This window comes from Diceros bicornis, chromosome 7, assembly GCF_020826845.1.
Source record: "Diceros bicornis minor isolate mBicDic1 chromosome 7, mDicBic1.mat.cur, whole genome shotgun sequence".
Classification (NCBI taxonomy): Eukaryota; Metazoa; Chordata; class Mammalia; order Perissodactyla; family Rhinocerotidae; genus Diceros; species Diceros bicornis.
Window position 1 is genome coordinate 39915405 of NC_080746.1, and position 144179 is coordinate 40059583.

Consider the following 144179-nt stretch of genomic DNA (forward strand, 5'->3'; position numbering starts at 1 on the left):
AAGACACTTTGGGATACATGTTCAAAATTCTTACAGACATTAAAAGATTAATAAGGGAATACTCTGAATAACACCCCTTTCCTGCTTCCTCTGGCCACAAATATCAGCTTTTCTTAGTTTTAGCCGCCCAGACCAATTCTTCACAACTGGTGCCACCCTCCAGATGAAGCACCAAGAGAAAAGAGAAATGAGACCACAGGAGGCCCACTGCCTCATTCCTCTGGAATCATTTTTCTCTTTTTTCTCTTGGTGTTTCAGGTGACTCAGGTGACAGCTCTGATGCCACTGATGCAGCATGCAGCTTTGACTGCACTGGGGCTAGCCTCTGGGCAGGGCTGAGAGAGAAAACAAAGGAAACAAAGGTGAAAAATGGAGAGTTTCACTGTGGCTTGCTGGGGCTCCCTTTCCTGGTTCTCTGGCCAGAAAGGACTGTCTCTTGGGAGTTGTTGCTGTTCGTGCCTGTGGCATATTTCTGTGCCTCAGGTAAAAGAGAAAAAAAAAATCAGGAAATTTATCATCATATCGTTCGTTCTTCAAATTTTGACTTCCCCCTTCAGCTTGCCGGCTATGATTTAATTTTCAAGACTGTTCTGGGAGTTGCTTTTTGTATTTTATCCAAAGTTTTATATTCTGTAATTGTGGGAGAAATAGGCTGTTGTGGGCTTATTCCATCTTGGCCAGTACTGGAAGTTTGTGTGTTCTTTTGTAAATGTATTTTTCTATTTGTGATATGCAGGTTCCTCTAATGTATAGTACCTTATAGGGTAATACTAATAGGACTTACCCTATTTTATTTTAATTATTTGTGCATATGTCAGTCAGTGTCCCATTAGACTGAGCTCCTCTGGGGCAGGGACCATGTCTTATTCATCTTTGTATTCATAGTGCCTGGCATGTTGATGATGCTCAGTAAATTACTATTGAATGATAGGCCACACAGAGGCTTCAAAGATAACCTGAAAGGACGCTGGGGTTTTAAAACCAAAAGCAAATGGGAGTCTGCTTTTTCGATATCTACTGTAGTGGCAAATATTAGGTTACTAATGACCTAATCCCAAGCATTATTCTAAACTTAAAGAAGTCAGTCTTCCTTGCCTTAGTTAATACGCTTCAGAAAAACAGGACATTTCAGAAAAAAAGGCCATATCAGAGAAATGGGGTCAAAGGTAGGAGTTCCAGGGGGCTGGCCCTGTGGCTTAGCGGTTAGGTGCGCGCTCCGCTACTGGCGGCCTGGGTTCGGATCCCGGGCGTGCACCGACGCACCGCTTGTCCGGCCATGCTGAGGCGGCGTCCCACATACAGCAACTAGAAGGATGTGCAACTACGACATACAACTATCTACTGGGGCTTTGGGGAGAAAAACGAAAAAAAGGAGGAGAATTGGCAATAGATGTTAGCTCAGAGCCGGTCTTCCTCAGCAAAAAAGAGGAGGATTCAGCATGGATGTTAGCTCAGGGCTGATCTTCCTCATTAAAAAAAAAAAAAGGTAGGAGTTCCAGGAACAGTAACCACAGATTTGACCAATAAATATACCAGATTTTCTGTGGAAAACTCAGCTTTTAATATTTTATTTCCTTAGTCACGTAATTGCCCTTAGATCTGTCAGATTGTATTCTCATTTTAGGTTTGGAAAGATGATGTAAATGTATCTGGTCTCCAAGCTTTTTGAACTGTGTCTATCAGCAAAAAAAATTTCAGCCGATATCCCTAACATAACGTAATGTAAGAAGTGTATGCAAAAATAGAAATTAAAAAGGACGAAATAAAATATGTAAACAGACATTCTAATACTCCTGCCCCCCCTAGAATGGCCTGTGCCCTTGCTGGGGTTCATGCACCCCACTTGGGAGAACACTGGTAGAGGCGGTATTCACACTCTCTGGTCAGGGGAAGAGGCCCTGGGCTTTTTCAGAGGACCCCCCACATCTGAAATCAGATAGGAAGCAGCCCTAGAGTGGGACTCAAGAGAAGTTCTCAGCATAGTTCCTTAAGGCAACTTCCAGAGACTTCAGGTGTGAACCCACGAGGCAAGCCTGAAGGACGGCTCACTTCCCCCAAGGGCTGTGATTCCTTAGTCATTCAGCCCATCTCACAGTTTCCTGTGTGGAAGAGGCTCTTAGTATGCGCCGCAGTTTTACACTTCACTTTTCTCCCTCACTAAATGCAGAACGCTCTGCCTGTTGATCTTCCTTTTCAGATCCAAATCGTCTTCACTCTTTACCTCTACTTCTGTTGATTTTTCATGTCACTATACCAGGGCGGACACCTGAAAAGTAGGCTTGTCATTTCATTCATGATATGTCTCATAGGAATTCACTAGTATCTAAGGCAAAGAAGCTGGTATATCATGATCCAATCTTAATACATAGATATTCCAGTATGTTTCACAGAAAAACAATGCATAATATGTCACTGACATTTTCCCATCTTTCCCAAAGGCAAATAGGATATCCCGTCCAACACAATTATCCCTCCCCGATACCATCTACCACTTCCCACATATTATGAATGGAGGTCACTGACATACAAAGGATAACTCCTTAGGAAAAAAATGGTACTGTATATAGAAATAGGGTGTCAATATGTCAGAAAAGAATTCTAACCAAGTCAAGAGGACAAAAGGGAAATATTTATTTAATTTAAAAATAATTGAACATTAATTACTAAAGCACGATAATTCTTTGGTATAAACTTAAAAGATACTTTAATATGTGAAAAATGAAGTACAAAAGAACATACTTCCAAAAAGGAGATTCATACTATGTCCTTAATTTTATATTTAAGAGTTAAAGAGGAGGTTACAACAAACATCTGTGTATTCACTCCAACTTAAGAAATAAAGCATTACTAATATAGTTGAAGTTCCTTTGTACTCTTCCTAGTTCACATCTCCCTCCCTCCTCCTAGAAATAACCATGACCTATCATTTCCATGTATCTATTTTTAAATCAGTCACCTATTGCTGTGTAACAAAGCATCCCCAAAGTCATAGGCTTAAAACAATAATCATCATACCTGAAGCATCTGTAGGTCCTGGTGGGGGGCTGACCTAAGCTAGGCTTCCATTCTCTTCCAGATACTGCCTAGTAGTCCTTCACTATCTTGTTAACTCTTCGGTACCTTCAAGAAGATACTTTTTATATTTTTCCAGCTCTTAAAATTGTGTTTACTGAGATGATTTGTCTGAATTGTCTAATGCACTATTACTGGAAATAGAAATCTTAACATTTAACATTCGCCATTGGTTTTTCCTTTTCTGGGAAATGCCAGTTCATAATTTCTGCCTATTTTTCTATTGGGTTTTTGTCTTTTCCTTTGTCTTCCTTCCTTCCACAGATGTTCTTAATGCATTCTGAATACTACCTGAATTGCATCAGTTATGTTTTGAAAATATATTCTCCCAGACTGTAGTCTGCCTTCTTCCTTTTTGAGCTATAGTTTGAAAGATAAGTTTTACATTTTAACGTTGTAAGATCAGACTTATCTATCTTTTCTTTTACAGTTTGAGCCTTATGTTCCTTAGGAAGTCCTTCCATACCCCTGCATAAAGATATCCTCCTATATTTTCTTTTAAAACTTTTAAAGTTTTAATATTCACATTTAGGTCTTTAATTCATCTAGTATTGAGTCCAATCCAATTCTATTTTTCCACGTGAATAACTAGTTGTGCCAGCACTATTTGAATGCATTTTCCTTTCCTCATTGATCTGCAATGCCACCTCTGTCAAAATCAAGTATCTACATATGTGAAGATCTGTTTCTGGCCTTGATTTTCTGTTCTATCGGTTTCATTGTCCATCACTGTGCTCAAACCACACTGTCTTATAATAAGTTTATAAATTTTGATATCTATATATCAAATACCCTTGACCTTGTTGTCTTAAAAATTGTCTTTGCTTATCTTGGCCCTTTGCTATCCCATAGAGTTTAGAATTAACTGGTGAGGTTCTATGAAATGCACTACTAGGATTAGACTGGCATTGAATTGAATTTATAGATTTGAGAAGAACTGATATTTCTATGAGATTGCATCTTCCCAGATATAACTATTTATTTGGCACTTCTTTAAGTTTTCAAGTTTTATGATTTTCTCCATAAAGGTTATATATAATTTTTGTTAAATAAAAATATTGCTATGTACTTTTGATAACATTGTAGTTGATATCTTTTTCAAATTCACATTTTAACTGTTTGTTGTTGGTGTGCAGAAATACAGCTCATTACAGACGTCCCTGACTTAGGATGGTTCAACTTATGATTTTTCGACTTTACCGTGGTGCAAAAGTGATACTCATTCCCTAGAAACCATACTTCGAATTTTGAATTTTGATCTTTTCCCAGGCTAGCAATATGCTATAGGATACTCTCTCGTGATGCTGGGCAGTGGCAGTGAGCCGCAGCTCCCAGTCAGCCACGTGATCATAAGGGTAAACAACCAATACACTTACAACCATTCTCTACCCACATACCCATACTGTTTGTCACTTTCAGTACAGTATTCAATAGATTACAGGAGATATTCAACACTTGATTATAAAATAGGCTTTGTGTTAGATGATTTTGCCCCCAGCTGTAGCTAAGACAGCCTAGGCTAAGCTATGATGTTTGGTAGGTTAGGTGTATTAAATGCATTTTCAACTTATGATGGGTTTATCAAGATGTAACCCCATCATAAGTCAAAGATCTGTATGGTAGTCCCCCTTATCCACAGTTTCACTTTCCATGGTTTCAGTTACCCGTGGTCAACCATGGTCTGAAAGTATTAAATGGAAAATTCCAGAAATAAACAATTCATAAGTTTTAAATTGCACACCATTCTGAGTAGTGTGATGAAATCTCACACCGTCCCACTCTGTCCTGCTGGGGGTGTGAATCATCCCTTTGTCTAGCACATCCATGCTGTCTATGCTACTGCCCATTAGTCACTTAGTAGCCCTCTCAGTTATCACATGGACTGCCAAGATATTGCAGTGCTTGTGTTCAAGTAACCCTTATTTTACTTAATAACGACCCCAAAGAGCAAGAGAGTAGTGATGCTGGCAATTCCGTTCTGCCAAAGAAAAGCTGTAAAGTGCTTCCTTTAAGTGAAAAGGTGAAAGTTTTTGACTTAATAAGGAAAGAAAAACAATCATATGCTGAGACTGCTAAGACCTACAGCAACTTTTATTACAAAATATTTTTTATAATTGTTCTATTATTAGTTATTATTGTTAATGTCTTACTGTGCCTAATTTATAAATTAAACTTTATGATAGGCATCTATGTGTAGGAAAAAACAGTATAGAAAATGCAGTTTCAGGTATCCACTGGGGGTCTTGGAATGTTTCCCCCGCAGATAATGGGGGACTACTGTATTGTATATTGATTTTATATTTAGGAACCTTTTTGAACTCAGTCTAATAATTTCATTATAGATTATCTTGGGTTTTCTAAGAAGTCAATCATGTTTTCTGCTAAAAAAAATTTTTTTTTTTTTGAGGAAGATTAGCCCTGAGCTAACATCTGTTGCCAATCCTCCTCCTTTTTGCTGAGACAGATTAGCCCTGGGCTAACATCTGTGCCCATCTTCCTCTACTTCATATGGGACGCCACCACAGCATGGCTTGATAAGTGGTGTCTGAACCCGGGATCTGAACCCGTGAACCCCGGGCCGCCGAAGCGGAGTGTGTGAACTTAACCCGCTTCGCCACTGGGCCAGCCCCCTCAAATTTTTTTTCATCCTTTTCAGTTGTTATAGCTGTTCTTTCTTGTCTTCTTTCCTGGTTGATACTCCAGTAGTTCATGATGTTGGGCATCCTTGACACATTCCTAATTTTAAAGTGAATATGGCATTAACAAATAATTTTGCATATATATATATATATATAAGCAGATACATAATATGTCAGGTGGTGTGTATATATATAGCATTTAAAAAATTGCTTCTCAGACCATGCACTAGATGTTAGCTCCATAGTCAGGTGATCCTGTTTGTTCACAATGGCTTCCTTGCTGTTTCTTGAACACACCAAGTCCTCTTCTGCCTCTGAGCCTTTGAATTGCTAGGAAGGATGTTTCTCCAAATAACTTCATGGCTCGCTCTCTTTTCTTCAGGTCTTTGCTCCAATGTCTCTTTATCCGAGAGGCTTTCCCTGATCTCCCGATATAAAATGTGTAATGTAGAGTCTGATTCCATTTTTGATGTTTGACTGCTGACAGCTATTAAGCCTTACTCTCCCTTCTTCCCCTCTGCCCCACATTTGGGTAAGCTGATAAGAAAGCCTGGCTGCTCCTTCCTTCGACACCTATGGGAAATTCACACTGCATGCAGAACCATCACCCTGGCCCTACCCTTAACCACCATAAAACCCCCACGCCAGTCTCCTTTCCCTGTTCTCTCAAGCCATTTTTGGACTTGCTTGGGAGCTGCCCTGCTTTCCCCAGAAAGCCTCATTACGTGAGTAATAAACCCTTTCATACCCTGTTGGTATGTGTGTGACTTCATCTGACCTCTGACTGAATTTTAGGTGGGGAGTCCATCCTGTCTTAGCATGGCCACAAGAAAATAGCATCCTCCTTCACAGTCCATCCTCTGCTTTATTTCTCTTCATAGCACTCAATACCACACGACATAATATGTATCTACTTATCGTTTGTCTTACCCTACCATATAAATGACTGAATGATAGATCCCCAGCATCTAGTGAAGTGTCTGGCATAATCATCCACCTAGTCATTCATTCAACAAATATTTATTGAGTGCTTACTTTGGCCAGGTACTGGTAAAGGCACAGTGCTATAGTGGTGACCAAAGCCCTGGCCCTCATGGAGCTTACATTCCAGAGGGCAGGGTAGGTGTTCACTATGTATTTGTTAAATGAAAAAATACTAATATTATTTTTTCTGGAGTTAAGTATTAGGTATTAAAAAGAAATACAACATTATATTATGAATATAAAATTTTTATTCATTTTTTTTTGCTATGAACTAGTGTTTATTTAAAAATAATACTTTGGAATTTATACTCATAGGACATGTTATAGCTAACATCCAAAGACAATCAACATTATTTTTTGAAGATTTATTATGTACTAAGGAGCTCCTAATCTGCACATTGTTGGCATTAGTAAGATTAGAGAGCTGATTTCTGGCTAATGATTATTATAGAAGAACACTGAAGAAAATTTCAACCATTATAATCAGTAAGAGTATAATTTTATATTTCATGAAGGACAGTGGTCATGTTTAGCAATAGCCTCATTTATAAGTTAGAGTATACTCACTTCAATGTTGCACTTTGATGCCATTTCCTTTCCTTTCTCTTGCAAATAACCAACAAGGTACAAACTGCTTGCAATTGGCAATCCAAACAAAGGAGGAATCATGGCTAACCTGATTCGCTAATGTTTGTGAAAGGCAAAATGCAGACTTCTGAGTATGGTTCAACTTAACCCAAAGGGGTAAAGTTGCTCCCTTTGACCACCTTATTCCATGAAAAAAGGTTACTCTGACTTCTAAAATGGATTTTTAAAATTCAACACAAAAGATTCAACAACTATCAACATTTCCAACAGTGATTTTCTAAGACATCCACTTTGCAGTTGTGAGACTAATTTGAAAAATTTAATAATGTTATACAAATGTAAGTTATTACTATTAAACAGTAGGAATAATCACATGATTCCTGATCATGTTTATATATAAGGTATAAACATAAGACTGGTTTTTAGGATAAAAGAATAATGAAGAACATCTCCATTATGTATCTTTGTTCCCAATCATCTCTTTCAGATAGATCTATGAAATAATACAGAGTACAACGTCAACAACCTTTCATTTCAAAGGCCAAAAATATAGGGTTTAAGTAGTGAGATCACTTCTATTGGATTTTATATTAGTATCAATTAATGAGTTAATTAATAAACCTTAGTTAATTATTTCTTTTTCTAAATGAGTATCAGTTGATTTAATCTCGCCCAAATGAATGGGTCTCTTTTGGTTGATCAATGCGATAGAGAAACTCTGCAGGTAAGAAGTATCCAAGATACTCCACTATATCAGGGGTAGTGTCATAATGGTAGTGTCCACCTTCTCCATGATGACTGAAAAAATGAGTGTGCTCCAATCGCAAATCGAACCCCTAGGGCAACAGACAAACTATCGGTTAGTGTTCAAATTATTTTGGATAGAATTTGTTTAAGGGTGAGGGAGACCTTTTTCATTTATGTTGCAATAGTTTTTATTTTATTCTTTAAGAATGTAATACATTCACATGATTCAAAATTCAAAGGGTGCAAAACAGTAAAATGTATCTTTCCATCTCCTGCCCTCACCACTCATTTCCTTTTCTTGTAGGCAACCAGTGTAAGCAGTTTCTTCTGTATCCTTTCAGAAAGATTTACTTGTTTTCCCCCTCAAGTGGTAACACTCTGTACATACTGTGCTGCGTATTGCTTTTCTTCATTTAACAACATAGCTTTCAGATCTTTGTATATCAGATCATAAAAGAGCCTCCTCATTCTTTCACACCTACATGGTATTCTATCGTACATATATACCACCTACCAACTGACATTTAGATTATTTCCAATTCTTCTGCTTATTACAGCAGTGCTGTCATGAATAACCTTCTAACTAACCATTTTACACACTTATGCAAATATTTAAGGATAAATTCCTAGACATGTAATCACTGGATCAAAAGATATGACTAGTCAGTATTTTCGTAGATATTTGCAGTGAATTGGTCTATATTATAATATTTTTTTCTAGTATATAGTATCAGAATATAATGAACAGTATAATGAACAGCAAATAAGATGACAGGAGACATGAATCCTGTTGTGATTCTACCATTTAATAACATGACTTTGGGTGTTATTTAACATGACTGTGCCTTCATCTCCTCAAAGGTAAAATCTGCTCTGCCTAACTCATAGGGTGGTTAGCCACCTACTCCCTTATATTTCAAGATAATTCTAGAGATTATCCTAGTTTTTAAATAGCAACACAAAAAGTTCTAATTTGTTCACAAAAAGCCTAATTCTAAAAGAATATCCTAAAAATTGAGCATTATCATTGTAGTATACTGCAATGTAAAGAAAGACATAGACTTACTGGGTCTCTGGAGACAAAAACTGGCAGACAAACCAAAGGAGCCTTCATCTCATAAAAATGCAACCATTTATTCACCTCTTCATCAGAGTTCAATGGGCAGGAAGAAAATTCTGCAGGCTACAATAAAAGATCATTAAACAGGTAAACATACTGAATATTATTGAGAATTAAAAATTTAAATTATTTATAATTTCATTAAGTTAAAAACTTTAAGCCTTATACATTCTATTGACTATTTCTGACATCAAAAGGAGTTACACACTCTAGTTTTCAAAAGGATCACCAATCCATGTGTACACACTAAAACATATGAATGAATAAATGAAGGAATAAGTCTATTAGTATTTATTTATTTATTTAAGTAATTGTGAGGAAGATTAGCCCGGAGCCAACATCCGATGCCAATTCTCCTCTTTTTGCTGAGGAAGATTGGCCCTGGGCTAACAACTGTGCCCATCTTCCTCTACTTTATATGGGATGCTGCCACAGCATGGCTTGACAAGCAGTGCGTAAGTGCATGCCCGGGATCCGAACCTCCGAACCTCAGGCCGCTGAAGTGGAGCGAGAGCAGTTAACCACTGCACAACCGGGCTAGCCCCCAGAGCATCGCTGAAAGGAATTTAAAAAGACTCCAATAAATGGAAAGACATCCTGTGTTCATGAATTGGACAACTTAATATTGTTAAGATGTCAATACTACCAAAAGCAATCTAAAGAGTCAATGTAATTCCTATCAAAATCCCAATGATGCTTTTGCAGAAATAGAAAAATCAATCCTAAAATTCATATTAAATCTCAAAGGACTCTGAATAGCCAAAACAATCTTGAAAAAGAAGAAGAAATTTGGAGGTCTGATACTTTCTGATATCGAACTTAACTACAAAGCTATAGCAATCAAAACCGTGTGATATTGGCAAAAAGACATACATACAGATGAATGGAATAGAACAGAGATCCCAGAAATAAACCTTGCATATATGGTCAAATGATTTTCGACAAGGGTGCCAAGATCATTCAATGGGGAAAGGGCAGTCTTTTCACCAAATGGTGTTGGGAAAACTGAATATTCACATACAAAAGAATGAAGTTAGACACTTACTTTACACTGTATACAAAAATTAACTCAAATGGATAAAAGACCTAAATGTAAGAGCTAAAACTATAACACTCTTAAAAGAAAACATTGGGGAAAAGTTTCATGACACTGGATTTGACTTTTTGGATATGACATCAAAAGTACAGGCAACAAAAGGAAAAAAAAACAAGTAGTTCTACATCAAACTAAAAAGCTTCTGCACAGCAAAGGAAATAGTCAACAAAATGAAAAGGCAACCTATGGAATGGGAGAAAACATTCGCAAACCACATATCTGATAAGGGTAAATATCCAAAATATATAAGGAACTCACAGAATTCAACAGCAAAAAAACAATCCAATTAAAAAATGGGCAAAGGAACTGAATTAGATATTTCTCCAAAGAAGACATACAAATGGACAACAGGTATATGAAAAAGTGCTCAACATCACTATTCATCAGGGAAATGCAAATCAAAACCATGAAATAACACCTCACTCCAGTGAGGATGGCTTTTATGAAAAAGACAAGAGATAACAAGTGTTGGCAAGGATGTGGAGAAAAGGCAACCCTTGTACACTGTTGGCGGGAATGTAAACTGGTAGAACCATTGTGTAAAACAGCAGGGAAGTCCCTCACAAAATTAAAAATAGAAGTACTATCTGATCCAGCAATTCTACTTTTGGGTATTTATCCAAAGAAAATGACATCAGTATCTTGAAGAAATATCTGTACTCCTATGTTCATTGCAGCATTATTCACAATAGCCAAGATATGGAAACAACCTAAGTGTCCAACAACAAATGAATGGAGAAAGAAATTGTAATATCCATCTATTTATATATACATAGAATATTATTCAGGCTTAAAAAAGAAGGAAATCCTGCCATTTGCAACAATGTGGATGAACTTGGAGGACATTATACTAAGCGAAATAAGTCAGACATAGAAAGATAAATATTGCATGATATCACTTATACGTGGAATCCAAAAAAGTCCAATTTAGAGAAACAGAGAGTAGAATGGTGGTTGCCAGGGGTTGGGGGATTGGAGGAAATGGGGAGATGTTGGCCAACGGGTACAAACTTTGAGTTATAAAATGAACAAGTTCTAGAGATCTAATGTACATCATGGTAACTATAGTTAATAATAAAGTATTGTGTACTTGAATTTTAAAAAAATCCTATAATCCTTTGGTATTTACAAATAGATTTATCTATAATTTTGTTATAAATAATTTGGAAAGTATTAAGTAGTTTTACAAATATTGTGTCTTTCTATAGAGGATCAGCTGGCTTGCCATTTAAAATTATCAGGATTGGGCCAGCCCTGGCCAACCACCAGCCAGTAGTTAAGTTCGGCATGCTCAGCTTTGGTGGCCCAGGTTCAGTTCCCAGGTGCAGACCTCTACCACTCGTCTGCCAGTGGGCATGCTGTGGCAGCAGCTCACATACAAAAAAAGAGGAAGATTGGCAACAGATGTTAGCTCAGGGCGAATCTTCCACAGCAAAAGAAAAAAAAAAACTTACCCGGATAAAAAACATTAAAACAATACATTTTCTGATGGTTTTACTGATAAAGCAAAAAGGAAGTTAAGTTGTAATCACTTTCATACTTCATTCATTCATTCACCTACTAAAAATTATTGTAAAAGTCCTGAATGCCCTGAGTCTGTCTTCATATGGTATTCCATCCTTAGTCTCTTATAAATTTATTATACTTAGCCCATAAGATTATAATTTTCATAATCAGTTCTTTCCCCAAAACCACAACCATCTTAATAGCAAAGTCTATGTATTATGTTTGGGATTCTGGCAATGAAAATAATAATCAGTTTCTAAGGCTTACACTCACATCTGTTTGTTTTTTTTTTGTGAGGAAGATCAGCCCTGAGCTAACATCCATGCCAATCCTCCTCTTTTTGCTGAGGAAGATCAGCCCTAGGCTAACATCCATGCCCATCTTCCTCCACTTTATATGGGACACCGCCACAGCATGGCCTGACAAGCAGTGTGTTGGGTGCGTGGCCAGGATCCAAACCCCAGGCCACCAGCAGCAGAGCACGTGCACTTAACCACCATGCCACGGGGCCGGCCCCCACTCACATCTATTTTGATCTTAAAAACAAACACACTGAAAAGAAAGTTCTAAATATTAACATGAAAAAAGGACTCTAGCTGGGCATTATTGCACAATATGATTTACTGTATTATTTGTCATTAAAATTTTAAAGTGATACAGGGCGAGCCCGGTGGCGCAAGCGGTTGGGTGCGCACGCTCCGCCCGGATTCAGGACGCGCACTGATGCATGGTGTGTCGAGCCACGATGTGGTGGCGTCCCATATAAAGTAGATGAGGATGGGCACGGATGTTGGCTCAGGGCTAGTCTTCCTCAGAAAAAAGAGGAGGATTGGCATCAGATGTTAGCTCAGGGCTGATCTTCCTCGCAGAAAAAATAAATAAATAAATAAATAAAATTTTACACTGATATAATCATAGTAAAGGGATTTGTTCAGGGTGTCTTTAAAGGTAGAATTCCCAATGTATATTTAAAAAATACTAAGATCTTAAGCACATGTGCACATAAACATACCACACATGTATGCATGCACACACACACAGGCCCTTACCATAATGTGAGTCTTCACTTTTCCCTTCTGAACTAGGAAAGTACCTCCCATCCCTACAGGCTTATCTCCATAATGTTTTTCAAGAGTCTGTCTCATACAAGTCACAAAGTTAAGTTTTCCAGTTCTTCTTTTGGCTTTCACCTCAATGACCTAGAGAGGACATAAATATGCATACCATTGTTCTAAGCTGCAAGATTTTATGTAAATAAATACCAAGTAAAACACTATATAATCTAATGCCATCAAGCAAATATTCACTTGTTTGTTTAGAGCACCCAGATAGTTGAGGTGTCTCAATCCTCTGTAAGTCTTGATCAATAATATTTATATGAGTTATACATCATTTACTCTAATAATAAGTCTTATTCATGCTTTCTTGGACTGAGAAAGAGACTTATAGCTAAATCCTACACTGAACTCGGGAGAGTCTTACCATTATATGTCAAGGTAATAAAAAGTTGAGAATTTCTTGGCTTAAAGGGATTAACCTCTGAAAATTGGAGGGGAGAGGAAAATGATTACATTTTCTCAGCTCCTTTAAAATTCTGGATTTATGTTACCTCCACTTTATTAGGTACTTTTACTTCACTACCTCATTTCTCAGAGTAACTGAAGTAGCTATCTCTATTTAGAAAATGTAAGAGTTCTCACAACTGGTAAAACTGAAATCATCATTTTGTGTACTAACAGGAAGTAAATATGATGTAAGGCATTAATTCTCCTTACCTCCTTCTTGCTATAACTTTTTGCTACCATCATTTCTATCTAGCTCAATGTCTGATCAGTCAGGAATGAACAAATGGCATATATACTAACTATAGGTAGACATTATGTATTTATTTCAGCTGCACGGTTCATCTATTTGACTAACTTACTCCCCAGATAATATCCTGTTACCTTTTAGTTCCTCAGAAAAAAAGGTATTGCTTACTAAGTATTATTTTTAACCTCAGTTTCAAATGAGACTTTTACTCTGACTGTAGTACTCTCTGAATCTTTCATAACTGGGTTATTTAAAGAGCTTTGACTTAGGTAGCTTTGGATTTTCTTAAGAAAACCGTATTTATGGCAATAAAAGTTCAAATTTTTAGCTATCTGAGAACTTTTGGAGAATACTGTGTTTTTATGAAGAAAATCACCTTTCCAGGTTGGCCCTTACTGGCAAAAAGATTAGCCATTAAGGCACACCCAAAATCATGATATTTCTCACTGTATTTCTCTAGCAGACACCCTCCATCTGCAGGGTTAATACGGGCAAAGTAACTTCCATTCACAGGGGGTTTATGTTCACCTTCTGTTTGAATAACTGGCATAAACTGAAAAGAAAATAAATAAGGTAATTAGTAAATCTTAGTATCTCTATGCAGAGAGAGTATCTTGAATAATGTAACAAAACATTTTATCCCAGACTTTAAGACATTTTATTTCAAGACCTAATAAGAAAACATGAAATAGGAAATGTTTAATTTTAGAGTTAAAACTGTTTAACATTTACAAATATCAAAAAACTGAAAACATTTTATAAAATGTTTACAGTATTTGTTATAGTGTTTCTATAACATTGTAACATTTGCTTTAAAACACCTAATTTTAAATTTTAAAGTTTTTTTATATCCGGAATACTATGCAAATTATATTAATGTTTCTGCAAAGGACTTGTATGGTTTTTGACTAATGGTAACATTTGTAGAGGTTATGAGAGAAGAGGCAGACTAAAGAGGTCACTCACTCTTCCATTCATGAGATGTAAAGACAAACAGTTGATATCTTTATGTTGGAAGTATACTTACATACATAGTAATAGATATTACCTTCTGTAACTAATCGTCATACTACTGTGGTAAGTCCCTACTACTTGGTCTGAAAGAGGGAATTGACTAGATCATTAAATATTCCATTCATTTTCTGATTGAAAGCTGCCCTCATACCAAAAGCAAAGATTTATAAAGAAGCTAGGAATCCTCCGATGTGTCAGGATTAAAATCTTTCACAATCCAAAGTCCTCAGCAGACCACAGGACCTTGGATCGACTCATCTAAGACTGAGTGTATATGCTAAGAAAATCTGAAATGACAGGTTAGTGCGCCATTACAGTTGGACCAATTGGAGCATATGCTCTAGTCCAAATCTGTATCAAACACTATCAAATCTGTAGAGAGATATGATAGCAACCAATGACAATTCATTTAGAAAGCAGGATTTCTGATAGGACAGTAAAAGGAAAAATGCAAACCAAATGTCAAATCAATATGATAAAATAATTATATTATATATATACTGACCTCAGAATTGAACCCAAGAGTCTGAAATGGGCCTGCCCCGGCTCCAAGAATAAAAGCTCCAGGAAGCTTGATTTCTTTTGCAATCTTATTTAGATCATAAACCTATACAAGAGGAAAAAAATATTATTTAAATCAACTCATTACAAATTCCCTGGTTTACTTGTTATTATGAGTCCATTGACACTTCCTTACCACATTGGTCAACGGATCTTCTAATAATAAAAAGAGGAATCAAGCCAACTTCTATAATCTTCATATGAATGCAAAGTACACTTACTTTTGTTTTATTTACAAGAGGCATTAAGTAAGGGACACCTCCTACTTCTGCAATTCTAGTTTTCCCACAGATGCCTAAAAAAAAATAAGCCATCTTAAAAATAGGCAAACATTTAATTTTAGTAGAAAATACCAGAAGACACTAATTTAATTTATTAAGAGTATAAAACTTTTCCATTCTCATAGTTTTACAAATAGCAGGGGTTGGAAAATATAAGGAGCTAGGACCCCTGTCCTATTCTAACTGCCTGTGTCTCCAGTATTGTCATAAGCATGCATGACTTAATGTAGTTAGCATAAAGGCAAGAGAAAGTTGATGATAGAGCAAGGGCTAGACCTGGGGCTAAAGTATGGATTGGAGGAGGTTTCTAGAATTAGTCTATATTGACTTATTCCTTTAAAAATCTCTTTTTGAGGACAGACAGGATTTTAGCTACAATTGTATTTTAATTTAAAATATTTTGGGGGTTGGCCCCGTGGCTTAGCGGTTAAGTGCGTGCGCTCTGCTACTGGGGGCCTGGGTTCGGATCCTGGGCACGCACCGACGCACCGCTTCTCCGGCCCTGCTGAGGCCGCGTCCCACATACAGCAACTAGAAGGAAGTGCAACTATGACATACAACTATCTACTGGGGCTTTGTGAGAAAAAAAGGAGGATTGGCAATAGATGTTAGCACAGAGCCGGTCTTCCTCAGCAAAAAGAGGAGGATTAGCGTGGATGTTAGCTCAGGGATGATCTTCCTCACCAAAAAAAAAAATAAATAAATAAAAAGGAAGACAATAAAAAAATGAAATAAAATATTTTGCTCTGGTGGAATATTAGTTCTTTTAGAAATCCATATTGTAAAATCATCTTGTCAAAGTTGCTTATTCCCAAGGTTGTTTATAAAAATGACAAGTAATTAGAGGTAACTTCAGATGCTAGGAACTTTCTACTTACATTTTAAATTAACATCACAGGTACAGCTAGACACAATTGGGGAGAAGGCAAATTCTTTTTTTTTTAATATGTAGAGCGGAAAATAATTACCTTTGTCTGAGAAAAGGTAGTATTGTCAGTTTCATACTAACATCATTCTACAATAAAGTAGATATAATGGCTCTATTTCTTCAGCTGTGCAGAGGGTAGAGGTACAAAATTCCTTTAGGTCCCATTTAAAATTAGGGACGTTGGAAATGTTTTCCATGGGATCAGCAGAAATTACTCATGGTTAAGACTCTTTCTCATAAGTGATAGTAATGTTGAAGTTTAGAGAAACCATTAGAGGACTATTTTAGTAGTTTAGCAAATAGAAAAGTAATGAGCTAAAAACGGTGACTGTAGAGATGGAGAAGAAGAAATTAAGAAAAAGAACAAAGAAAAGAGAATAAGACAACTATGGTGAAGTAATAAGTTAACTTTTAGACATGTTGACCTCAAGTTGTCCTTAGCAAATGTAGGTGGAGATGTCCTGGAGACAGGTGGAAAAAGAGATCTAGGTGAGATGTACAGATTTCAAAGTTGTTGTATCCAAGTAGTAATTAAAACCACAGGAGAACTTAGTGGTTAAGTGCACGTGCTCCGCTGCTGGCGGCCCGGGTTTGGATCCTGGGCATGCACTGATGCACTGTTTGTCAGGCCATGCTGTGGTGGCGTCCCATATAAAGTGGAGGAAGATGGGCACAGATATTAGCCCAGGGCCAGTCTTTCTCAGCAAAAAGAGGAGGATTGGCATGGATGTTAGCTCAGGGCTGATCTTCCTCACAAAACAAAAAAACCAAAACAAAACAAAAAAAACCCCACAGGAGTAGATGAAAAATCCCAGAGATACTTTACAGAATAAGAAGAGACTGAGGAAAGAATTCTGGGAAACATCAAAATTTAAGAGTCGGCCAGAAAGAGAAAGGAGCCAAGAGAAATGAGGAAGAAAGAACATCATGGAGGTAGGAAAGGTACCCAGGAAGAAGAGGCAGGGACAGAAGAGAAACAAGAGAGAAAATGTCAGACAGCAATGGCCAAACAGTATGAAATATGTGGAGAGATCAAATAATACAAAGTCATTGAGCAACTGAGCAAGACTAGTTCCTGTAGAAAGTGCCTAACTATGTTTATGAAAGAGCATACATATATATATACATACACATACATATCTAGCTTCCTTAGTATTGTAATTTATTTATTTATTTAGTTTTTGCTGAGGAGATTTGCACTGAGCTAACATCTGTGCCAAGCTTCCTCTGTTTTGCATGTGGGTCCCTGCCACAGCATGGCCACCAACAAGTGGTGTAGGTCTTTGCCTGGAAACTAAACCTGGACCTCTGAAGTGGAGCCCGCCAAACTTAACCGCTAGGCCATGGGACCAGCCCCTAGTATTGTAATTTAAAGATGCACAAATTATTGACCAGAAAACTCTTTTTCAAAATATAACCCTTTGGATGACAGAATTAAAATTAACCATTTTTCCTTGTACTCTTCAGCGTTTTCTGATTTTTATTTTATTTTAATTAATTAATTATTTAGTGGGGAGAATATATTAGTCTTTTAATTGGAAGAAACACCCTATAAAAAAGTATTATGCTAAATGCTTTCAAGATGTGAAGAGAAATTGCCATTAGGTACACAAAACTTATAGTATTTACAGGTCTACTTAAAATCAAAGACTGTTTAAACTGGAAAAACCCAAAAAGAAGATTTCACCCAAATGCCCCCAATTTTAATGTATCTGAAGCCAAGATACATTAATTGGCTTACCCAGGGTAATAAAATCTGTGTGTGGCAGAGAAAGATCTAGAGTCCAGGACTTCTACATAAAACTATTTTTTAAAAAGATGTCAATTACGTAATAAAACAGTAAAGGAGGGTCTTTATCTCCAAATTTCTCATCACAGTAGGGTATAATGGGAGAATGTTGGACTCGGGAAGCAGACAGACCTGGATTTGAATCCTGATTATGATTCACACTGAGCTTACTTAGCCTCTCTGAGCCTCAGTTTTCTCATCTATAAACTGGAGCTAGTACTTACCTTGCACTGCTATTGTAAAAATTAAGACATCAAATATAGGTTAACTATCACACTGTCTGACAAATTATACTTACTCAACCAATATTAATTTCCCTTCCTTCTCACTTTAAACATTGGTTGGATGATCACTTGGCAAATTTGTTGAAGGGGTATAAGTATTTAATAGATGATTCAAATACAAGGCTTTTAAGATCCTTTCTGGTCTTGAATAAATAAACGAAAACATAAAAATTAAAGGAAGTTCCCATGACAGTCACTTGAGCAATTAAAAACAAAACTCTCATGCGATATTAAGGATTCTAGCCTATTGAATATCTATTATATAACCTGTGGAAGCTACGAAACTGCATAAAACACAGTATTTTTCCACAAGGGTATAAAGTGAAATTTAACCAATATAAGAAATCAGTGAGCGCAGAAACTAAGCACACTTTAGTCTAAAAGTTGGAACAATATCCTTTATTTTTAGATAATTTAAGATAATCTTTAAAAATAATTCTGGTTTAAGAAAAAGATTAAGACTGAAAAACAAAAGCTAACTGCAAAAATTGCTTACCTCTTACAGGAAAGGTAAATGGCTCCTTAGTCAAATCAGGGCAATCAACTACAGAGACCTGGACATCAGCAAAGTTCTCCTTTAGCCCCTTCTGCAGAACTAATAAAGACAAGGTAAAGGCTTATTTAACATTAGGGAAAATTTGCCACCACGTATCAAATCTTCCCTCAACTTTTTTGTGTGTCACACTCCCAACCTAATTAATGTAATTAAAAGAGGGAGAAATGTTCTTATTAATGAATATAATTAGACATTAGACACATAATTAATCACAAGATATAATGTAGACTAAGACACCTAAATACCTTCATAAATACTACTAGAAATCATAGTGTTTATAAACCACTGAAGATAAACACTGCGCTCAGGAGAGGACTACTTTTCTTTTGGGGAGAGGATTCCAAAGATCTATTGAAATGTAAATATTCAAACTGCTAGAAAGTAAGCAATTACACAACAACTTCATTAATGTTTACAGACAAAATGTTGAGCAAAAGAAGCAAGACACAAAAGAATATATACTATATGACTTCACTTATAGGTATTGGAAAAACAGGCAACTAATCTAAGGTGACATATGTCAGAACAGTGGTTATCTCTTGGGGTAGAGATATTGACTGGGAAAGTGCATGAATGAGCCTTCTGGGATGCTGGAAATATTTTATATCTTGATTTTGATGGCAGTGACATGGCTGTAAACATTAAAATTCATGAAGCTATACACTTAAGATTAGTGTTCTTGACTGTAGATATAATTCGATAAAAAAAGTAAAAAAGCAAACATAGGTGTCTCAAAGTTAAAAATCTAAGAGCACTGTACCTTTTAAGGATGGAAAGTTCTTTCTTCTTTTTTTTTATGAGGAAGATCAGCCCTAAGCTAACATCCATGCCAATCCTCCTCTTTTTGCTGAGGAAGACTGGCCCTGGGCTAACATCCGTGCCCATCTTCCTCTACTTTATATGGGACACCGCCACAGCATGGCCTGACAAGTGGTGCATCCGTGTGTGCCAGGGATCCGAACCCCGGCTGCCAGCAACGGAGCGTGCGCACTTAACCACTATGCCACGGGGGCGGCCCCAAGGATGGAAAGTTCTTATAAAAGTTTTTCTGATAGTAGTGTCAGCCACTAGTTTAAGTCTTGTAGAATCAGACTCTCTAAAAACATGAAGTCCTCCTAAATCTAGATACTCCATACCAGATCTTTCATCTATATGAAAACAGAAACCAAACCGACTGGAAAATTCCCCTCCCTAGATGAATGACTGCAGACTTATGAATATATAAATTAAGATTCAGTATGTGGAAATATAGTAAAACCTATTTTTTATCAATTACAATGGGACCAAGTTCTTGCTATAAGATTTTCTGCAGAAAGTGAAAACAAATTTTAAACTAAAAAAACCTAGATTCCACCTCCATTTTGTACCGAATATATCCTGTACATATAGAAGGAAAATAGAAACATAAACACACAAGAGAAGATAAGTTGTAGAAAGGCACCCAAAGAAAAGATTGCTAGCTGTCCTGTCATATCAAGGAAGACAGAAAGACTGATAGAAAAGAAATACAGCCAGTACAGATTGTTTACTAGCTGCCATTCAATTTAGGAGAAAATAAGAAGGTTATAAGAGAAGAGCTACAACCAAGCAAAACATTTATTTATTTATTTATTTTTGAGGCAGATTGGCCCTGTGCTAACATCTGTTGCCAATCTTCCTCTTTTTTTTTCTTTTTTCTCCCCAAAGCCCCAGTACATAGTTGTGTATCATAGTTGTAGAGTTGTAGCTCTTCCAAGTGGGATGCCGCCTCAGCATGGCTTGATGAGCAGTGAGTAGGTCCAACCCCAGGATCCAAATCAGTGAATCCCAGGCCGCTGAAGCAGAACACGAGAAATAACCACTAGGCAACCAACCGGGCGGGCCCCATAACTTCTTGACTTCAATCTTATCAGGACAGATGAACTACCAGGATATTTTTGAGAAATAAGGGAAGGTTTTATAGTCACCATCAGAATAGAACTAAAGGTTCACTGTGACACAAAGGTTAGCATTACGATAGGCTAAACATACAGTTTTGGATCAGTACTATTCCTGGCTTCACTTTATATTCCTATTCTTATTTTCTTTTTCTTATCTATTTCCCCTCCTTCTAATTAATCTTGTGAAGCTGTCTTAAATTGTTGTTCGAACAGGTGAAATACATAAAAATATACACAGAGAAATCTAAGCAAGTTCATTGGCATATCAAGAGAGAGGGAAAAAGTAGTATATTGGGAACAAGATTAATATACCACACTAGATTATACACAGAATATTGTAACTGGTAAACAGTTAATAAAGCAAAATTGTACAACACTTTGGGCATCGCATATACTTAAATCTTGGATTAATATATTTATTTGAATTCTATAAAGTTGGTATTGTATCCAGAATCTTTAAATGGTGAGTTTAGTTTTTTTGGAGGGGCAGAATTTTGGACTCTCAATAAACATAGTACAGAACAGATACCGAAAAGGAAAATGAGTTCTGAATTGAAAGTACTATTGCATAAATTATATCTTAGAATATTTTTACTTTTTAATTTTTTCCTTAGAATAATTAAAAAAACTCAAAGTTAGTATTGTATTTACCTCCAACAAGCTCCTCTAGACTTGGCACATGTAAAGAATATTCAGCACAAGCCATTTTCTTTCTTCTTTTGGTTCGAGCACGTACCACTAAAGCTCTTTTAGGCTAATTATCACCAGAGTTCACAATGCACCCAGCATGAACAGCTGCTGCTCTGGAAATGAACAATAAAAGTTCAGTTATATAAAGAGGGCAAAAGGGCATTCAGATTTTTGTCCTCACAGAAAGGCAACCACAGCTTCTGGTATTTAATAGGCCAAGTGAGAAATGCCCAAGTAACCTCTGTTAGAAAGCAAAATTCAACTGAGTAAATCGGAAGATCTAATTGGCTTTATTTGATGGTTCATGAATCAGGCAGCATCCCATCCAGCAAACAGAGAGGAGCTCCAAGGAGCTGTACAGAATGGAAGGCTTTTAAGGCAGAAGGGGGAGGAAAAAGGACGTTTCTAAAGAGTGAATTGTTCTAGGCAAGGTCACCTTCCTTTGGGGAAGGGTGGGGGTCTACCATGCAGATTACCTCACCAGAATTGATGAGGAAACTCCAGATTGATTGGTTTAAAATTCCCCTCCTGGAAGAAGCTGAAACTGCAATTAAGTCTCGGTTCACTGATGAACCAAGTGCTAAGGGCTTAGCTCAAGTGACTCCATTTTCAGACTTGTTTCTTTTTAACACCTCTTTCAATACGGATACTTTAAATCGCTGACATATTTAAAATACACAGACAAGAGGAAATGCCAAAGCAAGCGGGGACATGATTCATTCTCTTTAGTCACATATCTGGATCGAACATGCAGTTTTCTGATGCTTGGTCTAAGGAATATAGGTTCTGAAGCAAAAAGTAGTTATTAAGGTTTAGGAAAAAGCGTTTAAATGGTGTAGATAACAGTACAGGATGCTCAAATACTTCTATAATAGATCATTTGTGTTTTCTATTCTATATTTGACATTTAGGCTAAAAATTAAACAAGTTTCTTAGACTATCTCTTTTACAAAAGAAAATTTAAATTACTAAGAGAAATGGAAACTTCTACAAATGATTAGCTTTTGAAATTCAAACGATTACTTTCATTTACAAATAAACATACTTTCTTGGTAAGCAGCTTTAATGTTCAATTATTCTGATAATCTAACCAATTATAACGACATTTTAAATATACATGTTAAGTATATTTTACAATAAGTAGGCATATATACACAGAGATTAGTATCTTACGTCAAGTGTTCAGGTGATGAAGTACGCAAGTAGAGGTAGATAAATAAAAGGAAGACAAAAAAAAAAAAAAAAGACAGGGGCCGGCCAGTGGTGTAGCGGTTAAGTGCGTGAGCTCTGCTGCAACGGCCAGGGGTTCGAAGGTTCGGATCCCGGGCACACACCGATGCACCGTTTGTGAAGGCATGCTGTGGCGGCGTCCCATATAAAGTAGAGGAAGTTAGCCCAGGGCTGACTTTACTTCCTCAGCAAAAAGAGGAGGGTTGGCATCAGATGTTAGCTCAGGGCTGATCTTCTCACACGCACACACACAAAAAACCCAAACAAAAGTAATATGAGGTGGGCAGGATATCCTGCCCTCTAGGCCAATTGCAGCAAGGAATAAAGACAAAACTTTTAAGGGTGTTTCTAGGAGCACTGTTGGAGTTCTCATTAAATTTGTTAATGGAACACCTCAATAATTTGAATAGTCTCTAGTACATGCTTACTTAGTAAGTGAAATATGATCCTTCAGTATCACTTGAAAAATTCTTGCAAAAACAAATTTTTAAAAAAAAATTTTCCCAAGAGTCACAGGTTTCTTAGAAACTGGGGGTCTAGTTTTGATAATGTGAAACTACACATCCTCCACAAACATGCTCCTGCACACATTTAGGACTTGACATTTACTTCAAATACCGACTTTTATTCTCCTTTAATTACTTAATATGTATAATGTGATCTCCCAAAGAAAATATAAACTATTGATAATGGGCCCCAAGTCCTATATAATCATATTTCAATTATCTCAAACATATTTTTGAACTGAATAATCTATAATTGTTCAGGAACGACAAATTTTAACTTTTTCTTTTGAAATAATTTCAGATGGACAGAAAATACATACAAATAATTCCTGTATAGTCTTCACCTAGATTTTCCAAACAGTAACATCACATTTTCTTTATCAGAAAATAGCAAGTACTAATTAAAAGCATGTCAAAATCTGCTCAATAATACCATATTTATTTACAATGAGGATAATAAAACCACTCTAGATATTTCTACTTACAGTAGGAATATTAAAGACTCAAGTTTAAATTCAAATACAATCCTAATTTTACACCTTTTACTATCTTTAAAAGGTCAGGTTTTTTTGTTTTCTTTCCCCACCAAAATAGGAACAACATACAACCCTAGGAGGCTACAGCCTGAATAACTGGTTTAGAAATGTAGAGCCTTAGGCAAGCCAACAGCCCAGAAGGCCACGTGCTAGCGTGTGTTAAGTGTGTTTCTGTGTGTGTGGGTAGGGGCCGGGCCTGCTCCCCGACATGACAGTGAATGTGATCCCTGTCCTGGAGCTTACAGTATTTCAGACTGTGGAAATGTCTACAGGATTAGACTTTTTATGCCTTGAACTGTGCAGTTTTTAGAGCAAAACTGAGTAAAGAGACCAGATTCTACCTTTCAAGCTCTGTCCAATCCCGAGACGACACTAACTATAAAGTAAGACTAGACAGCTTTAGTGATTTATCATATGATACAAATCTGAAAGTGGACAAATCAAACCAGTTCATTCCTTTTTGTGACTACTTTGGGGGGGAAAACCCACCAAAAAAACCCAAAGTTTAGTAAACTGTTTTATCTTAACACTCGGTAGTAACCTTTCAGGGAACTAAGGGGGAAAAAACAGAAAAAAAAAAAAACAAATCCACGGCTGGCTGTCTTGTGACATGTTAGCCAACTCCTGGGAGGCTGACCTTTAGTTTAGAGTGGAGAGCGAGCTAACAAAACAGGTCCAAAGGTGGAGGGGACTGGGGGTGCTATGGAGCCACACTGGCTTCCAGGACAAAGGTTACACACTGGAGTCACGGTCAGAGCGTGATCCTTTAACAACTGAACCCAGAAGAGATTTCTGAAGGCACACACAGACACAATATGGCAAAGCACACCGGCACCACACACCCGGGACCAGGCTGTGGAACGGCGGTTCTACGACAGCTCAGCAGACGCGAGACCACCGGAAACAAATCAGGCTGAGTGGCCGCTTCCTTGCAGTTCACATCCACTTCGTTCTCTTTACCCCACAGTTCCTTTTTGTCATTTCCTGAAATATTCTTGGGTACTCCACTTACCTCGTCCGTTAGGGAAGCCTACACCTGCACCCTGATCTTGGCTCAGTCGGCTCCACCTCCTCTGGGTTAGCGCGATCAGGCTCCGCCCACTTTTAATTGCTCCTCCCCTCGCCGCGAACAAAATGGCGCCCCGGTCTCGCACCTCCTCCCACCTCTCACTTTCTTCCCGGAGTTAAGATGTTATCGCGAGACTTCGGCCCCACTATTAGGTGGGTTCCGTAGGTGGCCTAGCCTTTTCTTCCGCGCAGCTGTGGAGGGAGGTGGTTGTCGGCGTGTAGGAGTGCAGAGGGCGAGAGGTTGCTGGAGGCACCCGTCCGAGGCCTGGGTTGCGGGCAGCGAGTACGCAGCTGAGGCCCGTGCTGAGCCGGCGCTTGTTGTTGCAAGCCGCCCGCCAGTCTGGATGGGTAAGGAAGAGGACATGGCCGCCCGGGCCTGGTGGACGAGGGAGGGGTTGCTCGTCTAGCTTTTCCGGGGACCCCCTCCGTGTTGCTCGCTAGGATCTAGCCGTAGAAGTCAGGCCCTGAGTGCGGGGGCTGGCGGTTGTGGGCTTCAGGCCTACTGGCTGGACTGCGGCCGGCATAGGCGATTATCGTGTGGACGGGGTCCAGCGTATCTGGGATGTAGATGTTAAAATGTATTACAGACAGGTACACGTTTTCTGAATTAATCTTGATAAGCGCGGGGTAACCATTACTGACGCCATTCTCCTTGCATGAGGTTAGGTACTTCCCGGAGACACTCGTGCCAAGGTCACTCAGTGAGGGGTTAAAAGCATTGTTAGCGCGGGTAAAGCGCTCTGTCGGGCCATGTGGCCTCTCATCGCAGTCTCGGAATAGCAAGCGACACTTAGTAGGAATGCTTTCTAAACAGTTTCCGAAAAACTGATTTTTGAATTAGCTCCACTTTATTTTGATAATGCGCTGATATTTAAAAAAAATTTAACCTCAGGTATAGCATCAGTGTTACTGGACTCAATTTTGAGTTTTTGAGCAGTTATTTCATGAATTCTTAGATTCTGCATTTTAAAAAGCTACAGTAAAACACCATGAAATTACCACGAGTCCTTTGAACGTTTTGCAAATCTAAAATCTGTGTGACCTTATTGATAGCTTTACTTAGTTGTCATTCTCAAGTATGCTAAAGACTAAGAAAAATACAAAAACGGAAGAATGATGGCATTCTCTATAAGGGAGATGGCAGTAGTAAAATAAGACGTCTTTTTTCTGTTATTTTTGCTCAAACTATTGTAAAATCTTCTAAGGAGATAAAAAGGAACACAAAGGGCACCATTGTTGCAGTCTGAGAGCATTTCATTGAAAAGTTTGAGAGTTCAGAACTTTTAAATTAATACCCATAATGGCAAAGAGATAATATGCTAATGAAGTTTTACAGTGACTTTGATGAATCATAGTTTGAATGAGAAGAGGCCATAAATGAAAATCCCAGACCAGGAGCTTAAAATGGTCTGTTGGGTTGAGACTAAATCTTGATTATTTTTCTTGGTGTAGTGAGGCCACAGTCTGTCTTCTGGCTTTGTAAAATTTCTCAGGAGTTACCATGTGCTCTTGAAAAATGGCTTTTGGGCCGCTAATGGTACATTAATACTCATAATTGTACATTACTGTATGGCTAATATTTTTCACTGTTATGGAAAAATGTTGGATACTTCTGTGGAAATGACAGTACTCCATTGGATAGATTTAGAAAGCACAAGTGAAAGAACAGGTGAATAAAATTTCTAGGTTTTAGAATTTGATCTGAAATGGACAGTTCCTACATGAAAATGTTAAAGGCCTTATATGTGATTTTGCCTTAATTGATGTATAATGGCATAACGTGACTAAATCAAATTTTGCATTACGTGGATATTAGCTGTTTGTGTTAGCATTTATTTGTTCAGGGAAACTATATCACATTTACAAATTTTATATTGTCAAATCTGTTTAAAGCAAAGAACAATTGACGAATAAAAAACAATTTTGAGAGGGATTTGGAGAATACATATCAGGAATGGATTCTCTCGACTGTATAACGCCATCTGATTCAGCTGTGGAAATTGAAAATCAAAGGTAGGTGCGTTTTTTTATGTGAGCAACAACCACCACCAGATTTTTACTGGGAAACAGATTGGATGATGATGTTTACTGTATTTGAATTTCCGGGAAAGCATAAATCATTGTAGATAATGAGTTGCGGTAAGATAATTTTCAAGAATTGGGAAAGAAAAGGAAAACCTGTTTTATACAGACCTTCAAAGTTTATCTACTTCTATAGTTAACAGTTGGACGCATTCTTAATGCAGGGAAACAGGAGTATATTCTCTGGGCCAATTTGGTATCTTCCTAACTAAATCATCCTAGTGTTACAACAAGAAAATGGACATCAGTGGGGTGTCTTGCTTAAACATCAACTTGCTCCGATATTCTACATTATCAACGATGCTAGCTTCTGTATATGATGGAGGTATCTACATAACCTCATCCATTGATCTCACTGGCAAATCAAAATCAGCATTTCTAGTATATTCACATCAAGTATCTGTCTATTAGGCTACTCTTGTTTTATTTAGAGGAGGCTCTAGCAGTGAACAAGACTTTGTGGAACTTGTTATTTCTCAGATTTTTTTGGTAAGTGCTATGGCAGTATGGCACATGGCATTATGTGCCATTTTAGGTAGAGTGGTCAGAACTTGGTTGGCTAGGACTGAGCCTGTCTTTTTAAAAATTATCCTGAGCATGTTTTCCTTCTTTGGTCTGTGGGAGAAAAGTACATTACTGATAATAAGCATTCAGTAATATAAGAGGATGCAATTTTTTCCCTTTTTTTCTAGTGATAACTCTTCCTCTGGTAGCAGCTTATTTAAAACTCAGTGTGTTCCTTACTCACCTAAACCAAGGCAAAGAAACTTGATTAGAAAATTTGTTCATTCAGCTGAAAATGTTCAAGCAAGAGATTCATCTAGTGACTCATCTTTTGAACCAAAACCATTGACTTTAAAAGCTATTTTTGAAAGATTCAAACAAAAAAAAAGGAAACATAAAAAGAGGAAATGTAAGCCAACAGGAAGACCAAGGGGAAGACCAAAAGGAAGGAGAAACACTAGAAGCTCACAAATAAAAAGGAAACATATAAAAAACAAAGGACATGGATTCCCATTTTTAGAATCAAAGAATGGAAGAAAACCATTACCTTGGAGAAAAATTTTAACCTTTGAGGTGAGTCAGTATTTTATATTTGCTGATACATAGAGCTAAAATGTCTGCAATGAATCGTTGGTCCCTTTCAGAATTTAGGTGTACCTGGAACGTAGTCTGCAACTGTGATAATACTCTTCCATACTGACTTAACACTTCAAGACCATCCCATCCTTCACCTCAAACTTCACTTGGGCTTCTGGGTGGAATCTTCACTGGTATATTCAGTGACTGTGCCTATATATGAAGTGCTCTGAGGCTGTTTCTATAAAATCCCTTGATTTCATCCTATCAGGTCTTGAAACATCCTCCCTGCAACTCAAATGATTCCCAATTGTTTTATGGTAACCCAAGTCAAACCCACACCTGCCTTTCGTGTTAAGTGGCTTTAAAATAGATTTTATTTTCTTACAGATATTGAATATTCAATTTCTGACAGAATTGCCTGACAAATACTTTAATGCTTATCAGTAGACTCTAAAAAATTTTAGTTAAATGTTTGCATAACTAAGTCTCTTGCTTTAAAATCTGAATTGAAAGGATTACTACTCGTTACACTTTTATGTTTTAAGGTGATAATAATAAACATTAGAAATTTGTTTGTTTGCATTTAAAAATGTGTTTAGTAATTCCCAAACAATACGAGATTTATGCTTCAGTTTTCCTTGGTACCAACTTAGGGAAGTTTGATAACTTACTAGGTAGAACACTGAATTCTTTTTACAGCCGGCATTTAATAAATTATATGTGATCTCCATGGTGCAGAGTAGTTAAATCAAGATCACTAAGCCTTCTTACTGAGGGGATCTTTGCCATTTTGGAATATGGGCATATGCTGAGTTAGAAAATTTTATTTTGTAAGGCCATGACTTAAAATATGGTGTTTTCTTATATATAGCAAGCAGTAGCAAGAGGATTTTTCAACTACCTTGAAAAACTGAAGTATGAATACCACCTCAAGGAATCCTTGAGACAAATGAATGTCGGCGAAGATTTAGAAAAGGAAGACCTTGATAGTCGTAGATACAAATACTTGGATGATGATGGATCCATCTCTCCTATGGAAGAGTCAGCGTAAGTTGAAATGTGAAACAATTTTGGTCATAAGTTTTATCAAATTAAATGTTTTTAAATTTAATCTTAATGCCCCATATTATGCTTTAAGTTTGTTTATACTTTGTTTACGATTTGTTTATACTTTAATAGTGATGTGAGCACAGATACAGTATGCCATTTGGGTTAGTACAGTTGAGCTATATCATTTTGGAGTGTTAATAAATGACAACATAATTTTTCTCCTTGACTGGTATTACTGTTTCAGTTGTATATTATGACAGTATACTAATTGGGTTCTAGAAGATTTTGTCATCTGAGTGATAATATATTTTAATATTACAGAGCAGAGGATGAGGTTGCAACAAATCTTGAACATGATGATGAATGTGATATCAAATTGGTGGTAAGTGACATTTTTATTCCATTTCATGTGGGGAGGGCAGCAGTTGGTATAGGAATTTTATCCAATAGTATCTTAGACTCGATTTTTGAAAGGCTGAATGCATTTGGTGTAGGAAATGAAAAAATAAAAATAAATTTTTTTGATAGTTGAAGAGAACATGGACTTTTCAATACTATTGTTGAATAAGTTTTAATATGTGGTATTGCTACTAGGATATCAAATGAGAAAATAAGCAGAACTTAATCTGGATTTTTAACCTCTCAATGTAGTCTCCATGTTACTTGAAATAACCTAGAGCTCAGTTATGTGTAATTACTAAAGCACTAAAGTTTTAGTTATTGCTTAAAATTGATATTTTGTATGCAGGAGGATAATTATTTCATAATAAGTTCTGAATTACCAAAGAAGATGAATGTATATTTAGAACAAGAGGAATATACTGAAGAAGCTGCTTTATCTAAAAAGAAGGCGTCAAAGGCCAAAAACATTGGACAGAGGACAGAATGGCCTGAAAAGAAGATAGGTATATGAATGTCAAGGTAAACAGAATTGAGAAAAAGCAACTTTTTATAGAAAGAAAAGATGATGAATACGAATATATATATATATGTGTGTGTATATATATATATATGCCAGCCTCACGATAACAAAGAACCTTCAAAGGAGAAAAAGAACTTTTGAAAAAATCCGTGAAAGAAACTCCTAAAGAATAAGAAGTAATTGTTAGAAAAAAACATTTTTAAAACTGAAATCATATATGTACAAGAAATTGAGGCTTTCATGGAAGAAATAATCACTTAGTAAATAATAAACAGAACATCCTACTTTTTTTGCCTATACTTGTTTATTTCAGGGTAAGAGCTTACAAGCATCATTGGAGCATTGGGTCAAAGAAGTACAGAGATTGTAATCCTAAAAAGAAAAATCTTAGTTATAATCACTACTGATTGACAGCCAACCACCCTCTTTAGGGTACCTGGAACCTTATTTTTATCCCAGTTTTATTCAGACAAGTGACCTTTCTTTAGTGTCAAATGTTTAGTACTGTAATAAGAACTTAATTTTCCTTTCCTAACTACTGGAGTATTTCAACTACCATTTTCTTGTCATCACCACTGTATTTTGTTGATTATGCCACTATATATAATTCATTTTATGATAGCACTTGTGTTTGTTTTTGTTTAACTTGTGGACAAAGACTTATAGACAGGTGCAAAAAATAAATCCTCTTTTGCAACCCAGAGCTCATTGTTCAGTATGAGTTTTGATACAGGTAAGAAGGAACATACCTAAAACTGAATAAAGTGATGGGGGCTGGGGGACTGATTGACAACTAAAAAGCATAGGATAAAAGGCAAATCTTGGCTATATTGATTTAGTATTCCAATTTTAACAGTGACATGAAACAAAGATGGCTTCTTTTTTTGTTAGGTTTTTATTTTGAAAACACGTCTGGACTTAACGTCTTATGCTTCAGGTGAGTTTTCAGATTGGATTTGTTTAAATGTACATTGTCAGATAATTTAAATCTCCACAGGTTTCATTATTGAAACACATTTTTGCCAACTTTTAAGTTCTGTTTATGATGTGATTTCAGAAAAGGAATCTTATGATTCACACATTTTATCATGATATTGTGCCAGCTTCACTTGACATGCAGTAAAGGGTCCCAAAACTGTAAGGCTATAGCAATAATCAGAATCTTGGATATTGCTGCCACTCAAGCACATACAACATTATTTTTAATTAATGCATAATCCAACATGAGGTAGAGGATAGAATAGTGTAATGCTAGGACTCAAGATTTCATAAACTTGAATGATGTAAAGTTTAACCCAATAATTTATCTTCCAGTGATTCCCAGATAACATAGCCACATTAATATTTTTCTGTATTTTTATAATCAATACCAACTAAGAAAATATTATATAGTTCTTAAATTCTGAGGGAAAATTCAGCTAAAGTAAAAATTGTGCTGTAATCAATCAGTATTGAAGTTAATAAAAATCAAGACTTCAATTAGTGCATGGAAATCTTTTTCCTTTGGTTCATCTATACTAGCTAGTTGGCACTTTGCATGTTTTTATCAGTATATACACTCTGCCTTTTCTAAGCAGCATTATTAAAATCTTACCAAGTGATTGGTTTATGGGATGATTTCTTTTAATTTCTTTTCAAATGGATGTTTTTACACAATTTCAAATTCATCAAAGAGTCTGGAGCAGATCACAGTTCTTTCTAATAATTGGAATCTTAGACTTTTATGTTTTTTAAAAAGTGTAAACAGTGGTTGAGGTCTATCCCGATGGGGCTTTTTCTGTAGACCTACATCGTTGGAAACGCCTCATAGAGTAATTGTGTGGTTTCCTTGACTCACAGAACTATCTGTTAGACCTGTGAGAAAGAACTACAAGACAGAGCTGTTAAAACTATGAAAGGATTTAATAGCCAAAAATTTTTTTTCTTAGGTTTTGGCATATCCCAAGATCTGTACTATTCTAGAGTGTAATAGCTTAGGTAAGTTTTCATTGGTGATAGTTAATCTTGGTACCATTATAGTTCAGATGATGAATTTTACCTGTTCAACTGCTGAATGATACAGACGTGAACTAAAACTTAATTCTGACAGAGCTGGATATATCTCTGTATAGGTGTTAGTTTTTAATCACACACTTAAGTTGTCCTAAATCTTTTATTTGGTATTTTATCTGTAGGAGTGAATATGATTTGAACGTTACTCATGTTTAGAGGTAAGTTGAGTAATTGATTTCTATTGAAAATTATTAACGATTCAAAAGTGTTGAAAAAATATAAATTAAGAGTACAGCATTCCATTACTGTTGTGACTAGTAGTTATTTAGGTATAAAACAGAATTATTAAGATCTTGGCCAAAGTATTTGCCATATTATTTGTATTTATATACAGAATTGGGGAAAAAACTGCAGAGTGTATGTCTAGGGCTACCAAATGAAAATGCCTCCATTTTTGTACCCTTTTATTGAATTGACAATTCCGTATGGATCATCCTAATAACATTATACTTCAATATGTTACGATATGGATTTTGCATTTCTTATAAAGAATTCTGTCCAATAAGAGCAACCATGATATTTATTTCTAGTGCATTCTTTCTTTTAGTGATTTGACTCAATTCTGTCTGTAAGTGTATATAGAGATGGGATAAAGATAATGATTACTCAGTTTATAGTTTAAAATGCAGTTAATGTAGTTCCCTCATTGAAATGACAATTAGGAATGAAGGTGAATTTATTTTACTTGTTACAGGAACTTAGATTTTTAGAGATTTGTAAAAATAAGTTTATATTAGTTCAGTCATGATTGCACTGCATGGTATCTGCATTCAGCAGTTGATTCCTGCTGGGTGTTCAAAGGACAGTGCGATATAAATTCAGTATCTGGCATCGTTGGTTTTCTTGGCTTCATGCATGTTAAACCTGGTATTTTTATTGATACAGTATTCCTGTAGTTGCTCATACTGTTCAGTTTGACATAATCTTCAGTAGGAACTAATGCTTCTCTTTTTCTAGGTTGTCTAATATTGAGAACCAGGCAGATCCATCGACTCTGACCCTAAACATGTAAGGCTTTCTATTTCTGTTGCTTCAGGCAGCTTCTTTCGTTTATTGATAGCATGGTCAGCCGAACAGCAGAACTTCTATACAGATGCAAAAGCCTTTTGCATGGTGTATATATAAGCTTGACAGAAACTTTCATGAAGCCTCATTCTAGATAAAAATGGGCACTGTTGTTCATGGTGTCCAGAAATTGTTAATGTGGCTATATTGAGACACAGGTTATGCTTCCATCACAGTAAGTTTATTGCAGTGGTGACAATGAGACCTGTAACATTTTTTGTTAGGCTCATGAGTAAAAATTGGATGTAAAAAGATTTTTTAATATTAGAAATGATTAAGGAGTAAAATACTTGTAGATCACTTGCCAAAATAGCAACGTGTACGCCTACAATTTAACTCCTAGGGCCCTAAAAAGTAAATTGGTTGAAGAAATTGGATCACAAAGATTACAGGTAAGATTTTAATGTATTCCCTCAAATTCTCTATTTTATAACAGACTTTAACTTCACTTCTTATTGCTACTAATCCTGGTGGTCCTTTGTTATCACCACTTAAAGAGAAAATGAAAAAAAAAAAACCCTATAGATCTTAAAAAGGCCACCATGTGTTGTTTATAGTGCTTACTAGTGATGTATGATGTTATGATGATGGGCAAAATGTTCAACTGCTCTGAATGGGCTGAATGAAAATAGCCTTTCTGAACATACATCTACATTAAATATGTGCTATACCTTAGAACATGAAAGCTCTAAGGTAAAAGTTATCTGAAACATGTATGTTTCCAAACCTTTGGAGTTACTGATCAGAGAATACTTTTCATGTAAGTCAGGTATGAATGGAAATGGTTAATTAAGCCTTAATTTTAAAATATATTTTTTCTCAACATTTAGTTTAAATGAACTGGATTGAAAAGATGTTTATTCTATTTGCAATTTTAAGCCTGGAATTTTTAATACATACTAGTTGGAAACTGGGTTTCAAGGATACTTTGGAACCTAATCAACCTCATTTTGAAAACTGGAGTCCAATATAAACTTTAAAATCTTTCCATAGGTGGGGAATTTTTAAAGAATGTTCATATTCAAGTGGAAATAAAAGAAGCCGAACTAAAAGAATCATGGCAAGTTACTTGTTTTTTATAGTCTTACCATACAGCACATTATTTTTCAGGGTATAATGGTCATTACCAAGGCTTTTAGAATGTAGTTTCTCATTTGCCGTGGACATGACCATAAAAAAAATTTCCCACTAGGTTTTTCTTCTGCTACCTTGGTAGCATTCAGCCTATTGGGAACATTAACCCTTACTGGTTTTATTTACATTGCCTAGATCAGCACTGCCCAGTATTAATAGAACACAAGTCATATGTGACTTTGTAATAGCCAGTGGTAATCAATGAGATTTTATAACAGCCATATTTCAAATTCGCACTGGTGGTACATGGCTAGAGCCTATTGAACAGTGCATGCCTGGATCTCTGGAGTCTTGCAACTATCCATTGCCTGGTTAAACTGAGTTGCTAGAAACCAGGCTGCTTGTAATGTAATAGAGCTAATAGGGAGGCTGGCTTCAGAATTGACATGATCATCTCTGGAAACGCAACCTTATATTTATATTCCTGTGTTATAGAACTGACTGACATGACAACCGTGGATTGAGCAAAATTTCTTTTTAAAAGGTACGTACACATTAGAAAAAGATAATTTATAGGTCATTTCAAAGAGGGCTTGTGGTACCAAAACCAGGAGCTCTTAACGCTGTGACCAAAGATTGAAGTTCTCCATAGGATATAATAGTCACTCAGTAGTGCTATGTTTTCCTGAGGAGGTACAAGATTTAGCTGCTTATAGCCATGATGGGTGATGTGGAAAAGTAAATAAAATGTCTAAAGTTTAACCAATGCCTACTCTCTTCTTTAGGGCTATCTTGAAGACTCAAAACTTTGGAGGAACTAAGGGGACTGGCAGTGGAAAGAATCACAACGTGTGAAATTACTTAAATAAAAATTTATTGACTTTAAATAATTTTGCCCATGTTACCCTATGTTACATTAAACCCTTTACACTTTTTGTAGAAAGTCAGCATATATTTTTGGCTCGAAGTTTCTCTAGTGTTTTCTGTGGAGGGAATAGAAATAAGATTTAGCAGTTATAGTTGTGGTGTACCTTAGACATGAAAAATTGTAGGGGGCCGTACTCACCTTATGAAATTCTTTTGCCCTTGCTCTATTTTGGGCATAAGCCTCTTGCTTTGCTTTCTCTTCCTTTTGCTGTTTCACTTCAGCTAACTGATTATATAATCTGTAAGAAATTTATATGGAATTAAAGACAAATACTTCAAAAATATGCATTACTATTCATATATACAGACACACATACATATACCTTAAAGCCCTTTGGTGCATGAGGGCTTGTGTGGCCTTTCTGTCTTCAGGAAGTGACACTCTGACTTTACTCACACCCTTTAGGTGACTCATAGATGAGCCTGAGCAGAGAACAAGTGGTTTAATAAAGAATGCCAGATTCTCTTTGTGAAAACATACAAATGTGGGGAACATACCTGTAGAAGGTTTCTCCTTAACTATTTTGCTTTGAGAATTTTCAGAGACACGGATTTTATTCTTGATTTCTTTCTGTCTCTGGGAGGATCTTGCTATAAATGATTTTTTTCGTTTTATAAATGCCTCTTGCAAGCTGCCTGGTATAGCTGTAAACTTTGGAAGGATTTCTGTTAACGAAAAAAACAAAAGCTCTTTTCATCTCAAACTTTTTTATTTTGCTAGCAATATACAAGATTGTGGGGTTCCTACTTCCCTCCTAGAAATGTGGAGGTTGAGAACTTGAGTAGGGAAGTCCCATTGTGCCTGGGTTCAGTGACCATTTCAGATGCTCAAGGCATACCTGTAGACACTGTTGTTGGCTTCTCCACAGGATGTTCTGATGTAAGAGGCAGAAATTCACTCACCTAATTGCAAGAAAGTTAGATGAATTTACCACTTTCACCTCATCATACAGACTTACAGCAAAGGTTCTAAACCTTGGTTCCCTTCGTGGTGGGTGGTTGAGTGACTACTCAGTCCCCAGTTGCAATACAGGGATAAATGTCCAGTTGACTTGGCTCCGATTCTCAACTAGTTCACTGATTCGTGCTGCCCTCACATCTGTCTCAGTAACTTTAGGACTGAATTTTCCGGTAAGGGAGTTTTTTAAATGGTTTTATTCCTATTAAAATGCTTTAGCTGACCAGCAGTACTAGAAAACAATTAAGCCTGCTTTCCCATCCTACTCGAGCCCAAAGCTTTTCCTCACCTGATTTTGGTAATTACCAAATCTTTCTTCAATACCACCTCTATTGTATTTTCACTACTTGTCTATTTGTGTCCTCACTACCCTGTGAGTGATCATAAAACAAACAATTACTAGTTATAGCGTGGAGCCATTTCTAAATGTGTTAGAATATTCTTAGGTGAATTTCCTTCTAATGGCATCAGGCCACAAAAAAAATTGGTTCTGCCATAGTATTGTGTAGCACAGTGTACAAATGTACTATCTGGGACTTATCTGCAAAATTGTGTTGTGGGGATTAAAGACAATGCACAATAGTGTTTGAGAAAAAACAGATTGTAAATAAAACAGCTGGTGAGGGTGACTTGCATTTTCTCTAAGTTTCAATTTCAGTTTTATTAAATGAATTCATCTATTAATCTAAAGTCCTTACTAAATTAGAATTACATCCACGGCAGAATTCCCTTCAATGATAACCTTCTAAGATTTTAAATGGTGAGCCAGGCAAGGATAGTCTGTAGTGGAAAAAAGTATAATGAACGTGCAGCAACTTAAGCGCTGCAAGTGCAAAATACACTTCCAAAGCAATACCACTTACTCTGTCTCCACCTCAGGTCTGGATTTCCTTACCTAGCTTTAGAGTACCTCTGCTGCCTCTCATGTAACTTGTATGGAATCAAGTATTTCTTTCATTGGGGAACGGAAGGCATGAGTTCCAACCCAAGTCTTAATGAAATTGAGAGCATCATAAATACATGTATTTAGGAGTGACTACTAAAGGGTACAAGACAATGCCATCGGGGGTTTGAGAGGCTTTCCCTGTCAGCCATCAGTTTCTGCTATGAGCACATTAAGCTCCTGTTCACTTTGTAGTTTACTGTACTGGCATCTAATATGGGGAAGGAAATTAGTTTGCAAACAATTCTAATGTAAGAAAAAAAATGCCATGTGGAAAGATAAGTGAAAAAACCAATATCCTTTTCTGTTTGCTAATTCTCAGCTATGGGTTGTACAAAATTTACCTGAAAACAGGTTTTTGCCTTATTCTCTCTCTCGTCTTCTAGGGTTAAGTTTGCAAAATCCACTTCAGCAATACTGATATCGCTGGTGCTTACTAATGTAAGTTCTGGTTCTTCCATTATACCATGGCCAGACTCTGTCTCCTGTGTAGTCAAATTAAAAAGGAAACCATGTCCAAAAATCATAGCCTTAAAACACAATGTGAACATAATGTACATTATGGAGGAAGAACAACAATGGCTAGTGAAGACCAAGGTGGTGCCTCCCCCATCCCCAACCCACTTTTAGAAATACTGGAGAGGACTTTGAGGATTGGTGAAATAATGTGATGATTGTCTGAAAATATCTACTGCAAAGATGACAAACCCAAATGCTTATAGAGACTAGACAGCCTTTTGGGCTGCAGCCAAATGTAGGCCACTGCTGCCAGACTACGTTTTTTTTTTTTCTTCTGAGGAAGATCGGCCCTGAGCTAACATCTGCCAATCCTCTTTTTGCTGAGGAAGACTGGCCCTGGGCTAACATCCGTGCCCATCTTCCTCTACTTTGTGGGATGCTGCCACAGCATGGCCTGACAAGTGGTGTGTTGGTGCGCGCCCGGGATCCAAACTGGCGAACCCTGGGCCACCACGGCGGAGCGCGTAGACTTAACCGCTTGTGCCACCGGACCAGCTCCCAGACTACATTTTTAAGGGAAATATCTTTAGTTTTAAATACCGAACAAGAATTTACAAAAAAATCTAAAAGCAGCCAAATACAACACATCTGTGGTCTAGATGTCCCTTATGTCAATCTCTGTTATATGCTTAGCTGTAGACGCACAAACAATACTAGAAGGTAAAGACCATATTCAGGCGCCTGAAGTTGAAACCAAGCAGATTGGGGCTGGCCTGGTGGCCTAGCGGTTAAGTGCGTGCACTCCGCTGCGGTGGCCGGGGTTCGCAGGTTCAGATCCCAGGTGTGCACTGACACACCGCTTGACAACCCATGCTGTGGCGGCGTCCCGTATAAAGTAGAGGAAGATGGGCACGGCTGTTAGCCCAGGGCCAATCTTACTCAGCAAAAAGGAGGATTGGCAATGAATGTTAGCTCAGGGCTGATCTTCACAAAAAAGAAACCAAGCAGATTAATCCAATGCAGTGAAATGAGGTTCAACAGTGAAAGTGCTGAAGCACAGGCTGAGCCACCACTCCTCAGGGGAGCTGGAGAAGGGAAATGTGAGGAAAGCTCTTTTGTAAAATTCAGAGGTCAGCTTAACATTTGGAGCTTTCTCAGTTCATTGGAGATTTCCAATGATTACGAGATTGACTATCTCAGATAGGAATATTAACAAGTAGCTTTGTTGCTTCCCTTGAATTTTGTTTCAAAAGTCTTTACTGAAAATGAATTTACATGCTATTTGTACAACACAGATTTCACTTACCCAGACTGGAATAGAGCTCTGTAACGAAAATGATCCAGAATTTACAGAGAACTCTGATTGTGCTAGTTGAGATAGGTTTCTGATGGTTTTTGGAGTTTCTGCTTTAGTTGAATTCTCAAAATATTTTTCATTCTGAACAGTTAATGAATACGGTGTCTGAACTGAAGTTCCCATCTCCACTGTTCTTACACATAATTGAGAGTCAAGTTTCTCTACATGTGGATTTATATTTAAAACCCCACAGGTTTCATTTTTATCATCTTCAGTGAGTCCTTGACTTTGTAAGATTTTATCAATCCCTCTTTTTGCTACTTCTTCAAAGCCCCGTCTTTCTTCTCTGCCTTCTAGTTGGTCTTTTATTGAGCACTCACTAGAGGTAGAACCACATGGAGTGCTATGCTGTAGATTTAACTGATGAAATACATTAGCTTCAGCAGATGAACTGAAGACTGAACTTTGCAAATTTCCTACAGAGAGCTGGAAATGAACACCTTTTTTCTTATTTTGTAATATTTCAGTCTGTTCAGAAGAGCAGTTCTGATTTTCCATGACTTGGGAAGAATCTCTTGGTTCAATGCTAAAAATACTTGGTAGATCAGCATGCTGGCTCCCCTCCTGTGAAGAAAATTCTGGCAGAAGCTGTTGAAAAGACTGTTCAGATCCTGTAAGAAATCAGTTCATTATAATTATATGTTGTAAAACTTGGATACAGATACAGTCTAATACTTTATGAGTAAGCTGCCAAAAATAGGTTACTTCCTACAATTTCAGGAGTGAAAGATGATGTATGTAAACACAAATAGAAAGCTAAAGGATGGATGGTCATAGTGATTTTCAAATAACTCTACTGCTCAAGCTACGTATTTCCTCCTAATATTATTTAATAAAGAAAACATGGCTATTAGACATGATGAGGACTTTTACCCCATAAGAGAACAGAATATTGATTTTAATAACAAAAGGACTTAGACTAAACCCTGCATGTATATCTCATAGGTATATATGTATAGGTGTGTATGTATGCATATATACACACCTATATATATAAAATTTGTACAAGAAGTTTGAGAACAATGCTTAAACTGTTAACTGTAAGGGTTGAGGTAGGAAAGTTGAGCAAGAGGCAGCACTTTTGCTTTTTATCAAGTTCAGTACTCTAAAAATGCAAACTGAGCATGTCTTACTTCTGTTACTTAAATAAATACACAATTAAAGAAACAGAAGTACTAACACTGGGGACGGGTGACGACAGGAGTGGAGACCAATCAAGAGCTGCTAAGCACAATTTCCAAGGAAAATGGATGTAAACAACCATGAAAAAGTACTGTGTTTTATTTAACTTTTTTTTACTTAATCATACATACCCTCAATAATATTTTCTGTAGCAAAACTCGGAGCTGCAGCAAGAGCCAAGTTAGGGTCAGGTTGCTGGTTCAGGCTTGTGTTAAGAGAAGAATGCAGGCTGGTCCTCCTCAGTGCTGTAAAAGAGTCTGTACTTTTGGATGACAGAGTAGCACGGGGGCTTCCACATGAAGAATCTGAGCTCTAATGGAAAACAGCAGAAAAAGGCTGAAATATTGATTATGTATTACCATTTGAATCGATAATCATTATGTTCCTTTGAGATTACTCTTCCTTAATTACCACTTGACTATCACACTAGTAATTTGCTTATTCAAACCCAATTCTTCCATTTTGGTTAATATGAAAATGACTTTTAAAAAAGATTATTTAGAAAACAAATTGTGAATTAACCAGATAGAGTGTAGAACACAATGAGATCATTTTCTGATAAGCAGGAACTATGCAGAGCAGCCTGGAATATCAGGATGTCAGGCTGTGGGAGCAGAAAGCCCCAGGTTTGAGTCTTAGCTACTTTACCGCATAGCAAGAGATGTTTTAAATTTTGCAAAATTCTATTTACTTGAACTGTTTAAGGCTGAATTCCATTAAAGTAAGAAAACAAACAAAAATACTAAAAACTAACAATAAAAATATTCTCCAGGGGCCGGCCCAGTGGCGCAAGTGGTTAGGTGCGCGCTCTCCACTGCAGCAGCCCAGTCATGCGCCGATGCACCGCTTGTTGGGCCATGCTGTGGCAGCGTCCCATATAAAAAAGTAGAGGAAGATGGGCACGGATGTTAGCCCAGGGTCAGTCTTCCTCAGCAAAAAAGAGGAGGACTGGCATCGGATGTTGGCTCAGGGCTGGTCTTCCTCACAAAACAAAAACAAAAACAAAACAAAAAAATATTCTCCAGACTTTTATGGGTCATACTCACTAGCTGGAGATAACGCTGATAGGACAAAATTCTAATACAGCTGTTTTTAATCTTGGGTCCACATTGGAATCACTTGGGGAATTTAAAAAAAATTGGTGATATCTGAGCACTCCTAGAGATTCTGATTTAATTGGTCTGGGGTGTAGTCTGGGCACCGGCATCTTTAAAACCTTCCACGTGATGCTAATTGGCAGCCACGGAAAAAAACCATTGTTCTGTTCTAACAGAAGAAAAGAAAAACTGTTCTTGGAAATTCACTGCAATGAAGCATCTACTTTAATATACCTGGTAAAAGAGTCTGCTGTCTTGAGAAATTCCAGAGGATGATGATGACAAATCATAATCTGGATGTGGTTCTAAGGGTTTAAACAGCTGATGATGCAAATTTGGAAAAGTGTATTCCAATTCTGGAAAGTCAAGGTCAACTGTTGGAATTTTGAGGAAAAAAAGATAAATTTATTTAAAAAATAAAGCCTAGATTAGTACTAAGAACATATTTATAAAAGTTTATTTTTAGGAAATTCTAATTCAACAAAATTACTTCCATTTTTTTCATTACCTGCAGATGCTTTAAAATTAAGTCCTATCATTATTTCTGATGTGCAAAAAAAATGGGGATACTCTCAATGACCAAAACTTTTCACAAATATGTTTCCATTTCTACCAGGCGCAAAGTCTTATGAGATTAATTAGGAGTAAGAGGCCATTATGATCACTGCTTTGCTATAAGCTTTGTTATTCTCACTTAGCTCATTTTAGGATCAATGATTTAAAAAAAGAAAAAAGCTGGGGCTGCCCCGGTGGCTTAGCAGTTAAGTGCGAGTGCTCCGCTGTGGTGGCCCGGGGTTCACAGGTTCGGATCCTGGGTGCGCACTGACACACCGCTTGTCAAGTCATTCTCTGGCGGCATCCAATATAAAGTGGAGGAAGATGGGCACAGATATTAGCCCAGGGCCAATCTTCCTCAGCAAAAAAAGGAGGATTGGCATCAGATGTTAGCTCAGGGCTGATCTTCCTCACAAAAAAAAAAAAAAAAGAAAAGAGCTCACTGAGTGTTAGTATGGGCCAGACGTTGTACTTTATGTGCATTATCTCATTTAACCTCCAACATCCCTCTTGTATAGAAGATGAAAGAGTAAGTAACTTGCCTATGGTCTCACAGCTAGTAAACTGTCAAACTGGGACTCAAATCGAGGTCTGTCTGATTTCTGAGCTTTTGTTCTCAATATTGGCAATAGTGCCTCAAGCTTCTATAAACTTTGCAACAGTAAAGGAAGTTATGCTATTCTCTTCTACGTGTTCTTTAATCAGTTTCCGATCCCCTCTCTCACTAAACGCCCTCAATGTTTTCCATATCATAACTGCTGCAACAGGCCATAAAAACATGAAGCTCAATCATTACTTAAAACTAAAAAGTTAAAGCTAAAAATAGTTTATATGAAAGTATTTGTTCAAAATAATTTTACTCGGTAAGTCTGTTTTTTCTGTCATCAAATTTGCTTCATTTATGTACTTGTCCATCATCTGCTGAATGTGCATTTGACCAGATGTAAATTTTTCCACTGCAGGAAAAGAGGTTTATTAACGTCCCAAGGGTCCTGCCTTTGATAAATAACTTGTGAGGAAGGAACTATAGAACTTAAAATATTTGTTTCCTCTTCCTTACTGGTGACATTCTCGTTCCCTCTGGTCCACATGCTCTGAAAATGACTCTGAAAATTCAGTTTAATGAAAATATTTAATGGCTGGTTAGAGACAAATTTTGGTAGAGAGGCATAGCAATATACATTGGTAAGGAATCAGTGCAACCAAGAAATTTGCTCAGATAGATTCCCACTGAATGGGAAATGTGCCATTAGTGCATACTTCTCAAAGTGTTGTTGGGGATCCACAGAGCATCCTGTGGGTCTGCAGGCCTGTGACTTCCAACCATGTTTGTTTGTTTGTTTGTTTGTTTGTTTGTTTATTTATTTATTTATTTATTTATTTATTTATTTTGTGAGGAAGATCAGCCCTGAGCTAACATCTATTGCCAATCCTCCTCCCTTTTTTTTCCCCCCAAAGCCCCAGTAGATAGTTGTATGTTGTAGTTGCACTTCCTTCTAGTTGCTGTATGTGGGATGCGGCCTCAGCATGGCCGGAGAAGCAGCGCGTCTGTGCGCGCCCGGGATCCGAACCCGGGCCGCCAGTAGCAGAGCGCACGCACTTAACTGCTAAGCCACGGGGTTGGCCTTCCAATCATGTTTAGAACATCATACTGTCCAATATTCTATCAGGCATGAATACTTTACTTTTGAGATTTAAAGAAACAATCCCACTCAGCACACTGTGAAAAGCAATGTTTGCTCTCACCACTGTATTGCAACTCAACTAGTGCTGGTCTTTCAATTTATTTATAAACATTTTGATGTTACTACCTGGATTGTTAAGGCTCAAATCTGTGTTTTCATTACTTGAAAAGCTCCCAGTAGAAATAGTTATTGAAGATAATGGCTCATGATAAATCTCTTGTGTTTCAGCCTAAAAATTAACAAGAACATTAGACCACAATGTAGAAAGTAATATCTAGAAAAAACCCAAATCACCAACATAAGCAGTTATCAATTCTGAGCTCAGATCAAGTGTAGAAACCTTCATAGTTATAAAGATCAGTGGTAAAACCTTTTGTCATCATTGCTCAGAACTGATTAGCCTTTAATACACACATATCCCCACCACCAGTCTCATTCATCCACCAACAAGTCCTCAGTTATCCACTGTCCCCTTTATAAACACACACACACAAACACACACACACACACACACACACACACACACACACACAGACATACACACAGACATAAGCCCTTATTGTTTTAAATTACTCTATACTTTTGCTTCTCAGAACTACAGAGATCATGCATCAGGTAGACTGGAAGGTCCTCTGATGCTCAGATTTGGCTATTTTCATCATTGATCCACTTCAGTAAGAGCAGATCTCAGAGAACACAGACTTTAATATTTCACAACTTTTATAAGCTAAACAGAAGACAATGCGAAGCCAAATAGCTCTAACAATGTAGGACACATTAAGACATTACTAACCTTATTATCTGGCTTCACAGTTGGACCCAGATATGTATGTTGTTCTTCCTCCACAGCATAGCTTAATACTGCATGATTCTCAAGCACAGCCTCCTTGACCTTGACTGAAATGGGGGGGAAAGGGTTCGGATTATGGCATATCAATTTCTTAGCACCAGAGGGCATCATTTCCTGCTTTCCTACAATTTTCTTTCATATTGTGCTTCGTAGAGTTGCCTTATCTCAGACCAAAAAGAAAAGAAAAAATTCATTTTACTATTCTTTAAAAATATTTACTAGTCAGCACAATATACTTTTTCCTAGAAAACTGTAGTTGTCATTGTTCTATGAATAAAAACCTTTAGAAAAGAGCTAATGTGATGGGAAATGCTTTTGTCATTATTTTAAGTGAAGAGGCAAGAATATTTTATCATAAATACAGTATGATCTCAAAGTTCAGATAAATGCAAATAAAAAAGACAAGAAAGGAAAATACCAAAGTGCAGTCAGTAGATAATTATGAATGGTAGGACAAGGAGGAATTTTACTTCTTAACTTTTAGTCCTTTCTAAAATCATGAGCATGTGCTGCTTTTATTATGAATTATCATTCCTATTCAATTTGACATATTATAAATATATACAAATTATACTCTCTGTTTCACTGTTAATAATTAAGGTGTTCTGAGTTCATTTTTCTCTTACTCCCAATAGCCAACATTTGTGAGAAAGCTGGCCAAAGCATATGGTCATCTGTGGCTCTGAAACAGAATAAAATTAAAACTGTTCCACTAAATACAAACTAAAAATTTGTCTCATTATCCATATTATTAAAAGATACCATGCATATTAAAAGTATGTTTCTTAAATGTCTGTGTAAGAAATATTTCCTAAAAGGTAACCCAGGACACACACACATATCTATACACACAAGTAATATTATACATATATCTGTATATGTTTGTGTGTGTATATATATATTTATTCGTAAAATAATATCTATATTATGGATAATGAAGTAGAAACAAAGCTTACACTAAATATATTTAAATATAATTTGTTATTAAATACAATTTTTTACTCTCTCTTAGTTCACTTAAAAATATATTATTGTGACATAATTGATGTAACCATTAAACTGTTATTTGGTTGCTTCTATCCACACTAAAATTTTAGGTAAAGAAAATAAGAGATGGTGAAATTTTATAGTGAGTTATTTTTTCTTAAGCAGCTCATTTCAAAAGCTAGTTGGGGGATGAGAAGTTAATCTGGGGTTTTTCAATTCATAATCACAATTCCATACTGTTACCTATAATATACCAAGAAGACCAGGGTAGCATTTGAGTAGTAGTAAGAAGTGAAAAATAAAAATGAGAGAAAGGAGCAAAGTCAGGGTTATTTAAGATGTTGAAGAATTCAATGGCTAGGTCCCTGAAAGTGTGGGAAAAGAAGTGTTATTTGCTTGGAAATGGCTCTCTGATAATAGGGACCCACTAGGAGCTTCCTAAAAGGAGGAAGTAACATCATGAAAGCAATGTCTTTCAGATGACAGAGTTATCTTCCCATGCCATGTCGGAAGGCACCGTTTCCTATTTCCTACAAAAGCAAAGGGTACAGGGCTTGAAGTTAGTGATACCACCTAAAAAGCTATTAAGAGATCAAGGTGAAGTGATGAGGACCTGAATAAAGTGGTAGGGAGGGAATAGAGCAGAGTAACAAAACTAAGACCCTCCCTTCTAAGATAGAAACAACATGAATCTGGGATGATGATGAGAAAGAGAAAAGCAGCCCCTGAGAGCCAGGAGCTGACCAGGCACTATCAGCTAGGCCTAGGTGTTCTCCTAAGCATTAACAATTTCACAGAATACCCATATCAGAAGAGGCCACTCTATGACTATGATGGATCAAGACAAAAATCAGACCACCCATACTCATCTCCGAACACAAACAAAACCACGAATACTGTCCAAACAACCAAGCATCTCCTCATCCTGGCTAATATGAGTGACCGCTGCTGCTTTACCATTACAGCTTTAGTTAGCCTCGCTCCATTATTCCTACCTCCTAGGTAAGAATTTTTTTAGATACCCAGTAATAGAATTACCCCTGCTTCCTGATAACGTCCAATACTAATAAGCGAAGCCCCGTTTCCTTGAATCCTCCCCAAGTTACCTAACATAAACCCAAACCTTATAGTAAGTCCTCTCTAATACCCTCTTCTGAGACACCTCGTGTTCCCCATGGTGTGCATTTCCCCTCACTGCAACATGTCAAAGCACCCAGCTTTGTTCAACCACAGGTGTGCTCCTGGTACTCTCTGGCTAGAGGACATCAACAGGTAGAATAAAAAGGAAATATAAATATCCATTGGTTAAATCTAAGAGAATGATGTTTTATTTTAAAACGCCAAAAACTGTAATTCACTGGAAATTATATCCTTTGCAGTTATTTCAATCTCCAATTAAAAAAGGAGATGCTCAAGTTAATCTTTCTATAAATTCTCAAAAAGAGAACAGGTCTCTCTCATCTCTCATTCTATTAAACTATAGACACAAGTAAGATAACAATTATCCAAGTATATATGACAGCAAAAATAAAAAGAACTCTGGTTAGAAAAGGTTAGTATTTAAAAGGTGCTTTAGAACTAATGAAGCAGTACTAGAACCATGCTTTGTAGGGTCAGGAAGCAATATTACACCTATAAAACAGCTTGTTATATATATGCATAAATTTCAAAGCAAGAAAATTAACACAGGTTGTCTTTGGGTAGCAGAATTAAGTGATTTCAAGTTTTTTCCTTGTAATTCTCTTTATTTTTCAAATATTTTTGTGTGTGTGTGAGGAAGATCAGCCCTGAGCTAATATCCATGCTAATCTTCCTCTTTTTGCTGAGGAAGACAGGCTCTGAGCTAACATCTATTGCCAATCCTCCTCCTTTTTTTTTCCCCCAAAGCCCCAGTAGATAGTTGTATGTTATAGTTGCACATCCTTCTAGTTGCTGTATGTGGGATGCGGCCTCAGCATGGCCGGAGAAGCGGTGTGTCAGTGCCTGCCCGGGATCCCAACCCGGGCCACCAGTAGCGGAGCGTGCGCACGTAACCGCTAAGCCATGGGGCTGGCCCAATTTTTCAAATATTTAAAAGCAAACATAAAGCAGCTCGTTTAGAATGCCAGAGAGGGAATTTTTAAGGGCCGGCCCCATGGCTTGGTGGTTGAGTGTGCGCGCTTTGCTACTGGTGGCCCAGGTTCGGATCCCGGGTGCGCACCGACGCACTGCTTGTCAGGCCACGCTGAGGTGGCATCCCACATACAGCAACTACAAGGACGTGCAGCTATGACATACAACTGTCTACTGGGGCTTTGGGGAGAAAAAGGGAAAAAAAGGAGGAGGATTGGCATGGATGTTAGCTCAGGGCTGATCTTCCTCAAAAAAAAAAAAAAAAAAAGAATTTTTTTTTTTGTGAGGAGATCAGCCCTGTGCTAACATCTGCCAATCCTCCTCTTTTTTTGCTGAGGAAGACGGCCCTGGGCTAACATCTGTGCCCATCTTCCTCCACTTTATATGGGACGCCGCTACAGCATGGCTTGCCAAGCAGTGCGTCGGTGCGCGCCCGGGATCCGAACCAGCGAACCCCGGGCCGCCGCAGCGGAGCATGCGCACTTAACCGCTTGCGCCACTGGGCCGGCCCCCCAAAAAAAGAACTTTTTAAAGGTAGTATTTAATAAATGTGGATTGTTATGAATCAGCTTAAAGACAAAATTTGTAAAGGTTGCCAAATGTAAAAACCTCATACCTTCATATACTTCCTACCAGCATTTATTTAGTAAAACAATTTAAAAGTGAAATTAATTATTCTTTAAACCTCATTTCTTTCATTTAACATTTTGTATACAGAAATAATACATGCTTCTTGTTAAAAAAAAAAAAAAAAAAAAAACAACTACAGTACGTGAACTTATAAAATAGAAAATGAAACCCAGTCTCTAACAAAGGTAAACCTGTACCAACACTTTGGTGATTATCATTCCAGACAATTTTCACCGCATGAACACAAATTCCCCTCCCCCTCATTTAACAGCTACACAGAATTGCATAGTATGGGTGCACCATAATGATTCCACTACCAACAGTCATTGAAGTTATTTACCATTTTTCATCACAAATAAAACTACAATAAGTATCTTTTGTCCATATACCCTTGTGCACAGCAATTCCACCTTCAATTTCTTTATCTCTCACCTGCTTCATCAGAGTCATCACCACAGATGTTCTCCTGGGCAATCGGGTGAACGTGACCAAACGGATCACTGTCCAGTGGGTTCCCAAGGAAACTTTGTTCCCGGCTAATTGAGACCCTCAAGGGGTCTCTGTCTTGATAAAATTCTGGTTTACCTGGGAGGAAAAAAAAAGTTGACTCATTAGATTTCCACTTAAGTTTCTAGAGCTAGCTAAAACTAACATGGCAATTTAGATTATGGGTAAAAATGTAAACTCTCCAAGACCTGATCTATGTACCAAGAAAATAATAACTGCTTATCTTTCACACAGGCCTTTAAATTATTTTACTAAGTTTATAATGATACTCCTACTTCCTAATACTAGATAATGCTTCAGTATTGACTAATCACAGTAAAAATGCCTGGAGAATTCACTAACCATTAATAGTATTATAAGGAATAATATGTATTCATAACATAAAGTTCAAGAATAGCCACAGCTAATCTGTGGTATAAGAAATCAAGACAGGAGTTTACCCTGGGGAGAACTGAGGGGTCAGTAATCAGAAGGGTATGAGGGAAGGGTTTATGGGGTTTTCTAACACTCCAGTACTTGACCAGGGTGGTGTTCACATGGGGCTGGTTTTTACAGTGATAATCACCGAAATAAACACTTATTATTTGTGCACTTCTCTGAATGTGATACTTTGACACAAAAATAAAAACAAGCAAGCAAATAAATGAGTGGGAGATACCCAATAATAGAAGCTAATTTACTATGTAGGACTCCAGAAAAACTTGGGAATTAAAGGCACCAAGTATTACAAAAGGAAGGTGTGTGTCAGGGAACTGAAAACAGGGAGAATGCTTAAAAATATGTACTTGGAACAGATCCCTCCCATCTCCTGACTTCCCTGTCCCTCAACATCATCCTCAGAGGAGACTGAAGGTTTATTCTTTGGGGAAATCGAACCCAATACACTCTGAACTCAGGGGCATCAGGCACTGAAAGGTGCAAGGATGGAAGGAAGAGATATAATGCCATAAGGAAATCAGGGGTATTAAAAGAAAATCTGCATCCTCAACTCAGATCCCCCAGGTCTGGCTCCATAACAGCAACAGCCAGGCTTGTATCAAGCTTGGAGGATCTTTCTTTGAAGACACTGAACTATAAACTGTAAAAGAACTACAGATCCTAAGATGAGGGCCCCCAGTGAAAAGCCACCTTTCCCAAGGAAGTTCAGCAGTAAATAAGGCCCCCACCCAGAGAATTTCCATTTAGGTGTTTAGTGTCCCACTCCAATATCCAAGATATTAGAGAAAAGCTTCTAAAAGATCAGACAGTAACAAGAAAAAAAGGAACAAAAGAACTCAAACAAAAAACAGGAACTCAAAGAAAAAAATAAAAAAACTATAAATATTTGAAGCAGGTAATATTTTGCATCTATGAAGCAACAGAAGGATGCTATGAAAAAGGAAAAAACATCAGGAAAAAGAGCAAACTTTTAGAAACTACAATTTGATAGACAAAATAAAAATTCATAAGAAAAGAAAGGTTCAAAGAAAAATTCATAAGAAAAGAAGAAAAAGTTGAGGAAATTCTCCCAGAAAGTAAAACGAAAAGAAAAAGAAATGAACTATAGAGAACAAAAGAAAACTGGAGGATCAACATAGATCATTGTTTCTCAATGTTACTTTATCATCACTCACCTAAGGAGCCTATTTAGACATTTTTTTCTCTAATTGCCTCCTAATTTCATGAAATTCTAATAACTATATATATACTGCATATCTATGCTTTGGTACATAAAACGAGTCAGACTTTTTCACCTCCCCAAGAGCCACTTTTTGTTTCTTTTGGTGGCAATAACACCCTTACTAAGAATGCAGCAGATAGGTCATCCAATCTCCAACTAAAAGGTGTTCCAAAAACAGAGAAAATGGTGTGATCTCAAATTATATTAGAGGTATTTAATAGAAGTATTAGTGTTACAAGACAGATATTCAACAGAAACTTAAGCAAACGATAAAAAGGAGACAATTTACTATAGGAAAAGTTTTACAAAAAGGAAATGTAATCATAGTATACTAATTATCTCAGCAGTGAAAAGTATTTATACATCAGCATGATGATAACTTAGCTTAATTTTTGCTAAAACCCATTGCCAACTATAGACATAAATACAAGAAGAAACATTTAAAAGATTTGAAAAATGACTTGAAAAGCCTCTAGTGAGTGGGATCAAGGGATAAGAGATGGGTAGAGGCAGGAAGAAATGCTGTTTCCTGTTATAACTCTTTAGCACTATTTGCCTTTTCAAACTATTTGCCTGTAATATTTGGATTAAAAGTATGATCCAAAGAAGTATGATAAAAGCTGTGATGAAAGCTCCCAAAGAGCAGAGGAGAGGGAGACTTGGTAGCTCAGCAAAGTCTACTGGACAAGTGGCACTTAAGCCAACCCTGAAGGGAGGAGCAAGATCACTTAATGTAGACTTGTTCCTCAAATCAAAGGGAAACCACTGAAGAGTTTTCAACAGGGAGAAAGAGGGCGACTACTCTGAATATACCATGGGGAATGGATTAGAGTGAAGCTACACTGAAAACAGGAGACACTGGGAGTTGCAGCACCCACTCAAGAAAGAAATGACAGCCTGAATTAAATGAGGGGTCAGATTCCAGAGCTGACCAAGTAGCACTGAGAAGAACTAGTGATTTATTGGGAGTCAGAGAGGTATAGACAAGGGAAATGTCAAGACTTACATATGGTACTATACACTGAAAAAAGAAGGCTGAAGGATAAAGAGGTGGAGGTGAGGGAATATATAACTTTCCCTTCGAGACAAGATGACATTTTGCAATCTCAAACATGACTCATTAAATTACAGGAATCAATGGTGAGAATTTCCCAATGCTCATTCTGAATTAGGGAAAGCACCAATTAATTCCTGAATAGCTGTAGTTGGCCAAATATTGCAAAATAGGAGAAAAGCTTCCTTATTACTAAGAAAAGCCTTAGTAATAAATAAAATCATTACTCTATGCTATAAGTTCCATAAGACATAATAAGAAAGCAGAAAGGGGACTGATTCATAAGAGTTAACTCTGAATCTCTACCTTCCTTAATTCTTTCAGTCAGAAATACAGGTATGATAGTTTATGGCTGAAGATCAAAATAGCTAATATTAACATTACACTTGTATGTACCTTTCTATTGACAAAGCTAATCTTCCACCTTAAAAAGGATTTGCTTTGGGCCCAGCCCTGTGGCTGAGCGGGTAAAGTTCTGCACGCTCCACTTCAGCGGCCTGGGTTCACAGGTTTGAATCCTCGGCGCGGACCTACTCCACTCACCAGTCATGCTGTGGTGCCGACCCACATACAAAATAGAGGAAGACTGGCACAGATGTTAGCTCAGAGCTAATCTTCCTCAAGCAAAAAAAGGGGAGGATTGGCAACGGAAATTAGCTCAGGGCGAATCTTCCTCAGCCAAAAAAAACAAAAAGGATTTGCTTTGATAAATTTGATCAAGAAAATTATTTGGTAAGTCTGGAATCTAAAAATAATTATGCAATTCAAGTAGGGCTACTTACTAAGGATCGCAGTCAGAAAAGTTTCTACATAATTTGATCTAGGAAGAAGTATAGTGAAGAAATACATCTAATTGTCCTTAAAGCCAGGATTTTAAGCATAATAATTATCCCATAAAAGATACAGGAAAAGAGCAGTGAAGGTACTGAAGTAGAAAAGCAGCAAGGGAAAAGAAAAAAACTGAGTTATATCCTAAAGACATAGGATTAGAAGGCAGACATGGGGCCGGCCCCGTGGCTTAGCCGTTAAGTGCTCGCGCTCCGCTACTGGCGGCCCGGGTTCGGATCCCGGGCGCGCATGGATGCACCGCTTCTCTGGCCATGCTGAGGCCGCATCCCACATACAGCAACTAGAAGGATGTGCAGCTATGACATACAACTATCTACTGGGGCTTTGGGGGAAAAAATAAACAAAAAAAAAAAAAAAGAAAAAAAAGGCAGACATGACAAGAAGCAGAGGGAAGCAAGAGTGTCAGAATATGGAATATTGAAGAATTTTTGTCTACAGTAAATTGGTTCCCCCATATACAAGAAGAAACTAGTTACCTAATGCCACATCTCTTTAAGTCTAAATTTTAAATACTGTTTCTGTAAACTATTTTATTCCTTTCACCAGTACACAGAGCCTAGGTTTCTTCAACAAAAAAAATTTAGCATCCTGAAAAAAATGTAGAAAACTGGCACAGTATCAAAAAATCCTATTTTATCAAACCATCTGTTTACCTAGTATAGAAGTTCTCGCACTTGCTGGTGATTCTACCTCTTGTATAGCACTAAGTTCATGCTGGTTCAAGTCCAGTCCACATTTAACTTTTGCTACAGGTGGCTTTGAGGATCTCCTACCCAGTTCCTTGTCCAGATGCTCACCTATCAAGTCAATGACAAAGTTAGGCACAATACAAATCTATTAACATACTACGAACTTTTCTTCAACCAGTAAGTTGCAGAAGTGAAAGCAAAGAATAACAAGCAGAATAATTACAATAAAATGCAATTATCTTACCTCTTTGCTTGGTACTATCATCTTCTGAAAGCGGCTGATTATCATCCGAGTTGCTCTTATCTGCAGGACTGATGTTTTCCTGATCATCTCTTGCTAGGTCATGGAGATGAGGGAGCCACTCTCTGAGCTTCCCGGTTTTTAAATCATTTTCAACTGTGGGCTTACTTGTCTGAAACAGTGGATAGGTGAGGGTGGGGATGACACAGGATGAGGGATCATATGAAGAATTCATTAGATTTATACCTCCCTCTTAAATTAGAACCCTAACCAAATAAATACTTCCATTAACCACACTATTACAACTTTATCCATAGATAAAAAATGAAAAGAGCCAGCTCTGGTGGTCTAGTGGTTAAGATTTGGCACTCTCACCACCATGGCCCAGGTTTGTTTCCCAGTCGGGAACCACTCGACCCATCTGAGGGTTGCTACACTGTGGCTGCTGCATGTTGCTGTGATGCTGAAAGCTACGCCACTGGTATTTCAAACACCAGCAGGGTCACCCACAGCAGACAGGTTTCAGCGGAGCTTCCAGACTGAGTAGGAAGAAGGACCTGGCCACCCACTTCTGAAAAAGTTAGCCATGAAACCTTACGCATAGCAGTGGAGCACTGTCTGATAAAGCACCAGAAGATGAGAGGATGGCGCAACAAGACCAGGCAGGGTTCTGCTCTGCTGTACACAGAGCTGCTAGGAATCGACTCAATGGCACTAACAGAAAAATGAGAAATGCTTCTAATACTGAAAGAGTGATATTTCCATTGAAAAGTACAACTATTCACAGCCTTCAACCTAATACTTAGCCTCCACTGTACGTTTCAATAAGAGATTATACTTGAGTAACCCCCTCTGCTTTTCTTTTCCCCTTACTTTTCCTTCAAACGACCAGTAAATCCCTAGAACTCAAGCTCTCACGAACTAAACTCAAGTTTCTCCTAAACATCAAAGGATTTGTAGAATTCTACTTAGGCTAAATCATAAATTTAAGAAGTGGCCTTTTAAAATAAAATGGACACATTCATAGTGAGAATATACTCGTCTCGCATATAGAGAAACCATGCAATGTCTGAGTGACTGTGTCAGAGTCTTTTCAATTCAGTAACAAGCAGCAGGTCTAGCTGTCCACCAGCCTAAAATCATGCCAGTTTTACAACAGGTGTTAATACTGTCACTTAAAGAAAAAGATGGTACTGATTTTGTTTCATATACAAATGTCAACAAAGTGCTATACAGAAAGCACAAGACCTGCTATTTGCATGAGAAATTCCGCTAACTAGTTATTTTACAATTGAATCTTTTTATGGTAAGCTCAAAACCCTTTATAACAAAACTTCAAATGACAATCTACATTTTTAATGATGTTTGCGTTTGGTTCTATCAAACTACTGCTGAAATCAGTTGGGCTTCAAATAACTACTAACCTCATAAACACCATGCAAGGTAGATCAATTTTTATGTTTTAATTTCCATATTGTTTAAGGTAGAAAACTAAAGCATGGTTAAGATCAAAGCACTTATTCTCAATAACTAAGAACTTATTTAGGCTTAGGATTAAAACAAATACTTAACTTGTCTGAGTTGGGTTACCTCTATTGTTTAATTCTTAGATATTCAAGTTGAATACATACCCGACTATCTTTAAAGAAATCCTTCAAAGTCTCTTGATGTTTCTGTATCTGCTGCTGGAGTGCAGTTTGTCTCTGTGCAAGCAATTCTTCTTGGGCTTTGTGGCTATAGCGCAGAACTTCTTTTTGTAGATTCAGCTGCTTCTGAAGTCCCAAGTTATCTTGCTGGGCTAAGATAGGTTGTGAAAAACTCAAAAGTCTGTCTTGAAATCTTGGGCTCATAGAATCGCTTGAAGGCACTGCGTGTTCATTCTTGGATGAATACAATTCACAAATGTTTTCAGATTTAACTTCACCAAAAGGTAGTGGAATAAATGAATGCTCTCTTTCCTTGGGTAGAACCAAAGAGGGAATAGTGTGCTCAGGAGATTCACTCTCCATCAACTTGCTTTGTTTGTTTAAAAGCAGTTCTTCCTGGGCTTTCTCACTAGAATGTACCACTTCCCTTTGTAAGGCCAACCGTGCTGTCAAATGATCTTGCTGAGGCAGAACAGGCTGTGATAAACTCAAAAGCCTATCCTGTGATCTTGGGATCTCAGGATGACTGGAGGGAACAGTATTGTTACTTCTGATTGGAAAAGGTTTTTGGATTCTTTCAGAGTCAGCAACAGGCGGTGCTACCTGCGATAAGGATAAAGAGGAGCTAGTCTGCTCAGATGATACCCTTTTCTCCAATTTACTTAGTCTTTGCAAAAGTAATTCTTCTTGGACTTCCTGTCTGGATCGAATGGCTTTCCTCTGTATATCTAACTGCTGTTGAAATGTCTTTAAATCACCATGGTGAGGTTGGCTAAAATGCTCAGAAGATAACTTTTCCTCAAATGTATATTGTTTGGGCAAAACCAATTCTTTCTGGGTTTTCTCACTACATGGAAGGGAATTTGTCTGTGCGTACAAGTGTTCTTTAAATGCAAGATAATCTTGTTGAGGTAAAACAGACTGTGATAAATTCAAAAGCCTATCAGGCAACCTTGGTATCTCAGAATGACTTGAGGAGGCTGTATTATCACTCTTCATTGGACAAGGTTCTTGGATTCTATCAGATTCAGTAACAGGTAATGAAGCAGATGAATCTTGCGTGACTAGCGCTAAGAAGGAAGAGGTGCCAGCCTGCTCAGGAGATATTCTTTCCTTCCACTCACTCTGTTTATGTAAAAGTAATTCTTCCTGAGCTTTCTGTCTAGACTGAACGATGGCTTCCCTCTGTGTAGCTAACTGTTCTTGAAGTGCCTTCAAATTATCTTGTTGAGGCTGGATGAGCTGGGATATCCTCAAAAGCCTATCCTGCAATTGTGGAATTTGTAAATGGCTTGAAGGAATTTGACCATCACTCTCTGTTGAAAGAGGTTCCTGGGTTGTACCAGATTCAGCAGAAGGTAAGGAAGTAAATGAAAGCTGTCCTAACTGGGGTATGAATGAGGAGGAGCCAGTTTGTTCAGAAGATATATTTCCTTGGGTTTTCTGGCTAAAATGAAAGGACTCCTTCTCTGTGTCTAGCCATTCTGGCTGTTCCTCCAAATCACCTTGTGGAAGTAGTGTATGCTGTGAAAATCTCGTAAATCTTTCCTGAAATCTTGGGATCTTAGAACGACTTAAAGGAAATGTACTATCACTCTTGATTGACATAAATTCCTGGGATCTTTCAGATTCAGCTACTTGGGATAGGCATGAAGAGGTGCCAGTCTGTTCAGAAGAAACTCTTTTTTCTAATTCTCTTTGTTTGTGTACAAATTCCTGAGTTTCTGGTTTAGCACCAAGTATTACCCTCTGTATGTGTGACTGCTCTTGGAGTGTTGTCAAATTTTCTTGCTGTGGCAGGTTACGCTGTGGAAAACTAAGAGACTCATCCTGAAATCTGGGGATTACTGAATGACTTGAGGGAATAATACTCTCCTCAGATAAAAGGTTCTGAATTTTTCTAGGCTCAATTTTAGCAGAAGCTTGCAAAGCAAGTGAACGTTGAGCTACCACTGGTGGGAATGAAGAACTCATCTGCCCAGACTTACTGTCCCCCAAATCCCTTTGCCTGTGTAAAAGTAATTCTGCTTGGGCTTCATGCCTAGCCTGAAGAGCATCCCTGTGTGTAGTCAGCTGTTCTTGGAGCAACTTCAAACTATCATGCAAAGGTAGGAACTGCTGTAGGAAACTCAAAGATCCATCCTGAAATTTTGGGATTTCAGATTGGCCTGAGAGAAGTCCCTTCTCACTCTTAGATGAATACTGCTGCTGGATTTTTCCAGATTGAGTACTGGCAGAAGGTAGTGAAGTAAATGTATGCTGAGCTCCCTGAGATGGGAGAGAAGGGGGCTCAGTCTGTTCAGACCATACTTTTTCATCCAATTCATTCTGTTTACGTACACATAATACTTCCTGGGCTTCCCGCCTAGCTAGAAGGCTGTCCATTTGAATATCTAACTGTTCTTGGAGAAACTTAAAATCCTGTGGTAAGATAGGCTGTGAAAAACTCAAAAGCCTATCCTGAAGTTGTGGGACCCTAGGATGGCCCAAGGAAACTACAGTATCATTCTTGGTTGGAGAAGATTCCTGGATTCTCCCTGATTCAGCTGTAGCAGAAGGCAGTGAAGCAAACGAATCCAGAGGCACCAATGGAAGGAATATAGAGACACCAGTTTGCCCTTCCAATTCTTTCTGTTTGCCCAAAAGCAATTGTTCTTGAGCTTCCTGTCTTGACCGAAGAACTTCTTTCTGTAGGTCTAACTGTTCTTGAAGAGCCTTTAAATTATCTCTCTGGGCTGTGATATTGTCTGAGGATGGCAAAGACTTATCCTGCATTTGGCTGATTCCAGAATGGCTTACAGAAACTGTACTTTTGCTCATAGTTGAAAAGGGTTCCTGGATTTTTCCAGATTCAACTTTAGCAGGCAAAGAACTAAAAGAACGCTCAATCACCAGTGGTAGGAATGACGAAGGTTCAGTTAACTTAGAAGATATTCTTTCATTGTCCTCTAGGAACATTTGCTGGGAGTCTAAAGTTTGAAAAGTGGTTGTGCTAGATGTTTCAGCTATTTCTCTAACATTCTGTACTATTAGTGGTTTATCATGTGACAAAGCCCTTGAAAGTGTATGAGAATCTTTAGGGACCAATTTGTAGTCTCTTTGTTGTGTTTCAGTCTCTGAGAATTGCTTTGGCTGTTCTTGTGAGTCCAAAGATTGCTTGGATAAAACATCTGAAGTGATTAATGTTTCTGTTGTTTCTACCTGTCTTTGTGGAAAGTGATTTTGTCTTGGAACCTGAAAATAATCTTTTTCTAATTTGGGGATCGGTATGGGTTGTATAGGTTGATATTTGTTAGGATTCAACTTGGGTCTCTGACCTTGATCCCAATGCTCTGATGTAACAGTGGGTCTTTCAGATTTCTGTGGTGGTGCTGATATAACAGAATCAGATATTAATGATGTAGCTAACATGGATGAGTACTTTCTTTTTAATATGGTCTGATATTCAAGTAATCGTTTCCTGGCTATTTCAACAGATTGTCTGTGAAACCTACCAAAGACAAATGAACACAAAAACAAACAAATATTATTCTTTTTGGATGAGAAAAATGCCTCATATTCTCAAGTTTCTACACATTAAATTTAACAACAATCTAGGGTTGGCCATAATATGGTGGAAAAGGAATAACATTTACATTGCCCTTTGAGAAATCCACATGCCTGGTTCTAAGGGAATCCCAATTACAGCTTCACATAAACCAAATAATAAATCCTAAAGATGTAGCCACACACTATCACATATAAATTGTACCCTAGCTAATACCTGTTTTGCTGTAAAAGCTGATGTTGATAGTTTCGAATCATCTGCCTATGACTATCTTCATCAGAACTTATAGTGCATGGTGCTGGAGCAGTGCCAACCTAATAAAAGAAAAAGCTACTAATTAAAAGGCAAATCCAGAAACAAATACTAAAGCATTTTATATAAACTGAAGTTCTCTAATTGTAAACTTCCACATAGCTTTATATTTCATAAAAAAGAAGACTGGCACTTCCATTATTAAGAAATGAACCCACCATTCTCTTTTAGTGCCAAGTCCAAGAGCTCAACATACCCATTACATACAAATCATGGTCATACATACCAGCACCCTCTAGAAATTGAAAGATGGAAGCCATTAGGTTTGTATAAACTTATTTAGACGTATACATTATTAAAAGAAAAATTACCAAATAAGAATTAGAAATGCTTTTGCTTTTTATATAATATAATGCTCGCATTTTCTTATTTCCCAATGATCTATTCAGGGATGAGATTTCCCGCATCCTACCCCAGTCTGTTGAGTTTTTTTTCTTTTTTCTTCTTCCAGCTGAGCCCTGAAGGAATCAGTTTCTAATCTTAACTTCTGTTGTTCAATTTGTTCAAGTAATTCCAACTGCTTTTGCTTCTGCTCTTCTATTTCCATTATCTAAGTAACAAAAATACTATTGCTCTATTAACAAACTCATACAAAAGAAAAATCTTATATGTATTACATTGAAAAGAAATAGGTCTCATCACCAAGAGTAATAATTATCCGAGAAGAAAGTGGTGATGTTTTATCTCTGTTATTGCTATTGCCAGAGGAAGGAAGAGAGTGAGAGATGGGAAAAGGGGAAAGGAGAAAAAGGGAGAGAAGTAAAAAGAGGCAGAAATGGAAGAAGAAAAAACACATTAACTATTTCTATTTCTTGGGAGCACAAGGAAAACCTTGATCACCACTGAAGACCCAGCTCTAGAGAAGTAGCAAATGATGCTCAGCCAAATTCTGTTTTCACATCTTTAATTTTACATTGTTCTCAGTAAGAATAACGACTGAAAAAATTAAATATCAAGGCCTCCCTAAACCTTTTGATTTCTTAGGCATACCCATAAACGGGCACAGTTATCTAATAGCCAAATAATACAATGAGCAACATTCTGTATCTTTTCTGTCAGGCATGAAACAGATGGGAAGACAATGGCAGAGGGATGACACACAAACTCTAATATTACACCAACACACACACACGGATCCAAGTAATAAGAACACAGGTTAGAGTAACTAAGTTTCATGAGGACAGGGACTGGTCTGTCTGGTTGCCTGCTCAATCCAGCACCTAGAACAGTCCCTAAAACATACACAATACATAAAAACTTACTGAATACATAGGAAAAAAGGAATGTATGTGAAGTTTTATTAAGAGGAACTCTTCTACTAGAGATAATGAAGGATGATCTTGTTTTCAAAATAAAAAACGTCTCAGTCTGATACTTTACATGTTTCTAAGCAGGCAATAGTGGCTATAGCAGAGTTCCTGTCTTCATCCTCCTTACTTGCCCTCATAGGAGCCACTGAATTAGACCATTTACAGTTCTGTAGTACCTCTAGAACTACACTATCAATACAGTAGTCAGTAGCTATATGCGACTATTAAAATTTAAATTAATTCAGATTAAATAAAATTTAAAAGTCAGTTCCTCAGTTGCACTAGTCATATTCCAAGTATTCAACAGCCCATGTAGCTACGGGCTACCACCCTGGACATAGATATGGAACATTTCCATTACCACAGAAAGTTCTATTGCACAATACTGCTTTAGAATATTGATTAGAAAACACTTATCTGAGAAGAAACACTGGCTCATAAAATTCTCAGTCCCCAGCTGTATTTTTATAAAAACCATGACTATAAACTGACTGGCTTAGTAATAACTAGCCTCTGTCAAGGTAATCTGTGTTAAAAAAAGTCTTTTACTAAAGTAGATGGGACCAAAATTATAGTTAAGGAGGTTAAATTTAAAATTATTCTTCTGAAATACCAGATTTTTAAAAAGCTGCTGGGATTCCAAACCCCAACTGTGTGTCTAACATTATGACAGGAAATCATTTATTCAACATTTACTGAATACTTATTATGTATGAGGCATTATACCAGAAACTATGTAGGATAAATTGAATTTTAAAAAAGATAGTCTCTGTCTTTAAAAAACTGACAAATTTTATAGGGAAGATAAGATACATACAAAAGTATAAATCACAAAGCAGAATGCAGTAAGGGTCGAATAAGCAGTACAAGTGAAGATGGAATGCTTCCTAGCAGCTGAATGTGCAAGACAAGCTAGACGAGATGGTATCAGAAGCAGCCAGACATCAAGACAAATCTCATGGGTCAAACAAACTATAGTACCTAGGGGTAGAAAAGAAGCTTTAAAAAGGAAAATTTCAAATTACCTGTTTCTGCCTTGCTGCCATTCTAATTCTGGCTGCTTCTTCTTGAGGATGAAGTAGAACTGAACTCTGAGCTACAGATGTGATAGGCTGAGCCTCATCTATTTCTAAGAGAACTGACAAAACAAAAATTAGTTTCAATAATTTAAAATTTTGACACCTCCATAATGCCCTTTATTCATTTATTTCATGAATTTGATTAGGAAAAAGATGTGAAGAGTCAGGCAAGTTTAACCTGAGGATGTGCTAAGAAGAAATACCTTGTTCCTTTTCAGAGCTTGTATGGCATGCAAGTGGTTTGTCTTCACTAGTAAGTGGTCCAGAGTCAACTGTTAGTGAATCACTTTCAACAACTGTAACAGATACATTATTATGAATATATTATCAATGTTAAGATTAAATCTGAACAAAATAAGAAAAATCTGCATTCAGATTAACAATTCAATTCAGGTCCACCTGAATAGCTTATTTAGTTTAGATCCAGTCACTTTCCAGATGACCACATGTTTTATCCATTAAACACAAGCCTAATATAAGAAGACAGAAGACTAAAATTGTGAACAAAAAGGAAAAAATGAAGGACAACTGATTAAAAAGGTATGCTGACAAGAGCTTCAAACATAATGGAAAAGTATAAAAGGAACAGAACAAGCAAGGCACCAAAGTTTAAAAAAAGAGAAGCTAAAGAAATTTAAATGTATCTTTAACATATTTAGATATTAGGATTTTTATTATTTATGAAACCAGAGCAGAGAGGGAAGTTAAAGCAATCATATCAGGGTAGCCAGAAACTCTGCATCAAACATTCATTCATTCATTCACTCACTTATTCATTCAGGACCTACTCATGTGCTGCGGGCTGGGGACACCGAGGTAAATAAGAAAAGGCATCCACTCCAGGAGGTTTTATAGGGTGAGTGGGGACAGAAACATACAATTATCCCAGAAGAAAAATTATAAAATGAGAAACTGTGGTAAGCACTCTATAAGAAAAATAAAGGGTTATACAAGACACTATTACAGGGGACCTGAATTAGAAGAGGGCCTCAGATGAGATCTCTCAGGAAATGACATTTAAGTGGACATCTGAAGAAAAGGAAGAATCAGCCAGGTAAAGAATGTGGGGATGGACAGGAGACCTTTCCAGACAGATCAGCAGGTATTAAGTCCAGTGAGGATAAAAAAACTTGGCTCATGCAAGAAATGAAAGAGAATCAATGTATATGGGGTGTACTCAGACAAGGGGGAGAATGAAGCAGGATGAGGCTAGAGAAAGCCTACTCATACAGGGCCTTTTCCAAAATAACTTGGTTATGGACTGAAGATGAGAGAGCCCCCTTCTATTGAATTCCAACACCATACTCTCTCCTATTTCTTCAGCCACTCCTTTTTATTGCCTTTGCTGTCTGTGCCTTCTCTAGCCATCTTCTCAATGCTAGAAGCCCTCAGCTGGCCTTATAAGCCCTCTTCTCACTGAATTCTTTCCCCTAAAGAGTCTTCCATGCCCATAGCTTTCAATATCATATATATGTCTGACTTCCAAACTTACCTCTCTTGCTCTTAGATAATCAATTAATTCAACAAATATCAACTGAGCACCTTTTATGTACAAGGCACTAGGTCTAGGCTCTGGGGATATAGCAACGAACAAAACCAAGATCCTACCCTCATGAGGTTACATTCTGGGACTGGGTGGAGAGGGGTAGGTGTCAAGACAAGAAGCAAATAAGCAAGAAAGTAAATTTATGGTCCATCAGATGTTGATCAGATCTATGGAGAAAAAGCAAGGTAAAGGGGATAGGGAGTGAAGGAGGTGGGAGACAGGGAAGGGGCAGAAGCTTGCTGTTTTATAACAGTGGTCAGAGAAGGTCTTACTGAGAAAGTGGTATCTGAGCAAGTGTCTGAAGGAAGTGAGAGAGAGAGCTATAGAAATATCCAAGAGCATTCCAGCCAAAAAGACCAGCAATTGCAAAGACCATGTGAGTCATGTTGGCAGTTTGAGGAATAGAGAGGAAGGAGGTCAGTGCCTAGGGTGCAGTGGCTGGGAAGGGAGGTGTGGCAGAAAATGAAGTCAGAGAGAGTGAGGGTGAGAGAAGTGGAGGGGAGAGGTGGGTGTGTGCAGATCACATACGGCTTTGATGCCACTGTAAGCACTTCGGTTTTTACTGAGTAAAACAGGTAGTTGTTGGAGGGCTTCTCCAGAGGAATGACATGAGCCGACGTGTGTTTTAACAGGATGACTCTGGGAATAGACTATAGCAGGGATGTGCAAAAACTGAAGGCAGAAGACCTGTTAGGAAGCTACTGCAAGAATCTACACTAGAGAATGAACGCGGCTCAAACTAGGATGGTAGGTGGTGGGAAATGGTTCGACTCTGGATACATTTTGAGGGTAGGACTACAGGATCTGCTGATGATTTGGATGTAGGGTATAAAAGAAGGGAACCAGAATGACAAGCTTTTTGGCTTCAGCAAGAGAATTTTACTACCACTTATTGAAATGTGGAAGATTGTAGGAAAAGCAGGTGAGGGGTAGAAGAGAATATCAAGAGTTCAGTTTCAGAAAAGTTCAAGATGTAATTAGATATACAAGGAAGATGTCAAACAGACGTTTAAATGAATGGAGTTCCAAGCAGAGGCCAAGCCTAGAAAGACACACTTGGAAATCATCAGTATGTAGATGGTAAAGTCAAGTTATGATATTAGAGATCAATTAGGAGTGTTGATGCAAAGAGAAAAGATTTGAGGAACAAGCTCTGTGGGCAATGACTAGTGGTTGTAGAGACGAGGATAAGCAGCAAAAGAAACCACGAAGGAGGAGCCAGTGAGGTAGGAAAATCAAGAGAGAGTGCTGTCAAGAGTTCAAGTGAAGAAATCATATCCAGAAAGCTTCCCGTTGTACTTAAGATAAAATCCAAAATCCAAATACAGACTATAAGTCACTTCTTTCAGAAGCCTGGTAGCAAAACATTTCCATACAAATCCAATCACATTTTTAAAAAAATCCAGAAGATGGGGGCCAGCCCCGTGGCATAGCGGTTAAGTGTGCACGCTCTACTGCTGGCAGCCTGGGTTCTGATCCCGGGCGCGCACCGATGAACTGCTTGTCAGGCCATGCTGTGGCGGTGTCCCATATAAAGCAGAGGAAGATGGGCATAGATGTTAGCCCAGGGCCAGTCCTCCTCAGCAAAAAGAGGAGGATTGGCATGGATATTAGCTCAGGGCTGATCTTCCTCACCAAAAAAAAAAAAAAAAAAAAAAAAAAAAATCCAGAAGACAAAACTCTTAAGAATAAACCATAATACAGTACACTCAAAAGCTGTTAACATGTTCATATCCTTTGATTCAGGAATTCTTCTTTCAAGAGTTGTTCCTATGGAAAGAATCAAAGATGTGGGAAGATTCTGCTAAAAGGATGCTTACTGCAGCACAAGAAATAACAAGAAAAACTAGAAACAGCCTAAATGTCTCAACAATGGAGAACTGGTTAATTTTGGTTCAACAATTACATTGGAATTAATATATATGAATAATACTACTACATTGAAAGTGGTCCGGAAGGAGAGTCACTTAGCTGTTTAACATTTATTGCCTTCAAGCAGCAGCATTATGGACTTTAAAATGTTTTCTTCCTTTTGACTTCTATTCTTTGATTTTTCAGGAATGAGCATATTATGAACAACTTAGAAAGGGTTATGTATTAAAAAACAAGACTACTGGAGAGAACCACCTTGTTCCTGTCCCGAGGATAATGTTCCCTCTTCACTAGCGGTTGTTCCTGATTCAACTGTTGGTGCTTTACTCTCTGTTTCATTAACAGTCGTAATCATTTCACTTTCATCCTCAGACATGGATTTAATCGTCCAGAGAGATTTTTGGCTTCGGATCTTATTTAACAATTTTTTAAAAAGAATTTTTGAAGGGACCTCTTGGGTCTTCGTTGACAAAGGAACTAAAAGAAAAGAAAAAAACTTATCAGCACCTATTATATATCACTCTTGATACTTTGTTACCACTATAACCACTAGTTAAAACAAAAGCACAACTTCCTTTTCCTCAATATTTATAATTTAACAGTATATACAACGTTATTTGATGCCAATCACAATTTTATAACCAAGAATATTTTTGTCAACTTAAATTTAAATAAAGGCACCAAAATTTAACCATTTTCCTACAATATGCATGCAACGCACGTTTCAAGCCTAAAAACTCATCAGAAACATGTTTATTCTGCTTACTAAAAGATGACAGACTGCATATGCATACCTCTTAATTAATTTGTGGGTAAGACTAACATTCAAAATACGTGCTGTAAGGTTCTATACTCTATGCTAGAGAAGGGTCCAAAATATGGTACTTTTTAGGTAGGCTACAGAGGAAAACATTACTAGTTATAACCTTAAAAGCAAATGAAGTACTCCCAAATTATTTCTGGCACCGTCTTGGGAAAATTTCTCCCACTTATCATCCTAAAGAGATCCCTTGAGTTAAAAGAAATTCTTAAGTTGTTTCCTCTAACAGCCTTCCATATGGGCTGATAGTACAATGACAAAACTCAGTACAGTGATAGCAACTGTCCACGGGGACAAACCTGTTGCAAATAGACAGGAATAAAATTTAAGAAATCTACAGAGGTTGAAAACTGGCAGACTATAGTGCTGTCTGACTCACATTTTTCTCAAACTTTCTAATTGAGTTTTAATTTACAAACAATAAATTACACAAAACCTAAGTGTAGAGCTCAATGAATTTTATATGTACTCTGTGTAACACCATCCAGATCATTATGTGGAACATTTCCAGCACCTAGAAGGCTCCTTCAACCCCTTCCCAGTCAATACACTCCTAACAATAACCACTGTTCTAACCTTGAGACCAGATTAGTTTTGCCTGTTTTTTTTTTCTTTAACTTCATATAAATGTCGAATTATACTTAGGTATTCTTTTCTGCCTGGCTTCTTTCACTCACCATTAGTCTGTGACTCACTCGTTTTTAAGAATAAATTAAATTAGCTGGCAATATTTAAAAATAAGGATTTTAAAAACAATGGGATTCCTGGGTTCTTTTGAAAAATCAAGAGAGCTGGCAACACCAAACCAGCAATCCCAAATGGAATCAGCTGGAGCTGAAGAAGAACTGTCTTTAGGTAAGGCAAGACCGGCACCTCTTACAAACTAGCTCTCAGTGATATTCCCAGTGAAAAAACTAAAAAAGCTGGATGAAATAGAAAAATTTTTTCCTAAAGCCACTGCTGATCTGGCAAGGAAATAAAAGATTCTGCAGAGGCCAGAAATGAAATTTAAGTGGCAATTCTGGAAGGCAAGTGAGCCCTAAAACCATCTTCTGAAGTTTATGACAAACCACAGTAAACTTACACTTTGTCTGGACAGCAGTGTGGGCATAAGAGGCAGAGATAAAGCCTAGAGCTCTCACCCAAGGAGTCTAGTAGAAGACCCACATAAAGTTGGAACCCCAAAGGGCTACCCATCCACAGTGTAGGGTAAAGATGATAAGAAGGTCTGAATGGTTTGGAACAAAGGCAACAGTAGTAGGTATGGGGAAAAAAAGAGGTGAAAATGAAGAGGGCTTGTTCTCTAAGGAGATGTGGAGTAAAAGAGAAGGTAGTGTTAGAGGTAAGGCTCACTGCTCTGGCTTTGGTAACTGCAGATAGTGGTATCATTCACTAAGATGAGGAAAACAGGAACACAAGGTTTCAGTAGGCAAGAGAAGATGATAAATCTACTGTTAGACACTGAATTTTAAGTACCTGTGCAACAGCCAAGTGGAAAAATTCAGAATGGTGGAGATAGGGATGAAATTTAGAAGAGAGATCTAAGTTTGTGCTATTCATCATATACATGAGTGCCTGGCAGTAATTAACACAGTTAGGATCTCTTTGGTGATTTGTTGCAAGTCTGAAAAAAAATGCTGCCCTCTCAAATGAATTCAGAATTGAGAATCTAAACAAAATAACCTGAAAATCTTCAGACTATATGTACATATGAATAAAATAACTTTCCTCCAAGGTATATGAAAAGGATCTTTAATGACAGAAATCTGAAAACATTGTTTTCTCCTTTCATCATTCCCATTAGTATTAGTCACTGTTTGCACTTAAATTAGACCAAATGTTCCTAACTGTTGACAAATGATTACCATTTTTTCCTAAGAAATACTGTAATATTCAGCTCAGAAGGAGTTTTTACCGTCTGCTTCACTAGAACATATTGTCTCAGCTTCTGTCACTGGAAGGTTTTCAGTTTCACTTAAATTTTCCTGTTCCATTGAAAGGTCCAGTTCTTCATCCTGGATCTGATCAGTCACAGCAGGCAAAGGCTCTGGTTCAAGATGCAAAATCAGGTTTCCTTTCACCTCTCAATAAAGAAATAGAGACATGTTTCCATTCCAAAATGACTAAAAAGAACTTTAGCATAAAATTTTAAAGGCCATCATAGTTTCTCAGTCTAAAATATGAGGGTCTTTTTCAAACAGAACTCATTTCAAAATAAAAACTGTTTCATCAACACAAACGTACTTCTCCACTAAAACATTTAAAAGCATTGTTGAAAGTTTATTGAAAATATCTTACTCCTGTCTGCATTGTACATGTCTTCAAAGGCAAACTCCAGCTCTCTCTGCCAATCTTCTTTCATCTCACCGCGTTTGTATGGAAGCTCAACCAGCTGTGGTGGCATTCGTGCTACAGTCTGTCTCCTCCGTGCCAGGTCCTCTTGTTGCAGCTGTCTGAGTTCTTTCATTAGCTTCTCTTGATTCTTCAAATATAAACAGAATTAATTAACAAGAGTTGAGTCACAGACTTTGGATAGTAACATTAATAGTGAAGGAAAAGTGGAGAAATCATGAGGAACAGGGCCTGGGATTCCCTTCCCTCCTCTACCATCTGTTCTGCCACAAAAAGACATTAATTAATTTATTCATTAAAAAATATATTTACTGAATGCCAGGCATCATGCTAGACGCTAGGGACACAATCTCATCCCTAGCCTAGAGACCAACAAAAAGGTAATTAGTATTACGTTAGGAAGCACTAGAAGATGGTGGTACTGATTAGGCCACAAAGCTTCGAAAGTATCCGTCAGTTAGAGTTCTCCTTTCTCAGGATAGTCACGAAGTTACGTTCTATACAAGTTGCCACGGCTCCTGCAACGTACTTTGTGCCAGTTCTCCACGCAGCCAGCAGCATATACCAGTCTGGGGTAAGCAACAAGGCCCAGAGTGACTATGGCTTAACAGATGATATTTCTTGTTACTTCACACTTTTAGGAATACCCATGATTAAAAGGGATCTGTATGTATCTCTTTAAGCTTAGAGTCTCGTTGTTGTGAAAGTTTAAGCAAGTGTTTCAGTGAGGTTATCTAACCAAATTTTGGTGGTGGAGGATAGTGGGGGCACATAAAGGAAGACCTCTCATCCTTTGGGATGAGGATTTAGCCAGACAAAAGTGGGTGAAGGAGCAGGAGTACAAGTGAGCACAAAGGGATGTGGATGCAGGCATGGGCACTGAGAGAAAGTACACTGTTCATTATAGGTAGGGCATGGGTGGTTAAGGAGAAAAGATAAAGGTAGAGAGGCAGGTAGAGGCCAAATACTAGTCACAATAGACACCAGCAGGAAATAGGATCCCAGGTCACAACAGGGTCTACAGCAAGATGATTCAGACAAGGGAAAGGAAATCCTCTAATAGCAGTGAGACTGCATGGTTTTGACGACCACTCTTGAGTAGAGACACTAAGTCTACAAAAAGGTGGAGAGCCTATATAAAATGTTTTTCAGGTAATAACATACACACACTACTTATTCTTATATAAAGTCTTAAATATTTTGTCATTTGGAGATGAATTTTTTTTTTGCCACGCTCTGAAAATTTTGAATAAATTCATTTCATTTACATTAAGATTCAAGTCAACTCATTAAATTAACTTCAAAGTTATTTGAATAAGTACACTCTTTCCAGCTCACTGAAAGTGTGGCATATTATTCTACTTGAATTATTTATAATAACTACTACCACCATCAACATTTACTGTGAGCTTATGAAATCCCAGGCACAATTCTAGGCGCTTTACTAACTCATTTAATCCTCACAAAACAGGTGATGAAACAGAGCTCAGAGAGGTTAGGTAAGTTGCCTGAGATAAAACAACTAAATAGTGAAGAAGGGAGGGGAATCCAGGCCGACTGTGCAGTCCACTTTCTTAACCACTAAACACTAATGACTGGTGCAAGAATGTGTTCAGTTGACAATGCTTTTTACATGTTATTTTTCTATAGGTTTAAGCCTCAGATGGGAATTACTGGTAATAATTCAGACATTCAGTTATTTTACTCATAATTTGCTCCCAGTTTATAAAAGCTAAAAATCTAAGGGAGACGGTCATAATTCAGTTCAAACTATGCAAATGAACTTTACTAAGATAGGCACTTAATTTCCATAGAAGTGCTTAAAAATTCATTGCTCAGGTGAGTGTTTAAAATATCCAAATGCATTAGCCAAATTCAGAATATAAAATCAGACTTCTAAAAAGATGAATCCTTTTTATGCTGCATTTCCAGAACACTCACTGAACAACAAGCATGACAGAAGTGAAGCTAAAACTAGAAAGCCAGGTTTTATTATACATCCTTTGCAGCTCTGCCAAAGCCACTTTTTCAAGGCTCCCTGATAGCAAGGATCATGACTGTGCCTTTGAATCAATACTTCACAAAGCCAACAAGTGCTCTGCTCAATATTTAATGAATTGAATCCTAAAATTTGCAGAGCACAAATGCAATTCAAATAATTAAATTAGAAAAGTAATTAATTTCTTCTCAGGCTATTTTTGAACTGATTAAAATATTAAACTTTTAATAAATTCATCATTAGTAAAAATTTTAGAAGAACAATATACTGTAAGTGAGAATAGCTTCACTGAACCTGAATCTGAAACAGGAGGTAAAAGAAAGTTTTGGAAACTTGAAATCATTATGACTCCAAACCTATGTTTTCACATTCTTCATACCTCCATACTCTGAGCCCATTCACTACTCAGTTCTGCAGTGCTATTGGTAGGTCTATCAGTAGTGGTCACAGCCAGAACTTAATTCTTACTTGAGCCAAATGGATCTTTTTCAGTGCTTGGAAACCCCGTACATGTGCCTTTTCACACCGTTCCATTCTCTCTTGTGCTGCTTGTTTTTGCAGTTCTTCTGATCTTTTAGCTTCTTCTTCAGCAGCCAAATGAGGATCTGGCTAGCAGTCAACCAATTACATTTTAGACAGTTTAAAAGTGTGAAACAAAGCGATAACTAAAAAACAAAATAACTTTAAAATCAAGTTTTTCTACTTATACAAAATTAAACAATAAGTTATATTTTTTAAATGCCCACAATTATCAACAGCACGTATCTATGAAAAATATCAAAATGTTAGTGTAAAGTTTGACCAGTTGTTCATTTAAATCAGATTACGTTATACTCATCCAAACACATTCCTCCATCATTTTCTGTTAAGTAAAGAAATTCCATCAAAACAGCAATGTTGAAAGATAAACACCCACAAAGCTAGTAGTTAAGAAACCACCAACAACAATCACGGAAGCACTGAGATCTGTCTTTGGTTTTCAGTCAACATTTGCTCAGCTTCCGCCTTGGGAAGGCCAAACCACCACAACACCTAGTTTAATATAATTTCTGGCTTCCTAGAACTTGTGCAAAATCCATGATTATGAGATTGTACAGTCAGCCATCATCTCATTAACATAACAATAGTAACATCAAAGAAAGGGAGAGGGGCACATAACCTGGATTTACTATCATACCCAAACATTCACTTTCAAATATAGGTGAACATTCCAAATGTAACTTTAAGTAAAAATCTTCTCATGTATTTTATATGTTGAAATTCTATTACTCAGGTGAGACAATAATTAATGATGACCATGAAAGCTATTAACTATATATATAAAATTATTTAAAACTCTTAAGTAGTGAGATAAATAGGTAAAGAGACTGACATTAATATATTAAGAAAGAGTGCACTGGCCAAAACAAAGCATTATATCCTTTTTGAGCCAATAAATATTTGTGCAAATCTAAATAACACCAGGCAGAATAACAAAGGTTAGATTAAATCAAACTTATAATCTCCATAAAATTATTTATTGTATTAACATGCATAATATTAAATAAAATAACCGTTAGGAACAATATTTCATTCCATTTAGGCCATGGGGTTTTCAAGAAAAAAGTTGCTTGGGAATTTTTCACATCAATTGAGGGTGAATTAAAAGCAGAACATCATTCTGGTAAACCAAAATTTTATGGGAAGGAAAAACTTCAAAACATACAACATGCTTGATAAACATGTTCAGTCCAGACACAATGAGGTATATCAAGAACATTAAGAAACTAAAGGGTTAGAGAAAAATTAGGTACCCCAAACAAATTTTATTCTGACGGACCAAACTTCAAAACAAGATTTTACAAGAATGCTTTAGGACAACAATCTCTTATAGATTTGTGTCAATGCGATTGAAAATTTAAATAAGAATTTGGTTGAAATAATTGTTAGATTACATTTTCAGTAGCTGAACTCAAAAGGTATGTGAAATTTACAAAAACTGTAAATCCCAAGCAAAAATTCTTTTTAGGAAACACGTTTCTAAAAAACTTTTCCATGAATTATAATCTGCAATGCACAAAATGATAAGTGAATTATTAAATATGCTACTTCTGTATCTTGTACATCAGACATTGGATAGAAATCTTTTTAAGTATGATATCATAGTAAATTGAAGAATTTAACTATTTCTGCTTTACTTGTCTGTAGACACATTTCTGGGTCTCACAGCAAACAATATAGTGGATCTAACTGGAAAAATATTTCTGGGATGAAAAATCTACTTTTAGTAAGCTCTACAAAACTGTGGTTGACAAAGGAAAAAACATGATGAAGGCCATGAGTAACTTAGAAATTTCAAGCATATGATGTTTCGTTTAGGTGTGTGTTTAGAAAGGAAATGTAGCAAAACATAATTTGGAGAATAACTGGCACTAAGTAGGAATATAGCAGGCCACTTTCATCATTCTTCTTCAGCCAAAGACAAATTTCATGACATATACGAGATTTTAGAACTACTTTATTAGGACATTCAAACAAAACATGATAGCAGTTCTTACATATTAAAAGACTGACTGAACAAATGAAAGTAGTTTATTTGCAGAAAGCTGCTGAATACAAACATATATGCCAAGAGTGCAAGTATTTTTTTACATGGTACCTCCTGTAAAGATCCCATCATTCTACACCAGGAAAGATGCTAAATTATTGTGCCTGTGATACAAGCTTAGATACAGATGAAAATTCAAAGATAATTTTGTTATCTGGAAAACCAAGCACATCGCTCCACTGTCACATTTTAAACCACAGGTTTGAGGATAGATCTTTTTCCTAAGTAATGATGTGAAGAAGTAAATGAAAGAAAGTATTATACACTTTAGTTTGTGGGACTGCTTTTATATAACTGCATTATAACTACTGATCCAATCTTCAAGTCCAGAAATTGAGGAGGGGGTAGGCCTTTTAGTTACTATCAAAGAGGAAAGTTTAGTAATTTACTGTAACACCATCAGTGGTACCCTACACTAGAGCTAAACAAAACACTGTCTTTCTTCATCAATCTTAGGTGAAAAGGAACATCTATTTAATCCTGCAAAAATGCAGTGCAGTAACCACAAGAGCAAGTTAGCAAGAGACTGAAGTTATTGTTTCTGTATTATAATAATATTGAAGTTGTAATAATAATTTATGATTTTAAGTAAGTCTCCAGATTTATTCTTGTTTTTCAGAAGTTAATTCTATGATAATGATACTCATCTTAGGTCTTGACCATATATTGATTTTAACATCTGCTATCAAGCAGTCAACCAAAATGTGTATTTGTTGCATTCTAAACTCCACATGAATGCTATGTTGAGAAAGTTTATTTTCCTACCAGCCACATATATCCAACATGAAAAAGAATTAAAACCCACTGTTACAAAGAAATAGCAATTATAATAACTAGGATATATCATTTGTCACTCTTAAGACTGGCAACAATTTTTAAACCATAATATTCTATACAGACAAGGGTATGATAAGATGGCCATTCTCATATGTTGCTGATGCTATTTAAAAGGCAATTTAATGATCCATACCAAGTATCTGTATCAAATGTTACACAGTTTGGAACCAATATTTTCTCTTCTAGGAATCTATTCTAAACATACAATCAGAGTTGTAGACAAAAATGTACAAGAGACTATGTCTGCATTCTTCACAGAAGCAAAAAAAAAAATAAACAATAGCAGAATGGTTAAATAAATTCTATGATGAAATACTAAGCGCCTATTGAAAATCATGTTTTGAAAAGTGTGTGTATATGTTTATATACGAAGACTATAATGAATTCATTAATGTATTAACCACATTACTATTTGGTGATGGAATTATAGGTGTTATATGTATAATTCCAAATTTTTCACAGAGTATTATTTTTATGATAAAAAAAAGTTTAAAAATCAGCTGTTTTAAAATATAACCATTTAAGTAGCCAACTCCTTTCCTTCTCATTAAATCATCATTCATATTAAACATGACACATAATTCAAAGAACATTTAAAAGATTTTTTTATCACTATTACCCAAAGATGGTTAATAGAATTGTTCAAATTTTGACATCTGAGAACAACATACATAGAACCAAGATATAACTCAATTCAACAAACAGCGAGATAATAGTGAGGGTCGTGAACAAACAATAAGTCAATCACCTGGTTTGTGTCCATCTCTCTATTCACTAAAGCATAAAGATGATGGTAGGTAGAACTACTGGTTTTCACATTAGAAACTCTCTTTATTTCAATGTTCTGAAAAATGGAACACAGAAAATAGATTGTTAGGTTAAAAGCATTAATTTTCATTTAAAGCTGATCCAATACAAAAAAATAATTTCATATTCTAATTAATTATCCTTATTCATTTTTTTTCACATGGGATCATGCACTGTATTTCCACTAAACTGGAATTCAGGTTTAAAAGGTACCTTACAGTTAGGCAACAGGTGATACTGTATAGTTTACTGCATCACATCAGAAGGAACGTTGATGCCAGTAATGGCAAGCTGCTTCCCTACTGATTCTAAGTTTGATTATTTGGTTACAGTGGCTCATACCCAATGATAAGAGAAAGTTCTCTTCTTTTTTCAAACAGAAGTAAGCCAATGAATAAATGTAGGAGGATGATAGATACCTGTTGGTGCCCAAGTATCATTTCCCAGATTACTTGGTAATTGAAAAGAGAAAAAGATACCTTTATGATGGAGATCTCTTACAGTCACCACCATAACCAAACGAGACAAATACAGAATATGAGAAACTAGTCTAGTCTCTCCACACTAATCTCTTCAAAAGGTTTGAAACAGAAAAGTTGGTTAGGGTTGGGGAGACAATGTTCTACATTAAGAGAGACTAAAGAAACAAAACAAACAGAAGCAACGTGTGAACCTTAAGTGGATCCTGGTTTTAAAAAAAAAAAGCTATACAACAATTTTAGGGATAATTGCAGAATTTTCATTGTGGACTGTATATTAAAAGGAATTAATTTTTTAAGGAATTAATTTTTTAAGCAATTAACGTTAATTTTCCTGGTGTGTCATTGTGGTTGCACAGGAGAATGTCTTTATTCTCACAAGAAGCATGCTGAAGTATTAGGGTGAAATGTCATCTCTACAATTTACATTCAAATGTACATATACACACATATAACTATTTGAAACCTATACACAATGCAAACAGACATTCATTGTTCTCAACTTCTCTGTATTTTGAAATCTTTCATAATAAAAAGTTGGGAAAAAAGTACAACCACGCATTTACATATAATTCATATTTGCTAAATCACTTACACAGACAATGTTTTCTTTGCTTTTCATTAATTTGGAATTAAGACAAAGGTAATCAAAAGGCATCATGGATAAAATACTGCCTGCCTTGTAACACAGTACTGAAGGAGTGACTGAAATCTGAGTCTTCCATTTGAATCTTGTTGGATCAAATATTACATGGCAGATGGCTCAATATAAAAGCAGGAAGACTGACAAAATGAAAGGCTTAAGAGGCAAATATCTGGTACTTATGCTGATCATACATATATAAAATATACTTGTATATACAACTGAATTAGACATCCCTTTATTTGTATGTCTTTTTTTTTTTACTTCTAAACTTTCTAGATAAAAATAACTACGTAATTTTGATAATCATCCAAATATCCATTTCAGCAACTACAACAAGCTAATGTGAACAAGAGAACCAATACCTTTTAAAATTAATTTCCACTTTATTTAATAAATTGTTTTTTTTAAAAATAAGCTCTGAATCACAAAAGCACACATTTTACTCCCATAAAGAAATAGATCCCTCTCACCACTTTATGTAAACTTGTGTAAATTTATTAACTTATCTGAACTTAATTTCTTTATCTGTAAAATGGTAACTATTTACAATGGCCAAATCCTGAATGTGGGAAAGCCTATAGGGCAAATAATCCTTTTTTTTTTTTAAATAAATAAAGAGCATTCAAAAAAGAAAAAGGACAGGGGCCGGCCCGGTGGCGCAAGCGGTTAAGTGCGCGCACTCCGCTGCGGCGGCCCGGGTTCGCTGGTTCGGATCCCGGGCGCGCACCGACGCACTGCTTGGTAAGCCATGCTGTGGCGGCGTCCCATATAAAGTGGAGGAAGATAGGCACCGATGTTAGCCCAGGGCCGTCTTCCTCAGCAAAAAAGGAGAAGGATTGGCGGATGTTAGCTCAGGGCTGATCTCCTCACAAAAGAAAAAAAAAAAAAAGAAAAAGGACAAATTATTCAGTTGTTTTTTTTTTTTTTTGTGAGGAAGATCAGCCCTGAGCTAACATCTGTGCTAATCCTTCTCTTTTATGCTGAGGAAGACCGGCTCTGCTCTAACATCTATTGCCAATCCTCCTCCTTTTTTTCCCCCAAAGCCCCAGTAGATAGTTGTATGTCATAGCTGCACATCCTTCTAGTTGCTGTATGTAGGACGCGGCCTCAGCATGGCCCGAGAAGCAGTGTGTCGGTGGGCGCCTGGGGTTCCGAACCCAGGCCGCCAGTAGCAGAGCGCGCGCACTTAACCGCTAAGCCACGGGGCCGGCCCAATTCACAGTTTTTTAAACGTCAAAAACATTATAATTTTTCAAACAAAAAACTTTTTGAGACAACTGGGGAAAACTGAACACAGACTGGATATTAGATGATATTGGGAACAACATTGGTATTGTGCTTTAAAAAAAGTCCTTATACATCAGAGATATATACTAAAGTATTTACAACAGGTAAAATTTATTTTTTTATACAAAAATATATATAAAAAATATATATATATTTTATATATATTTATATATATATTTATATATATATTTTATATATTTTATATATATATAATATATATATATTTTATATATATATATAATATATAAAAAATATAGTATTATTTTTAAATACTCCAGATATACTCATGTGTTACTTATACAATTAAAAGTTAAGTTTAGGGGCCGGCCTCGCAGCATAGTAGTTAAGTGAGCACGCTCTGCTGCTGGCGGCTGGGGTTCGGATCCCGGGCGTGCACCGACACACCACTTGTCAGGCCATGCTCTGGCGGCATCTCACATAAAGTGGAGGAAGATGGGCATGGATGTTAGCTCAGGGCTGATCTTCCTCACAAAAAAAAAAAAAAAGTTAAGTTTAAACAAATGATATTTTGACCTCATTGAATTCTAATGGTAAAGAATTATTATTAACCTAGTTCTTCACAACACTCAAAGTAATTCACCTCAAAAAGAGTCGGAGGAGGAGGTGGCAGACTTGTAATTTTGGCAGATCTCTCTTTTTCCACAAGGAGTGCTTCCTTTCGGGCTTTTATGTGCCTTAAAAAACAAGAGATGCCATAAATTAATCTCTCAGGTAACAATACAGTACAACCCTTCGGGTTAAAAATGTAAAAGCCATGGGATCTCAAGAAATCCTCCAGTGTGATCCCACAGGTTCAATATGCTATTTAATAAAGAGTCTATATCCAGTGGACAAGTAAGAAAATGTTTACCAAGTGAAGGAGGTGTATCTAAAGACGTAACGCTCTACAGTGGGGACTGACCCAACAAATATCTAATGTTCCTTAGTTTAGAACAGTTCGAGTCAAAAAACTAGAAATGTTGATAAAGATGGCCTATTGTATAAAATGACCACTGCTGACTAGTAACAGGCTCCTTCATTTTCCCAACATATAAAAATACTCACTAATGACTTCCAACCTCTTTTAATGTTCTTAATCACACTGATTTTCTGATTTTTACATTAGAGGCAGACAGATTTTGGCTGACATGTATTCTGAACTAGCCATACATTTCTATAGAAACGTAGTAATCACTGCTGAAGTCAGACTAGAAGAGAAAGCTCATTTGTTACCACGTTCACCTAAGCAAACCACTCCACTAACTGCATTATTTTTAAACCAATTTAACAAATGCAATGGAAATACCATATGACTTTTATTTAAGATCTGCTTAAACAGTATCCAATGTACCTTCTACTTCTAGCCATATCAGTTTCAGTGGAGAATATGATAAAAATGATTATTACTTTACCAGGTTTTTTGTTTCATTAATGTTTCCTTTTGATTTTTCTGTACTTTCAGGGCCTCTTTATGCCTCATTTCTGCTTTTCTTTTTCTTTCTGCTGCCTGCTGTGCCAGAGCATTTAAATCAGGTTCCTAAAAATACATATTACTTACAATGTCATGTTAAACAAGATTAAAATGCCAAACATATACTAATATGGGTGGTTCCCCAGTCAGGGCAAAATACCACGAAGGTGGTATTAAAAGGACTGAGGTTTAGGAAACACTGCACTAAAGCACAAAGTTAATGGCGCATAAATAAAGCTACAACAATCTGATGTCAGAACTAAAGGCTATTACTAAAAACATGCACTAAAATCAGGGACCAAGGAACATACTTGATTTCCACATTCTTTAAAGAGATTTCTTTTTCTCACTAGTAGTTTGATATCAAAGACCCGCCTGCTTTGGAACCAGCTTGCTTATTTTGTGCTACTATCTCTGGGACTGCAGTATAGTATTTTCCAACCATGAATCACAATAAACAACAAAGTAAGGTCAGGGAACAGTCTTAAATACTGAATTAAGTTCTATTTTGCCTATCTGCAAGTCATCAAAGAATTTTTACTGTCTGTGAACGAAATCCAAGTGTATATACATTCAACTATACATGAAGAATGATAATGAAATGGGAAATCTGAATCCACTCCACTGAATCTGTCCAAAATGCTTGAAATAAACAACTTCTGATTCAAAAGGTTACTATTTTATTTACCCAGCTAGTTAAGGACTGGAAGAGAATAAGGCAACTTAAATATCATAGGAAGACAGATTTTACTTGACATAACCCTTACTAGGCAATGAACCTAGCAGCCTTCTTAAATTATATTAAATTTACAAAATAGTTCAAGCTGCCCAAAACAAATTCTGTACATAAAAACATTTTTATCAGACAAGTATTTAACAACTATAATTTACTTTTAACCCATATTACTACCCCAGACAGGTAGTCAAATAAGTGCTCACATTTTCTTTGGCTTGTTGATGTCCCTCTCCCATACTTCTTAAACTTGCCAAATACAGTTTTTCCAAGTTCTTTATTTTCTGAGTTTGTGATTCTTCCCATTCTGTCCTTAGCTCTTCCGCCAAACGAGCAAATTGCTGATTTCTCCTCTGTTTTATATCTTCTCTGATCTGTAAAGCGATATCTCTTTCCTGTTCTCGAACCTAAAGAATGAATATTTAACAATTATATGAAAAGAGGCTTACTTCAACTTTTTTGAAAAGCTATTTGTAAACAGGAACTTAAATGAACTCTCTTTAGGTCTATCAAATCTCCTGAATATTCATTCACATTAGATAAGGCCTATGTAAAGCAGAACATCCAAGTGAGGTAGAAAAAATTAAAATCTCAAGACTACTTCTAAAGTTCCCTAACTATTAACTATTATAACTCCCCCAGCAAAGCCCTAATGGACTGCCATTATCATTCTAATAACCTATAAAGAGGCTAAAATGGTAAGTATGATTCAACAAAATTTACAGCCCAGATGAGTATAGACAGAGGTAGACGAGAACTCCATATCTGTGGTCCATCATCCCCCATTCTAGACATAATGGAATCTAAAACATGCTTCACAAAGACTTAACCATCTTACTCTAAAAAAGACTTCTAGAAAAGAATAATCTACAACCTCTTAATAAATTTGTTTCAGCAGCTAATCTTTCCAGTAAGTCTTCTTCAAAGTCATTCTGATCTTCCTGCTCTAATCTTCATCAGTAACACATGATTTTAAAAAATATTTAAATAATTATTTTCCAATAATTATTGAGTCAAATATTCTCTATCCTCAAATTCTTCTTCAATCTATTTACCATTTCAGCCTATTTTTCAAATATTCCCAAACTAGTTAATACGCAAGAGCCGAACCATAGCCCATGTACAGCCAGAAAAGGTTTTTAAATGCAACATTTTATTTAGAACATTCTAATGTAAAAAATACAATAATTTGGGGAAGACAAAGAATTTGACACCTTGTTCCAAATAAACCTTACCTGTAGCAATCTTAGTTTTCGTCTTCTTTCATAATCTTCCTTTAAAATGAAGGCTTCCTCATTAGGACTCAATCTCAGTCTGCCAGCACTCACTACCTTTCTTTTCATTTCTGTGCACTTTAAATAGAAAGGTTCTGAATTTTAAAAAAGAAAAATGTCTATTAAAATAGGGTAGCAAAGATTAGAATAATTTTTAAAATACATATTAATACTTTTGACAGTTAAAGGGCTGTATATATGCATATAAAATAATTTGGGTAAAAAAAGTCCAACTGACTTACAAATAGCAATTATTAATTCAGCAGCAGTTCTCAGATGGGTGGGGAGGGGTTAAGTAGAGGGTGACTCAGAATTACTTGAAAAAGTTTTTCCCTATCTTCAGTAGATTTTTGTTTACTAGAGTACCTGGGACCTGACTTACTCCTGATTGGGATTTCCAGATTTTACCTAGCTTAAATGTAAAAAAGCACAAAGACTTTGAAAGATGTATTAGCATAGAATAAATGTTTTCACAACTACAATATAACACTTCATAACTTTGATAACTTGTTCATAAGCAGCAAAAATGATGTAATTTCAAGGGCTCCTGGTCCCTAGATTCAACTCCTAGTCTGTTGTACATAACTTCATCATCACGTGTCATTGTATTGTATGAAATCACATCAACCCCTCAACAATTCTTCAATAATTACAATGGTGATTTTTAAATGAATGATCATTTAAAAAAATTTTTTAAGAACGAATCTGATGTTTGGATGAGTCAAGTGTTTAGATTCCCAGATCTATTCTACTAGCACTACTGTTTACACTCAGGTAACCCCCCTTCTTCATGAGGAAGATCAGCCCTGAGCTAACAATCCTCCTCTTTTTTTGCTTGAGGAAGATTGTCCCTGAGCTAACATCTGTGCCAATCTTCCTCTATTTTTTGTATGTGGGATGCCACCACAGCATGGCTTGATGAGCAGTGTGTAACTCCACACCCAGGACTTGGACTTGCAAACCCTGAGCCGCCGAAAGAAGCAAAGTGCACGAACTCAATCACTATGCCACTGGGCTGGCCGCAATCTTCTAGTAATTCTCGCTCTGCCCACCCACCCCCTCATTCTGACTTGCCCTACCTATAACACATTATTACCTTTCCATTCTTATGGGGACTAATCTAATGTTGTCTTGCATTAGCTTCCTCTGGTTTTTCAACAATTGCAGTTTGCCCTTTCTAGTTAGTTTCCTAACAACTGAAGGATAGAAGCTATAGTTTTATTTTATTTTAATAATCAAATTAATTTGATAAATAACAACTACCAGGCAGTATTTCACACACTATGGATGAATACTGTTTTCACTCAGGTGTACTCAGAATAAAGGCTAGGAGAATTCAATGTTAACTAATAGACACTAATACTTTCCCAGTGAATTCTCCATCAAAACATAAGCTCAATGAGGGCAGGAATGGTCTTATTCACAGTTTTATGCCCACAGCCTAAAAACAGTGCCTCGCACATAAGTGCTTACTTACTTCAGTAAGCGTGTAGACTGAAAGAATGACTTGTTCAGCGAGTTAATTCATGTAAAGTGCTACAGAGGTATACAGGGTCATTGTTACTATTTTCAACAGGACTCTGACACCAAAAAGGAATAATTGCTTGCATTTGAAAATCTTTTCCAATGCATCCCTCTCATCTGAGACACGGCTTTGATAACAGAAGGTAAAGTGCTGATTGTTTTCCTCATTTTATACATGAAGAAATAAAGGCCTCTTGGGTTAAAGGACTTGTCCTAAGTGACAATATCTACTGGCAGAGCCAAGGGAAGAATCTGCTTTCCTTATTCCATATGGCTCCTAACTTTCTGACATACTAAAACACGTGGAGTGAGGAAAATTTTGTTTAAGCTGGTATTTTTTGCAAGAGGGGATTGACAAACAGGGAAGAACTGAACAAAGAAGAAAAATGAGCAAGATTAAATTTAGTCTTCACAATGTGTATTGTTTGAAGGTCTTTGAAAATTCACATTCAAATTTTTAAAACTAATTCCTGATAAATCTCATATACATAGTATCAAGGAAAAAAAGACAAAAAAGAGAACATACTGTAAAATTCCATTTATATGAAGTTCAAAAACAAGCAAGACTAATCCACGATGAGAGAGGTTAAAAACAGGGGTCACCTTTCTGGAGGTTACTGACTAGGAGGGGGCACAAAGGAGCCTTCAGGGCTGCTGAAAATGTTCTCTATGTTGATCTTTGTGATGGTTACACAGGTGTATACATAGGTAAAAATTCCTCAAATGGTACACTTAGACTCGTATATTTTACTCTAATTTATACCTTAATAAAAAAGAAAAATATTTTTTCATATACTCTTTCCTCAGCTTCTCTAAATGTCAACCACAGTACAATGATCAAAACCAGGAAATTAACACTAGCACAATACTTTTAACTAATCTACAGACTTTATTCAAATTTCATCAATTATCCCACTAATGTCCATTTTCTGGACCAGGACCCAATCCAAGGACAACACATTACGTTTGATTGTTGTGTTACTCTGGGTCCTCCAAGAAGCAGATGCCAAGACGGGATTAAAACCCACGAAGATTTTATTAGGGGAAATGTCCGTGTGAGGGAAAATAGGGAGGGAGCTGGTAAAAGCTGGGAGCACTCAGACTTCCACGGAAATCTGACACAGTGAAGGAGGGAGGGCAAGTTGGGTAACCGCCTCTTAGACTGCCCTGCAGTCTAAGGCAGATTCAGCAAGACCTCTGGGGAGTCCTTAAGCCAAAGTCCCTTGTTGCTCAGCAACAGGGTTGCTATGCTCAGTCACTTGCTAGAAGCAGCCCATGGGAAGCAACCATGTAAATGGATTTCAGGATACAGGAGCTGAGGGTCTGTGAATTACATTCTAGCTGCTGCTGCTGAGGTTGTCCTGTCTCTTTGGACTCCTCTAATCTGAGATAGTTCCTCAGTCTTTCTTTTCAAGATCTTGACATTTTTGAAAAACACTGGCCAGATATTTTGTAGAATGTCCCTCAATTTGGATTTGTTTAACCTTTTCTTGTGGTTAGACTGCGGGGTTACGCATTTTTGGCAAGAACACCACAGAAGTGATGATGTGTCCTTCTCAGTGTATCACGTCAGGAGGTAAATGATGGTAACATGTCTTAATCCTGGTGATGTGAATTTTGATCACTCGGTTAACGTGGTGTCTATCAAGTTTCTCCACTGCAGTTACTACTTTTCCTCTATAAGTGTCTGGTGGAGAGATAGTTGAGGCTATAAATATCATGTTCCTCATCATACTTTTGTCCACTAAGTTTAGCATACATTGATGACTGTTGTCTGAAACAATTACTGTGGCAATTATCAAAAGGTATTTTCTATTTCTATTATTCCTTCTACATTTATCAATTGGAATCCTACTGTAAGGAAGAGTTTCCCCTGCTCCCTCACTTATTTATTCATATCAATATGGGTTTTTAAATTCTATGTATTATTACTATCCAGTTACAGAGATGATGCTACTTATCTTGCAAGAGTTTGTCCTGAGGATTACACAGCACCTGGCACTCTAATCATAAAATTAATACTAGACTTAGAATATTTGGGATCAAGACCCGACAATGCCACTTCGAGCAGGAAGACACTGGCAGAGTCACTTACGTCTTGTTTTCTTAAACAACATAATGGGAATAATAATATCTATCCCAACAGGTTGTTCTGATGATTATGTGACTTAATGAATGTAAAACTGCCCAATACCTTCTAAGTATTTAAGACGCAAACGTTCCCCATTGTTTTAAAAGCTCAGTTTGTGGCAGGACTTAATACTTGAGAAACTAAAGGTGGGGGACATTCTCTGCAGTAAACGATTCCAGGCAGCGTCTTAAATGGCTACCAGATTTCAGGCCGCGTCCGCGAGTGACCTGGAGGAAGGGTGGGCAGGACGCACCGAGAGGCGTTTGCAGCAGCAATCGCGGGGCCCTCGAGGCCACCCCGACTTGGAAGCTTGGGCACCCCGCGCGACTCGACCCCAAGGGCGCGCAAAGCCACACGTGCAAAAGGCCCGGGAGCAGCCTCCCGCACGAAGCGGCCGGGCGTGGGTCGGGACGCGCCTCCCGCCCCCGCGCTCCTTACAGCCGCAGCCGGACCCGGCCAGGGCCCGCGGCCTACCGGGGCCCGAGACCCGCGGGCCGTCTGCGATCGCCACGCCGCGCCTTCACGGCATCCCCCTCCTCGGAACACACTCCCGGCTCCCGGGCCTCAGGGAGTCGAGCACGCCCGGGACGGGGTTAGACGGCGCGTCCATCCCTCACCTGAGAACCGGGAGCTCAGAGTCAGGACCCGCAGCTCAGACACAGAAGGCCCCGGCGGCCGCCACGGATCAGCTTCCCGACAGCCGTTTGTGCGCCTGCGGGGCGGCCATCGCGGAGCCCCCGTCACTTCCGTCATTCAAACCGCCCGCCAATGGCGGGGCCAAACCGCGGGAATCGGCTTGGTCCCGCCTCCCCGGGGGCCGCAGGGACGGCCGCGCAGGAAAAGCCCGCTCCCCGCGCACGCGCACGCGCCAGCACCTACGTAGAGCCCCATTATTTCTCATACCAGCTGTGGTTTTGGAGTATTACCTTATGTCTCTCGACGTGCTTGTTTTACAGATCAGGAAACAGAGGTCCAGAAAGAGGAAGATATTTGCTTAGAGGCATGAGGGTAACTTTAGTCTTAAGCCCCATCATGAAGATGCCTTGGGATATGCATCCTTTTGGACACTGACTACACAATTCATTTGGTACTGTTATGACGCAGTGTCCGATAGCTTTCATTAAAGGCCTCCAACTCGTACACAGGGAACCATATCATGATACACTGGGCCTCCTTATGTCACGGATTTATCTACAGAAAATAAGCTATAATCAGAGAGGAGATGAGTGCAGGTTCGTATTTATTAACCGTCTATTATGTGCCAAGTCCAGTGTGCTAGGTGCAGGGGAGACAAGGGTAAATGGATTATGGCGCCTATCCTAGATTTTGTGGTCTAGGGGTTGAAACATAGCAGGAATCAAAGGATTAGAAAATGGGGAGTGAGGGAGAAGAAAGTTGCTGACCAGCTCTGGCTTCCTTGTGGAGAAGAGGTCAGAGGGAGTTAAGACAAGACTGAAGGCAGGGAAACCAATTAGGATACTACTGCAGGAAGTGAAAGAGGATAGTAAGGAGAATGGAGAGAAGTGAGTTGATTTAAGAGGCAAATAGGAGGCCAAACATCAGGAATTGCTGGTTACCGGGTCATGGAAGGCAAAGAAGAGGGAGAAATCAACCATGCTGCCCGAGTTCCACATTTGGCAACTGAGTGGATGGAGATAACATCCTATTGGAGCACAGGAAGAGGAGCAGGTTTGAGGGAAGTAATGAGTTCAGCTTTGAATATTTTGAATTCTGTTTATGGGATATCTAAACAAAGGGATGAATTGCAGAAATATTTAGGAAGCAAAATTAGCAGTACTGACAAACAATGGCATGTGAGGTTGAGAGAAGAGAGAGAGTGAAGTTAACCTCACAGGCCACTAGCAACGTTGATGGTGGTGCCATCAACCAACGGAGAAATCAGAAGTGGGAGTCAGTTAAGTGGGCAAGGTGATGAGCTTGGCTCTGGACATGTTGAACGTCATGTGCCTGTGGACCATCCAGTGATGTGCAGTAAGCAGATGAATACAGTGGTAGACGGCCCACAGAACCGGACTAGCATATAGACTTGGGTTTTATTTCCATACAAGTGATAAGCAAAACTATAGAAGTAGATGAGATCACTTAGGGAGAATTTACAGGGTGAGAAAAGCAATGACCTAAGGACCAAACTGAGGAATACCATCTCTTAAAGGAGTTGGAGAAAGGAACTGTCAAGTACATGAAGAAGAAATAGTGTGATCCCACCTCGGTTTTACAGACAAGGAAGCTGAGTTACAGAGAGATTCAGTGACTTGGCCAAGAGCACATGTAAGTAAAGGGTGGAACAAGGACTAGGATTCATGGCCTTATTGCAAATACTAGGGTTCTTCCTCGCTGCCTCCCTCTCCATTTCCTGTCACATTTATCTTGATGAATAATTGTATTTATTCTAAACATATTCTTCAACATCCTCAACACAGACTCAGAGATACTCTCCCACACTCAATGAAAGATGTGCCCATTATTTCTTTTTTTTGTGAGGAAGATTAGCCCGCAGCTAACATCTGTTGCCAATCCTCCTCTTTTTGCTGAGGAAGATTAGCCCTGGGCTAACATCCATGCCCATTTTCCTCTACTTTGTATGGGACGCCACCACAGCATGGCTTGACAAGGGGTGCGGCGTGTGCACCTGGGATCCGAACTGGCAAACCCGGACCCTCAAAGTGGAGCGTGTGAACTTAACCACTACCCCACCGGGGTGGCCCTGCCCATTATTTCATGTCTTGGGCTAGGTTTAGTGCCCCCATGTTTTCCAAAAGCACTCTGCACATTCCCCGCCATGGCACTTATCACTTCTTATTGAAATGAGCTGTTTATGGGGCTCTCTATTGATTAGACTCTGAATTCCACAAGAACTGGGAATGCATTTTGTTCAGTTGCCCAACACGTAGAGCTTCTCAAATGTTTGTTGAATGAATGAATGAATGAATTATATGCTCCACTTGCTCAGTCTGCTTCCTGGGCAGAAATTCTACTATTGGAGATTTTTAATTAAGGCTTATTCTATTTTGGGCAGTGAGGATTTAAAGAAAACATAGTGGGCTTAGAATCAGAGGGTCTGGTTTAGCATCACAACTCAGACTTTCTAGCTGTAGGACCCTAAGCCAATGAGCCTTAGTTTCTGGTTTGTTTCTCTGTTGTTGCCAGCTAGACCACCCTGGAATGTCTGAAATGGCTCACTCGTTATGACTGGCCGTTGATGCTGGCTGTCAGCTGAAAGCTCGGCTGGAACTGTTGAATGAAGTGCCCTCCTGTGGCCTCTCCACGTGGATTAGACTTCTTACTAGCTGAATTTTGAGAGGAAGTGTTCTAAGAGTGAGCATTCCTGGAGAAAGAAAGTGGAAGCTGCAAGTTCTTTTAAAGGCGAGGCTGTGAAGCAGTAACAGTAAGTTCTGCCACATTTTATTGATTAAGTATCATAGGGCCAGTCCAGAGTCAAGTGAAACTGGTAGACAGTTAGCCCTCGATGATTAGGTAGCTAGTAACTGAAGTTTTTTTTGCAGTTATTAATTATTGCTTTTAGTTGTTTACCTGCCCATTATTAACTGTGTTGCTTAGGCAATATACTATCCGACTCCCACTAGGTTCTTATAGATAACATCTCCCTGGTGCCTTGGTCACCATGGTAATGAGGATTTGAGCTATTTTTCAGGAATTAGGAATCCCTTGTCCAGTTCAGGCTGGTTGAGACCACCAACCCATCAACTGGGCCCACACAGATGCCCAGTAAGTGAACTTTCTGATGTCAAGAGGCTAAAACCTCCACCCTCAGATCATGCTAATGCCACCATTTTGTCAACATGCGTCTTATGAAGAGGCATGAAGTTTGAGTACGCTTGCGCAGATCATCAGTTACCTCACCTCTCCTCACCTCCAGTCATCCATCTCCACACTTCAGACCACCTTGCCCCCTATCCCATAATATCCCTGAGTCCCCATTTTTGAGGAGGTGGATCTGAGACTCGTTTTCCCACTTCCTCATGTGGCTGCCTTGTGATTAAAACCCTCTCTCTGCTGCAGTCTTGTCGTCTCAGTCATTGGCTTTCTGGGCAGTGGGCAAAATTGAGCCTGGTTCGGTAACAAAAGTGAAGGAGAAATGAACTCCATCTCTCAATGGAGAGAGTGACAGAGAATTTAGGGCCATCTTTAATCCACCACGGTTTGTTAGTAATACTTGATCTGCCCTCTTCACAGAGTAGCTGAGAGACTCAAAAGACCTGAATCATACAAGAGCACTTTGTAGACTCTAAAGAGGTATACCCGTGTTAGGTAGTTTAGCAGCTATTTTATGTTTTCTGTCTAGCACCTTTCTCTCCTCTTCTGGTGCGCACCCAGCCCTCCAGGCCACAGGCATGTGACCCAAACTGGGCAAATCACAGTTCTCCATCTCCCTAGCCACTGGGATTGATCCGAGGATGAGTCCATAATCTAAACTGGGTCGTCAGAGTCTTTCACAGGAATTTTTCTTACTGGAGTTAGCGAGGATGAATATTTTCTTCTCTGGGCTCATGTTGGGATATGAAACTGGAGCTTCCTCAGAAAGATTCCCCACCATGTGGCCCTCCACAAGCTGGTCTGGAAGAATGACTCTGACATTCAGCAAGAACACAGAGAGAGAATCCTTACAGTGTTCAACTCCTTAGATCCAGCCATCTCTGAGGTGAGCCCATTCTACAGACAGGAGACCATGACAGGAGCCATTAATCCCGACTTTTTACTTAAACTGCTTTGAATGGGAGTTTCTCTTTTTTGCAAATTAAAAGAGGCTATAGATTTACATTTAAATTCTCATAGACAAACAATATCTGGGCATCTTGGGAAATAGTATAGAATAAAAGTTAAGATCTTGGACCTACAGTCCAACTGCCTGGATTTAAATTTCTGGCTTAGCAACTCTGTGACCTTGAACTAGTTCCTGAACCTCCTGTAAAGTCAATTTCCTCATCTTTAAAAGGGAAGTAATAAAAGTACTCAAAAGGCTGTTGGGAGGGTTTGTGTGTGTGTGTGTGTGTGTGTAAGGAAGATCAGCCCTGAGCTAACATCCATGCCAATCCTCCTCTTTTTGCTGAGGAAGACCGGCTCTGAGCTAACATCTATTGCCAATCCTCCTCCTCTTTTCCCCCAAAGCCCCAGTAAATAGTTGTATGTCATAGCTGCACATCCTTCTAGTTGCTGTATGTGGGACGCCGCCTCAGCATGGCTGGAGAAGCGGTGCGTCGGTGTGCACCCAGGTTCTGAACCCTGGCCACCAGTAGCGGAACGCATGCAGTTAACCGCTAAGCCACGGGGCCACCCCTGTTGAGAGGCTTAAAGCTCTTAAGACAGTGCCTGGCACAAAGTGTGCAATAAATATTATCTTTTTTGGCTTTTATTTTAATATGTTCATTTTAGACTATAGGAGGCAAAAAAAAAAAACCCACAAAAACCTTTTAAATGTGTTTATTGGTGTTTTTGGTTTAATTTTTAATTAGGTCATTTTGTGCTTTGTAGGCCTCGGGAGAGGTATGTATGTTTAGCTTCCAGTGTGATTATCCCATTAGGAAGAACATTAATAAGCAGTGATCAAGAGGAGGAGTTGCCCTAGGCAGTGATGACATGAGTGTGACTGGTCGCCATGTCATGCTGTCCCTCCTCAAGACAGAACTGCAGCCTTTTAGGATTGGAGCAGTTTAAGATGTTTCTCTGATGTACCAGTTTCACCCTTCTGAGGTCACTTTAATCTTTATCCACATCCAATATGAGAGACTGACGTTAAAGTTGGTGGGGGACCCTCAATAATTCTCATGTATAAAATCTAGAACAAAGGGGATCTCTGCAAGAACAGAAGTAATCAAACTCCGTCTGATCATCTGCCACCTTCCCTCTCTCTCTGACATAAACACCACAAGAGTTTAACAAGCTCAGAAGGGAGATTAAGAGTGCCCAGATCAGGCCGGCCCTGTGGCTTAGCGGTTAAGTGTGCATGCTCCACTACTGGCGGCCCAGGTTCGGATCCCGGGCGCACACTGACTCACCACTTCTCCGGCCATGCTGAGGCCGCATCCCACATCCAGCAACTAGAAGGGTGTGCAACTATGACATACAACTATCTACTGGGGCTTTGGGGAAAAAGGAAAAAAAAGGAGGAGGATTGGCAATAGATGTTAGCTCAGAGCCAGTCTTCCTCAGCAAAAAGAGGAGGATAGCATGGATGTTAGCTCAGGGCTGATCTTCCTCACACACACACAAAAAAAGAGTGCCCAGATTAAGAGCGTCCAGCAGGAGAGAAAAGATGGGCTGGGAAAGGCTTTTAAAAGGTATAAATATTTTTTTAAAGGTGTGTGGGTAGGTCCAGGGATGGGGAGGAATTGGGCCATTTATTTAAGGAAAGTAAGAAATAAGAGGAGAGAATGGAGAAATTAATTGATTTTGTTTCATCTTTTTCAGCACACTGCTAATATGAGATTTATTACTATTATTAATATCTATTAAGCCATAAGTGTGTAGACAGTGAGTTATATACTTAAAAAGACACAGAAGTCTAAATGGAAAGGGGGAAAAAAGGAGATTATTTACAACCCAGAGAAGTACATAGCAGTTGAGGAGGATTGGGTGGGGTGGGGGACAGTTTTGCAGCTGGAATCAGAAGATGTGGATTTGAACATCTGTTTGACCAACAGTTAACCTCTCTGAGGCTCAGTCTCCATCTATAAAATGAGGATAAAAATATCCAACATTTATTGGGCACTGTATGTGCCAGGAATGTTAATATCCAAACTGTCTTATAGAACAGTTGTAAAGACCAAGTATAAAAAGTTGTAAATATCCTACATAAAAGTATATAAAAACTATAAAAGATCATACTACAATTTGGCCGCCAGTGCAGACTTGGGGCAGGCACCTTCCACACTGCAGTTTCTTTGTTACTGCCGTTTCACCTGCTTTAACTGATCCAGCTTTTACACTACAAGAATTAGCACTATTTGGTCAGAGTTCTCTTCATCCAAAATTATTTCCATTTACCTGTGAACATAACGGTAATCTACACCCTTGCTACCCAAAATGTGGTCCAAGGACCAGAAGCATCAGCATCAGCAGGGAGTTTGTCAGAAATGCAGACTCTCAGGCTCCACCCCAGATCTGCTGAATCAGAATCTGCATTTTAACTCGATCTGCAGGCAGTTCATACACACATTGAAGTTTGAGAAGCACTGCTCTACACAAAGCCCTGTGTGAGGTAAATTTAGGACAGAGTAATTTATGTCCAAATAGGAGTAGAAAAGGGGAAGCAAACGGGTCGTAATGTGAAGAAGTAACAGAAGTGGATCATGACACCATCGCAAATGAGGATACTGGTTCCTTTTACTAATGCAGACCTTGGCCACTTCGTGGTATAGGTATGTGGGGTAGTAGAAAGAGTATACTGGATTTGGAATTCTTGTCCTAGCTCTGCCACTTACTAAGTTAGAAAATCAGTCACTCTGAGACCCAATTTCCTCACCTATAAAATGGAGATTATAATATCTATAATTTATATGAAGCATTGAACACAGAACTGAGAACCAATTGTTCCTTTCATCTCCCTTGGTGGAGTGTGTCCAGGAGGGTAATAATACGATGAGGTGATGTTATCTTTACGGTGTATCACATTTCTCTTCATGGGAGCTCTCACCCAGAAACCTGGGATGTGTCTATGTACTGGGCATCTTAATAAGATGGTAATTATCCACTTATAAGTATTTTGGCTGCATTATATTTATTCATTCATTGAATATTCATTGAGCATCTACTAAGTGCCAGGCACTTTAGTTGAGGATACAGTGACTAACCAGATATTAAGAATACAACAATGCACATGAGAGACATGATCCTGCCCTCAAAAAGGCAGTGCAGATGTGTGAACAGGCTCTTACAATACTGAATGTTAAGTCCAATAGCCTGTTCATTCCTTACATGCCTGTATACCCAGCAAGTGCCCTGTTCGAGCCTAAAGTGAGATTCTTATATAAATGGTGAACTAGTGGGGTGGCCACCAGAAGTCTGTAGGTTTCCTGAGGGCTGGGATTAGCAGAAAGAAGGGGGCAGTGACTACTGGGGAGACAATTGATGGGTCTGCTACACCAGAGATCCAACACATATGGTAAACACTCCATGGTTTCCAGAAAGGAGGAACTCCAGCTATAAATCTTTGGCAACAGGAAGAAGACAGCTGGGGATCCAAGATATTCTAGCAATTTCAAAGGGAGCAATGTCTTGATAATATAATGCATATGCTTTCATTGTGTGTTGGTGTAAAATATTTATTTAAATGATTGTAGTTGGGTGAAACAGGCATATTGAAGGGAATTCTGCTCTTCTAGAATACTGCCAAGCACAGCTGACAGAATAAATTTATGCTTGCTTCAATCTCTGTATTTTTGCACTTGTTTTTTTCTTCAGATTCCACAAAGTAGTGACATGGGACAATCTTTCAGCCAGACATCCCTCTATAAGCTTTCCTGCCCTGTTTAAACATACAGTATGGGACTGGCCAGGTAGTGTAGCAGTTAAGTTTGCAGGCTCTGCTTCAGTGGCCTGGGGTTCACGGGTTCGGATCCTGGGTGCGTCCCTACTCACCGCTCATCAAGCCATGCTGAGGTGGTGTCCCACATAGAAGAACTAGAAGGACCTACAACTAGGATATACAACTGTGTACTGGGGCTTTGGAGAAAAAAGAAAAAGAGGAACATTGGCAACAGATCAGCTCAGGGCCAGTCTTTCTCAAAAAAAACCCAAAACATACAGTGGTTCTCTTTTACATTATACATCAACTCTGGATGTCTCTTAAGCTTTCCAGATCTTCTATAATATGGCACTAAAAAGCGCAGAGCTTTGACCCTTAGTTTCTTTATTTGTAAAATAGGAGTAATAATATCCACCATGCCAAACTCATGGGACTGTGTGACAGTCTAACATGATGATGCGTCTGAAAACACTTTGTAAACCACCAAGTACTATGCAAATGTTATGATGATTATGGTGCTCTTATCCTTCCAGCCTTATTTCAGGACACCTGTCTGCTGCTCTTCAGCTGGGCCACAACATGCTATGATTATTCCCCTCTCTGAGCTGGTGCTCAAGCCATTGCCCAGCATGGTGAGGAAGAGAGCAGACCCTGAGGCCAGACTGCCTGAGGTCTGGATGATAATAGTACCTGCTCATGGGCTCTAGTGAGGATTAAATGAGTTACTCCTGTAAAGCGCTTAGAATGGTGCCTGGCATGCAGTCAGTGTTATGTGTTTGCTGCTGCTGTCCCTCCTGCCACTGTTGTAGCATGTGCTCTTTGTACCTGACCATGTCTTTCAGGTCTAGGTCACATCCCATCTCCTCCATAAAGTCTTCTTCTATAGTTTTCTCCTGCCTATGAAATGTTGCACCTAGAGCCTGTGTCACACAGGTTAACTACTTGTTTGTTACTTAACGAGACGATTGTTCTTCCCAGTTAGATGCATTAATTTAACATTTAATGAACACCTATTATCACCAGGCTCTTTACTACACAATGAGAGAATAAAGAGATACAAGACACAGAGCCTTCTCTCAAAGTGCTCATGGCTGCTGGGGAAGATGATCACGTTCCCATTTGTGGCCAGATGACCAAGCAGGTAACTACAATGGGGGGGACTATAGACAATGCTTGTGTCCCCTCCACATTCATATGTTAAATCTTAACCCCCAATGTGATGCTGTTTGCAGGTGGGGACTTAGGGAGGTGATAAGGTCATGAGTGTGGAGCCCTCATGAACGGGATTAGTGTTTTCCTAAAAGAGGCCCCAGAGAGCTCCCTTGTGCCTTCCACCACGTGAGGACACAGTGCAAAGAGAGCCGTCTATGAATCAGGAAGCAGGTGCTCACTAGACACCAAATTTGCTGGTGCCCTGATCTTGGACTTCCAGCCTCCAAAACTGTGAGAAATAAATGTGTGTTGTTTGTAAGCCACCCAGTCTATGGTATTCTGTTACAGCAGCCCAAACAGGCTAAGACAGGAGGTAATAGGAGCCCTGATAAAGGTACACATGGGCTCCTATAGAAACGAAGAGTAAAGAGAGAAAATTCAGGCTGGCAGAGGAAGGCTTCCACTATTTGCTGAAGTTTTTACTGAGGCTTAAAGATAATTAGAAATTGACAAACACCTGAATACTGTCCCCGTGTCTTTTGCTTCTTTGAATCACCAACAGTTGCTGAAAAGATTCAGATTCAACAGTTTCTGAAAATTAAAAATAGTTAATATTTTACTATTTTTGCCACATCCCAGGCACTGAGCTAAGTGCTTTATGTGTTCAATTCTCACAACTCACAATGACCCTATGTGGCAGGTAAAATTATTAGCCTCGTTTGAGAAAGGAGGAAACTGAGATTCAGAGAGGTCACATGCTAGGAAGTGAGAGCAATGGATTTCCAAATTAGAACTTTTTATTCCAAAGTCAAACACACAAGCTTGATTCTATACTATACATTTTGGAATCGATAAATCAATTGATGATATTTCCTAACCGCAATCTTGATACTGGCTCAACACAAGGTTGACATAAGGGAAGCCATATTGTAGAAAAGAAACCATATTGCAACTTTGAATGACCTCTGACTAACTAACCCAGCTGGATATACACCCTCCAAGAGATCTACCTGCTGTGTAGATTTTATGACTCCTGCTTGTGTATGTACCTCCCAGCTGCGATAAGCCGATAACTTTGTTCTTTTGAGTTCCTTAGGAATGTGATGGCCCCCAGACAAAGAGTCTATCTGGTGTGGCCACTCCCAGTCTGTAACACCAGAGGGTCAACATTCCTAGCCCCCTCCCCTGTAACCCACTGGCCTATATAACTGCTTCAAGATTCTGTGCCCCCCTTAAGATGGTTCTTTGGGACACTTCTCCCCCCATTTTCTGATTTGCTAGCTTATCACTTAACAAAATGCCCTTTTTCTGCCACCATCTTGCCTCTTGATTTGTCTCACAGCAAGCAGATGGTGCCTTTTGTAACAGTCTTATTTTCTGATTGGATGATGGCAGACCCCTCTGCAACAGTCTCCTATTTCCAGATCTTAGCTCCTAGAGTCAGTATTATTGCTGCTTTCCAAAGTCATTCTTATTAGGAAATTGTGTCTCTTGGATTTCCACCCTCTCAGCTAGTGTCCTCCATTCATCTGTTCCAGGCCTCAGACACTCTGGGTGTGGTTCCATCCCCCTGCATTTTTACTATGAGCCTTTTTGGCTTCCCCTCTTCATGCAGGGTTTTGACCTTTATTTCTACCCTAAACATTCTCTCGCCATTCTCAAAAACCTTAAAGCCTTCCTGTATTAGTTTGCTAGGTCTGCCATAACAAAGTACCACAAATTGAGTGGCTTAAACAAAATAAATTTATTATCTCACTGTTCTGGAGGCTAGAAGTGTGAGATCAAGGAGTCATCAGGTCCATGTTCCTTCTGAAGGTACAAGGGAAGGATCTGTTCGAAGCCTCTCTCTTAGCTTCCGGTAGTTCTTTGGCTTGTAGAAGCATCACTTGGATCCCTGCCTTCAGCTTCAGATGTATTCTCCCAGTGCGTGTCTGTGTCCAAATTCCCCCTGTTTATAAGGACACTAGTCATATTGGATTAAAGAGCACCCTACTTCAGTATGTCCTCATCTTAACTAATACCTCTGCAATGTTTGGAACAAGGCCGCATTCTGAGGTATAGGGGCGTTAGGACTTCCACATATGAATTCCTGGGGGGCCCAATTCAACCCTTAACAATTTCTCTTGAAGCTAGTGCAAGGATTGTGAAGTACACGAAACAACTCTATTTGTTCACAAGCTCACAATTCAGGACTGCACAGCGTGAAATCATAATATTATAGATGTGCAAAGTGTGTGGGATTCCTTGCTCCTCACTAGTGTGGGACCAATGTTGTGTGACTCCCAGGGTTGCTCTGCTCTTCCTAGAATGCTGTGCTTGCTTATAATGTGAGCTTCTTGATGGGAAGGATGATTCCTCCGAGCATCAAGCCAAGTATGTGCTTGATAAATAGTGGGATACAAATGCCCTTCCCTTCATTTCCACAAGTCTACAACCTCCCCATCTCTCAAGGTTCAGGTAATCTTAAACATTCTAATAGCTACCATTTTATTGAGCCCTTACATTGCCCGGTGTTACACGGCACAAGTGACAGAGCTGAGTTTTTTACCCAGATATTTCTGACACTAAAGTCCATAGTCTTCCCATTCTTCTCTGTTCACTCCATTATTTTCCACTCTACCCGAATCACTCAATAAATATTTATTGTGATCAGACTGTATCCCACACTTTCTCTGCTCAACATTAATGGCACTTTCTATGTAGTTTTATAATTATTTTATAATAATGTCACATCCTCTGGTAGACTGCAAACACCTTGAAGGAAACCACCATGTCTAATTTATCCTGTACCTCTACAGGGCTGGGGAGAGCACAGTGTTTGAACCCAGGTAGCACTCAATAAATAGTGGGTGAACAAGTGAAAGAATATATGTACCCACAAATATTAGACATCAGACTGTTTTTCAGGTCTGTGTTCTGATTTTTATAATATGATCTAGCTTTGAAAATAACTCTGGGCTTTAATTCATTGGCTAGAAGGGGATCTTCTTTTCCTATATGTCTGATGTAGTAAAACTTTGAGCATGAGAGTTTCTCCCTGGTGTATCACTTTTGACTTAGTGATATAAGTAAATTTACTCGGTGACCCAAATTTCAAGTCAAATCAGTTGAGAATGGCTTTATCATCATTTTAGTCACACACCACCCATTACAGAACCACCCTTTCTGGAGCTGCTAGAGCCCCTTGCAGCAGGTTCCATCCCTCTCAGACTATCTCTGTGGGTTCCACATTTGGGCTCGTGTTGACCTTTCTCCTTTAGACAAAGTCCTTATCCTATTTCCGTGAGTTAAGTCTCTTGTCTCCAACAGGCTTTCCCAGGTTTCAAGCTTCTATGTTCTTTTTCCCTCTTTTTCTTCCTCTCCCCTCCCATCTTTGCTCCTAAGACTTCACTATTGGGACACTACTGGAATTGCCCCCAAATCTTCTAATAGGGATCTACTCATCCTATACTTTCTCTCCTCAGTTTTTACTAAAGAGCCTAAGAACTTCATAATCTATCCCCTGATGTCATCAAGCCAAAGCCCAGGTCAGAAGAAGGGTGTCCCTTTTCGGTACATGCCCCTCTTTCACCTTCAACACTAGTCACAACAGACCACGTTCAGGGAGACTTAAAGTAACAAACAAAACCAGTGCGTGATCTGTGGTTTACCAAGCAGTTCACTGATAGCAGAATTAGCACCATTGTGCCCATTCTACAGGTGAGAAAGCTCATGCTCAGAAAGACTAAATAGTTTGCCTGGTATTACACATGTTGTAAATGGCAAGAGTGACACTCAGTCCTTTGTCTTTTGACCCCAAATACAAGGTTCTTTAGGCCAGTACAAATGCATACTAACATATTAAAGAGGATCTCCTTTCAGGCTGGAAAGCTTTGCATTCTTTTCCTTCAAGACCTGATTTCCGGTATTATTACATCAACTTCTGTGTTGAGCTGTTACTCCTAGACAGACAATTGCAATTTTTGAGGGAGCAGGGAAAGCATTTTGGGGACTCGTGCCTTCTACTCTTCACCCTTGGAATAGCCAGGGGGCCCTCTATGGCTCACTTTTATGGCTAACTTCCCTCGGACTTTCCTGACCCTCATCTCGCTGAGTCTCATTCCTCAGGCTGGCTTAATTCGAGTTGAAAGATTCATAGGCAGACCACTCCTCCTAGGCATAGGAGGTTTGCATTTTAAGAAGGATCTTCAAAGCCTTAATGCAAGGAAGTGAGCAATGGGCCAGTTTGAGGCACTTTCCTACCTTTACATGATGGTGTCAGGACCAGTAGTGGGAGATGAGGCGGACACCTCAGATGCTGCCCTTGGTCAACATTTTCTGTTTCAACGCCAGTTGTGGGGGAAAAGTGGTAGAAATTATGTCTACCACTAGATGGCAGATTAGTCAAATTTTGGAATATTTGCTGGCACTTGAGAAACTGTGGGAATATTTTTTCTTGCTTTCATAAATTTCCCCGCATTAGACATGAGAAGGGAGACCAAGGTCACCAGAAATAGGAAAAAGTGAAAGCAGCGCCATTGCTGTGGATAAGAGCAAGTTCTCCTCATCTTCTCTAAGTGTGTATAGTATACTCGGCCTGCCCTAGGGAAGCAATCAGACAGCACATCCAGGTAACAACAGCCTAGTGTTTAGTACCTGTTATATGCCTGGCACAGAGCTACGCATTTTACCTACATTATCTTCTTTGATCCTTACAACAGCTTTCTGAGGCAAATTTTTGAAATCATTATTTTGCAAGTGAAGAAATGGGCTTATTAAGGTTCAATATATTGCTCAAAAGCAAGTAGCAAATAAGTGACAGATGTGGGATTTGAATTGATTTTTGTTGGGGAGAGGGTCCATGGGAAAAGGGGGAGTCTTGAAAGGCCTGAAATTGAATGGTACGTCGCCATTCAAAGCCTCTAAGAGGGCTTCAGGGTGGACCACTGTGTCTCAGGGCAGCAGCTCTGAGTGGAGGAAATACCTTTAAGCAAATTGTATGTACTCGTAAAAAAAAAATAATCAACACAGACTATCTTAAGAAGAAAGCAAAAACTACCTTCAATTCTTATTATCTAGATAAATCATTTTTTAACCATTTTTAGTCAGGATTCTACGACACTGTTTTTGTTTAGTTTTGTTTTTTTGTTGTGGATACATAACTATGTAGATAAACACAGAATCTTCACTATCAGTTTTAATGATTGTGTTTTATTCCATTGTACTTAAATCCCTTAAATCACTTACCCAGTTCCTACTGATAAATTTGTAATTGATTTCCAGTTTTTTACCATTATAAACAATTGTGTAACAAATTCTTTGTGTCTGCTTCTATCCAAGGCATCTCCTCTCTTGTTAATTGGATCCCATCTCATCCACCTTTTTTTTTTTTTTAAAGATTTTATTTATTTTTACTTTTTCCCCCCAAAGCCCCAGTAGATAGTTGTATGTCATAGTTGCACAGCCTTCTAGCTGCTGTGTGCGTGACGCAGCCTCAGCATGGCCGGGGAAGCAGTGCGTCGGTGTGCGTCCAGGATCTGAACCCGGGCCGCCAGCAGCGGAGCTCGCGCACCCAACCGCTAAGCCACGGGGCTGGCCCCCATCTCATCTACCTTAATTCCTTTGTCATTTTTTTGTTTCTGCCATACCATTGCTTTAGCAAACAGGTATCAGATAATAGCTCCCATCTTTCAAAACAATCTTCCTTGATGTCACTCCACCTCCAGCTACGGCCATGCTCTTTGTTTCCCTAGACACCTAAAATTCTTGAAAGAGTTGTTTGTACTTGCCAACCTCACTTTCTATCCTCCAGCTTTCTCTTGAATCCACTTCAATCAGGTTTTCATCCACCGTCCTCCACAAACAGTTCTTATCAAGGTCACCAGTGACCACCAAGTTGTCAAACCTAATGATCGATTCTCCATCTTCATGTTTCTTGCATCGTTTGACATATTTACCATTCTTTTTTTTTTTTTTTTGTGAGGAAGATCAGTCCTGAGCTAACATCCATGCCAATCCTCCTCTTTTTGCTGAGGAAGACCGGCTCTGAGCTAACATCTATTGCCAATCCTCCTCCTTTTTCTCCCCCAAGGCCCCAGTAGATAGTTGTATGTCATAGTTGCACATCCTTCTAGTTGCTATATGTGGGACGTGGCCTCAGCATGGCCAGAGATGTGGTGCGTCGGTGCATGCCCGGGATCCGAACCCGGGCCGCCAGTAGCCGAGCGCACGCGCTTAACTGCCAAGCCACGGGGCCGGCCCACCATTCTTTTCTTTCTTGGAATTCTTCACTTGCCTTCCAGAAAACCTCTTTTTTCGTTTTCTCCTATTTTATTGGCCACTGTCCACTTTGCTTATTTCTCCGTGTCTTCCTGACCTCCAAATTTTGGAGCATCCCAGTCTTCAGACTGCAGATCTCTTCTCTTCTCTGTCTCCATTTGTTCCTGAGGTGATCTCATCTAATCTCAAGACTAAATCCTATTTATATGCTCAGACCTCTCCCTGAACTCCAGACTCCTAATCCAAGTGCCTACTTAGATGTCTACTGGACATCTCAAACTTGACAAATGGAAAGCCCTTGATTTCTCTGACTTAATCTCACCCAACTTCTCTTTCTACAGGCTTTCCCGTCTCAATAAATATCATACTTCCCAGCTAAAAACCTCAGAGTCATCCTTAACTCCTGATAAATAAATGAAAAGCAATAGGATATATTGGAGTATATGAGGAAGCAATTTGTCTTAAAACTAATTCGACCTGACCTTGTTTTTCCAAAAGGGCCTGATGTGGCCTGTTGAGCGTGCATTGTACACCTGCTTTAAATATTTGCTATGTCCCAAAGACCAGAATGATGCCCTTAAAGATAGGGATGTAAAGATTGGCATTTCTTTAAGGATAAGCATCTGTTCCTGGGAACTAACAATTAATTACTGACCTGCTGTGCTCACTTGTGACCACTGACCTGCTGACCACTGACGTGCTGTGCCAGCTAAGCATCTCATGACGATTGTAAATGGGACATTCCTATCATATGTGATGTATGCTCTTTGTTCCAAGATGGTATATAACCACTCTGTACACCCCACTTCTTTGATGCCTTTCCTTCCTTGGAGAAGAAAGGCCTTGGGCTAGTCCTCAAATCTGGCTCATAATAAACTCACCCCAATTTTGACTTATAGATTGATTATAGATTATTTGCATTGACACTCCTTTATTTCTCTTACAACTCACATCTGCTCTGTCAGGAAATCCTAATGGCTCTACCTTCAGAACATATCTAGAATTCAATCACTTTCAACCACCTCCTCTGTACCCCTCTCTCATCATATCTCATCTAGATTATTGTAATCGCATCCCAAGTTGTCTTCCTGCTTATGCTTTTGCCCACTTCCCTCCTGCTCTCCACCCAGCAGCCAGAGAGCTTCTTTACAAACTCAAGTCATAGACCCTCACAAGCCCTCCAATTCTGCCTGTTTCATTGATGGGAAAACCCCAATGGCCTTACTGTGGCTGACAAGACCCTGTATGGTCTCGGAGCACCACCCCTCAGCTTCCACCATTTTACCCCCTCCCTGCTCTCTCCCCTGCTCCAGTCTCACTCACCTCCTCACTGGTCCTCAGGCACAACAACACACTCCCACCTTTGCACCTGCTCCTCCCTCTGCCTGCAATCATCTTTCCGCAGGACTCCCTACACCCTACTTCCCTACTTCCTTCCTTCTTTCCCTACTTCCTCTGCTCAATGTCTCCTTATCACAGAGGCCTTTCCTCACCACCTTGTTAGGAGCAGCACATTCCCTTTCTATTGCCCTTACCCTACTTCATTTTTCTTACCATTATCACCACCACCATCGCGCGCACACACACACACACGCACACACAATTTATTTGTTTGTCACTTGTCTCCCCTAACAATACTGTATGCTCCCTGAAGGCAGGAATTTTGCTTGTTTTGTTCTGGGCTGTATCCCTAACTCCTAATCTAATGCCTGGCACATATAAAGGCTCAGTATGAATCTGCTGAATGAATGAAAATTCATCTTCTAGTGCAATTATCTCCTTAGGGTAGATTTCTAGGAGTAGAATCACTGACTCCAAGGTTATGAATTTTAAAGACATATTTGGTGCATATGACCAATTTATATTCCCATCAACAGAGTACATGGCAGTGCCATTGACCCCACACTCACCAAAAGAGGTTTTGTCAACACTTTCCATCTTTAGTAATCTCATAGGCAAAATATTTTCTTTTCATTTGCATTTTGGGGTTATTTGCATGTTTTTATGTACAGATTTATTGACTGTACATGCATTGTTCGTGTGAATTCCTAGATTATGTTCTTTGTCTACTTTTCTGTTATGATTATTTCCTTTATTGATTTGTTCTTTGTGTATTAAATCTTTGTTTAAATTGTCAATATTTTTTCCAGTTTTCCATTTGTCTTTCAACCTTGTTTTTGCCAAAAAGAAATTAACAATATATTATGCAGTCAAATTTATTCATTTTTCCCTAGTGATTTTTTATTTCTCCAATAAGACTATAGTTATGTGAATGAATATTTGAATACTGAGCTTGCTCAGGCTTCCTGGGAAATGTTTACTAAGTATATTCTTTTCTTGTAGATAAATTTCCCTCTAAAGTATTATATCTTGAGTCCGGGTAGAGGAGGGGGTACAGTACTACCTGGCCCACCTAACGTAGAGTCACAGGAATCTGGGGGGTAGGAATGCTAACCCAAGGCAAAACGCCATGAAAACAGTTCCGTGGGGAGTTCACAGAAGGGTAAGCTGACACAGCTGTTAAACATCTATGCATAAAGCGGGTGCCAGGGAGAGAACATTGTGTAGCTTCCGGAAGCTGTGCACTCACACTGTTCTGCTCCAAGGAGAGACATGCAAATGAACATAACTACACAGTTCCGAAGAATCAGAAAGGTTTACCTTGACAGGTTTCCCAGCTTGCAGAACCATATAATCCCCAGCTATTTCCCTTCCCCTTCAGCAGTACTGGCTGACATATATCTCATCACAAAGTGATGTTATACTTATGCACTGAGACAGGTGCCTTCTCATCCACCCTCACCCTGTGTGTGTACCAGGTACTAAAGATGTCCCAGGTGCAGGAACAACCTTCTGGTCCCAATATAAATTCTGAGTTAATTCAAATTAATATGAGTCAGGATTGCACTTCTCATCCATTGTGCCACAAATGTGTTAAGGTGTACTGAGCTATTTATTCCTTCCCGGCCGTCAGGGCTGCTGGTATGGGGTGTAGGTGGCCTGAATCGCCAACCCTCACTCCTTGAAGTACTGTCCATGGGCTAGCAGCCTGGGCATCTTCTGGGAGCTTGTTAGAAATGCAGAATTTCAGGCCTCACCTCAGAATCTGCATTTTCACAAGATGCCCAGGTGATTGCCTGCCCATTTAAGTGTAGATGCCATGCCCAAGACAATTGACTCTGGTCTTGAACAACCCCATCCTTTTATCCCCCCAATAAAAATATTATCATTCTTTCTTTGTTCCTTGATCCTGAAAACATTTGGAGAAAACTGATTATTATAATCAGAGCTAGAAAAAATGTTGAATAATGTTGTTGTTACTGCTGTTGTTAATAGTTCTGGTTTCTGGAAAAGGATGGACACTACTTAGCACTTGATTTTGTTGGCTTTGTACTCATCTCTAATTGTTCTATTGTATTATCTAAGGCCTGCTTCTTTCCAATGAGACTGTAGGACCTAAAGGACAAGGGATATTTCATCTTATAACACTTGCCTACAATTTTTAGTACCATAAAGCAGTGTTTTGCAAACTTTGCATAGGAATCACTGAGTGGGGGGTGAGGTGTCTTGTTAAAATGCAGATTCTTATCCAGCAGATCTGAGATTCTGCATTTCAAGTAAGCTCTCAGGTGACATGATAGCGCCAGTTCATGGACCACACTTCGAGGAGCAAGATTATTGAATATTCATTTGACTCTTACAACAAGGTTATGAGATAGGTGGGCTAGAAGTTACCCCCATTTTACAGATGAGGCATTTGAGGAGCAGGGAGTTAATGTACCATACCCAAGATCCCACAGCTAGTAAGTGATGGAGTTGGATTCCCTATGGTGTTGGCCTCTCATAACCCCTGCTTCCTTTGTACAGTAAGGGACAGAAGAGCAACTGAGACTGGCCCTAGAATGAATTGTTAGAGCCGTCTAGGGGCTAAGCCCGAAGTTTTCTCTCTTCTTTTTTGATGGCCATGACTCAGGCAGTACACTTAGACTGGCGTCACAGTGTCTTGGTCTGTTTGGGCTGCTATAACAGAATACCATAGACTGGGTGGCTTATAAACAACAGAAATTTATTTCTCACAGTTCCAGAGGCTGGGAATTCCAGATCAAGGTGCCAGCAGATTCGGTATCTGATGAGGGCCCACTTCCTGGTTCATTAGATGGCTGTCTTTCTACTGTGTGCTTACATGGTGGAAGGGGCCAGGGAACTCTCTGGGGCCTCTTGTTTTAAGGACACTAATCCCGTTCATGAGAGCTCCACTCTCATGACTCAATCACCTCCCAAAGGCCCACTTCCAAATACCATCACCTTGGGGATTAGAAGTTCAACATATGGATTTTGGGGAAGACACTAACATTTAGTGAATAGCAATGGTGAATAAAAGTTTTGTGCTAGGGGGACATTTTGACATTTTCTCAGTGGCTACAAAATAAATTTCATCCAAGATACTTACTGCTTTAGATCCAGTCGTTCTCAATCCTGGGTCACTTGCAGCACTTTAAGCACATAGATTCCTGGTCTCCACCATAAAGATACTGAATTAGAATCTTCAGACATGGGAGCCCAGACATCTGCCTTTTTTCAAAGCACGCAGGTAATTATAATGAATGATCAAGATTTTAAAAAACCACTAGTCTCTCTGTCTTTCCATCCTTGCCAAGCCAATTCTTATAATGGAATAGCTAACATTTATTCAGAATTTACTGTGTGTCTGGCAATTACTCAAAGTGTGGACAGAGGACCAGCAGCATTGTCTTTACTGGGGAACTTGCTAGAAAAAGTCAGAATCTCAGGCTCCAACCTGCATCTACTGAATCAGAATTTGCATTGTAACAAGATCCCCAGGTGATTCCTATGCACATGGAGTTTGAGAAGCACTGCTTTACATGCATAATCTCATTTCATTTTATCTTTCCAACACACTCGGGTAGTTTTTCAGATGTGTGGGCATTGAGGTCTAGGGAAGTGAAGTAGCTTGTCTAAGGTCACATAGCCGGTAAGAATTCAATCTAGGTCCCATCTGACGCTAGAACCCATGGTCTGAACAGATACACCAGTGATTCTCACAATTTCATGTGTGGAAGATTTTCCTAGGGAGCTTATTAAAAATATTGTTTCCTATGCTGCTTCTGAAATTCTGCTCCATACCAGGGATTTTGAGACAGGTGGTCAGACAACACAATTTGCAAAGTGCTGCACTTTACTATACTTTCTGAATGTGCTTTTGGGACGAGAACTACTCTGTATTTCCAAAGCACTTCAAAATGAGGGTTTGACTGATAGTAATAAAGATTTTTCCCACCTAGATGGACCCAGATCCCCTGGAAGCCTGGAACCCACCCCAAGCTTTGGGAGAGAGTGTGGAGGAGTCCCACTATAGCTGAACAGATGTACAAAAGCCGGGTACCAGCAGAATACCAGACAGATGTGGAGGCCAGGTAAGGGAAAGATCTCAGATCTATTTAAGAACAAAACCAAAAGCTTGTTATTTTTCACCATCTACAATACTGAATGCAGGCAGGGATGTTGGCTACCTTTTAAAATTTTTATTATGATTTCATGTATAATTTAGATCACCGGATGGCTGTAACTCCTGCTAATAAATTGTGTACACCCTGAACACAATAAAAATCAGCCAGCACAGCAGAATCAGTCTGTTCATTGCTGAACGCCTTGGGGCATGGCAGAGTTAAAGAACGATGGACCATAACTAGCCACAAAGGTGCGGAAACTCTCAAATTTTCTTTCAATAGGATACATTTTTGAACACACTTTTTTTTGACATAACACTCCTATTCTAAAAAGCTCAGAGTGTAACACAGACACACACACACACACTCCCTTCATTTGTTGATGGCCACAAGTGAACACAGGATCGACATATGAACAGAAGGAGAATGAAATGGCTCAGAAAATCTGAGCCATTTGGTAGCTACTTGAGTCTATCACGGCCTCTATCCTCAAGGTACCATGGTCTCCTGGAGGAGTGGGGTGGGGCTAGGAGGGAAAAGACAGACATACACAATTTTAACATATTAACTTAATGAAGGAAATGCCTCCCCAGAATATATCTCCCTGGAATTTATCTGTTATCAATAAAGAAGAAATCCAGGCCTTGGAAAATGGGATAAAATTCTCCCTGTTTTGGGAATGCCCACTGAATCAGTGTCAGACACACCTCACCGCAAGTGCAACCTCTGAATAGTTATCCCAGACTCACAGGCAGGGAAGGGAAGCCCTGGGAGGCTACAAACGTTCCCAAGGTTACAGTGGGGGAGGTGGCCCAATCAGGACCTATGTTTGTCAGACCCTAGAGCAGTGGTCTTACCACCTTGCCACCTTATTTTCATGGTTGAGAAGGTAATAAAGAGAGAAAAGGAAAACTCATTCATACATGAAGAAAATTTGACATAGAAAGTAACACCTGTAATGATTACTGCTGGGTTTTTAGAAATTCAGTTCTGTAGTGTTGGATAGAGTTTGGTAATTTCCTAGATGAATAGATGGCCTGGGAAAGGCCAGATGGGTGATTTCCTCTTATCAGGCCTGGAAGAGACCCATGTCATGAGATTCCACCACAGCCTTTTCATCTAATAATGCTTAGTTTATCAAAAGGGGACTCTGGTATTATGTAAGATGCTGGACTCTGGGATGAGATTTTGTTAAGGTCCTTAAACCTGGAAAGACAGATGAAATAAAGGGACTTAGACATTACACACCACTGCCCAGGTGCCAAATGGTCATAGAATACATGAGTGTGTTGCTTTTCCCTGGCTGATGGGTCTAGCCTCCCTCTCTGAACATCACAGTGTGGTGGAGCTGGAGTCAAATCTGGCGGTGTGTCTGTCTGTCTAAAGTTTATGTAAGTGGTAGGAATCCAAGGATGTGTGAATCAGTTACACTACAGCAACTAATAAGGCTCTCAAATCTCAATGTTTATGATAACAAAGGTTTATTTCTCACTCCTATGCCCAACATGGGTCAGCTGGCACTCTGATCCATATCTCCATGCTGAAACCAGGCTGATTCAGTAGCTTCTCCCTGGAACATTTCCTGTCCTGGAGACAGAGGGAAAAGCAAGATGGCAAACCATGTTCTTAGTGTCACTTCTGCCCACTTTGCATTGGCCAAGTGAGCCAGTACCTCCTCCAGAGTTCAACAGGGCAGGCTCTTATAATCCTCTCACAGGGAGGAGAATCAGAATATTTGGTGATCAGTAAATCCAGTCTACTACAATGAGTAAAGAGTTCTGAGCATCAAATTTGGGATCTAAATTCAGGAGTCAAGTGCAATGGATAAGAGTAAGGCCAGAATTGGAAGAGAAGACCAGTGAGGCTAGAATCCACCAGACCTGGAGGAGCACAGTGTTTTGGAGTAAGTGTGGGGTCAAGGGTGATTGCCATGGACACCCTGGGTGGTTTGTGTCCACTGACCAGTGACTGGCTGGGACACGGGTGAGCTGGCTTGTTTAAAGGTTCACAAATCTGCAGCCTTGGGGAACAGAAAACATTCGAGTCCATCAGAGAAGTGTGAGCTGTCCATTTTGTATCTGCTAGGATCTGTGCTGTCCTCTCATTGTCTTGTCTTCAGCTTTCCAGACACTGATCACTCTGGGGAAACTGAGGCAGCATCTTACACTCATGTCTACAGCCTTAGAGGATCTTTTTAGAGCCCTGAATGCTTTTTTCTTAAAATAGGTAACTTATATTGGACAAAAGCCTTCCAACTCACTTTAAAGGATTTTTGATAAAAAGATGGTACAATTAGGAGAGGCTTACAGATAATTACTTGTCTGGAATAAATAATGATTTACAATAAGCAATAGTCAAGATTGTTAAATTAGCTTTGTTTGTTTTTCCATTACCTGGACCAGTATCAAGCTAAACTCTGCTACAAAGAAGAAAAGGCAAATGATTGGCCCAAAGAGGAAGTCAGATCAGGAAAAAGAACACAGGATCCATTTCTACCCCTTTTAGACCTTGAGAAAAAGTATGAAGTGAGTTTAGTTCAGCACTCTCTTCAGTGTGTATCTCACTAGTTTGGGATTTTACCTCCTAGGAGGCACCCAGGGCCCTCTTGCATCCCACTGTAGCACTCTACCCAGGTTTGCCTCTCAAGGCGGGGTCTCAGTCTCCAAAATTCTCTCTTTTCCCCACTGTCAAAATTACCCCTCAATTCCCTTGGTTGGGGCCCTTGGTTGGGGACTTTGTTTAAGAGCAGTACCTGAGGAATCTGTGGATAGACTAATTCAGACTAAAGTGTAAGAGACTGGTAACCAGTCACTATGTTAACCTTTCCTAGGAATATTTGCATTTCAAAGCTTCCCAGGGACAATGCTTCGACTAAGCAAATACTGCCATAATAGTGGAAGATGAGGCAATGTGGCTTGGGGGGTGGGGTGGGAGGAACTCTTTTGTTAAGGGGCCTTTTCTGGATTATTCCTAGTCCTTTCCAAACAACTAGTAGTTATCACACTCTCCAGTATTTGTTAGTACCCAGCTTGACACACAATTTAAGCAGCCCAGAAGCTGATGGCTTGTGCATAGCACTGGGCTGTTTTCAGCAAGATAGTGTCAATTTCAAGTGCCTGTGCCTACATGGCCAAGAAAAAACTAGTAATTATAACACCATAAATGTCAGGCTTCATGATGATAAATCATAAACTCCTAGGCACTTTCACATGGATTAACGTGGTTAATACTCAAAAAGTCTATGATGGAGGCAGGGCAGGTAAGAAATCCCCCATGTTCTGGATGTGGAAACTGAGATTTGGAGACATTACTTGACTCATCTAAAGTCACACGGCTAGTTCATCTTCCCATAGCTATTCCAGCGCTTTTCCTTTGTGTTGTGCTGCTCCTTCAGCCTCCAGCACTGCCTGGACTGCGAGTGCTTGGAGTTTGGATCAGGCAGGACAAAAGTGCAAGATGGTGGGGGCGACATCGTCAGTCAAAGTCCCGATGTTTGGCCCCACCTAGGACACGGCCACTATTCTGCTGGAGGGCATCACCTCAGAGTGGGGGGAGGGGGCGGGGGTGTTTCTATATTGGTATTCTGTATCTGTGTGGGTATTGATTTCTTTCTCAAAGGGTTTCATCTGCCTTCTATCTAATTATGTTACTTATCTTCATCCCAGTCCTTTGAGGATTTTTATCCCTGTTCTATAGAGGTGTAGGTTTCCAGGGTTACCAGAAATCCATAGATTGAACCCTTTCTCAGGCTTTCTTACGAAGGTCCTTATCAGCGGAAATCTTACTTTTCATCATCTTTATTTTCTGGATGCTCTATCTCACACAACTTTTTTAGTTCTGCTTGCAGTTAATCTGTTAAGAATAATCCCTGAGAAGCTGCTCTGTGCAGAAGAGGATGCAAAATAAATTATAGATACCGTGTCCTCAATGACAGTTAAAAAAACCCAAACCCTACAACAAGGCCAATGTTACGGGGTGGAAACTGCTCTGCTCTTGGAATCAGCAGATCTGGGGTGGGTCTTGGTTTATCAATAACTAACGGTGTGGTCCTGACCTAGTCATGTAATTGCTCCCGTCTGAGTCTCAGTTGCATCATCCGTGAGATGGGGAAATAATAACTGCCACATTGGTTTGTAAGGATTTGATGAGGTGATTCTGACAGACAGGGCCTCTCAGACTTTAACCCAGACCCAGTTGCATAGGAATCACCTGTGGGAAATGCAGGTTAAAAATGCAGATTCCAATTCACTAAGTGTGACTCGGGGCCTGATATGCTGATTTCTACCAAACTCTCAAATGATGGAACCAAGGTTGAGAGCCACTGTCGAAAGAAATGTTGGAGCAGCACGTGGTGACAGCCACCAAGGAGTGCCTGGACGCGGAGGGGAGGGGGAATCAGAGCAGCATTTATAAAACTTCCCCAATTCATTTTGATGTTTGAGACCTACCACAAAGTGTTTAAAAGCAACATTTATTTGTTTATTTCTCTTATCACAGAAGTAATGAGTGGTATTTGTGGACACAAGGTTAATTCACATCTCAACACTTTTCTTCTCTGACATTCAGACTGATTTATAGTCAGGGCCTAAAGGTTTGAAAATATCCCAGCATCCTACCACACAGGAAGCTAAATTAAACTCAATACCCAGGACCTGCGTGATTAGAATAATGAACTATTCCAATCTACCTCGAAGACCCGTCAGTGGGGGAGTATTGTAGGAGCAGGAGGAAGCCAAATTTGGGAATCAGAAACTGTATTACAAAAATAAGGAGTCCCACCAACTGTTTACATATCAGATAAATTGTTGCTTGGGATGGTGAGAAATTTTCTGTTTCAATTTGCCTTCAAGTTTGATGGACATTTGACCCAGTGAAAAACTTTCTCTTTTCTCATTTGGAGAAAGTGGGCAAAGTCTTGCTATAGTCAACATGATGTTTCTCTGTATTCCCATGTCCAAATTCTCCATCCCACCCCCAGGTACGGGACAATCTCCAGAAGGGTTGAGGATCAACCATGCTGCAAACCCAAGACTTTGTCATTTTCAGAATGATGAGCTAAAACTGTGCACTGCTTTATGGTTTAAAAAGCACTTTCACATACATTATCTTATTTGATGCTTATGATTATCCTTTAAGCTGAATAATGTTATCTCCATTTTCAATTCTGGAGAATTTGTGTGATGGATTCGAGGTCATACTGAAAGTGGCCGAGCTGGAAGGCGAAACGACCTTTTGACCACTTATTTATTGCTCTTTCCAAAATAATATATCCGTCTTTGTTCTAGAACAGTATCTTTTCAATCCTGGATTAACATTAGAAGCTTTTAAAAAATACTGATGCTCAGATCCTATCCCAGATCAATTAAACCAGAATCTTTGGGATGGAGCCAACATCCATCTGCATTTAAAAAAAAAATTCTGAGAATGATTCTATTGTGCATCCAGAGGTGAGAAACCACTGCTCTGAAGGAAGGTTTTTGGACTGCTAGGAAATTTTTTTTTTTTTTTTTTTTTTTGTCAAAGGGGAGGTATCTGTCTATGCAGGACTAGATATTGTCACAGTACTTGGTTCTTTGTATGTGTAATTTCTAACACCTCGTTCAACCCAGGCAGAGTAGGGAAAAGGAAGAGTAGAGAAGAGGAACCGAAGTTCCTGAGCCCCTACTAGAGGTCAGGTGCCCTGCTGGTCATTTAACTGCCCTACGCCTCAGTGACTTTGGTATCACTACCTAATTTTATAGATGAAGGCTACAACATACCAAAGTCAAGTAACTCATTCAAAATCACACTGCTTCTAAGTATCAAGGCTGGCATTTGAACCTACATCTGCCCAGGCCAAAGCCCAGGGTGTTCCACCATGCCAGTGGTTCTAAGCCCCGGTTGAGAGTCTGATTACCAGGACTGGAGTAAGGGCACGACATTGGTATGTTTCAGAAGTCTCCTAGGTGATCCTCATGTGTAGTCAAGGTTGAGAGTCACCATCCCACACTGTTCTGCTTTTTGAAAGTGCTTAGAATACATTTGTTGAACTTGAGAGGTACTGGGAAGGACTTCCTTAGGCATGTAGACATATGCATCCACGCACACACATCAACCTACACATATCTCTCGCCACCCTACCATCCAAAATGATAAGGGACAAAGACTTTCATTCCACAGGCAACACTTAGACAGGAAATCCAGTCACTTTAAGTTCTCATGTTAAGTCTTTCCTGAGAATCTGTGTCTGAGGGCCTGGGTATTTAAAGGGTGGCTGGGCAGAGGGAGGTGGCACAGAGGGGGTAAGAGAAGGTGTAGAAAGATGAGTTAGGGGGTCACAAAGACAAACTTGGATATATTTGCAGTTTTACCTGGTGTCAGTCTGCACTAGGAAGCAGCCAACTCTTGGCAAGCAGATGTGATCACTTAGACCAGACTGTATAGAAAATGGCCTTGTGACTGGGAGATCATTAAGAGGTGTAGAAAACACCTTATTAACTCCCTGGATCCTGGCATGATCTTTGGGAGAATGGATTCATATTTTGAAGGATATATAACAGATTTTTCCCCCTTGGATTGTGTCCTGGCTCCACAAATCTTCAGTAGGTCCCATGTGCACACGCCACACTGTCTGGGTTTCATGCAAGACAGAGATGCATTTTTCTCTTAGATAAAAGTGATTCTTAGGCACCACCACTGCTTCCAAAAGCCATATCCAAGTCATCATTGTTGTTCAAGATTCCAATTAAGTGCTTCAGAACTACTCCTTAGAGAGAGAGAGAGACAGGGAGAGACTTGCATCTCCCCATTAGTATTCCTATCATGTTAGAAGAAAACACAATATAACTTTTACATCAATGTTTGAAATTTGTCCAAATGAAGAATTCTTAGTCAATTCCATTCAGTTTGTTGCTCTCAACCTTAGTTGAACCTGAGACTTCAACCTCTAATATCAGACTATTATCTGAGGCTAACAGCTCAGTGACATCAACCTTAAGAAATGAAACCTTAAGATCCAGATTAGATTGGGTCCAAATTAATTTGTTTTTGGCCAAAAATTATATGCTGCCTCAACAGAAGGAAAATCATTGCTTTAGTTAAACATTTTGGGTCTCCTAAGCCAACATTTTAGAAAGGCCCCCTAACCTCTGTTAATAACCTTTGAATTTAATTCAAGAAGTATTAATTGAAAGAATACTTAATTGGAAGATTCAAAATGGAGTAAAGTAAAGTCCTGTTCACTTGTTCATCAAACATTAATCAAGCTGTTATTATGTGCCAGGTGTTGGCCTAAGCATGGGGATATGAAGATAAGTAAGCTCCTGCCTCCATCCTCGCAGCTTCTAATCCAGTGGGGAGATGGACAATACTTCCTCAGCATCCCCCTGCAAAGTAAGAGCGGTATTTTCACATCTGCTGTACACATCAGGAGAAAGAGAAGGAAGGCGGTTGGCATGGGCTGTCTCCTTTGTCGGCTCTCCACTGCTCCTCCCTCATGCAGACCTGAGCCACGTGAGGAATCAGACCTTAATAAACCCAGCATGTTGGTGCCTCCTGGACATTTAGAGGGTTTAGCTGCAGTACTTTTTGGAGCTCTTGAAGGTAGTGATAATACTTGCCAGCTTCCTCTATGCCAGCTTCCTCTATGGGATTAGTTCATTTTTTTATTTTTCAAGCAGCAGTTTGTTTTTTTTTGTTTTTTTTGTTTTTGTGAGGAAGATCAGCCCTGAGCTAACATCCGTGCTAATCCTCCTCTTTTGCTGAGGAAGACCAGCTCTGAGCTAACATCTATTGCCAATCCTCCTCCTTTTTTTTCCCCCCAAAGCCCCAGTAGATAGTTGTATGTCATAGTTGCACATCCTTCTAGTTGCTGTATGTGGGACGCGGCCTCAGCATGGCCGGAGAAGCGGTGCGTCGGTGCGCGCCCGGGATCCGAACCCCGGGCCGCCAGTAGTGGAGCGCGTGCACTTAACCGCTAAGCCATGGGGCCGGCCCAAGATTAGTTCATTTTTTAACTAGGAAGAGGAAGATGCTCACTCTGATTTAGTGACCCCTTGGTTGGTCTCTTAAAGCCAGAGACCTCTTTCTGGATCCTAAACCTTACAGGGACTGGATGGGTAATTTCACCTAGAAAAGGAAAACACATCATAGCAAGAAGAAATCTACCATTTCTCCATTTTCCCATTATTATAATGTAACTCACTTAATTGGGGCAAGAATGCTGGATCTTGACCTTCCACCTAACAAGATGTAGAGTAGGACTCCATCAGGCCAAGGGGAGGGTAAAGTAGGAAGTATCTGGAGTCTGGGCATTAGCCAGATCACTAGGTAGGGGTGAGCCAAAAACCCATGATAGTGGGAAATCAGTGGACAGGAACAGTCAGAAGTCAGGTGTCTCAAAAGTTGAGGCAGGGGCCAGGGAGTGAGTGGGTAATTCTAGTCAGAAATAGGCTATAAATGAGAAGCTGGGGAACTGCAAAGGGTCAAGCGGCTACTAGCTGCCAGGGTCAGAGTCAGGCTAGTTCTCAGAGGCAAGGAATCTTTGCAGCTGTCTTGGCAGGAGTAACATCAGCATTTGAGTGAGAGTTTGCCCATAGATGGGAGCTGAGAGATGAGAAGGGAATGCAGCTGGTTAGGGCAGAAGAAAATAGAGGCTGTAGATTGTTAAGAAGCTGTTTCTACTCATCAAAGCAGAGTAAATTCCTCCAAATATACTCTTCAGCTTATTGTTGCATTTATTTTAGTATATTGTTTTTTTCTTTTCATTTGTTACCTCCCCAGCAGACTTTGAGGTTTCCAGGGAAAGGACTGCGAGCTTGCTCACACAGATTTGGCACGCGGTAGATGTTGCTCACTTTACCTGACTCCTAATCAAGGATTCTTTACTGTCTCCTTGAGGTTTCCACATGGATGCTCAAACACATAGAAATGACATCTCTAAAAATTATCAAGGTTCTTTTTGCCACCATTGTCTCTGACACAAGGGTCACACTGGCTTGCAAATCAGTGGCATAATGTGAGAGACCTGGCTTATGTGTTCTGCCAAAATATCCTAATGAAATAATATTCAGTGAGAATGGCTGCAGGATTGGCCCTATGCCTACGGTGCTAACCTCAGTGAAAGTACTTGAGTATCTGTCACCGTCAATCCAGCTGATTAAGTAAAACCATCCCCAAAGATGCAGTGTTTCTCATCTCAGTGTTATGATCTGCTCTCTGGTAGCTCCTGGTATTCTGCTTTCAAGTCTCTTATTTGGATTTTTTTTCTGGGCTGACAGTCTTCTAATGAGGTATGGCATTTATTTTTTTCTAATTCCCCAAACACTGTGATACAGTTAAGGCAATGTTATTTGCTGCTCTGTCTTATAGTTTTTGTAAAGAAGGAAAAAAAAGGGAGGGAGAGTAGAAAAAAGGAAAAGATCAGGGGGTGCATCGAGGGAGAAAAGAAAAGAAAGAAAAAAATAGAAAGAAGGGTGAGGGAAAATAAGGAAGAAAAATAATGCGAATCTTCTTGACAGTTTGAGTTTTGCCTTATTCAGAAAGCTGTTTAAATCCTTCAGAGTTTCTCTTTCAAGCCAGTCCCCTGTCAGAACTTGAAACAACGTCTTTTCTGTCTGGGATACAAGTGGTGGGAAACTTAAAAGATACAAAGATGCCTATCTAGATACTGTTCCTGTTTAGGTTCTGTCTGTTTATGTGATGTGATGTGATGTGTGTGTGTGTGTGTGTGTGTGTGTGTCCCTTAGTAGGGCTATGGTAACCACTTTTGAGTTTGAAAACCAAAGATGAATTTTCTGTTTTTTTCCCCAGAACACAGGCTCTGCTTGTAGTTTGTTTTTTCACTGTGTGATGGCTTATTGGGATGGCTGAGAGGACAGTAATTCAGTTATTTATTTTCAGTCCATCGATGAGCCAGGGGGAAAGGGGAGGGAGATGATTCACTTTCTTATTTCTATGATTGCTTTGTAGATTTTGAAGAGAGAAAAAATTGCCTTTCCTCCTTCTGTCCTGCTGAACTTCCCGGGTCCTGGTTCTCCTCCTCTTTCCTGTGTCAGCCTATTGCTGGCCAGCCTTTGTTTCCAGTTCTACGCCCTGTTCCGCTCTGGATTATGTCTGCCCCCACCCCATGAGCCACCCCATGTGGGGCGGCATTCTTTTTGGTCCATTCTGCAGGCACCCACCAGGGAGGTCCTTCTAGTCTCCTTTCCACTCCTTTAGTGATGTTCCTGATAAAAGACGAAATAAAAAGCCAAGGCACAAAGTCCTAGGAAGAAAGAGAAGCAAAATGCTCAACGGGCGAATCTGTAGTTGTCAGGGCTTTAGCGTGTGTGTGTGTGTGTGTGTGTGTGTGTGTGTGTGTGTTGGGGGAGGATATGATGGGAGAGAACGAGGAGCAGGCAGTGCTTGGACATTCCTGATGGTTATTTTTCCTGTTTTAATTCTGCCTCCCCACCCCCACCCAGAGTGGCCCTCGAACCTTCCTCCCTACCTGCCCTTCCAACATTCCCTTCCCTGGCTCCAGAATAAAGGTGAGGTAAGGAGAGGAGTCAAATACCATGTCACACGGGAAACTCTTCAGTGAATGTGTAGGTGACAGAAGGGGATCATCGAAGTGAGCAACACAGAGAGGAAGAGAAAGGAGTATTGTGATGGACTCGGAGTGTAAGCATTAGACACACCTGGACTTGAATCCCAGTGTTAGCACATGGTAGCCTTGTAATCACTTACCTTCTCTTGTTTCAGCTTTCACATCTATAAATGGGAATAAATTAGACATGTGTTAAGAGCATTCAGAGTGCTATATATTTAGTAAAAGCTCAATAAATGTAGGTATTATTAGCATGGAATACCTGGAGGGCAAGAGCTTTGAAGGAGTAGTTTTTATTTGAAGGTGCCTGAGCAATGACTTGGAAGCAGAATGAAGAACACTAGCCCCAGATGCCCCCCTACTCTTGTGCTGATTCTGTGGACAAACATGGGGAATGGCGAACGGGTTGCCTCCATTTGAGAGGACTTCAAGGAGGTCGAGGAGACGGGCAGGTGAACACTTGTCAAGGATTCTATTTTTAAAAAATCATGCCCTACGTCTCAGCTTCAACTAGATGACCCTCAGGGTCCTTTAAAAACAAATTTTAAACAATGCACATGATACAAAATCCAAAATGTAAAGAGGATTTAAGTACAGTGAAAGTAAGTCCTCTTCCCACCACATCCCAGTCTCCCAGTTTCTCTCCCCAGATGCAACCACTACAACCAGTTTCTTATATATTTACATATATTTTAAATGTTCTAGTCTATGAAACCCCTTTTCAGAATATCCCATTCTCCTTTAAGTCTGCACTAAAAACTAACTTTACATATTCCCTTGTATACTATTTAAGAACTTCCACAGCTGTCACAGTTGGTCCGGTTATGACTCTGCCAGCTGCTCACAAATATGGTGCACTGTGCTTGGGGAACATCCAACAGGAGAACATGGAGTAGACAGGAATGTACAGGACAGGAAGGTGGGGCCGGGCAGCTGCGCAGAGAACCCTGCTCACGCCTTGCCAGCCCTGCCCACCTGCTCTCCCACCAGCGACATTTACTTTCTGCTCTTGGATCCCCTCCCTCCCTGTGGCCCAGACCAGAGTGAAGCAAGATAATGCTAAATTACACTAATACGGTTTGATTAGGAGAGGGGCATACATGCTCAGGGGTCGGTGGACAGAGGAATAGAAGGGATGTTTCCTTCTGTTTAAGAGCTTGGACTAAAGGTCTGTAGGGCCAGGAGGAAAAGCTCAGCCAGAAAGTAAAAGGAAAGGCAGGGGACAGAGCGTCACCCACTTTGGTTACTGAGAAACTGTAAATGTAAATGATTTTTCCTCTCCTGTTGCTTCAAAACTACCTAATCTTATATACTTGCCAAAGGCGGCTTCCTCCCTTCTGCCGTTCCACGTGACGCTCTCCCGTCCAGCAACACAGCATGTGTTGATTGATTCTGCTGAGAAGCTCTCACAGGGCTGCTCAGCCCCAGTTTTTACAACATGGTCTGGTTTCACTAATTTTATAAGGTCAACTCATTAGAAGCAAGTTGGGAGGCCCCAGAACAGGCAAATAAATAGTCTGCTAAGCCATCCATTTAAAATGACAGTAGTAAAAATGTTAATAAACATCAATATTTGCACCATGGTTTATGATCGCTTTTAACAAGCAATTCTGCTGTGATCTTTGAATGATTTTCTTTAATAGATGACTCCCCTGTTGTCAGATTTGATCTTGACTCAATGCGATTATGCTACCCCACCGCATGTGTGCTTGAGTTAAAAAGCCTCTTGGTCGAATTCTGCAACTGAACTCAAGAGTTAGACTTCTAACAGGTTTTTATGGTCGTCACCTCTCTGCATGTTTTGGGGTGGAGGTGTTGCTGATCTAAATCATAGAATTAAAACCCACTTAGATGAATAACTGATTCGGGCCCTCCAAAATCCATTTCAGGGCAGAATTATCTGGGTTGGGTCTCTGGGCAACTACTGAGTAATTACCTAATTTACTTTCAACTTTCTTTTTTGCTCTGTGGACATTGATGTTTAGGTCTCCAAAAGTTCTTAAAAACAGATTGGATTGGGTAATCAAAAGGTTTTATTCCCTCTTTGAGACTCAGTTTCCTCATCTGTAAAATGGAGGTGATAATAATTCCTACTTCCCAAAGTTATATACAAGACATATATGTTTATGTATGTGTATATATGTATGTATATGTATGTGTATATGTATATGTATGTGTATAAGTGTCTTATTTAAATAAGATACTGTATGCTAAGTGCCTAGCATAGTGGTGCCTGGTGTGTTAGCTATCATTATAATTGCTATGCAGTGGCTCCTTCTAAGATTTTCCCAAAGTTCCTCACTCAGATGCATAAAAACTGTAAGCTTAGTTTGGTGTTTCCCTATTTTGACGTATCTTTTGGTTAGTTTTACAGGTACCTGCAGATCCCACAGGCAGCAATTAATCAGATTGTGTCTACCACCAAATGATATTACTCCATGAGGTTCTTTTTTTTTTTTTTTTCCAGTTCTTTTTTACTCATCTAGTGTCATTGACATGAATCTTTTATAGTAAAGGCTTAGATGGGGGAAGGGAGTGTTCTGTTTATTAATAGGTTAACTTAAAATTAACTGTGAAGCCTCTTTTGTCTAGATCTTGTTGAAAATCTTTCCAAATGAACAAGTCCATTCTTCTGCCCTCAGACGGTTCCTTGAACATAGAAGTTCATCTTTCTGTGGTTGGTGGAAGCTCTTGGGGTATCTGAACAGTGGCTTTTATCAGACAGGCCTGAAAATATAAAAGCTGAAGGGAAGGTGTTAGCAACCTTTGACTTGCCACAGTTGGCACCAAGACTAAATTTTCATTGGGTTTACTAGAACTGTCTCTTATACAGTTTTGTATTGTAGGCACTCAATAAACGTTTGTTAAATAAATGGTAATTGCATCTTTGCTCCCCAACATCCTCAGCCCCTTCTACCACTTCAAGTCTCTTCCATCTTTTCCCAAAAATACTTCAAATAGCTTACGAGGACTCCTAAAGCACAAAGAATGTAGGAGACATTACTTAAGGATAAATTAGTCTCAGCCACTCCTTCCCTTTCCCCCTGCTGTGTGGCCAAGTTTGTGCCGTGAAGGGCCTGGTTCTGTAGCCACTGCTGATTGGACGAGGACCCGGGGAGTAGAGTCGGCAAAGTATCGGCTGGACAGTTAATCAGATTCTCTCTTCCTGGAGAGAGACAGTTCTCAGTGTTAATGTGATGATATTTCTTTCCAGAAACTCCTCTTTTTGGTTTAGTTAGTTTGAGGGCATTCCGTTCTTTTTTTTTGCTGAGAAAGATTCACCCTGAGCTAAATTCTATTGCCAATCTTCCTCTTTTTTTTTCTTGCTCCCCAAAGGCCCAGTACATAGTTGTATATTCTAGTTGTAGGTCCTTCTAGTTCTTCTATGTGAGCCCCGACCACAGCATGGGTACTGACAGATGAGTGGTGTGGTTCCACCACTCATCTAGGAACCAAACATGGGCCACCAAAGTGGAGCGTGCTGAACTTTAACCACTAGGCCATCAGGGCTGGTTCTAGTTCTGTTTTTCCAACAAAACAATTCCTGACTAAAGCTGGGCCACAGATTTGGCTCTAAGCTTTCCGCAGGGTGTTCACAGTCTGGAAATGCAGAGTAAGCTTATTTTTATACATTATGTCCATTATATATTCAAATAATATGCTTAACCTCCAGACATTTTTGCAAGTGAAATACCTCTAAATTTTAAGCAGAGTCCAACTGTTAATCTGAAAAAAGTATGATAAATATACAAGAGAGTGGCCAAAAAAAAGTTTCTAAACACTGGGATTAATAATCTGATATTCTGTGGTGCATTTATTTTGCACACAGATCCATGTTAGTCAGCATATTGTCTGAAAAAGTAACTAATGTACTGTTTAAAAATAAGTTTATCCTACATTTCCAGACTTTTCAAATGCCCTGTGGTAACCAGTGCAAACATGAAAACTTCATCGTTGTGTAGTTGAGAGTTTCATAAGATAAAACAGAATATAACCATTCAAGTAGTTATATTCTACTGTAAGAGAAATTTATTCTAAATATCCTCATAAAATCTCACTGTTTAACATAGTGAACAGCATCCTCAACTACATCATTAAAATAGCGCTAACAAATTTTATAGTACTATTTCTTGTAATATCTTCCAATACAGGCAGATGATGTTATCCTCAAGCGCAATTCAGAAAAATGCATTTTGAGGGCAAGGGGGACAGTGGGCACCAATCACCCTTTGTGGGCCTTGCTTCAGTCCAACTTGCCATCCTTTAGTCTCAAGAAATGTTTACTGAGCACCTACTATGCATACTGTGCTAATTGCTAGGAAAGCATATGTGAAAGAGATAGTGTCCCGGCCTCATGGAGTTTATAGTCTGGCAGGGATTAGAGACACTAACCAAGAGATTACAAATGACAAATGAAAAGCACCTGCTAGGTGCCAGGCCTTCTCTTGGACACTTTATGGCCATTCTCCCTAAGTAGATCTTATCATGCCCATTTTAGTGTACTGGTGCTCAGAGAAGTTAGGTCATACAGATTTTGGATCTGAATTCAAATTTGCCTGATTCGATAGTCTAGAGTCCTATGCTATCCAATATGGCAGCCACTAGCCATGTGTGGTTATTTATATTTAAATTTAAAGTAATACGTATTAGATAAAATTTAACAATTTAGTTCCTCAGTCATGCTAGCCACATTTCAAGTGCTCAGTAGCCATATGTGGCTGGTGACTATTCTTGGACAGTGCAGATATAGGACATTTCCATCATCACAGAAAGTTCTACTGGTCCACACTAGTTAGACTCTCAAAAAGGGAGATTGACTCAAACTCAACTTCAATATCCTATGCCCAGAATAGATTTCCAAAACCCACAAGTCACCCTAATCAGCATTATTTCTTTGCTCTGAGCCATCAGGAGAGAAGCTTCTGAATAGGGACCTGCCTTGGCACACTCTTCAAACATTGCTCACCATGGATGTAGACCTTTGGAGGCAGACCAGAGGTTTTGTTTGTATGGAAAATGCAGACAATTAAATGAGATGATGAATCACAGCGCTCAGTGTAAAGCCTGGCACAGAGCAGGACCTCAAAAATGCTAACATAATATTAAAGAGTGTGAAACGTGGGGTTACAAGGGCTGGATTTGAGGCCCAGTTTGCTACTTTCTAACCATATGGCCTGTACAAATCAATTTCTCTGAACCCCAGTTTCCTTAATTATAACGTGGAGATAATACCTGACCTTCCTATCTCGGAGGATTGTGGTGAAGACCATGAGCTAATAGATTTGAAAGCACTCTGTTAAGTAAAGTCTTCGTAAAGTAAGGTATTATTTCTGCCCTCCTTTGTGCCTTGGAAAAAAATGATTAAAATAGTAAATTCCCAGTCTTATCTTGTTTGCCTGTGATTTGCCTCTTTATCCTGAAAATGGAGGACAGAAAAGATATGGTCTATCGAGGACCAGATTACTCAGGTTTTACTGCAGTACAAAGAGGAAAGAAAGAATTAGAGAACAGTGTGAGCCAGAATAAATCTTTGCAAATTCCCTAATGGTCAGGGCCAGGGCTGCGGAGATTGCAGAGGTGGGTGTGGAGCAGATGCTCTCCCGGGTCTTGCGTCAGTGAGTCCAGATAGACCCCAGGGCAGGGCTCCAAGTGGACGCCAATACTCCTGTGACTGCCCAAGGGTCTGCACACAAGTCCTAGAGAGCAATGAGCCTCTTTGGGTCTCCATCTTCTCCTACATAGAGTTGTCTCCTGAGAACCCCAGGAGACAGCAGACTGCCAGGCATGCAGGAGAAACAATCCACCTTAAATCTAGCTCTTTCCATTTAGGATGAAAATCAACAGTCATACCAAAGAGGCTCAGGTTAATCGTCACTTTAAGAGGAAGTTTTAGCCCACTTTTGAAAAGGCTTGTTAGGGCAATTCCTTTTCCCCCACATCTGCAACTCACATTTGTAACCCCAAAGTCAAGCTCCTCCCCTGAAAGCCACTTCCCTCCAGTCATGCCCCTAAGTCACCCAGGTCATCATTTCTGTGTTGTCCATACTTCCTCACGGCTTCCCAGCTCTGGTGTGGGTCACCGCTCACTCTGCTCTCTACCTGGGCCCCTGGGGTACAATCCTCCTGATAGGGTGCTGCCTCTCATCAGGGGAGGGGTGCGAGTGGACAATTTACACACTCCCTCTACTGTCCAAACCCTTTCCTTTCCACGACATCATCACCCAAGAGTCAGTATGTGGGTGTATCAGACTTTACCAAAGAGCTGGTATAACTAAAGGGAATTATAATAAATGGGGGGTGAGGGGAAAGGGTCTTAAAGAAAAACCTTCAAATGATGGACATCGAAGTCAATGGAAAAGCAAGAACAAAGCCCACTCCTTCACAGAGTCACCCTCAGGAGCACACCCCAATTCCTAGCCAGGATCTCCATCCTCAAGTAGAGCACATCCTCTTAAAGAACACATTCTTCTTCAAAGCTCTGAAGTGCCCAAAACCATGACCCTTTAGGGAAACCCTGCTCCCTACCCTTAGAAGTTTTTCTGGCCCTAAGATCTGTTTCCCCACTCCCAGAGCAAGCCAGGAACACAGAAATACCATCAATACATGTCGCAAAGTCCGAGTTGTACAGTTTGGTCTCAAATTCAACAGAATCATTCAGGATGGGCTTTAACTGTCTCCCTTCAATGTCTTCTAGCTGAGATGAGGTGCACACGACTCAGCCTTCAGGGTGATCCTATGTATAACTCTTAGTGCACTTGTACACACTCCCACATTAACAACACACACACTCACACGTACACAATACAATCTAAGTCCATATTGAGGAAATGAAACATATTTCTAGTTGCAACATGTCCACGATGGAGGTAGAACCTAATATTATTATGCAGAATTTTGTCAAAGTTCCTTTGCCTGTGCCTTCTTGGAATAGAAAAACCAGACCATTATGGCCATCTACCTTGTAAAGGCCACGACTGGGCTACTCAGAATACCCTGCCAAAACTTGAAAATTAAAGTTATTTGTTCAATTTCTACTTTGGGGGGTGTGTTAGTTTGCTAGGACTGCAATAAACAAAGCACTGTAGACTGAGTGGCTTAAACAACAGAAATTTGTTTTCTCACAATTCTAGAGGCTGGAAGTCTGAGATCAAGGCATCAGCAGAGTTGGTTTCTTCTGAGGCCTCTCTCCTTGGCTTCTAGACATCTGTCACCTCCCTCTGTCTGCATGTCATTTTCCCTCTGTGTATATCTGTGTCCTAATCTTTTCTTATAAGGACACCAGCCCTATTGAATCAGGGCCCATGTTGACCTCATTTTAACTTACCTACCTCTTTAAAGACCCTATCTCCAAATACGGTCACATTCTGAGGCACTGGTGGTTAGGACTTCAACATATGAATTCTGGGGGTGGGGGGTACAAGTCAGCTCATAAGAGGGGACTAGATTAAATTCTTGGGCTGGGTAGTTTTCAGGGGGTCCTCTGAAATCTTTGTACCCTGAAGAGAGGCAGCAGGAGACCCTGTTGTCCTCGTCTTAGTGACCCCCAGGGGCACAGAAGGATTGGAAAGGGGGCAGAATTGGAAAGGAGGTGTCTACACAAACAACTACTTCATTCTCCACAATGCTGAAGCACTAACTCTGTTCTCACCAGCAACAGATCGCTGAATGCCCATTCTCCAAGAATGTCAGGAGATTCCCCATGACCTCTAACATCAATTTAAATTTGGGTAATGAGTTTTCCTCACTCCCCTTTTTTTGCTGAAACAATGCTCTGCATACTATGACTCCTTAAAAATGTCTTGAATAGAAGGTATTGTGATAAGGCTTTGGAATGAAACGGACCTGAATTGGGGCAGAAGCTCCACCCCCTCACTAACTGTATGACTGTGTGCCATTCACTCTGAGTCTTCCACAAGCGTTTACTAAGCACAAACTGTATGCCTGGCGTTGTGCTAAACTTGAGAGACCCAAAGAGGAATGAGATCCAATTCCTCCCTCCAGAAGTCTAGTAGAGGCTGACACAAAAGTAAACAAATAATTACCACACAGCATATAATAGGCTATAACAGCGTTAACCGGCAGGCTGATGGGAGAGTTCAGAGGCCCAGGGGAGGGGAGGTCAGGGAAACATTCTTAGAGGGGTGGTAATGACTGAGCGATTGAATCCCACAGGATAAAGAGAAGGTAACCTGAGGGAGGGAGCTAGGGCTGGTTAGGGAGGAGAGTGTTCCAGGTGGAGGTGAAGTAACCACTCCTAACATGGGGCTTAGGAACACCTAACTCATAGGGCTGTTGTGAGAATTAATGGTGAAAGGGTCTATGTTTGAAGTGTCTAGCCCAGCCCATAATAGGTGCTGACCAAATGTAGTTCAGGAGGCCCATCCCGCCCTCTCAACCCTGGTATTCTCTCCCCAGGTTTCCTCTTTGGAGGAAGACTGAGCTCTGGACTTTGCAAGCCCCCGCATGGTCAGTGTGAGTTTAGGGTCTGGCAAAGATCATACTTTCTCCACTATGTCAAAACCACTTATATTTTGTGCATCTTGATTCCAGAGGTTGCAAGGGGATTCGGCTACCTTCTCAAATTTTCCCCATAGTGCGTGGAATATCGGGGAGTCCAGGAATGCAAATAGAAGCACAATGGGAAGGTTTGAGTGTGCTGGTGCGTGCACTGAATTATTCTCTGCATGATAATTTCTATCACTGTAATTAGACTCTGTAATTAAAAATCACTAATGTTTCATGACAGCCTGCAATTGGATTTGGGGCACAAAGGAAAAGGTTGGAGTGTGCTGGTATGGGTGGTGACGCCACACACAGAAATGTCTGTGCTGGGAAATGGTGTCATCCTTTAGGGCCGTTCACTAATCAAAAGTCTTCTCATTTATATACAGAAATAATGAGGCAAAGGAACAGCTTTAGAAAAATAAAAAAGACAGAGAAGATAAGCAAAAAATGACAGATCACTTAGAAAGCCATAGTAATGTACCTGCTGGCTGTCCTTTTCTAGGAAGATTTTTATCTCAGTCTGCATTGTCATAAATTACTTAGCAAAGCTGGAGTCAAAATTGGTTGTCAGTTTCTTCCACCTCCATTTGACCCCTGGGTAAACAAGCAGCCTCACTGGGTTTCCTCATACGTTTAGCTGTGTAACAGCACCCAAGGAACCAGGATTTCTGTTTCCAATTGACCATGACTGGGGGCTCACAGATCAGTGATGGCAGGGAATCAAAAGTAGGTTCTTGGCCCTGCCATGAGGGATTCTCCATGCTTCCAGCGGCGGGGCCACCTGCTGGGTTAAGCCAACCCTGTCCTTGGTATCCCAGACACGTGCCAAGCTGCCAGAAGGAGGGGAACCTTGGAGAAATCTAGTTCCCTTCTCACTCTCGTAGGGAAGGGATTTTTCCTCTAGCCTCTGAGAAGATCTGCGTCCTGTGAAAGTAAATTAGGTAGAAAATTACTTTTTGACAAACTTGGCTGAAGCTGTGAAAGTGGTTCTGCTTAAGTTTGAAAAGTGATTGGAACTGAAGGTTTTTTTTTTAAAAAATGATTCTGTCTCTCTTCTTTCCTTTTTGAAAAACAGATTGCCCCAGGGGAAAGAATCGGAATTCAAGTAGACTGTACTTTTCTAGTTTGTCTGATTCTGATGGGGAGTTCTTATCTTCATTTGCATGTCAATACCTAGGGCTTTCTTGGATTTTCTAGCCATTCTGGATTAGTATGTAGAATTTTCTATTATTTCTCATTGCAAATGTATCATGTTTAGGGATTAAACAGGATTTCCTGCTAGTCCTAGGGGAATACAACCATCATATTTAAGTGGTTGCCTCTATGATTGTTTTTGTTATCTATTGCTGGGTAACAAAGCACCCCAAAACTAATTGTCTTAAAACAACAATGATTGATTATTTTGCTCAGTTCTGTGGGTTTACTGGGCAATTGCCCAGCCCCACTTGGTGCTGTCTGGGGTCACTCATGCAGCTGCATTCAGCTGGCAGATAGACTGGGCTGGAAGGTCCGTGGAGGCCCCTCTCACATGTCTGGGGTCTGGGCGCTGACTGTCAGCTAGGGAACGTCTGTTCTCGTCCATGTCTCTCCACATGGGCCTCATCCTGCAGGGCCTCTGCACCTCTAGCAGGATAGCTGGGACTTCTTTACAGCATGGCTGCTGGGTTCCAAGAGCGTGAACTCAGAGTGGCAAACCTCTGTAGGGGAGCAGAATTTGCTACTCCAAAATGTGTCTCTTTCACTTGATTGTTTTTAGAAATAAAAGACTCAGGAAGATACTTTGACCTCCCCGCTAACTGCCTAAAAGAATTTAAGATAGAAGGCCTGTTCCAGGAAGGAGCTAATGCTACAGATAATCATAGTATAACATGAACTAGGTGTGGTAGACAGGGAGGAAGTCGCAAGACCCATTTGATCAAAGTCTTCTCCATGTCTCACTGTCTCTGCAAGGCATGGCAAACATTTATTTACCAAACATTTGTTTTTCCATCTCTATGTGAATTGCCTTCCTCACCTTTGAAGTCCCAAACCACTTCCCCCAACATCCTCCTTTGTCTTTAGCTGAAGATGGTATTTAACGTGGTGGCTTTGGCCATTTTGGTGAGTTACTCACTTTTCCTGTTTTTTTCCCATGTGTACATGTTATTAAACTTGTTTGATTTTCTCCTTTTATTATGTCTCAGGTCAATTTAATTCTTAGACCAGCCAGAAGAACCTAGAAGGAATATTTCTTCCTCCCCTACACCTCTTACATACTTAAGGGATAGACCCAGAAGTATCATTTCCACCATGTTCTGTTGGTCAAAGCAAGTGACAAAGGCAGCCCAGATTCAAGGGAAAGGAAAATGACCCCACTTCTTGGTGGGAGAAGCAGCATGTATAATCAGGGTGGGAGGAATTTTGTGTAGCCATCTTTGGGGACATCTACCACAATGGTAAAATGAAGCCCAAACTGATGCTGAAAAACTTATTCCAGGAAATGGAGGACTGTCAGTATTGCTGATGAGCCTTGGATAAACTAATGATAATTAATAATGATAAAAAGTATAGCTGCTATTCATTAAGCACCTCCTTAATGTGTGCTGAGAATGGTGTTAAGTGCATTATCTCTATCTTCTAGAAAACAACTCTGAAAGGGTAGTATGGTTATATCCATCTTATATTTTAGGAAACTGAGGCTTAGAGACTCTGGAACATAGGGGTTCCCTGCAGCAAGCTGTGAAAGGTGCTGAATGGGGCTCGCTGCTTCTCTTTGCCACCTCTGCTTCCCCCAAGCACCCCAGCTCTCCAGAGTGCCCCACCTTGGCACTTTGTCAGCCTGGGCCACACCAGTCAGACCCCCTGCTTCCTTTCCCTATCTAAAGGTCTCTTATGTTTAGACTCTTCCTAAACCTGTTTTCTGTTCAGTGACAAAAGGTGCTACAGTGTTTTTACTTTAACTTATTCCATCAAATATGTTATTCCTTTAAGTTGTCAGCTTTGACTCACTGAATTAAAATTTTGTCTTAAGAAGGCACTTAGCCCAGAAAAGTCAAGAGGATTTTGAAGAATTTAGAAGGGAACCTGCTAGATAGCTATTAAGACTTATTATAAAGCTATATTAATTTTAAAATGTGGTATCAATGCCAAAGAAGACAAGTGGGACAGAACAAAGAGCTCAAGATCAGCTGCGCCCATATAGATGAACAATTATACCAACAGGGTAGAGGATGACTCAATGGAGAAGGAATGCATTCTTCAAAGAATGGATCTGGACAACCAGCCATTCATATGGAAAAGTAGAAAATTAGATCCCTACTTCACACCACACACAAAAATAAATTCCAGGTGGATTAAAGGCCTACATGTAAACAGGAGAAGAAAATCTGTGACTATTTTTAGGGCCTGAGTATAGAGAAGGATTTCTTAAATAAGACACTAAAGTTCAAACCATATTGCAGAAAATGGTTAATTCAAAACTGACAAATTGACAACTTCTGTGCAGTTGAAGATGCATGTACCCTATAACCCAGCCATTTGGTTATGGTTTGATCTGAGGACTCTCTCATACATAAGCAAGAGGAGGAATGCACAAGGTTGTTCACTGAAGCATTGGTTATAATACAAAAAATTAGGAACAGCGTAATTGTTCCTCAGTAGGGGAGTAGAAAAATAAACTGGCTTATTCATATAATGTAAAAATATTTAGCAGTTAAAATGAATAAACTAGATTTATATGTAGCAAACTGAATAAATCTCAAAATCATGGTGAATGAAAAAAGCAAGTGCAGAAGATATGTACAGAATGAGGCCTCTTATGAAATGTGTTAAATCTGGGTAGGGGTAGCATGTGCTTTTATTAAATTACTTATATATTTTTTTTCTTATGTTTTAGAGCGTTAATGCTTTTAGAACTCCTAAAGAACGATAGCAAGGCTGTAAGGTCCAGGTCAATATGAAATACACAATTTGGAGGATGTAGATTACCTTTGAAGTTGCAGCTTGTGAAGTGCCTAGTGGCCTGTCAGTCTTCCATCCCAGTACCATTTCCTTCAGCCCTCGTCCAGCCGAGGCTCCAGCCTCTCTCCTGCTTTCCCCTGACCTGCTTTCCCAAGCTGCCCTTGGGGACACCTTCTGCAAGCAGAAAACGTGTTGAGCCCTGCTTGTCTCTTACCACAGATCCCAGCTACCCAAGCTCATTCCTATTTTTCTTTTCATCTTTAAACATTTGAAAACCAGAGATGAATGGTGGTGATGATGTAGAAGGAGAAGAGGTCCAGAAGGCTTTGCTCCTTGAAAAAGCTTTTTGTTTTTCAAGACTATGTCATCTACCTTATTTCGGTGGCTTTTCACATCAAACTCGCGGACAGAGCAGGCGTTTTTATTCTCATGTTACTGATGAAACTGAGTTATTGAAGAGCTAAGGCAGCAAAATAATTAGTGAGATGGCTGAAACTAGAGCCTGGTCTGAAGTCCCAGCTTAACGCTCTTTCCAATAGGATAAACTGAACGTGATGTGAGGTAATATAATACTATGGGTCCCTGTGATATTGTGATTTATAATAAGAAATATGTATTTGGTCTTCACTCTCGTTTCTGGCACAGAGCTCCTAAAACTCTTGGAATTTCCTAAGTGATAAGAGCACTGGGAGCACGTTTTGTTCTAATATTTGATCTTTGACCCTGGTTCCTGACACAGGGCTCCTGAAATCCTGTAATTTCCTGGATGATAGAAGTGTCTTTTGTTCTGGATGGGCTCCTGGATGTCTCCTGGATGGGGACTGGTTGCCAGAAAGACCAAGCCATGATTAGAAGCTTGGAATTTTCAGCCCTGCCCCCCATTCTCTTGTGATGGGAGAGGGGTTCAAAATGGAGTTAATGATTGATCATGTCCACCTGATGAAGCCTCCATAAAAATCTCAAAATGATGGGGTCCGGAGAGCTTCCAGGAGGAGAACACATCCACACCGGGAGCGTGATGTACTCCAACTCCATGGGGACAGAGGCTCCTGCACTTGGGACCCTCTCAGACCTCGCCCTAAGTATCTCTTTATCTGGTTGTTCACCTGTATCCTTTATCATATTCTTTAATAAACTGGTAAATGTAAGTGTTTTCCTGAGTTCTGTGAGCCACTCTAATAAATTAATCAAACCCAAGGAGGGGGTTGTTGCAACCTCTGATTTATAGCCTGTTGGTCAGAAGCACAGGAGATAACCTGGGCTTGAGACTGGTGTCTGAAGTGTGTGTGTGTGGGAGTCTTGTGGGACTGAGCCTTTACTCTCCACGTAGATAGTGTCAGAATTGAGTTAAACTGTAGGACACATAGCTGATGTCATGGAAAATTGTTTGGTGTGGGGAAAACCGCCCCTACATTTGGTAACCAGGGGGTCAGAAGTGAAGTGTTCTGTGTAAAAGTAAAGGAGAGATACACAGGAGGAAGAACTGTGTCGGTTCTTCCAATACAGTCCCCAAGGGAACAATCGGAGGGGTCCATCACTGCAGTGGGGTGAATAGTGTCCCCCAAAAAGATATGTTCAGGTCCTAACTCCCAGTATGTGTGAATGTGACCTTATTTGGAAATAGGGTCTTTGCAGATATAATCAAATTAAGTTGATGTCATGCTGGATTAGGGCGGGCCCTCAATCCAATGGCTGGTGTCCTTATAAAAAGAGAAGAGAGACAGGCACACACACAGGAAAGAAGGGCATGTGAAGACAGAGGCAGAGATTGGAGTGATACATCTATAGCCAAGGAACACCAAAGATTGCTGGGAGCTGCCAGAAGATGGGAGAGAGGCATGGTCGGGGGAGTGGAAAGGGAAGTGTTCTTCAGAGGCTCTTGAAGAATCAATCAACTCTACTAATACCTTGATTTTGGACTTCTGGCCTCTTGAACTGTGAGAGAATAAATTTATGTTGTTTTAAGCCACTCAATTGGTGGTCATTTGTTTTGGTTGCCTTAGGAAACTAACACAATCACCAGGCTTGGCGTGATCCCAGTGGAGGTCCCAATGCCTCAGCTGAGAACTGAAGGGCTGATAGAGGTATGGTGTTGGGAATGTGTTCAGCCACAAATAACAGAAAACCCATCCAAAGTGGCTTAAACAAATAGAGTTTGTTTATTTTCATATAACAAGAGGTTCAGAGATAAGCAGTCCGGGGGTTGTATAGTTGCTTAATGCCATAGGGGACTCAGACTCTGCCCGTATTTCCACTCTGCCATCTCTAGCTTCTTGGCACCTTTTGACCTCACTCTTGTTGCTTCATAATTGCAAGATGGCTACTGAGCCACTCAGCCACATATCTGCATTTCACACAGAAAGAAGAGGGAGGAAAAAGGGAGAGTCTTTTCCAAAAATCACCAGCAGACTTCTACTTATATTTCAACGGCCAGAACTGGCTTACATTTCATATGGCCATCCCAGCTGCAACGAAGGGAAGTAGGTATTTGTACTTTAGCTTTCCAGCCTCTATAATAGAAGGACACAAATAAGAGGAAGTTGATAATTAGTGTTGAACAAGCTGTTCTACAATACCTTTAATACATTATCGTTTTAGACCAAGTTTTAAGTCTAGCAGCATATAATAAGAAAACCAAAATAAGAGTAGTTTAAACACATAAGAGTCTGGATGTAGCGCTGATATGGAGGGTCTGCAATCATCAAGAGAGCAGATTCCTTCTACTTTTCTTTTCCTTCATCCTCAGTGTTAACTTCCATTCTCACCGTGGACTCATAATCCAAAAAGGCTACTGAAGTTCTAGACATCACAGTTTTATTCCAGAAAGCAGGGAGGATAAAAGGGGAAGGCAATATAGCATACTCCATTGAAGGACAAGAAGCATTGTTCTTCTTTTGAGGAATCTTGCAATCAATATCTTTCATTAGGGCCAGCCCCGTGGCTTAGCCGTTAAGTGCACACGCTCCGCTACTGGCGGCCCGGTTTCGGATCCTGGGCGCGCACGAACGCACTGCTTCTCTGGCCATGCTGAGGCCGTGTCCCACATGCAGCAACTAGAAGGATGTGCAGCTATGACATACAACTATCTACTGGGGCTTTGGGGGAAAAGAAAATAAATAAATAAAATTATAAAAAAAAAAATCTTTCATTATATCTCGTTGACCAGTATTAGAGAGAAGAGAAGGTGAAAGAATGTTGCTTTTATTGAATAAAAACAGAACTGTCTCAGTAAGGGAGAAGATAGATAGATACTGGGTAGGCAATAAACAGCTTCTGCCTCATAGGGCAAATACGTTTCATCTCAAGTGGCAATTTTGACTTATTTGTAGTGATTTCCCAGAACACTGTGTTAAAAAAGATTCTGAGGCAGTGACCTGGGCTCAGTGGGTAGAGGGCAATGGTTGATTATGGTTCTTAATCATGGTCATGAGAATTGGGGGGAAATGATATGTATACGTATGCCTGGAATTTGCTATTCCTGGGTATATGGGACTTAAGAAAAATAAAGAACACGTCCCCTTACGTCCCTTCCCTTCCCTTTGTAGTTCCTGTGCCTAAGCTCAATTCCTGATGTCTTGCTGGTTACGTGTGTAACAACTGGTTGTTGAATCTGTTCCTATTACCTTGGGAAGAGTGGGAGAAGCTCATTTGCTGGTGACAGGGGTGACTACGGGAAGATGTATTTGTTTGCTAGAGCTGCCATAACAAAGTACCATAGACTGGGTAACATAACAGAAGAAATCTATTTTCTCGTGATTCTGTGGGCTGCAAGTCCAAGATCAAGCTGTCAGCAGGCTTGGTTGCTGCTGAGGGCTGTGAGGGAAGGATCTGCTCCAGACTCCTCTCCTTGCCTTGTCCATGGCCATCTTTTCCCTGTGTCCTCACATGGCCTTCCCTCTGTCTGGGCCTGTGTGTCCAAATCTTCCTCTTCTTACAAGGACACCAGTCATATTGGATTAGGGCCCATTCTAGTGACCTCATTTTAACTTATTTACCTCTTTAAAAGCCCTATCTCCAAATTCTGAGGTATTGGGGATTAGGACTTCAACATATGAATTCTGGGGTCAGGGAGGAGTTGGGGAGGAGCTGTCCCAGATGTTTTTTCCCCTCTGACTGAACCCTGTTCTATCTGATGTCAGAGACCATGCTATTTGCATTGCAAAATAGGGATGCCTGGAGCGGCCACTCTGTGTGTTCGGGGAATGCAATAGGTACCAGTCGGGGGAGGGTGGTACTCACCTCACAATAATTTCCTTAGTGGCTGAAGCTGTGGCTGTAGCTTTGCTATCCTCCCTCATTCTCACTATTTTTTAATTTGCTTTTTAAATAAACAGACCTTGCCATACTAATTGTGGGAATATCATAAGCACATGACTCAGGCTAGGTCAGTTATAACATACTATTCCCTTGTCCTCAGAGATTGATCCATGTATAGTCATGTAGCTCAAGCTAAGCCAACCAAAACGCTTCCCTGGAATTTTTCAACTACATCTGGGAGAGAGAAGTTCTCCTTTCTTTAGGATCATTAAGCCAGAAGGCTATAAGCCCAGAGCAGTTTGTGCCATGTTCCTTGCATGTGGAGAAATTCCACTTGCAATAAAATGAATGAAGCCAAAATGCAGAAAGGAGCAGAGACAGATTGTAGAGACAGAGTCCCCAGAGCATTTGAGTCCTTGAATGTAGCCATCCCTAAGACCAGCCCCATCCTTACTCCTTCCATGACTATATAAGCCAATACATCCCCTAGCTTAGGAGGTGGAGTTGGGCATCTGTCACTGACAATCAAAGAATCCAGATAATTCTGCAATAGATGCAATATAAACACTTTCAGCAAACTTTCTATCTAATCAATGGGATAACTAATCACAGACCAAAATCCTTTCATGTCTAGATTTGTTTCTTGAGGACCCTTTTCAATTTATGGTTCCCCAATTTTTAGCAGGCTTGTTTAGAGCAGTAGCTAGCCTATAGCTATGAGCTGGCGGTTCTCAGAGGAAAATATCACACCTTTCATTTGAGAAGATGTTTTATGGAAAATGGGATAGTATTAATATTAATTCACACAGGAAAAATTATTATGTAAGTGCCACTTAAATATTTTTCTTTAAAGTAACTTCATAGCTTTGAACCTTTTTTCTATACAGATGTGGAGTTCCTTTGATGGGCTTCTAACGGTGTCCAACTCACGACTTCCCTTTTTGCTTCCAACTAATGATATTTAAGACACTTGAAAAGTATTTGTTAGAGATGATGGCCAAATTATATTTTAGATGAAGCAGTCCATCTAACTTAACACACTCATCTCTCTGCTCCCAACAATATTTATAAGAAAACTTCACATTGTGACAAAATATGCAAATTCCATTCTGGCGAGGAGGTGACATTGCTAATACCAGAGAACAGTGGCCTGACAAGTCTATTTTCTCACAGGAGATGTGTAGAAGCACTTGCCACTGAGGTTTTGTTTGCCCTTTAAAGTTAATGAATTGCATGATCTAATAATAACTAATTATACCTTCCTTCTGTCATAAAGCTCTTAAAGCATTTCACAATCAATTAGCAGCTCAGGGACACCATTGTTATTGGACATTTTGCAATATGCATGTATTCAGAGTTAATACAGAGTAGACTTTACTCTTAAGCAGCTCAGGGTGGGGCTAGGGTGTGAGCTGAACAAGGGGGATTTGAAGTTTATAAGGAAAGCTTTCAATGTCTCACCAGCTTCCTGGCAAGGTCTCTTGGTCTCTCACTTTTATTTTTCATGTATTGCTTTTCTCATTACTTATGCATTGTCCATTAAATCCAGCGCTGGAGCTGAGGTCTGGTGTTTCTACTTTTCCAAGTTGCATTGCTGCATTGCTGCTCTTGATTAGATAAGCTAAATGTGTGTACCCAACCGAAGCAAAGTCCAATACCGCATAATTATCCAGTAGATTTGGTTGGCACAAGCCAGGAAGCTGGGTGATTTAGGTCAGAATGGATTTTAGGTTAAGGTCATGCTAGAAACCATTCAAGACTTATGGGCCAAATCTAAACATTCGGATGCCACCAACCTCTGACCCAGACCCCTGAAAGGCTGTTGAAGCCCTGTACAATAAACTACTTGCTCATAACAATTGGTGATCCGCAAGATGGTGAAATGATATGGTACAGTTTCCCCAGAACCTTTAGATATAGACACTGCCTGTGACTTTTTTAGTTTACGTGGTATGTTTGTTTAAATCAAACACAGGCCAAATGTAAATAGCTCTTTATGGATCCTCCTAAGGAGAGTCTTAACGTAGCTTGAAAAACCTTCAATAATTTACTTCTATTATCTAGAGGCTCTCAACCTGACTGGAAACTGAGTGATCTGTCTTATTGGGTAGTTTAAATCAGGAAGGGCTCTAGGAGCCTGGGATGCCCTATGAGGTGTCCCAAGCTGGGATGCACTACTTGGCTCTCTTCTCTTAGCCAACTCTTGCCTTCCGGTGACAAAAAAGTCATGTTTTAGCAATCAGTAACAGTGTGGTAGGCTGAGTAATTGCCCCCCTAAAAGATGTTCTTATCTTAATCCACGGAGCCTATGAATATTACCTTATATGGAAAAAAAAAGAATCTTTGCAGATGGGATTAAATTAAGGATCTTGAAACAGGGAGATTACGTTGGATTATTTGGGTGGGCACTAAGTGCAATCATTTGTATCCTTGTAAGAGGGAGGCAGAGGGACACTTGACACAGATAAGAAGGCAAGGTGGCCACAGAGCCAGAGATTACAGTGATGCAGCCGCAAGCCAAGGAATGCCAGCTGCCACCAGAAGCCGGAGAGGCAAGGAATGGGTCCTCACTGAGAGCCTCTGGAGGGAGCACGGCCCTGCCAACACCTTGATTTTGGAATTCTAGCCTTCAGGACTATGAGAAAATGAATGTCCACTGTTTTAAGCCACCAATTTGTGGTAATTTGTTATAGCAGCCCTAGGAAATGAATACAAACAATGAAGTGAAGTGATAGAAGGGGACAGAGAAGAGGATCCCCAGCCACACCAGGATCTGCTTCACAACAGAAAGTCTAAGGAATGCAACTGTGGTCCAAAACCGCTCCAAAAGACAGTCTGAGACTGATTGTTTGGATCCAATAATTAATTGCTAAAGAAGTTAAACTGAGTTTGAGACTGGTGGTAGAAGTTTTGGGACTTCCAAAACTTGGATTACCCCCGCCCCACTCCCGCGGCAGACCGTACAGTCTCTCAGATCTGCCGTCTTGTGTGTGAGAGAATGTTAGATGCTAATGCTCTGTGAAGGGGTGTATTTATTTGGCTTTCTTTTATCCCAGCTTTGCCTTTATTTAATGGAACTTCATTTTTAAAGTTATTTTCTGTTTCGCTTACCTCTGTTTTTGGCAGGACACTTTTTACAGGATGGATCCTCAAATTGTACAACTGAATTATGAAAATCTTTGTAAACCCAGCATTTTGCTGGTCTTTTCAGGCAGAAAGGGAAGTCTGGCATCCTGGGGACTACGCCTGGTGGGAGTGGACATACTTGCCCCATCAGCCTGGGGTGTCCGTGTTACGGGGTAGCTGGAAGAGTGAGCCTGGAGCTCCGTGGAGAAGGACTCCTTCGCTTTCCCCGGGCTACGTGAGTTTGGATATGAAATAACGCATCCGTTGTGCAGGGGCTCTAACTTCTGACAAGAAGCCCCTGGGGTAGTACTGGGTGTGCTGCTCACTATTAAGGGCTGGAGGAAATTTGGCCAAACGGAACAAAGTGATTCTGAGGACAAAATGGCTCAATCAAGTGAAAAGGGATTTCAGAGCTGACATCAGCCTGACATTAACACGGGGTTCTTGTTATTCTCTGCTTTTGAACCTCAGTAGGAGAACTTGCCTACCTTTGATACCATAAGCACGATGCTTCATGTTTAAAGATTAAAGCAGCTTTCTAGCTTGTTAGAAAGAAATCACATGGGAATGGGTTTCACAGCCAGAAGCTGAGCTTTCTCCAAAGGATGTCACTCTGCAGCAAGATTCTCTCTCCCTTACTTGAATATCAAAAAAGCTTGTGATTAATTCTTTCCATTAGGAGCCCCATCTCCCGCTACTGTTATGTTTAGGATTGAAACAATATAGTCTGATTACCATTGTGTCCTGTGCAGTTTAGATTCTAAGTGCAAAATGTGAAATGTAAGAATTTTTTTTTTAACGTCTTGTCACTCCAGATGAGGATATACTTTGACAGTGGGATTAGAAACAACACAACAGTAATTAAAGACTGACATCTTCCCTGGGACTAAAACACAGCCCACTATGCGAAGACTTTGATTGGCAGTATGTAATTAAAAATTGCTTTAATTGCTTACTACACATAACCGGCTACAAAAAGGGTGACAGAGAGGAACAATTTTAATATAGGAATTTTTAAAAAGTTAGACACATTTAGAATATGTGTAAAATACCCTATTAAACATTTAAAATTAAATCCCTAGGGTGTATGGAAAGGGTGATACTCCACAGTTTTTGCTTTTTTTGTCTACATAAAGCAATAACTTAGTGTACAATGTATTTACAAAAAATTACCAGTTAATGTGTATAAATTTTTAGGGAAAAGGGGAAGTTTTGAGACTACTAGATGATGATATTTGAGAAGATAAATCCCAATATGCCTGGATTTATCCCTTTTGCTAATGTATTTATTTAACATAATTAAAATAATTTAAAATTTTTACTTGGTTTTACTGTATATAAATTATACTTCAATTAAAAATTTTAATTGTTGGTCAACTTGAGTACAATATTTTGGTGGAAGGGGAGGAAGCGTCTAGGAGAGGGGAAAGGTGACAGCACAAAATACTTCTTTCTGCTCCCTCAGCAACATTTAGGGGAAGGCCCATTTATTTGTAAAACCATCTCAGTTGCAAGGTCACTAGGAAGTTACCAAAACGAAGAGAAAAGCTTGTTTTAAAGGTTGAAAAAAATTAAGTGATTGTAATATATGTATTTATGAGTTTAGAATAGTTCCACATAATTTGTTAGTGTGCCTTTTACTGATTTTTGCTGGAAACCCTACCCTTGAGGGTCAAGGCCAAGTCTCTGTGGTTATCCCTATCCGGCCCACAAGCTGGGAAACAGCAGTGAGGAATCGGAGAGCTAGCATCCACGTCCGGCAGGCCTTCCAGGTCCCAGGAGGCGACCAGTGGTTTCCTTACAACTGCACTTTCAGTCCAGCTGACCCCATTAGTTATTCACGTAACCAGTCCTGAACTTTCTTCTTTGCTACATTTGGAACTTAAGGAAGAGATAGAATTTACCTGACAGCAAGTAAACAGGCATAGAAACTCCTGATTGGCATTATTAATCTTCCCTAAAGAGAAGCACAGCAGGGCTGTTTAAAATGTCAAGTTGAGAGCATTGGACAAATCTGAACAGCCCAAGAGAAAAATGCTGCTAAATGAGTTCACAGCCAGCCCTCCACATCCCTACCTTCTATTATAAATCACTTTGCCACAAGGAGAGAAGCGAAGACCTTTATTCCCATTGGAGTGACAGGGGCTCTTTGTCGGGGCTTGGATCCAACCGGACTGTCAGATCAGCTATGGTGACAATTCAGATTACTGTCCGCAAGGGACTGGGTATCTTTTTCAGCACTAGCAGTAAACTCTATTGTCTCATCCAGCAGCCCAGTAACCCATGGAAAAGGCTGGTACTGCTGGTTGGTGTTGTGGGGGACAAAAGACATGTAAGCCATAATCCCTACCTCAGAGAGCACTGAATCTGCTTGGGAAGACTACAGTTACATGCAGTGCTTAATCGCCAGGAGAGAAAGAAAGAAGGAAGGAAGGAAGGAAGGAAGGAAGGAAGGAAGGAAAGAATGAAGGAAGGAAGGAAGGAAGGGGGAAAGGAGGGAGGGAGGGAGGGAAGGAGGGAGGGAGGGAGGAGAAAGAAAAGAAGAAAGGAATAAAAACGAGGTAATTTTGAAATAAACCCCACTGCTCTCCATGTGATCCCTGTTCATTATTTTTAAATTGAATTAAGATTAATTTGTTAGAGGTTCAATGCTTAATTTTTTTAGACTAATGAATCATTAGCATTTTAATAAACAACATTTAATACTCAGTAACGAGGGTTCAGAACATTACACTATCAATATCTTAATACCTAGTTTGCTTATAACAAAACAAGGAAAAGTATTTTCCTCAAAAAGCAATGCTTTTAACCATATTCTCATCCTTATTGTTTGTAATGGCAGTGAAGGAACAGTCTTGTGGTATCCACAAATCCTTGAGTTTCTGAGGAGAGAAATGAAATAGAGGCTTTCACACTTCTCCACCAACCCTGGAGGAGGGGGCAATAACCCAGTAGAGACTGCATTTAATTACACAGTATCGCAAGTGAAGACTCACTAAATTCAGTTTCCCCTTAGTATTTCTCTAACTTTGTTGAATGTGAAAGAGGCTGAGCTCCCAGCAGAAAAGGAGGGTAGCCACAGATTGATTTAAAACCATTTGATTAAAATATAATTCCTTAATACATTTTGTTGAAATAAATTCAAATTTACAGAAAAGTGGCAAGAATAGTACAAGGAGCTCCCATATAGCTTTCACCGCATTCCCTAATTCCCTAATGTGGTATTAACATTTTACCACATTCGCTCTGTCATTCTCTCTCTTTCCACACGTATTTATACATATAGGGTTTTTTCTGAACCTTTGAGAATAAGTTGCAGATATGATGGCTCATTACTCCCTAATACTTCAATGTATATGTCATAAAAACAAGGACATTCTCTTACCTAACCACAGTACAGTCATCAAAATCAGGACATGAACACTGACACAATACTACCATCTAGTCCTCAGAGCCTCTTCAAACTTCTCTGACAGTCCCAATAATGTCCTTTATAATTCCAGGATCCCACCCAGTCTCACATGTTGCATTTAGTTATCATGTCTCCTTTAATTGGGAACAGTTCCAGTGGTGTGCTGCTAAACTGGCTCACAGGGAGAAAAAAAAAAATCCCTGATTTGTAATGGTTGCCAATTTTTATGGTGTAAATATTCCCATTCTGGCCAATTTCAAGTTACCAACTCGATATCACTATCATTGAACTGCAGAGTTAGGAAGAAATCAATTGATTTTCTTGAGTGGGTCTGAACCAATACCAGCCGGCTCCAATACACCATTGACTTCCTCTGTCTTTCCTTGAATTTCATGACTATTCATGACTATGATATGATTTTTTTTAAGAGTACAGGGCAGTTACTCCGTCCTTCATTTTGGGTTCATCTGATACTTCCTCATGTTTAGATCAGTTTATGTACTTTGGGGTAGGAATGCCATGGAAGCGATGCTGTGTTCTTCTCAGTGCATCAGATCAGGAGGCACATGATGTTGATGTGTCCCATTGCTAGAGATGATAAAAGAGATGTCCCAATCTTTTATCATGTGGTAAGATAGTGTCTAACCAGCTTTCTCCACTGTAAAGATAAATAGTAAGCATTTTATAAATTATTTAATAAGTAATTAATAAGCATTTTATGGGGAGACACTTTGAGACTACTTAAATACCCAGTTCCTCCTTAAACTTTTAGCTGCTAGTTTTATGATCCATTGATGATTCTTGCCTGAATCAATTATTCCTATTATGATTGCCAAATGGTGATTGTTTAATTCCATCAATCCCTTACAATTATTAGTTGTCATTCTACTGTCAGGTAGATCCTTCCCTTCCCTCTAATTTCTTTATTTATATTAGCGTGGACTCATGGATCCCTATTTTATTCAATGGGTTATAATTTGTTACCGTCATTATTTATTTTGATGCTGAAATATTGCAGATTTGGCCAAGTTTAGCCTCTGCAAGATGGTGCCTATGTTCTTTTGACAGGCTCTCATCATTCTTGGATCAATTCCTTACTTTATGGAACAAAATAAGGTTCTAGGTGCATATTGTACTTTCCCTGCATCAGCTCTGAAATTAGCCACTTTCTGGGGAGCCTTGGTTCCTTGAGCAAAGAATGGTATTTAGCGACCAAGATCTGGGCACTAGATATGTTCATTCTATTGGAGTTTCATTGTTTCCAGGCCTTCTCAGAGCTAGGAAACATATGTATGTACACACACACACACACACACACACACACACACGTTGTAGTAGACATGAAAATGTACCACTCAGGTCCCCCTTCAAGGAAAGACTTTGCAGAGAACTGTCCTGCCCAATATCACACCTTTCCCGTGGCAGCGAACCCACATCCAGTGACTGCTCAAGGAAAGGGTATAAAGGCTGGTCATTTTGGTGCAGTGAGGAACAACTCTGGCTCCTCACATGTGCTCCAGAGTGGAGATGGCCAAGGCTCTCTTGGGCCTGCCTTGCAGTTCAACTTGCTTTGCAAGTCTCCTTCTGCCCAATCTGTTTCCTTCCACATGTTTTGATTCCTAATAAATATCCTACACTCCAAACTTCATCTCAGTGTTTGCTTACAGAGAATCCAATCTAAAACACACACACACACACACACGCACATCTATTTCTACATTTATAAATATATGAGTTCACACCAATACTTCCAATTACAACCAATCACCATGGGTTTATTCTAGTCTTCCCTCTCCCATCATCATCAATATATTTACTTATTTTCTCCATCCTTCCATATGTAAGCAATCTCCTGACCGTGCAGTATGTCTCCTCATCCCCAGCCCCACTAGCCCGACCGTGCTGGCCTGATCCTTGGCCTTGATCCTGCTGACTTCACTGACTACGTTAACTGAAACCTCCTCACTGAACAAGGGGAAGGGAAGTCCAACTCATTTTATAAGATAGGGGGTTATAAAACATCATATAAACAATACATTTTATTTGGTTTGAATATACATTTCAACACTATATGATGCTTGTTTCCTTTTTACCGGTGACTAAGGTCTATTAAAAATGAAATTCTGTATTATAGTTTCATCTTGTGTCAAATGGAGGAAGAGTTTTCAGAATCAGCCTCCTGGCTCATGTGATAGAAAAGAAATGTCAAGAGAAGGCCCTAATTACTTTAGGAAGTTGCTCAGTAAAAACAGCAATCATTTCCAGCTGAAATAGAAAAGTCTTTGCAGAGGATATGGGCTTTGCACTGGCTTCTCTAGGATGTATTAGATGTGAATAAATGGATCAGAAGTAGATCAGGCAAAGAGAAAGATAGGACATGGAGTCAAGAAATAGATAGAGTGGGTAAGAACAAGGAATATCAAGGGGAAGTGAGTAGATTAATTTGGCAGAAGAGAAAGATTCATGTAGGGAGAATGAGGAACGTAAACCTGGAGTGTTAGCTTGTGGAGGATCCTGACCATGCTTCGGATTTTATTTTGTAGGCAATGGAGAGCTACTCTTCATCTTTTGAGTATAGTGATAAAGACGATTCTAGCATCAATGGTCAAGATGCACTGGTGGGAGAGAGAGCAGTCAGGCTGTTATTGCAGTGGTTTGAGTTTTGATGATAAAGGCACTGGTGGGGCTGGTGGATCTGTTAGGGTTCAACCAGGAAAGCAGACCCACTATGAGTACCACAGAATAGGAATTTATTGTAGGAATAGACCTTACGCTATTGTGAGAGAAGCTGTGGAAGTAAGGATTTGAAAGAGGGAATTAGAAGGTCTGCGAAAATCACTAACTAGTCCTCCTGAAGCACTGGCATGGGTGGAAAAGTTGGAGCTTCTAGGGGAATCTGGAGGATAGGTATGTCTAGCTTCCAAGATGGGACCGCAAAGGAGAGGTGGTGGAAAAGTCTATGGAAAATTGTCACCTCTGTGTAACTATTCTTTCCTTAGGTCTGCAGCAAAGCATCTGCTACTGATCCTGGGTTACTGTTAGGCATCAGGGCCAGCAGTTGGGAAGGAGAGCTAACTGTCGAATAGGGGAGGGCAAGGCCAGGCTGGAACCTACCTGTGCCTCTGCATCTGTCTGTCACCACTTCTAATCACGATGATCTTCAGAGAGTAATTCACTGCTAATTCACTTCACCTTCCAAAACATGCACAAATTCTGTGTGTTACTATAGGCCCTCTGGGAAGCAGAAGCTAAAATGGGATTAGCTATGCAAAAGACTTTTTAAGGGAAACGTCTATGAAGGAAAATGGAGAGAAAGCCAGGGTACGAGGGAGGCTGAAAGAACCATCAGACCACGGTGCAGGTCTGATCCTGGGTGAAGGAGAGAGGAAGAAAGGAAGGTTGGGTGGATCAGTGCAGCTCCAAGAGAGTTTGCCAAGGCCATCAGGGAGTCCTCAAGCCAAATCAGAGGAATGTCCCATCTCCTAGGTACGAGCCTACCTTAATAACCCTGCCACACTCAGTCGTTGGCTAAAAGTGACCCACGGGAAGTGTGGCCTGGGTGCTCATGTGGTGATGGATTTCAGAGTGCAGCAGCTGGGGCCAGTCAATTTTACTCTCTGCATTTGGAAATCTGAATATAACAGGTATTTGGAAATCATTCTTACAGCCATCACATTCTTCTCTTGGTCAAGTCTTATCTGGAACCATATAGGGAAGTGGATTAAATTACAGCTTAACCAAATTGGCACAGTACAAACTGCCATAGTTGGTAACAGTGGGGACGAGCAGAGGTCTTGGAAAATGCCTCATGAAGGTAGAAAATGAGAGGAGTTGGTGACTGGATGGATCAAGGGGAAAAATAGATGAATGGGATAAAAATATGTCTTGTCTAGGCTGTTAGATATCTTCTAGAGAAAGAGAGAAGGAAGTTGGAAGTGAGAGCTGTTCTGGAGGAATGCTGACAAATCCAATTTCAGATGTGTTAAATCTGAGGTCCTGGAAGGATATGCAAGTGGAGGTTTTTAACAAGCAGCTGGAAATATTAGACTAGCTCTTGGGTGAAAGCTCAGGGAGAAAGAAGTGATGGCCGCGCAGGCAGAAGGATTTGTGAAAGGCATGAGAATAGGTGGATTCTGAGAGACTGCAGAAAGAAAAGAGGATTTAATTCAGGTTTATATCCACATCTAGGGGAACTTAAAGAAGAAAGGGATAATGGGTCATTCAGAGATAGAAAGAGCTCTGAGAACCATGACCACAGAGTGCCACCAAGGCCAGAGGAGGAAGTAGGGTCTCAAGGAGGAAAACATCAGCAATATCAATGCTCCCGAGAGGCCAAGAGATTGAGGACACACCACAGCTGACATTAGATTTGGGATTCGAAGGTCATTTGTGTTTTTGCATGGTGTAATTTCCAATGAGAGGTAGATGTGAAAGCAGATGTCTGGGCATTAAGAAATGAGTGGCAGGGCCGGCTCCGTGGCTTGGCGGTTAAGTGCGCGCGCTCTGATGCTGGGGGCCCGGGTTCGGATCCCGGGCGCGCCCCGAGGCACCACTTCTCCGTCCAACCCGAGGCCGAGTCCCACGTACAGCAACTAGAAGGATGTGAACCTATGACATGCAGCTATCTACTGGGGCTTTGGGGGGAAAAAATGAATAAATAAAATCTTTAAAAAAAAAAAAAAGAAATGAGTGGCAGGTTAAACAAAGTGAAGAGTGCATGTGTAGACTAGTGGAGCTGTTTGACCAGCATCCACAAGTGAAAGGTTTTCAAGCAGAGGCAGATTTGAGCAGAATTATACTGTGCTCTGTGAGGAGGAGGAACTAGCAGAAAAAGGAGAGACTGACAATATTAAAAGAACAAAATTCTAGAAGAGCCTGGAAGAATCAAGAGCTCAGGGGAAGGAGTGGTTAGTGTCAGAAAGAAGAAACATGTATTCTTTTCACAAATACACATCCCCATGCCCTGCCCCCAGCAGAGGAAATTCTTCTATAGAGGGCCTGCACATTATCCTCACACTGATTAGCACCATGCATTTTTACTACTAACAATACCTCATCAGCCAATCATATATTCACAAACTAAAAATATAAGTCACTTGGCTCTTTACACAGCATCTCCTTATTAAAACTAACTGCATGGAGCAATTAATAAAGAGAAATATCTTGCAACTCACTAGAGAAAGATCATCCGTAGATGTCAGAGTTCTGGTATTTTATTCCTACATTAAATTTAAGGACATGAGAGTTTATTAAACTGGCTTTTTATTTGGAAATTTGTGGAGTTAGCATATTCTGAATGTCTTCAGCAAGATAATTTAGGTAAGAAAGTTTGTGCATATCTTTCTGTGCAGGAGACAATATTCCAATGAAGTATTTTACAGAGTGCAGAAGACAGTCGTTAATAACACAACATCCTCAACAGTCATGCATATTTCTTTTTTATAACAAGCATCTTGTTTGGTAATGGCAGGACAGCAGAGTGAATATCCTGCCACATTGAAATTCATGAAGTACAATCCATTTTATGAAATGCACATATAAAGACTTTCTGCTCTACTCTTTCTAAATTGCCGTCTCTATCCTTATGACTTAGGGATTTGGGAAATACTCTCCTGGTAATAATACTTTAAAATGCATCTCCTCTGCAGTATACCCATTATGTCGATTGAACTACATAAGAAATTCTTAAAATATAGCCTGCCTTCTCTATATAAGGATAATTATCTGTGGAGGCTGC

General features: G+C 39.4%; 3 protein-coding genes and 10 non-coding genes across 20 annotated transcripts; 9 read left to right on the forward strand and 4 right to left on the reverse strand.

Moving 5' to 3' along the window:
- Window positions 1-7563: 7563 nt before the first annotated feature.
- C7H11orf54 (chromosome 7 C11orf54 homolog) lies at window positions 7564-24951 on the reverse strand. The gene is made up of 9 exons (XM_058545412.1): window positions 24871-24951; window positions 21548-21699; window positions 18918-19016; window positions 15361-15434; window positions 15084-15185; window positions 13941-14117; window positions 12802-12951; window positions 9097-9213; window positions 7564-8119 (listed from the first exon to the last, which is right to left on the reverse strand). The coding sequence occupies exons 2-9, from the start codon at window positions 21600-21602 to the stop codon at window positions 7946-7948; spliced, it is 948 nt and encodes a 315-aa protein (XP_058401395.1). The 5' UTR covers window positions 21603-21699; window positions 24871-24951; the 3' UTR covers window positions 7564-7945.
- Window positions 24952-25108: 157 nt separating this feature from the next.
- Window positions 25109-33004, forward strand: TAF1D (TATA-box binding protein associated factor, RNA polymerase I subunit D). Its single transcript, XM_058545413.1, is given in 7 exon segments — window positions 25109-26939; window positions 27701-28085; window positions 28963-29138; window positions 29463-29523; window positions 29890-30012; window positions 30014-30062; window positions 32238-33004. Coding segments are annotated over 6 exon segments (837 nt in total). The 5' UTR covers window positions 25109-26880; the 3' UTR covers window positions 30047-30062; window positions 32238-33004.
- On the forward strand, window positions 30684-30811 carry LOC131409200 (small nucleolar RNA SNORA40). The gene has a single exon (XR_009220879.1). It is a non-coding gene; the product is annotated as a small nucleolar RNA SNORA40 (small nucleolar RNA).
- On the forward strand, window positions 31813-31943 carry LOC131409197 (small nucleolar RNA SNORA18). The gene has a single exon (XR_009220875.1). It is a non-coding gene; the product is annotated as a small nucleolar RNA SNORA18 (small nucleolar RNA).
- Window positions 32082-32154, forward strand: LOC131409208 (small nucleolar RNA SNORD5). Its single transcript, XR_009220886.1, has one exon. It is a non-coding gene; the product is annotated as a small nucleolar RNA SNORD5 (small nucleolar RNA).
- On the forward strand, window positions 32865-33002 carry LOC131409190 (small nucleolar RNA SNORA8). The gene has a single exon (XR_009220869.1). It is a non-coding gene; the product is annotated as a small nucleolar RNA SNORA8 (small nucleolar RNA).
- Window positions 33005-33261: 257 nt separating the features above from the next.
- On the forward strand, window positions 33262-33396 carry LOC131409192 (small nucleolar RNA SNORA1). The gene has a single exon (XR_009220871.1). It is a non-coding gene; the product is annotated as a small nucleolar RNA SNORA1 (small nucleolar RNA).
- Window positions 33397-33714: 318 nt separating this feature from the next.
- CEP295 (centrosomal protein 295) lies at window positions 33715-83995 on the reverse strand. 8 transcript variants are annotated; one of them, XM_058545406.1, is made up of 29 exons: window positions 83873-83940; window positions 79562-79695; window positions 78533-78733; window positions 77535-77659; window positions 76724-76817; window positions 73652-73747; window positions 69948-70088; window positions 67427-67610; window positions 67044-67211; window positions 64564-64785; window positions 61094-61186; window positions 60837-60949; window positions 58914-59051; window positions 58406-58503; window positions 54628-58132; window positions 53000-53168; window positions 52720-52863; window positions 48429-48581; window positions 44211-44314; window positions 43544-43646; window positions 41412-41551; window positions 40212-40392; window positions 38848-39509; window positions 37427-37567; window positions 36021-36084; window positions 35680-35847; window positions 35505-35604; window positions 35321-35420; window positions 33715-35237 (listed from the first exon to the last, which is right to left on the reverse strand). In XM_058545406.1, exons 2-29 carry the CDS (start codon window positions 79667-79669, stop codon window positions 35199-35201), a joined length of 7554 nt encoding a protein of 2517 aa, XP_058401389.1. In that variant the 5' UTR covers window positions 79670-79695; window positions 83873-83940; the 3' UTR covers window positions 33715-35198. The 8 variants fall into 8 exon arrangements, with proteins under 8 accessions (XP_058401389.1, XP_058401386.1, XP_058401388.1 ...); XM_058545403.1 differs by having other exon boundaries at window positions 33715-35420; window positions 60837-60940; window positions 83873-83995; XM_058545405.1 differs by having other exon boundaries at window positions 35505-35847.
- Window positions 33755-33827, forward strand: LOC131409189 (small nucleolar RNA Z40). Its single transcript, XR_009220868.1, has one exon. It is a non-coding gene; the product is annotated as a small nucleolar RNA Z40 (small nucleolar RNA).
- On the forward strand, window positions 34298-34419 carry LOC131409196 (small nucleolar RNA SNORA32). The gene has a single exon (XR_009220874.1). It is a non-coding gene; the product is annotated as a small nucleolar RNA SNORA32 (small nucleolar RNA).
- Window positions 34829-34955, forward strand: LOC131409191 (small nucleolar RNA SNORA25). The gene has a single exon (XR_009220870.1). It is a non-coding gene; the product is annotated as a small nucleolar RNA SNORA25 (small nucleolar RNA).
- LOC131409198 (small nucleolar RNA U2-30) lies at window positions 43734-43805 on the reverse strand. The gene has a single exon (XR_009220876.1). It is a non-coding gene; the product is annotated as a small nucleolar RNA U2-30 (small nucleolar RNA).
- Window positions 44005-44084, reverse strand: LOC131409199 (small nucleolar RNA U2-19). Its single transcript, XR_009220878.1, has one exon. It is a non-coding gene; the product is annotated as a small nucleolar RNA U2-19 (small nucleolar RNA).
- Window positions 83996-144179: the final 60184 nt, after the last annotated feature.

What these genes read in the sequence shown, in the direction of transcription:
- C7H11orf54 (XM_058545412.1), bottom strand. Translation starts at nt 21,602, where the DNA reads ATGGCTTGTGCTGAATATTCTTTACATGTGCCAAGTCTAGAGGAGCTT. An exon ending in ATTTACCTTTCCTGTAAGAG is followed by an intron (nt 15,435 to 18,917) that starts GTAAGCAATTTT and finishes ATTTTTTTTTAG; the next exon opens with GCATCTGTGGGAAAACTAGA. An exon ending in AAGTGAAGACTCACATTATG is followed by an intron (nt 9,214 to 12,801) that starts GTAAGGGCCTGT and finishes CTTTTATTGTAG; the next exon opens with CCTGCAGAATTTTCTTCCTG.
- CEP295 (XM_058545404.1), bottom strand. Translation starts at nt 79,669, where the DNA reads ATGAAAAGAAAGGTAGTGAGTGCTGGCAGACTGAGATTGAGTCCTAAT. An exon ending in TTAATGAAACAAAAAACCTG is followed by an intron (nt 76,818 to 77,534) that starts GTAAAGTAATAA and finishes TTGTTTTTTAAG; the next exon opens with GCACATAAAAGCCCGAAAGG. An exon ending in AGGCAAAAACCTGTTTTCAG is followed by an intron (nt 36,085 to 37,426) that starts GTAAATTTTGTA and finishes TCTTGCAATTAG; the next exon opens with GTGAGTGAATTTCTGCCTCT.